A 121,896-nucleotide genomic window follows, 5' to 3' on the forward strand; every position below is an offset into this window, starting at 1 on the left:
CAGTATATTTCCTTTTTCTCTTCAGAGCAGTACCAGCTTCCGTGCCCATGTCCCTTGTTTGACCTGGATGCTTCCTGCTGTTTGTTTTGGTTCCAGTGCCAGCCTGAAGGTGCTAGAAACTGGACCACAGGCCATTCGATGAACAATGGGAGCTTTTATACCAAGAAAGTCTTAAAACGTTCCACAGTGGTGGCTCTTGGGGCCCATATTCTTTAATCCTCCAACTTCTGATGGCTCCAATGAGATTTCACCAACTGGGGGAAATCTCAACCAAAGATAAGGACATTTGAAAAGAAAATAGAGCATATTTTAATCAAAAAAAGCTCTAGCTTTCTTTTTCTTGTTAAGTAGCTCATCAGTGAGATTTTGTCACAGACCTATTAGGATTTTCAGCAAAAAGCTTCTTTTACAGATGAAATGACGCCCTCTGGTGACAGATAGCAGCATTGCAGCACACATTTTTATTCCTTTTTTGAGCCCTGATAGAAAAAACAACACACGTCTTTCTTTCTCTCCAAACTAAGGAAGCTGAATTTGGATTTCACTGTAAATCAGGCTAAATTGCATTTCCCTCTTTGCTTCTATTCCATAGACCAATTATGTGCTCATTTCCCTATACGTTTGCAAAAACCCTACTACTTCTGCTTTATCACGGACTGCATTTTGGTTCGTCTTAAAACTAGCTTCAAGAGAATTGGTCTCAAATACTCCACCTCTCTACAGAGAAATTTCTGCCTCCATTTAATGAGTCAGAGTAGTGTCTCACTGACAGTTGCACATATAGACTGACAATATTTCTATCTTGCTTACAGAGTGTGATATATTTTATATAGATTTCTCATGTATGTTATACATATCAAATATGAGTGTAGATGTATGAAATAGAAACTGTAGTTCATCTTACACAAATAAAGTCGCATGTGTGTAGATTTATACATAGGACAGAAAGTTTAGTTTCCAAAGCCTCATGTTCTAAGGATCAAAAGTTCAGGAATTCATGTGGTATAAGAGCTCCTTGTAGACTTTAACTATATCTCTCAAATTGCTTGCCAGCAATATCTTGGTGCAGAGACTTGTAGGATGAAAGAGTCAGCATGGGTTAAATCCTCTTGTTAAATCGCCGCCTTATTTTTCCTTCACTGCTCTGTTTGACACACCCTTGGGTGCAGCTGTTTGGATGATAAACGTAATATCTCTATGCACTCGGTACTACACTAGTAACAGAGCCAATGAACCTGCAACATGACTGGTCAGAGAGCATGTGTTCAAAAGACATATATGCCAGGATCTGGAGAATTCATGTTTTATCTGTGGCTCCTGTTTGGTTTAACTCATGAACTAAATTCCCCCTCTTTCTGAATGTATGCAACTCCCTGTAAAATTAATGATTACACTCTAATAACTTTAGTGTGGGTTATAAATCCAGAGCAAGAAGAGAATATATACCATACTCCCCGAAGCACTAAATGATGAGTAGTGAATGGCTGTAACTGGGGGCAGAATTATCTTACTTGGTGGCTGTCCCACTAATCTGATAGCCTCAATTCCAAGGCAGATTTTCATTTAGCTGACGTAACAGAGGTCTATAGTTCTTGAGTTCAGGTGCTCAAGCAGCAGTAATATGTGCTGTCTAGCTGATGGCCATAATGTATGTGTTGGTACATGGGCATGGACTTGTAACACTGTTTTCTAACAAACTTAGGGGTTGCATAAATGTCATGGAACTACTTTGTTTTTCGCTGTGTGGTTAATTTATGGGGATGCTGATTTTCTTATGCTTTGTGTCATGCATTTTGGGACAAAAGGGGTGTATCTTTTTTGCTCCACTTGTTAGCAGAGGGCCACAGAGCAAATAGTCTAAAGCTCTTTGGATCAAGTCAGGTAAATTAACTTGAATGGGTTTTACTGAAAGAAAAATGTATTGTGTATTATTTGTATTACTGTAGCAGCTAGAAGCCCTGAACATGGACAAGAATCCCTTTGTGCTAGGACCTTTACAAACACAGAACTAAAAGACAGCCCCTGATGCAAGAAGCTTACAATCTATGTATTAGACAAAAGATGAGATGGATACAGATACATAGGGAGCAAGGAAACAATGAGACACTATAGGCTGGCCTGATAGGCAGCAGACTCAGTACACCAGCAACCTAACCATTCTCAAAAACTTGTCCCATTGTGTTTAATTTGAGAATGGAGGCCAAAACTAACAGGGAAGTACTATCTTTAAGACCAGCATCCATGTGCAAAGTCAGCTCTGGAGGAAAAAAGATGAGTTTAAACATAGATGAAAGTGGTGTAAGAGATCTGAAAAGTGTCATTCTACCATGCAACAGTTTCAGCATGGTTCTACAAGGATACCACTCTGGATGTGCCTGTATTGTATATCAATTACATTTGCTTATTAACTCTTAAGTTGCTTAATCAGTGTATAACATAAGGACTTGTCTACACTTGAAACGTTGTAGCACTTAAGTGTAGACAATCACTTTAGTCTGGTGATAGGAGGGGTTCTCCCATTGCTACAGTTAATCCACATCCCCAAGGGGTGGTAGGTTGGTCAACAGAAGAATTCTTCCATTGACCTAGCGCTGTTCACACCAGGGGTGAGGTCAGCTGAACTACCTCGCTCAGGAGTGTGGATTTTTCACACCTCTGAGCAACATAGCTGTATCGACTTAACTTTTGAGTGTAGACCTAGTTTAAAAAAATAAGAAAAAAGACTTTCTGGCATAACTGATTCTTCAAGTTTGTTTGTCAGATCCTCTATCTTGCTATATGTTTCTCAAAAAAAAAAACTATTAAGAAGTTGAAATATGTGTAGCAATACTTATTTTGTTTTCAGGCACTTTTCTGTTCAAAAGAAGCCAGACACAACTTTTGCATAATAAATAAGAAATATTCTAATAAAGCCAGATTTTGAACCACTTACTCACAATAGTAAGTAGTTACCCAAATAGTCTAATTGATTTTTCTGGGACTACACGGTTGAGTAATTGCTTAGTATGTTGAGTAAGGGGTTCACAATCTGACCCTTATGAATTTAGAGCCTGTTTCTGCTACCCTTACTCATACTGAGTAAGACTTAGCAAGTAGCCCCATTGGTTTCAATGGGATTATTCATAGAATAAGGTACCACCCAAAGTGATTAAGACTGGCGAAATCTGGCGAGCAATAGTACATCGAGTCAAGTTTTCTTTCTGTGACAGTGGCCAGAGCCAGGTGCTTCAGATGAAGTGTGAAAATTATGAAATAATCTATCGGAATTTCTTTCTCTGAATCATGAGGGTTTATAACCCTTCTGAAAAAAAAAAAAAGATCCTATCTAATGTAACTGTTGATGAACATATCCTTACAAATATCTCATCCTTTTTTGAATGTCACCATGCTCTTGGCCCTAACAATATCTAGTGATAAGGAATTCCACCGGCTGTGTTGTGATTAAATACATTTATTTTATTCAAAGGTAGAATTAGAATAACAGGTCTCTGCTCTACAACTTCTGTTACTGGTTATTTCTCTCTCTGCATCTGATCCATTAGAGGGAGAGACTGAATCCCACAACGCCAATTCTTGCTGCACCTCAGCCATAACCGTTTATTTCTCCAGTGGTCTTAGCTTCTCTTGGAAGACTCTGTAGCACTGAACTGTTTAACCACAGTCAGTGTTTCTAAGCTGCCTTTCTGCCTAGACACGATGGCTGAGATTCTGTGCTGTGTGTCTTAGATGTGCATGTAGCATAGAACTCGCAGGACAGGAGGACAGGGGCTACGTTGGCTTTAAGCCACCTTTACCCACTCCTGAGCAAAGGAGCCCTCAGAAGGCCTTACATGGTTGTCTTCCAGGGTGCCTGCACAGGGAGAATTTTCCTATAGTTGGAACTGGAACTTTCAGGCCAAATTTATGCTGCTCTGACTCTCATATGTGGCATAAAGAGCCACAGTAGGAGTGAGGATCTCACCTAAGCAACTTAAGGTAAACTTTATCATTTGTTCAGGAATATTCCAGAAAAAGGACATTGCTGAAACCAAAAACCACCCAGGGCCAAAGCCTTACAACCTGCAAAGATTTCTGAGTTAACTGCTCTCCTTTTCATGACAGTTGCTTGCCTCACATTTAAAAAAAAAGAAAAAAGGAGAACTGCATCCAAAAATAGAGTGTCCTTACCAATACCTACCATTCCTCTGGTGCTTCAGCGTACAACATTACCACATATTTTCTGAGATAGGTTAAATGTAACTTGATCACCCAAACTCCTCAGTTCAATTTATTCATTGGGGTTAACAGCTGCATAAAGCCAAGATTGGTCACTTTACTCCACATAGAAAATCCTCCTATCCTCCGCGAATAAAACCTCCAAATCCCCTGCTGTACGAAGTGCTTATTGGTTAATCCTTTTGGGGAGTTGCTTGTCTTGACTTTGTTGAATGTTTTGTAAAATTCAAGATCAGACTCATTTTATTAAGAGCAGGATTCAAATCTATTTCCCATTTAAGCATCCTTGCCCTCTACTGCTACAAAAACCGGGTCTTGGACTTAATTTGGGAAGACAAAAAGGGTCCTTTTCAAGAAGCAACCATCAAAGATCAATGACCATCAAAACCCTTTACTTAGGAGAAAAAAAGAAAAAGGCCAAGTTTCAAGATAACATAGACACTGAGTCAGATTGGAGTGCCTGAAGCTGGTTCATTTTTTAAAGTCATTCACAAATACTATATCTGTCCTTGACAGGTCATTTCATTCTATTTAGCACTTTTTATTCTCTGTGGTTTATAAGCTCTTAAGCAAATGTAAGAGGGAGGAAAAGCTAATGTATCTGATAATACAGTATATCAGACTGACAACCCAACTGAATTTCCCCTGTGGTGCTAGCACAACACTGTTCTAAAAAGTAATAATGCAAAAAAAAAAAAGAAAGAAAGAAAACAAAAGAAAGGATCATAGAGATCATGCCATCACATTTAATTTTAGAGAACAAAACCCAAAGCTGATTTCTGTTTAGATCAGTTGTATACCAGTTGGAACATGGGTTCCTAGCATTGCAACAAAGCAATATGATATGAACTTTAAATAGCTGCCAAATAAGCATGTGGTGGCTGGCAGCATTAAACGTGTTGCAGTGAGACTGATCTGTTTCAAAGTAAAGCCGCATAACAGAGGATAAGTCAATTTGAGAGGAAACATTTTTCATTCTGTTTCTGGGTTTCTGTCTTATTTACTTTTGTTTCCATCTTAAAGGGACACTAGTTCAGAGATTTTTCTTGCCCAGTCTGATGTCTCAATCCTACCTAAGTTATTTTAGAGGGAAATGTCCTTGTGTGGTCCCCTCCCTGCTTTACTGATGATGCCCATGCCATCCTTCTCTGCTTTCCTTCAGGGCATTGTATGGGAAAGAATAGTTTGCTGTATGTAGAAGTGACATCACAGAGACCATCCCTTTCTATTTATCCAGTTTTACATCACTGCCTATTCTGCAAGTCACCTGTAGCGGGTTTCACTTAGGAGCCAGCAGACCTAGTAGTCAGGCCACAGCCAAACAGTCTCTCCAAACCTTGAGGCTGCTCTCCTGGGAAGTCCAGTGGCCCAGCAGCCAAGCCACAGTTCCTCGGCCCCCTCCCCTTTCCCGAGTCCGGAGGATCTCTCAGGAGGTTGGGGGGAAGGGGGAAGGATAGGGGAATCCGAGTCCCACTCTCCATCAGGTCCTGGCCCAGGGCCCAAGGAGAGAGAGGCACGGGGTGACTCAGTCCCTTCTGACTGCCAGTCATCAGCAGCCTCCCCTGGGGAGCTTCCTACTGTTTCTCCTTCAGTTTGGGTGTGACCCCAACCTTCTGCCTACACACTCAGGGTACTCCAGAGCTTCAGCTGGAGGTGGAGGGTGGGATGGTTCCCAGCTCAGCCTCAGAATTCAGTTGTCCCTCCATAGTCAGGGGAAGCGAGATCCGGGCCAAGTCTTACTCACAGTCCCAGTCCTTCCCCTGCAGCTTGCTCTGCCTCAGCCTTCTTGCAGTCAGTCTCTCTTCCACACTCCCTCTTGCCAGACTGCAAGAACTCCCTTTTAAGCAGATCCTCCACAGGGAGCATGCCTGACAGCTGCTGAGGGGCAAGGCCTTCTTGGCCCAGTACTGTTCCACCACTCCTTTTACCTTAGTGCGGGGTCTGTAAACCCCATCACTCACCTAACCCCACACACTGAGCATCACAGGATCAGTCTGTGCAGACAGGTCTCCTCTATCCTGAGAAAAGAAGTCTGTGTTCTTGTGGTCACATCCCACTTAGAGCAGGACCTCAAACTTCTATGGCTGTAGTGAGCGTTACAGCACATAATCCACAGGTTATGGTTTTTCACAGTGTCCAGCCACAGGAGGGGTGCATGAGCCGTCATGAGATGGAGTGGCTGTTCCCACAAGTAATAGAAGAGCGTTTCAGTGGTCCATTTTAGTGCTAAGGCCTGCTTCTCTATCACTAAGTATGCCATTTCCCAGGGGAACAATTTCTGACTAAGGTAAACGATTTGTTGTTCTTCTCTCTCCACTTCTTGGGACAACATAGCCCCCAGGCTAATGTTGGAGGCATCCATTTGCAGGATGAAAGGTTTTGAAAAATCAGGATGGAACAGAACAGGCTCCCAAGTCTGTTGATCTTTTAATTTCTTGAAGGCTGTGGCACAGTCCTAAGACCACTGCTCCATCTTGGGGGCTATGTCTTTCACTAGGTCCATCAGTGGGGCTGCAATCATGGCAAAATCTAGGATAAACCACTTATAATAACCCAGCAGTCCAGAAATTGTTGTACCTGACTTTTTGTGGTGGGTTTCAGGCATTCTGGCTAAGCCTGGACCTTTCCTACCAAAGGGTGCAGGCATCAGCTCCCCATTATATACCCCAGGTACATCACCTCTCAATTAACTGGGTGGCACTTGGTGGGGTTAGCTGTAAGTCCAGCACTTCTGAGTGCCTACAAGACCACTGCAACATGTTTTAAATGCTCATTCCAGGACTTGCTATAGATGGTGATGTCATCTATGTATGCAGTTGCATACTGATCATGAGGCCAAATCACCTTGTCCATCAGCCTTTGGAACGTGGCGCCATGCCATGTAGGCCCAATGGCATAATCTTTAATTGGTACAGGCCAAACATGTAGAAGATCGTCTTTTCTCAGGACTCCAGGGTCAAAGGAATCTACCAGTAAACGCTGATTATGTCAAGGATGAGGATATATCTGATGGCTCTTAACTTTTCTAACAATTTGTCAACCCTCGGCATCAGGTAGGCGTCAAGTTTGGACACACTGACCTTCCAGAAGTCTATGCAGAATCTGGTCAACCCCTCCTGTTCAGATATCAACACTACAGGGCTTCGCCACTTGCTATGTGACTCTGCGACCACCCTAAGGTCTAATGTAGCTTGCAGTTCCTTCTGTACCACTTCCCACGTGTGCCTCGGCAATGGCTAAAAATTCTCTCTTACATTTTTCCCTGTTTCAGTCTCTATGTGATGGAACGCTAGGTGAGTCTGTCCTGGAACTGTGGCAAAGACTAACAAGTGAGGTTTTGAATCTGCTGCTTATGCTCCATATGCAGATCTTCTCCCACTGGGACTTGGGTGGAGCTGCAGGAGTCTGGGCCCGAGTTCCAATTTTGAGGGAAACGGCATTACCAGGAGCCTTTAGCAGGTTGACATGGTACACGTTAGTGTCTTTCCTGTTGTACGGTTGACAAATCTCACAGTTTACTGCCCCCGTTCATCTCATCACTTCAAAGGGGCCTTACCATCTAGCCAACAGTTTGGATTCTGAGGTGGAAAGGAGTAACACCCAGTCCCCCAATTGGAACTCCTGGACATGGGTTCCCTTGTTGTATGCTTGTGCTTGCCCCTGTTGTGCTTTGGTTAGATTTTCTCTTGCAGACTCTTCTAAGGACATTAACATCTCTCTCGGTCATAGAACATACTGTACCAAGTTCATGGCATGGAACTTCAATCCTCCCACATCTCCCAAAGGAGGTCTAGTATTCCCCTTGGCAGTCTCCCATACAGTAGTTTGAATGTGGAGAACCCTGTTGACTCTTGAGGGATTTGGCAGATGGTGAACAGGAGTAGCAGAAATAATTGGTCTCAGTGGAGAGACTCCAAGACTACAAACTTCCGCAGTATACTTTTCAAAGTCTTATTTAATCTCTCTACCAGTCCATCGGAGTGGGGGTTGTGCTCTTAAAGATTTTATCTTGACCAGGCTATACAGTTCCCTCATAAATTGGTACATAAAGTTGGTGCCTTGATCTGTGATTATTCCTGAGGGATAATCATCTGGAGGAGCAAGGGCTGTCGCTTTCGTGGAGCAGAGTGGAATTGCCTCAGGATACCATGTGGTATTATCTAATATGACTAGTATGTGCTGGAAGCTGGCTGCACTCTTTTCCAATGGGCTCACCAGGTCCATGTCAATCCTCTCAAATGGAGTCCCCACCACAGGTATGTATATCAGCAAGCCCCAGGGAATCACACTGGCATTCCAGGCAGGAGGCACACTACTCTTGTACCTCATGTCCAGCCAACAGAAATAAAACTTCACTCAGTAGAGAGTTTTCTCCTGAGCAACATGTCCCCCACAGGGTATGTCATGTGCCAGGCCTAGTATTTCCTGTAGGTACTTAATTGAGACAAGCGAGTGCATTCTAATCTCCCTCATCTGATGGTCCTTCACTGTTCTATTTTCTCTCCAGCTTGCTCAAAGTGTGGCCATTGTTTCAGGAATCAAGGTTCAGCCACCTCACCATTCACCTCGACAAGTAGTTCATAGGCTTGTCCCAATGTTGAGTTGTTTCTTTGTTCTTCAACTAAATCCACATTGTCCAAAAATATTTCAGTCAGCGCCAGCTCACTTAATTTCTCCTATCATTTATCCCCTTGGGGGAAAGTCTGTCCCGCCCAGCTGAGGCATCGTCCACAGGGGCCAGTGTTCCTTCTCCCGGGTCTTCCTTCCTGCCTTCACCTGCTAAGGCTTGAAGCTCTGCCATTTCCCTTTCTCCAGTGTTGCTGTTGGTCCCTCACAGGGCCTCCCCATTCTCAGACCTCATCAGATCTCTAAAAGCCCTCTAATTTCACCCAGTTATCACCAGATATGCCAGGTTCAGGGCTGTCCCCACACAGATCTCCTCATTGTGATTCTGCATCCTCAGCTGTACATTCTTCGTGGGGTATGGATGCATATTTCCATGAATGCACTGCGAAGAGACAGTCCCTGTGGGAACTGTTTCAGGCCACTCCAGATTCTCTCTTACCAGACTCTGGCAGCAACTCGAGTCAGTCAGTCCTCGCACCTCCATGCCATTGACCTGTATGGGCTCTAACAGTTTTCCCGTCCCCCTTTTATGGGCCTTAATTCGGCCAACCACACTTGGCTGTAGAGGCGGTCCACGTATGAGCAGGCACAGCGAAAGTGTTCTGGCTCCCCACACATGAAACAAGCCCCTGTCCCCAAGGAGGGCCCCATCTTGTCTCCTGACACTTTTATGGAGGGGCTGGCTCCCAGGTCCCTCACCTGTCTTATGTCCTGGTTCTGGTAGAGGAAGCGTGTCCCAACCTTCTACTCTTGATCTGCCCCCCACCCTTGCTGGGCCCAGGTAGCCCTGTTCTTCTGGGCCACGCCCCCACTCTCCCTTTCTGTCGCCTGGGTCAATTGAGGTGGGACTGGACCAACCCGAGGGGTTCCACCCTGGGCCTTGTGGAGAAATGGTAATCCTTCACCAAGGTAATCCTTGGAGAGGGTTTCAAGATGTTGGCACATCACCCATTCCCATCCTCCAGCCAGGAGAATCTGTGTGAACTGTTTTAGGACAATTCTTTTGGTTATTTTCATAGGACTGGAGCCACTGCCAGCAATGTTCTCTCAGGTCCTGGGTCACCATCCATAGTTGTGCCCCAGGTAGCCCCTGAAATCACTGGCAGTATGTCTCTGCAGAAATATCAAAGGTGCCTAGGTTGGCTGTCTTAAGCAAGTCTTGTTCAGCCCTCGCATTGAGACCCCAGTTCAGAGCCTGGGCTGCCTCTGTGGAAAGGGATGCTAGCAGAGTGGTCCAGCTCTTTGCAGGCCAGCTAGCCACCAGAGCCATCCTTTCAAAGGTTACCAGGAATGCCTCTGGGTCATCCCACCTCTCTATTTTTGTTTCTTTCAATGGATGACTTGAGGCCAGGTCCAGGCTGGTGTTGCCTGCTGGGGAACTCCCTGACATGCCCTGGGGATGAAACAGTGTGGCCATCTGCTGCATCAGTTGTTGCTGTTGGTCTCTTTGCTGGGCCACTAATTCCCTGATGAGTTGTTGCTGCTGCAAGGCTTGCTGCTGTTGTTGGGTGGCCAACTGCTAGATTAATTCATAGAATTGTAGGACTGGAAGGGACCTCAAGAGGAGTCCCCTGCACTCCTAGCAGGACTAAGTCCCTGAGAGGTATTTGTCTAACCAGCTCTTAAAAACCTCCAGTGATGGAGATTCCACAACCACCCTGGGCAATTTATTCTAGTGCTTAACCACTCTGACTGTTAGGAAGTTTTTCCTAATGTCCAACTTAAATCACCCTTGCTGTAATTTAAGCCCATTGCTGCTTGTCCTATCCTCAGAGACTATGGAGAACAACTTGTCTCCCTCCTCATTGTAACAACCTTTTATACACTTGAAATCTGTTATCATGTCCCTGCTCAGTCTTCTCTTCTCCAAACTACACAAACCCAGTTTTTTTTCAATCTCCCCTCATAGGTCATGTTTTCTAGACCTTTAATCATTTTTGTTGCTCTTCTCTGGACTTTCTTCCACATCTTTTGTCCACATCTTTCCTGAAATGTGGCACCCAGAACTGGGCACAATATTACAGTTGAGGCCTAATCAGCGTGGAGTAGAGTGGAAGAACTACTTCTCATGTCTCGCTTATAACACTCTTGCTAATACATCCCAGAATGATATTTGCTTTTTTTTGCAACAGTGTTACACTGTTGAATCACAACCCAGATCCCTTTCCGCAGTACTCCTTTCTGGGCAGTCATTTCCCATTTTGTATGACTTATTGTTCCTTCCTAAATGGAGTACTTTGCATTTGTCCTTATTTAATTTCATCCTATATATTTCGGATCATTTCTCCAGTTTGTCCAGATCATTTTGAATTTTAATCATTTTGAATTTTAATGCAAAGCATTTGCAACCCCTCCCAACTTGGTATCATCCACAAACTTTATAAGTGTACTCTCTATGCCATTATTTAAATCATTGATGAAGATATTGAATGGAACCAGACCTAGAACTTATCCAGCTACTGAAGTTATGCTGACTGGTCTGTAACTCCCCAGAGTGTCCTTATTTCCCATTTCATAGGGAAATAATATAATTGGGGCTGCTGTTGTTGTTGCTGCTGGTCTATAACACATTTCAATGGGTTGTCAAAATCCATCTTTTGCTTGTTCCTCTTCCTCTCTAGTGTGCCTGCATTCTCCACCAGTTTGTAGCGGGCTTCGCTTGGGGACAGCAGGCCTCGTAGTCAAGCCACAGCCAAACAGTCTCTCTCAGCCTTGAGGCAGCTCTTCCAGACTGTCCAGGGGCCCAGAAACCAAGCCACAGTTTGTTGTCCCCAACCCCAGACTCTGCAGGATCTCCCAGGAGGCTGGGGGAAGGATAGGGGGACCCAGGCCCTCCCTCTCCACTGAGTCCAAGTCCAGGGCCCAAGGGGAGAGAGGCGAGGGGTGGCTCAGTTCCTTCTGACTGTCACTCATAATCAGCCTCCCCTGGGCCGCTTCCTATATTCCCTGTTTTCCCTTCCATGTGGGGCATGGCCCCAGCCTTCTGCTTTCACAGTCTCAGTAGTTCAGGGATTCAGCTGCTGGGAGAAGGTGGATGCTTCCCATCTCATCCTCACAGTTCAGTTGTCCCCCCAACCCCCACCGTTAGTCAGTGGTAAGGGGGATCCCAGTTGAGTCTTACTCACAGTCACAGTCCTTGACCTATAGCTTGCTCTACCTCAGTGGCTACAGCCTGTCTGCCTTCTTTCAGCCAGTCTCTCCTCCAAGCTCCCTCTTGCCAGACTGGCAGAGCTCCCTTTTAAGCAGGCCCTCCATAGGAAGCATGCCTGACAGCAGCTGAGAGGAAGGGCCTTCTTGGCCCAATACTGATTTGCCACTCCTTTTGCCTTCATGTGGGGTCTGTAATCCCATCACAGCACCCTATGCTTTATTTATTTGTTTTGATTTGTACAAACTACAATACAAGAACACCCAGCCAGAGCTCTGCCCACCCTTGAGCACCTTTTAGATATGTATAAATAATAAATGACCCGTAAATTACCCCAGTTCTAATAACCAATGAGAGCAACAAACTAATCAACCTCCCCACACATCCCACATCACCACTACTCAGTTCTGCACAACACGCATCTCCTCATAGCCAAGGGAGAAAAGATGGGCCTGGCAGTATGCCCCAAGGCCCAAGACTAACCACCTGAGGTTGTTACAGACCTGGGTAAGAAACAAGATCCAAAGCTGAGGAGCACTAATGGAAAACATCTTGCCAGCCCCCCACTATCTCTTAGAACAGTGGGGCTCCAGCTCAGGTGCCTCCACTAAACACTATTTGGCAGCATGGGGGAGAGAGGCATGGGGGAGAGAGGCAGTCTCTTAGGTAGGTCCTATGATCCAGTTTCAAGCTGACGAGGAGAGGGAAATTATCCCCCACTTAAACTGGATATAATGGAAAGGGGGGGGCTGAAGGACAATATGATACAGTTATATTTGCATTTTTCATCTCTTCCGACACCATTAATCAATAAGTACCAACTTCTGTTCTGTCATAACTCCTTTGCCTCCAATTGAACTACACTAGATTTACTCCAGTGTACCTGAGAGTATATTTTGATTCTAATAAAGTGAATTTCAGCAGTCAGGACTTTCCCACTTGGACCCTGAAATTCTGGTTTGGGATTTCACCAAATGTAAGGTCATCAATCTAGGACTAAAGAATGTAGGCCACACTTCCAGGATGGAGGACTCTATTCTGGGAAGTAGTGACTCTGAAAAAGACTTGGGGGTCATGGCAGATAATCAGCGACTGTGAGCTCCCAGTGCAATTCTACAGTCGAAAGGGCTAATGCACTCCTTGGACGTATAAATAGGAATCTCAGGTAGGAGTAGGAAGATTATATTACCTCTGTAAGTGGCACAAATACAACCACTAGATCCAGTTCTGGTGTCCACACTTCAAAGAGGGTATTGATAAACTGGAGATGGCTCAGAGAAGACCGATAAGAATGATTAAAGGTTTGGAAAATATACCTTATCGTGACAGACTTAATCTACCTAATTTATCAAAGAGAAAGTTAAAGGGTAAGATGACAGTCTATAAATACCTAAATGAGAAATTGAAATTGGATAATAGAGGGCTCTTCAATCTAGCAGACAAAAGTATAACAAGAACCAGTGGCTAGAAGTTGAAGCTAGGCAAATTCAGACTAGAAATAAAGTGTAAATGTTTTAAAACTGAGGGTAATTCATCATTGGAACAACGTACCAAGGGCTGTGGTGGATTCTCCATCACTGGTAATTTTTAAATCAAGACTGTGTGTCTAAAAGCTATGCTCTATTTCAACTACAGCTATTGATCATGAAGCAGGAATTAAAACAGGGAAATACTATGGTCTTTGATATACAGGAGGTCAGACAAGCTGATTACAGTGGCCCCTTCTGGTCTTAAAATCTATGACTCTATGAATAAGTTAGTGTTCTAATTAGTATACTGAGGCAGGGTTTTGCTCTCTCTTGAACACATATAAACAGTCCATTTTTTGAACAGTGCAAGCAAGCCAGTTTGTGGAAGTCTGCATCCCAACATGGTATGTACCTTGTTTCAATTTGAAAGAATTCTTAATTGTACCCGCAGAATGGTACATTTGATTCAAGCTATTCAGTAGCTAGCATGCTCAAGACATTACAATCCTCTATGGCAAGACTGTGGCATAGTGTCTGATTCATAAATCACTGGACTTTAGTGCCTCAGCCTTCTGAATTCAGCTGTTACTAGCTCAAATTCCAGCCTTGGGGTGGGGCTAAGTAAAGCTATTCCCATTTAAGAGGACAGTGAATTTCAGCTTTGTGCAGTGAGAATATTTTGACAGGTTTCAGAGTAGCAACCGTGTTAGTCTGTTTCCATAAAAAGAAAAGGAGGACTTGTGGCACCTTAGAGACTAACAAATTTATTAGAGTTTATGCTTATATATATATATCTTTGTCATAAATATAAAGGGAAGGGTAAACCCCTTTGAAATCCCTCCTGGCCAGGGGAAAGCTCCTCTCACCTGTAAAGGGTTAAGAAGCTAAAGGTAACCTCGCTGGCACCTGACCAAAATGACCAATGAGGAGACAAGATACTTTCAAAAGCTGGGAGGAGGGAGAGAAACAAAGGGTCTGTGTCTGTCTGTATGCTGGTCTTTGCCAGGGATAGACCAGGAATGGAGTCTTAGAACTTTTAGTAAGTAATCTAGCTAGGTATGTGTTAGATTATGATTTCTTTAAATGGCTGAGAAAAGAATTGTGCTGAATAGAATAACTATTTCTGTCTGTGTATCTTTTTTGTAACTTAAGGTTTTGCCTAGAGGGGTTCTCTATGTTTTTGAATCTAATTACCCTGTAAGATATCTACCATCCTGATTTTACAGGGGGGATTTCTTTATTTCTATTTACTTCTATTTTTATTAAAAGTCTTCTTGTAAGAAAACTGAATGCTTTTTCATTGTTCTCAGATCCAAGGGTTTGGGTCTGTGGTCACCTATGCAAATTGGTGAGGCTTTTTATCCAACATTTCCCAGGAAAGGGGGGGTGCAAGTGTTGGGAGGATTGTTCATTGTTCTTAAGATCCAAGGGTCTGGGTCTGTAGTCACCTAGGCAAATTGGTGAGGCTTTTTACCAAACCTTGTCCAGGAAGTGGGGTGCAAGGTTTTGGGAAGTATTTTGGGGGGAAGGACGCGTCCAAACAGCTCTTCCCCAGTAACCAGTATTAGTTTGGTGGTGGTAGCGGCCAGTCCAAGGACAACGGGGGGAATATTTTGTACCTTGGGGGAGTTTTGACCTAAGCTGGTAAAGATAAGCTTAGGAGGTTTTTCATGCAGGTCCCCACATCTGTACCCTAGAGTTCAGAGTGGAGGAGGAACTTTGACAATCTTATATAAATTTGTTAGTCTCTAAGGTGCCACAAGTACTCCTTTTCTTTTTGAGAATATTTTGTAGTCCTTTAGGTCCAGATTGTAAACCCCTTATTCTTACTGGTGAGCAGTTACTCACAGGGGCTAGGATTGTAACTTTACAGTCTGTCCTGAGTAAGGAGCTGCTTAGCACACAGCTGCACTGCCTCAGGAACAGACTAGGGACTGAATTATGACTCAAATGATCACGGTTCCCCCTTGCTATGGGGAAGAGTTCATTACTTCATCCTTTTAATGGAGCAGTTTACACTCCCTGTGCACCTGGCCAGCTACTCTGGTTGACAAGTGGGGAGAGGTGGGGCACAGAAGCAGGGCTTTTTCCACTCTGCCTACTTTAAGGTTTTATGCCGCTGCCCATCAGTGCAGTATCTTTCCTGTAAAATCAATTAGAAATATCAAAGATCCTGGTGGACTTCATGGAGACTCTGGCTCCATCCCCCCCGCCCACCTACAGAGGAGAGTGTTGCATACATAGCTCTTTCTCTTCCCTACTCCTCAGCTGGGGACACAATCTGAGCAGGACCATGCAGGGGAGTAAGGGTGGGGGGCAGCTTACTGATTCTTGCTTAGAATCATAGAAATGTATGACTGGCCGGCACCCCAAGAGGTCATGTATTCCAAACCTCCTAGACCAGTGGTCACCAACCCGTTGATCGTGATCGACTGTTCGATCCTGGGCACTCTCTCAGTCGATCGCGCTCTCCAGTGGTGTAGCAGGGCTGCCACTAAGGCAGGCTCCCTGCCTGCCACGGCCCCACACCACTCCCAGAAGTGGTCAGCACTCTCCCTCAACCCCCAGGGGAGGGGGGGCTGGCAGGGGTCTCCACGTGCTGCTTCTGCCTGTAAGCACTGCCCCCGCAGCTCCCACTGGCCAGGAATGGGGAACTGTGGCCAATGGAAGCTTTGGAGGTGGTGCCTGCAGAGAGGGGTAGTGTGCAGAGCCACATGCCCCCCCGCTCCTCCTCCCAGAGGCTGCAGAGATGCATTGGCCCCTTCCGGGAGTGGCGTGGGGCTGGGACAGGCAGGGAGCCTGCCTTGGCCTTGCTGTGCCACCCGATGGGAGCCGCCCGCAGTAAGTGCCACCCAGTGGCAGGCTGCACCCCAACCCCCAGCCCTGAGCCCCCTCCCAGAGCCAGCACCCCAAATCCCCTCCTGCACCCCAATCCCTTGCCCCAGCCGTGACCCCCCTCCCAGAGTCAGCACTGCATACCCCCTCCTGCACCCCCAAACCCCTTCCTGCACCCCAAACCCCAGCCCTGTCCCCACTCCCAGAGTCAGTACCTCACACCCCCTCCTGCACCCCAACACTCTGCCCCAGCCCAGAGCCCCCTCCTGGACCCAAACACCCTCCCAGAGCTTGCACCCATCACCCCCTCCTGCACCCCAACCCCCAAGCTCAGCCCAGAGCCTCCTCCCACACTGCAAACCCCTTGGCCCCAGCCCAGAGCTTGCACCCCCCTTAAAAACCCCAACCCCTTGCCCCAGCACGGTGAAAGTGAGTGAGGGTGGGGGAGAGTGAGTGACGGGGGGGGGAGATGGAGTGAGGTGGGTGGGGCTTTGGGAAGGAGCGGGGCCTCATGGAAGGGGAGGGGTAGATCCTGGTTTGCCCTTAAATTCAAAAAGTGATCTTGGGCGTAAAAAGTTTGGAGACCATCCCTGATAGGTGTTTGACCAACCTGTTCTTAAAAACCTCCAGTGATGGGGATTCCACAACCTCCTTTGGAAGCCTGTTCTAGAACTTAACTATCTGTATAGTTAGAAAGTTTTTCCTAATATCTAACCTAAATCTCCCTAGCTGCCGATTAAGTCCATTATTTCTTCCCCTACCTTCAGTGGACATGGAGAACAACTGATCATGATCCTCTTTATAACATATTTGTAGACTGTTATCTGGTCCCTGCTCAGTATTCTTTTCTCAAGCATGCCCAGCTTTTTAACTTTGCCTCACTTCCTTGCATGACTGAGTAAGGGTTGTGACAACCTATCACCTAACACCTGTAACTTGGGATCACCTATTCAAAGAGAATAAGCAGCTGTTCAAGGATGTGGAAAGCAGCACAGCTATTACTCACATGTTCTGTTATTAACAGTTTGCTAACACATCGTGGGGCTTTTTTGGAGTTTGTGACTAATAGCTGAACACCCTGCAGAGTAATAAAACCAGATTCTTTCTTTGTTTCCACAAAGGAGATAATTCCTTTGTCTCACTAATTTAAATATTAATAAATTACCAGGAACCTAATGAAGATCATGCTCAGCCGGAACTCCAGCAACCTGCCTAGAAACTAGAATAAACTAGGGAGAATCTTTCATTGTAATCTCAGCTACAGCAGCATTTGCCATTTTGTGTCAGTCCCTTCTTCTGGACCCAGTAACAGCTGCATCAAATGGCTGGCAGAGCCACTGCTCCACAGTGTCGCCTCTGTGTTGTTCTCCACAAAGTGAATGCCCCTTGCAGCCTCCTTTTCATTGGAGACCAAGATTCCTAGTAACACCTCCAGCCTCCAACATAGTCCTGTGATAAGATCTGGTAACAAAATATTTGTTATTATTTATTCGTCCCCTTTCACAATCTTTTTCCAGATAAATTAGTTGATAAACATTTTTTTTCTCACTATTTCCCACAGACTGGTCAGCTGAGAGGTCAATTAAAATACAGATACGGTTGGGAAAAATTAATTTGACGAATTTCACCAGATATTTAGATTAAGGCATTTAACCTTTTTAAAAAATCTTTTACTGTGCTCTAATCACAAAAATACTGGTGTCTCCACCAGTGTTTCCAGATAAACATTAAATCTGAAGAATACCACAGAGCAAGACTCTCTAGCTAGCTTGCCCTTCCTGGAGTCCTTAAAAGGATTTTCTCTGTAATTAAATTTATTGAAAACCAAAGTACCAAAGGCTTTTAGGCACAGCCCTGAGAAAAAGGCAGTGTTCTTAGCTTGACGCGTCAGGAAACAGCACCTCTGAGCAGCATTCCCTCCCTTCTTCCCCTACTTTACTGCTGGTCTACAACAGCAGCATATCATAACATTCTGCTCAGTGGCTCAGACCCTCCGACTGCTGTATTGGGAGTGTGTGCAAACAAAGCCCCTCTCAACCCAAGTAGCGTGCATGACAGGTGTAAGGTGGGGTCTTGCTCTCTCTTTAGTCCTTGTATGGGCTTGTAGTGACAATCTGGCCCCAATGTTTTTTTATGGAAATTGGAGAGACTACTCAACCGGCAGTAGAACCAAACAACCAAATCAGATCCTCAGGTGATGTAAATCAGCAGAGTTTCACTGTCCTTAATAGAGCTACCCTGTTTTACACCAGATGAGGATCTTGTCCATGATGTCTCAACAAAATATCCCATAATCTGACTACTGTAATTTGAATAAATGAGAAAAATGGGTTTCAACCAAAAAAAGCCACCGTTCTTCCCCTTGCCACCTGAGTTCTGCCATAAGAGCAGAAAAGATGATGGAAATTGAAGTAATTGCTACATCACAATGGTAAAATAATTCCAAAGTGTGAATCTGAGTGAAAATGTCCTGAAACTCAGCCATTTAGTACATGCACAAAGGTGCTAGAAAGAGAGGGTAACCAGCTAAATGGAATATTCAAGCCTTTACTAAAAATTATCATGCTGCTGAGACATGAGCAACATAATCCATTCAAAGAAAGGCAAGATTCCAAAGTTCAGTAAAAAGGCAGCACTGAATTTTCAAGTGAAAGGTATGGGAATGACATATTGTACATCTCTCCTTTATCCTCCTATTTAGATTATGCCACAGTCTGGCCCAGAGTGCACCATTAAGGAAAGCTAAATTGCATGTAGGTAGCTAGCCAATTTAGCTACATAATAGAAAGAGTTCTGAAAATGCTCATAGGCTGAATTAAGGGCTCCACAGGAGCCTTTGGCTCATTCCTTGAAGAATCTATTAGTTGCTCTTGCATACATTGTAAGGTTTACAGGAAGGAGCCCCGCTCTGAGGCTTCTCAGCACTCCACAGCTTTTAAGGGTTGCAGAGAAGTGTGTCACCCCTGCGGACCTCCTAAGGGGTTGTGGAGAAGGATTCCTTCCTGGGGAGCATTGGACAGGGCTTGCCAATGTTTTCTAGTCAAATAGCTCTTGATCATCAAATTGACTCGCACAATTGCCATTGAATATCTAAGGTTATAGAGAAAAAAAGAGGACATACTGTATTATTTGAGAAACAGCATATGATCATGTAATTCAGGACAGGATCATAATACATCAGCAGGGGGCGGGAGGGAAGAGTTAATTTGGATTGCTGCTGGATTGGAAGCAACAGACAATCTATCCCACCACATCTTCTAAGAGGTCACTGCTTTCCTGCCAGTTAGAGATGCCATTAGTACTCATAACAGCTGTGGAATGAAGCACTGGGTACTAGAAGAAACCAACATACAATCTTTATGTTTCTCCATCAACTCAAGACTACTTTGCACTGAGTTACAAAGTGCAGACTCTACCCATGCTCTCAGATGAATTGAATTTCAACCAGAACTAGTCCCAAGCGAAAGAAATTTCCCTAATATTAGAACTCTACCCCCTCCGCTTTAGGAATACAAGTACCTACACTCATGCACGCAGGCACAAATACACACAGCCAGCTATCCCCAGTTACATAATGTAGGTCCAAATCCTGCTTCCCTCCTCACTGGAGTAGTCTCATTGCTTTCATTGGGACTATTTGCAGGAAAGCAGGATTTGGTCTATCATGCTGTAGATTTCATATACAAATATTTAGACATTTGAGGGCTGCAGAAGACATACATGTTCATGCACTTTATATTGTGTTCATAATAAACATTTTTAATTAAAAATCTCATTATACAGCAATTTTTCACTATTTAAAGTATGTAAATCATGGATAATGTTTGAAAAAGCCAATCATCAAACATACCTACAAAATGTCCTGGTAAAAACTTGATTTAAAAAATGTACACCATATGTGTTATTATATAATTTTGGCATACCTTTAGTTAGTAGTTTAACTATATTATTTTGGCTTACAGAACCATGCCACAAATGAACACAGATTTCAGAATATAGAAGAATATGGCTTTCAAATGTTTACATAGCAGTAAAACATATCATGTTGACAGTTAAGCTATTACATGTAGATACTAGCCCCAAATCACTATTCACTGGAATCATCTTCTCTACTGCCCAGTTCACGTGGATACTGCATGAACAACTGTACTCTATTTTTAAGTGCAGAAGTGTTTGTTCATAGTAAAGCAAAGGAAAGTTTTGGAAAGGGGGAGAGGAGGTGGATTAAATTACTCTGTTGAACACTTGTTTTCCTCTGTCTTTACCATTCTCCACAAGGACTTTCTTGACAGTGGCACAAAGTAAATGGCTAAGACAAATGTAGAAAATCCTGATTTGACCCATTTTTATGTTGTTGGTGATTTTTTGCCCTCCTGTGTTTGCAGGGAGATCTAATGCTGCAACTAATGTTATGTGGAGAACCATTCCATGTAGTACCTAAAGAACTTAAAGAAATTGGATAGGAATGAAAGTTATTTTTTTCCCTATACTGAGTTTTATGTCCCATAGGAACGTCTCAATTAAACAAGTAACGTAAGCAATTCTAGAAGTGCCTCTACAAACGTTATATAGTAGAAGCGGCAATAATGTACATAATTTGTGTTCCAGTTTAAAAGTTTTATCACAATCCCAGTATACCCATTATTAGATGTGTGATAAGTCAGAGTGCAGGTGAATAGTACGCCCTACTAATAGGAAGAGCATTCCTGCAATCAAAGCAAAAAATATTCCTATAGGAGCCAGTATGAAAGACCAGCCATAGTGCACATAAGCAACAAAGTCTGGGCAATCAATTTTTTTCATATTCATGTAGTTTTCCAGATCAGCCATTGCCTGGACCCAGATGACATACATCACGACCACCAGTGAAAACAAGATGCCTGAAAAAGAAACATGAGAGTTTTACTGTTAATGGATATGAAATAAATAATTATTATATTTACCGATTATGGTATCACCTTGGAACCAGTCAATGATCAAGTCCTGTTTGCTAAGTACTGTTAGCTATCTTCACATATTTGTTGCCTACTGCTGTTCTGTGCCCCTTTTTTGTTTCTGAATTGCACCAGAGGGGCACAGGGAAGCACCAGCCCAAAGGGAGCCAATTGCAAGAGTGCTGCTGGTTCTGGTATGCAGTTCAAAGCCACAATGAAGCAAAACAGCAACATGTTTATGTCTTGGAGTTGGCTGGGTATCCACTGTATTGTACTTGAACCTGTGAGGGCTCTAGAGATAACTCTCTGCTCCCCAAGTTCAGGGATTGCTTCTGTGTCTTGATCTTGTGCAGGATGTCAAGAGGGTGGGAGGGAGACTCCTGCATTCCCTTCACCTCTTTTATATGTCCACGCCAAGGCACTTCACAATGGTACCTCATGTCAATGGCATCATTTAGAATGTATTCAGTTCAGAGATTCCACTCAATCATTTTATGGGCAAATCCTGTGGCATCACACTGGAAAAGTCCCCAAAATTTCCCTCTGGAATAAGACTGCAATATGAAAAAAATTAAAATTTTAATAATAAAAATGAAGTCGTATGTTAATATTTACATCAGATTTACAATAGCTTCCTGAAAGGAATTCACCATAATACAAATGGCCTTTTCCTCCTGTCACCATTCTGGAGATCCCTTGGATTGCTTACAAATGGAAAAATAGGAACACACGTCCTGTAAACTTTATTAATCATTTTTCCACTACTTTATGTACCAGAACCAGGTAGATGGAGCCAAATGCACCACCAGTGCTGGCTGAGGTATTGGTTACATCCCCACTACTACATTTTATTCCATGGAATATTAGTATTTCAAAAATCTGACCTTGCAGCATGGATGCCAGACTGGAGTTGGGGATCATCTGTTAAGGTAAGGACCTGATCCTGAATTTTTTGCACACTCCAAGACTCCCATTTATGACAACGGGAATTCTGGGTATACTGAGATTACAGGATCAAGCCCTCAGTTTGCTGCCTTCCATTTGTTCAAATGTTAAAATGTTAGAGGGATGTTCTACTTATTAAATCTCCATTCCATTAGGCTAATATGAAGATTCCACTGTTCAGTAATATTAAAAAATACTCATTCATGGGCACTTTGCAACAAAATATGACAATCAATAGATTGCACAGAAAAGAGCAGGGGAGTGGGAGTCAAAGGCTTCTTCTGTGTTTATTCCAAACTCTGCCAAAGTAACATAAGCTAAAATATACTGAGATGTTGTGTGTCCAATTTGAGTCACCATGGTACTAATTTTCACAGCTCCCTTTGATTTCAATTGGTGTGGCATATTCCGGCACTTCTGAAAAATCAGACCAAGGATGGGCACACAAAATCTTTTGTAAAATTTTAACCTGAACTTCTCTGTTCATCATCTGTAAAATGGGGATAATATTTACCTACTTCAGAGGTTTATTGAGAGACTTACTGTTGGTGTGACCCTTTGAAAAGACAAGTGCTATGTGTTATTAAATAAATAAAGGGGTTTCCAGCCAGACATTCATTTTTGGAATGTGGTAGCACATTTGTGAAAACTGGAGGTCAATTATTTTCTACTAGGAGCTTGGTTTTCCAGGTCTCCTAGTATGAAGTCAATTGCTATCAAGTAGTTAAATATAAAAGGCCTAAAACCAGCTGAATTGTATTCATGAATCATTAGTCAACCCAAATTCAGAGAGTTAAGTGCACTGACATGGTGCTTTATTGTCAAAACACAATACATTTATACTGCCTCATGAACATCTGACAGGAGATAGCTCACAACTGTTTAAAGTTTATGAAAACTAGACTTTGAAGACTACCAAAAAAGAGCTAAAGTGGTTAACCTGAGGCATAATCAAACCATGACTTAAATTCCCAAAGGATCTGCAATTTTAATGAGATTGAAGGCAAGCAGAACTGTTATATAAAGAGTGAGGCAGGTCTCTATACACACTGCCCATCTATGAAATACACATTCGGGATTACTTATTTTCCAAATGCTTGATTTCATGACAAAGTCAAAAACCCCAACTCTACAAGGTATAAATTAAATTTTTAAAATCTTTTAAGCAAAATGTTGCATAAAGTCAACCTTGATTACATGAAAAAAGAAAAGGAGTACTTGTGGCACCTTAGGGACTCACCAATTTATTTGAGCATAAGCTTTCGTGAGCTTTCGTGCAGTTTCCACAGTATGCATCTGATGAAGTGAGCTGTAGCTCACGAAAGCTTATGCTCAAATAAATTGGTTAGTCTCTAAGGTGCCACAAGTACTCCTTTTCTTTTTGCAGATACAGACTAACACGGCTGTTACTCTGAAACCTTGATTACATGTAGTACTGATGTTGTATTAGACATACAACTGGTATTAGTGAAACAATCTGAGATAGAGGATACCTTAGGGCAAAACATGCACAAGAAGAAATCAAACTGCAGATTCTCCGAATAAATGTGAAATTGAGCAAGAGAATCTTGTAACAGAACACCTAACAATAACAGATACTGTAGAGGACTAGCACAAAATTGGAACCGAACAGAATTATAGAGGACACAGTCTAGTATTTTTCTGCGTAATGGGAGAAAAGTCTCAGGGCCAAATACATTAATGGAGTACAGCAAAGATGGCACTAGCCCAAGACAGTACCCAAATATTGAAAGATGCCTTAATAATAATGTGACAAAATCCATACACAGATTAAATTATCTCTCGGCAGATGGTCAACTGTGACTGTCCTTGGGGTACCCAGGACTGGAGTCACCTTGTTACCTCCTGCCTTTAGTGAGAGGTGGCCTTGCCCGTAGCAGGTGGATTGTTAGCTCCCTAACACCACCAGCCTGTCTGCCATTCAAGCACTAGTCTCTGAGCTATGCCAGCTCTGTCTTTGCCTTGCAGGTTAACAACAGGTGCGCCCCTCATCCCTTTGAAGCATTCCCCTGTGATATCCAGCCCCTGACACTGGCTTCTCACAGAAATCCCAGATCCTCTGCCCCCATAGTAGCACTTCACCCTCGTCTACTAGTTTTACCTTGAATCACTGTGCCTGTATAACACACAGCACTTGTAATAAAACAAGAGAAGGTTTATTTAAGAAGGAATAGAGATTCCACTAGAAACGAATGAGTGGTAGAAATAAGTGGTTATGATACAAAACAAAATCATAAAATGCGAACTACATAAAATGCCTACACTTATTAACAGTCACCTTTCCTATGTAAAAAGAAAAGGAGTATTTGTGGCACCTTAGAGACATGCCACTAGTCCGCCTTTTCTTTTTGCGGATACAGACTAACATGGCTGCTACTCTGAAACCTTTCCTATGTAGTAAAGTAGGTGTTCCCCTCACCATTCAGTCTATCGGAGAGCCGACTGGTTTTATAGGAACCAGGATGCAAACTTTCATGAAAACACCCCTGCTCCATAATGTCTCCTCCGTTAATGGATACAGAGTGCCCCTCCCCACTGTGTGTTATACTGAAATAGTCTTTTGTCTTTATTCACAGGCAGGGCGATCCCCTGTCTATTGTAATATTTTTTTTTTTTACCTCCAAGTGGTTTTGATTATTTGCAGTTGTCTCTGATGGTTTTCCATTGATAGTCCTGGGGTGGAGCAAGGCTAGACCACTGAACTTTGCATTACATCACCAGCTAACCAGGCAGAGGTGACAACTCCCTCCTGCACCACGACATTATCCCCTGGTGACTGACTTTTACTTGAAGTCCACAAAGCATACTTTCACTATAGTTACATTATTCCTTAAGTACTATCGATACACACATCTCACAATGATTATGAGTTTCGATAAGTTATAAGCTTTCTGTGGATACCTTATGTTATCCCTTCTGGATAAATAACCTGGAAGAGATGTGTTCGGTGCAGTGAGTTTGTTAAGTCTGAAACAAAAGTTGTTTGCAAAGAACAGGGGACCTTTACCAAGGGGCCTACACATCACATCAACACCATACCTACATATCATTTTAATTCCCTCAAAAGAGGGTGCAAGTACGACCTCAGTGGCACATGAGCCTTGTGCTGGCCCTCTCCACAGGGATGTGTTTCACCCAGAGTAAGTAAAAAGGTGAAGTGGTGACATAGGTGCTTTTATTGTAACAACAGCTAAAAATAACTAGTCCTTATAGACCTCTAGCACTTTCAATCTCCAGTGCACTGTGCAGCTATGTACTAGATAACATGATTAGAGCTTCTGGTATTAAAAATGACTGATTCCTGAAATGTGATATCTTACTATCAGCACCGTGAAACGTGATCTCTTACTATCAACACCCTTCATACTCACAGCAATAGTGAACAACCCTTATAAATTGTTAAGTAAGGGCCCAACTTTGAATAGCTGCAGAGAGGGGAGCAAAAACTGCAAAAGCAGTGAAGCAACATAGACTAAGACAGATATCATCATGTGATTTCAGAGCAGGGCATTGAGACTTATGTGTGCTAAATTGTAATGCAGGGAAACCTGCTTAAGAAAATGTAACCTAAGCAGAGAGAAAAATACTTATGGAAAAGGTAGAAGGAAATGAAAGGGACCACATATAAACCACATTTGTTAACTGAGGCACTAAGACCATTTTTATTATTTCTAAGTGCCCCCAGCAGGTAATAAGGACTAATATGTTTTCTACCTTTTAGTTTATTGCTGAATTAAAGTCAGAACTTAAATCCTTGTGCATTCCATCACAGAAAAGAACACATAAAATGGGTTGGGAAGCAGAATTTAGTAAGAGGCAAAACCCCACTTTTTTGCTCATTTCATCCTGTATTCTGAAATATTAGAGAAAAACACCCTATTAATAGCAATGTCAGGATCTGAGGAGCAAATCATCAGCATACAGTGTTTGCTTTATTGCTAAATCATCTGCTTGGAAACTTCTGATGTTAGGGTTGGCGGCTTCCTTTTAGTAAACCATCCCTATGGGAAACCACACGTGTGTGCTAAACTTTAAGCACGTTTAAATTTCATTGTCTTTAATGGGACTTTCCTCCTGTTACTCATACTTAACAGATAGTGATATTGATTCAAAGAGAAGCTGTTTGATTAAGGGTTTTAAACTGGCACCTATTACCATTGTATGTAAGTACTTCATTTTATATACAGGGAATATAATAATTTTTAAAGGAAGTTTCTCTGTAAGATAATAAGAAAAACATAACTTGTTTTGGTGTTTGAAGCTTTGAGACAGCAAGCTAAATCAGCATAATGCTGTATATTCCCTGATATGTACAAGCTTTGGGCCTCATTTTGAAGCTAATTCACTAGTGTAAATCACAAGAAATAACGAAGTCAATGTAAACCTTATATGAGTGAAATCAGAATTATATGCGTCATTTGTAATGAGTATTTATTTAGATAAAGTTTACATCACTTGTGGAAGGTTGCAGGAAATAATTTCCTGTTAAATAATTTGCTGTGGCTGCTCCATCTTATTTTTATAGACACAAATTTTCACCACTAGCTCATCTCTCTCCTTTTAAATATTAGCCATGCCAATAAAAATCTAGCAAGCATCCATTCAAAGTGTAATTCGAATCTCAGTTCATTACAAAGCAGAATGTAGCAAAATGAATATCTTTATTGGGGAAATCTTATGCTGACCATCTGTCATGAACTCTCTTGGCCAAGCTTCCAGCCAAAATGACTGAGATTAAAAAAAAAAAACCCTCACAATTTCATGAAACAGATATTTTTAGCAACATTTCAGACTGTGGTATATTTCTACATTTTTCAGCTTGTAGACCTTTTGCAAAGCATGTGGGTGTCCATTTGCCCTTGCAAAGCATAGAATAAAACAGCAGTTGGATGAATCAGGAATGATGGGTGAAATTATTTCGAGAACATGAAATATGTCTGAGAGAGATTAGGATAAATAAATACTTTCCCCCCCCTTTTCTTTCCATTTTGCATTTATTTTTTTTAAGAACACACATGTTTGATACACAGCACTGTGCAGTGTGATAAGACATGGACTTCTCTGAGGTCACTCTTTTCTGTCGTTAGCATTTGTTCTTTTGAATTTCTTTCAAACAAATACTTTTGCATATTGCAGAAGAAAAAGAATACCGAACCTTTAGAAATGTCTATGAATTCAAGAGGCAGTTTCTTGGCCTTTAATACTCATTCTTCCCTCGTAGAAATGCCTTTCACTTGTCAAAGGAAAATGTCTGTTTATAGCACAAATCTTTCACTACATAGACATGAAGACAACAGGTGCTGGACAGAATGATGTGAGCCTTTTGCTTGTGCCTAGGAGATTAGAACCCCTCTAATTTGAAGGCAATTTTTTATAATCCCATTTTTTTTTATTTTAATTTTTTTTTGTCCTCAGGTTTACTTCAGGCTTCTCTCACACTCTAACCGCTGTCATTATCACTCCTGGGACCTTTATAGGAGATAGTGACAGACAAATTCTGCTCTTAGATATGCGCACCAGATCTCACGTAGAATAATAATGGGGTTGGCATGTACATCGGAGGGCAGATTTTGGCCATAATTGAGCAGCTAAAAAGAAGACGATTCCCTTCACATATTCTGTCTCTATCCGCAAAAAAGTGAAATAATCCTCAATACATTTCTGATCTCAAGTGCCCACAAGGGCCTGATCCTGCAACGTGCTGTGCGTCTCACGGGGACCAGTGAGTCCCATCAAGAAAGCTATAAATTCATCCCAGGAGGTGCACAATACCTTGCAGGATTACGCCCATGGTAATTATAGGCTTTACTGCTGTCAGTGAGTATGTTATGGAATGCACCCATTCCCCTTCTGTAATATATTCACACAGGAGGCAGCCATAATGCTACTTACTGCCTGCACTATGAAAGCCACTGTTGTTGCATGCACTGTAATGCTGAAGGAGAAGCTCTGGCTGCAAGGTCAGCATTCTCAGCACACCTCCTCAAGCATCCAGCAGGCATTATTCCTTACACAGACATACTGCTTCCCTCCACACTGCTCGCTCATACGCACATACACACACATACTTACACTTGTTCTTTACTGGGTTTAGCAGCCATATTTTGGTTCAAAATGTACCAGTCCAGATAATATCACAAGTCATTCTCTTCGGTATCACTCCTGGTAAATCAGAGTGGGATTTTGTCCAATTTCTCAGCTTTTCTTCATTATTATTGATATTTCAGTAGTGCCTAGACTAGGTCCCTAGTGACCTAGGTACTGTACAAACAAATAATGAGAGGTAGTGTCTTCCCTGACATGTTTACAATTAAAATAGATAAAAGGTGGGAGAAGAAATGGAGAGATGTGAAGTGATTTGTCCAAGGTCACTCACTAGACCAGTATCAGTCAAGAATACAACCCAACTGTATCCAGGGCCCTATCCACTAGTTTATACTGCTTTCCTACTACCTTGTCACAAATGCAAAAATTCTGCTGTCTCGCAAGTCCAGACTAATGTCTTCAGAAAGAAAGAAAGAAAGAAAGAAAGAAAAGGACTTCCAAGGATTTTTAGAGTGTAAAAGAATAAAGCTGTACAAGAGAGACAAGGTGGGTGAGGTGATGTCTTTTATTGGATAGTAAAAGACATTACCTCCTCCACCTTGCCTCTCTAATATCACAACACCACTACTGCATAAAGATTTACAAAGCATTTAAAGCTAGGAAAGATAACCTATCATTTCGTATAAATTCTTAACTTTTAAAAAAGAAATGATTATGTGGGAGCTAGAGGAACAAATGCAAATGTTTGGGGTTTTTTTAAAATAATCAATAATAATAATAATAATATAAAATACTTAGTACTTGTGCAGGGCTTTCCTTAGGTTGATCTCAAAAGTCTGTTAAAGGGATGTAGAGATTATTATCACCATTTTACTCAGAATTTGGGCCAGGGTATAGATAGATAAAGTGGTTTGCCCAAGGTCATGCTGCAGGACAATGGCAGAGCCAGAAATGGAGCCCAGAGCTCTTGGTTTCTACCTCATAGAATTTATCTCCAGATTTTGTACAAAATAAAACTTGTTGGGTACCCCAACATGTATAGACTGAAACAAATAACTGAGACACATAACTTACGTACCACCTTACATGTTTCATGACATTTGTTTGTTACCTTCCCTTGTTCCCGATATATTGGACACAACATCCCTATTCATTGTTCTGTCAAACCATCTTATCTTGTACTAAATTGTGGTGTATCTGTACTAACTTTGAAATATATTTACATATTTAATGCCCAATATGCTAGCAACAACTTTGCCAAGTTCATATACTGGACAGTGAACCTTTAAGAATCTGCTCTAATACATGGCCTGACTTTAGTTTACAGCCTTTGGCTTAGGCCTTAGATCTTGCACCAGGCCCAGTGCTTCATACTCCCCCTCTCTACTACAAAATGATACCTCATACTCTCCAAGACTGACAAAGCAATGCTTCAATACGATGCCCATATCAATTGTGCACTTGTACATTGGGAGACTATATATTGTGTAATATATGAGTTTAAGAGTAAAAGTTGCAACTTCAGCTCCGAGTGTTTGTGCTTTTGTAATATTTACATTATACCATTAAAGAGGAGCAGATGAAGTGTAGTGGGGGAAGGAGATAATACCCTTGCAACTTAATAACCTGCCAACATAGTGTTATTTTTGTTGAGAAAGTAGTACTTTGATGGAAAATGGTAACCAGTTCCAATGAGCTATGGGAGTCAATAAGTGAGGGAATAGCATAACACTGCTTATTCTTTTATGTAAAATGTAGGCACCAGTACAAAAGGAGACAGAAAACTGGCAGGAATATAGAAGAGTATATTTAGGGCAAATTCAGAGATACGTTTAGAGGGACTCTAAGTTGCTATAAACTTATGCCTTTTTTCGGCACCCTTCATGTATTTTCATAGCAGCTTAGAGTCCCTGGGGGTATGTCTACACTGCAATGTAAGCCACCAAACCACAATGCCATCTGCACACATCTCTCAGACTCAGGCTCGGAACTAGGATCTTAGGATCCTGTAGGGGTGGAGGGTCTGAGCCCATATCAAGCCAGGACTCAGGGTTCAAGCCCTATTGATGTGTAGTGTAGATGGAGTCCTGCTTGAATCAGGTCCTGAGAGTCCACCAAAAGTATTTCACAATACCATGGGCCAACTTCCTTTGTCCTCTCTATTCCAACAATCTCCAATCAACTCAAGTAAAAACAGCATTAACCCTTCCATTGTCTTCTGACCACTGAGCTGCAAACGCACCATCAGAGAGCCTTCTGTGTTTGCAATGGAGACTGAACAGAACAAGCCTTTTGCAAAATGTGCTGCTTCATCGTCATGGGAGCACAGCCAGATTTTGGTGACTCTCTGGTCTGAGGCTAGTACAACTGTGGCCTTTAGTAAAAGTACCAGGAATGAGCATGCATACAGCAGATAGTGAAGAAGCCGGCAGCTTTACACATTTACCAGACCGGTAACCAGTGCAGGGAGTGGATTAAGCAGCTCAAGAGCAAGTACTGGAAGACCAGGGATCAGAACCACACCTAAGGCAACTCACCAAAAAACTTCTCATTTTATGAGGAGTTTGACTGGGTACTGGGCACTGTACCCAGCAAAGAGCCAATCATGGTGCATGATGACTTGGTCAGCTAGGATGATGCCCTGCTGGCCCCAGAATCCAGCATGGGCACTGATGGGAGTCAGCAGCAGGCACCGACTGAGGACCAGGAAGTTATTCTGTTGCTGAAACTGGTCTGAGAGCAGGCTTTGGAACAGGATCAGCAGCAAATTCTGGGTCCATACTCAGAGGAGCTGTTTGATACTCCCACAAGGAACAACCCAATGCTGAGTCTGCAGCAGACACAGAAGGGACAGAAGCCACCCTTGATCCCAGTAAGTTCCTGGCTCCAGTTTAATGTTAATTGCTACACTAATGGGAGGTATTTCTACTCTAAGAACCAATGCAAAAGTTATGAGAAACATGCTGCAAGCCACGGCATCTGCTAATGGCTAGTGTCTTGTTGTTCTCCTTTTCCCCCTCCCCCACCACCTGGAGTTCAAAAGGTGCCTGAGAAACGCAAACAGTCAAGTACACCTTTAAAGAGTATTTTTACTGGAAAGACACAAATTTTTGCTAGGGCCATTCTGGTTCTTAAAAATAACAACATCACATTGTCATGCATTTAAGCTTGATGCTCTAATCCGCAACAGTCTATGGAGCTGCCTGGAAACAGTGAACTGTGTGAGTATGTTTGGGGAAATGTTTTCCATTTTCAGAACGAGTTCATTTCAATTAGACGTAGTCCATGCCAACCATAGGTGACAAAATCCTGTGTCTCAAAAATGACTGTAGTTTGAATTTTTATCCAGAAATGTGCTGGCTGCGGGGTGAAGGAAGGGTGTGGAGGTCTGCGTGTTTGCATGAAGCCACAACAGGGTAAGCCAGGTGGAAAGCCAGCGCAGCATCCTGTTGATTCCTACATGAATTCTGACCCAATCGTGGGTGCTGATAGCTGCAAACTTTTTCTGAAGCAGGAACCCCATGTAGGTAGTCACACTCTGGATAAGGGTGTATTTTCCACGGCCACCTCACACTGACATTATTTTATTATCTTGGGGTAAACCACATAGAATCATAGAATCATAGAATATCAGGGTTGGAAGGGACCTCAGGAGGTCATCTAGTCCAACCCCCTGCTCAAAGCAGGACCAATCCCCAATTAAATGATCCCAGCCAGGACTTTGTCAAGCCTGACCTTAAAAACTTCTAAGGAAGGAGATTCTACCACCTCCCTAGGTAACGCATTCCAGTGTTTCACCACCCTCCTAGTGAAAAAGTTTTTCCTAATATCCAACCTAAACCTCCCCCACTGCAACTTGAGACCATTACTCCTTGTCCTGTCCTCTTCTACCACTGAGAATAGTGTAGAACCATCTTCTCTGGAACCACCTCTCAGGTAGTTGAAAGCAGCTATCAAATCCCCCCTCATTCTTCTCTTCTGCAGACTAAACAATCCCAGTTCCCTCAGCCTCTCCTCATAAGTCATGTGTTCCAGACCCCTAATCATTTTTGTTGCCCTTCGCTGGACTCTCTCCAATTTATCCACATCCTTCTTGTAGTGTGGGGCCCAAAACTGGACACAGTACTCCAGATGAGGCCTCACCAATGTCGAATAGAGGGGGACGATCACGTCCCTCGATCTGCTCGCTATGCCCCTACTTATACATCCCAAAATGCCATTGGCCTTCTTGGCAACAAGGGCACACTGCTGACTCATATCCAGCTTCTCGTCCACTGTCACCCCTAGGTCCTTTTCCGCAGAACTGCTGCCTAGCCATTTGGTACCTAGTCTGTAGCTGTGCATTGGGTTCTTCCGTCCTAAGTGCAGGACCCTGCACTTATCCTTATTGAACCACATCAGATTTCTTTTGGCCCAATCCTCCAATTTGTCTAGGTCCCTCTGTATCCTATCCCTGCCCTCCAGCGTATCTACCACTCCTCCCAGTTTAGTATCATCCGCAAATTTGCTGAGAGTGCAATCCTCCAGATCCTCCAGATCATTTATGAAGATATTGAACAAAACCAGCCCCAGGACCGAACCCTGGGGCACTCCACTTGACACCGGCTGCCAACTAGACATGGAGCCATTGATCACTACCCGTTGAGCCCGACAATCTAGCCAACTTTCTACCCACCTTATAGTGCATTCATCCAGCCCATACTTCTTTAACTTGCTGACAAGAATACTGTGGGAGACCGTGTCAAAAGCTTTGCTAAAGTCAAGAAACAATACATCCACTGCTTTCCCTTCACCCACAGAACCAGTAATCTCATCATAGAAGGCAATTAGATTAGTCAGGCATGACCTTCCCTTGGTGAATCCATGCTGACTGTTCCTGATCACTTTCCTCTCATGTAAGTGCTTCAGGATTGATTCTTTGAGGACCTGCTCCACGATTTTTCCGGGGACTGAGGTGAGGCTGACTGGCCTGTAGTTCCCAGGATCCTCCTCTTCCCTTTTTTAAAGATTGGCACTACATTAGCCTTTTTCCAGTCATCCGGGACATGCCTGGTTGCCTCAGAAACCTCTGCCCCCACCTTACCCACAGTCGACTTTCCAACACCAAACTGGTTGGCAATGGACCTACAGCACCCTCGGGTGGCCAGCTTCCAGATGGCTGTAGCAATCCACTTTTGGACCGGCAAGGGAGGCCTCATGCATGTATCTTTACGCTGAAGGCTTGGGGCAAGCTGCTCACAAGGCTCCAGAAATGTAGCTTTCTTCATGCAAAAGTTCTGGACCCACTGCTGGTCATCCCAGGCGTGCATGACGATGTGATCCCTCCAGTCTGTGCTTGTGACCCTGTGCCAGAAGCGCTGGTCTAAGCAGCGGGCATCAGCGGCTATAATAAGGGCACTGAGCAGCAGCAGACAGTGCTAGTCTGCCATGCCAGTGGACTCTTCCTCCTCTGCCTTCTCCTCTTCCTCCTCCAAAGCTCTATCAGGTGCCTTTGGTGGGTCAGAAGAGGCTGCCAAAATGTCTACCAGCACCTCTCCCTGTTTTCTCACACAGGAGTGAAAGCGCAAGCAAGAGAACTTCTTGAAGAGGGATCTCCATGTTGCTCGACAGGCTGCACTGGCAGGCTGTTCAAACTTCCTCTAACGTGCAAGGTGGGCAGTAAAGATTTCCCACATGTTCAAAAAGACCAGGTTTTGAACCATGTTCAAAAGGACCACAGTAGCCACATTTCAGAAAGGCACTAGGGAGTCTGGGATATGGTTGGTTTGATTCGGGTCTGCATAGTGTAGTGTAGATGCCAGAGCCCCAAATTCGAGCCCCAGTTAGAAACATCTTAATGTAGGCTTAAGAATGAGTGTAGACACTCAAGCCCCAGTTTCTCTAACACAGGTCATCTGATTCATGTCCCAACTAACCCTGGGCTTACATTGCAGTGGACACTTTCACCTTGCAATTTGGCCAATAGTTTTGAAATTTTCTCAACACACATCCGTCCTCAGTTTAATAGGCCTAAATGGACTTTGCCTTAGCATATTTGAATATATGTTGTTTGTGTTTATTTTAATGTATATTATACATCTGGACACCATCCCTTTGGAAAATTTTCTTTCTGTACTCTGATGTGCAAGAACCAATGGAAACACACAAAAACTTCTCCAGTTTTTTATTGTTCCGCTCACTTTACCTGGGCTGTTACTATTCCTGTACAAGTCATATTTTGCTCTTCATCATATTTCCTGGATAGTAATTGACATTTTCAATAAAGAAAACGTTAAAAAAGGACAATATGCTAAGTGTGTAACAAATGAAATCTAAATCAACACATGAACTTTAACAAGGGGACATATTTAGGGACACCAGAGAGTCAGAAGAGCCTTTAAGGTTACAATTTCACAAGGAGATGGGAAGTCAGCTATAAGCCATCCTTCGTTGATAATTTTTTTAGAGCTACTATTTATTCAAGTTTCACTTTACAAACAATACTCCCATGCACTCCAATCTCATTCAAAATCTTTCTGATATAATGCTCATATGAATGTACTGGGGCTTGCAACTTCAACAAAGTCCATTATGATCGTTTTTCTTGCAAAAATATCACCTTAAATCAAGCACTCGGAAATCACGTTACGATGGGCAGCACTAGTAAATATTATTTCATTTTGTTTGTGAAAAGTAGTCTAAAATTGAAATGTAATTGTGTGATTTAACTTAAATCTTGGGGTCTTTATCTTAACCCAAAAGTAACTTTTATACAGATGTATGTCTAAGAAACATTGGAAATAGCATCTCCAAGTGAGGCCCTTGACGTACCCAGAGCACGGAAGTATAGGATTTTTTTTACTACTGGGGCTAATCAGGTAGATATTTAAAAGTGGGGAAAACAGCCTCACTGTGTTGACAGCTACCATTGACTGAGTGTACATGATACCCACCTGCAGCGATGAAAATGCCTCCTCCTGCTTTGTATAGAATATGGCTGGCAAAGGGAGCTGCACAGATGATGAAGAAGCTGGCCACCAGAACAGTGATCACCCCCAGGAGCATGAGCACAGTCCAGATACCACGATAAACTGGCAACCAGAAAAGAGGGAAAGAACACAAACATCCTTAGAACTCAAATACAGTTTTGTAGTAAAGATTTTTTTTCTATTTCCATTTTTCTTATTATCAAACCAAACAGTCATTCCAGGACTGCTTCCATTGAGTATACATTTTACCATATGGACTGAATTACTTTTGAACCCTAGATTTTATCTGGTGATCATGAAATATATAATAGAGGGGTATGAAACCCTGGAACTCTGTATTTACACAATGTATGTATGCTTAATAAGTTCATTTACTTGACCAAATTTAAGTACTTTAAAAAATGGTGCACCAAAACGGTAGCCAGGAAACGTTTGGATCACTGCTCAGCTTGACTGGGTACAATTGTTCTACCAAAGTTGAAGGGGGGAAAAAGTAGTAACATATTGAAATATCACCACTCAACAATCTAAGATCCGGCCCTGAATAGTTTTTAAGAAACCTATCACAGCAAAAATGTAAATGATGTTTCTGAAGAACAACTAAGTGCTTTTAATCAGACCCATTCTGTCAGTAAAGCTCTTTGTACTTTATTAAATTCAAAATGTAAAGTTTCAGAAAACCCTGTTAGTCAAGGACAATCCATGCTGAATTAATGGATGAAGCTGGTGATAAATGGGCTAAGAGTTTTGTGATACATGGGCCAAAAAAGTATTTCTAACAATGATTTTTAAACTGGTTAATTGCACGTCTCTTAAGCTAAGTCATCATTTGACAAAGGCAAATATAGCAAAATTAATTCCTCTTGTAAATTTAAGAAGAGGTGTACTAATGCAGCCCATTAGTCAAATTAGGAGTTGTTACAATCTCTAACTCTGGATCTGAAAACTGCAGAGCTCTGGAAATTCAGTCAGTAAAAATATTTCTACCTGGCTAAGGAAAAGCATGCAAACCAGATAACATCGAAGAAAAAGTGACTTCTTAGTACCATTGACCATTAGTTGGCATGACACAACTAAGCAGCTTTTACATTTGGATTTGTAAACTGAAAATTTCAAATTTACAGCTCTTTAGAAGCAGCCACTCTGGAGTCACTCCGATTTTGTCTAGACTAGGATTTTAAGGTGCACTGTTGGGTGTTAGTTAACACCTTCTAAGTGATATGTTCTAAAAGTCCACAGGCTTTAACTTGACCAGCTGAGCTTGTGTTGAAGTATACACTGCCTTGTCCATGGTAGACTTTTAGAATGTGTTAGTTATAATATGTTAACTAATACCTTCTTGTTAACAGAGATTTAAATATTAATCAGACAAATCTTCAGAAAGGTAATCATATTCCTGTAGCATCCATGGGCCAGCTCAGGGGTAGGAAGGACTGCCCTTCCATCATCTGTCCTAAAGTGGCTATCAGAGCAGCTAACTGTATTTTTAGGTTCACAGCCAGCACAAAGGGTTCTTCCTTCACAGATAAACATTGATGGAGAGATCTCCTGGGAACTAGGGCCCCAGTTCAGTAAAGCATTGAAGCACATATTTAAAGGTAAACACATACTTACATGATTTATTTAATGGACAGTGAATCACGGGTTGAAGGAATAAATCTCTCAAGGCCTTCAGTCTTGGGCCTTTGAAGAAGTGTCATATTGTGATATTCACATGGGTAGTTCAGGAAGTTTCATGAAAATCTGCAGGCCCATTGGACATTACTTCCCCATTTAAAACCTAAGCTGCAAAACTAGTCTATAACCACCCAAATATTCTGTGTTGATGGCTCAGGAGACTTGGAAGTCACATATAGAGAAGGACATATTGGCAAAAACATACCTGGCAAAAGCTTTCCTCTGTATCTTTATGGTTGGTCAGAAAAGTCACATGGAATTATTTCTGTTTTCTGAGTGGACAAGAACACAAGCACCTCCAGCATAAAAATTTTGGTATGTAATCTGAATATTTACTTTCTGGAACTACTCATAAAGGCAGCTTTGAAATTTGCTTTGTGTGAAAATTCTATGAGCAGACCTTGAATTGCTTAAATGTTCATGGAAAATGAACACAAAGGGAGTACAAATGTAACTAATTCAGATTCATTAAAACCTTCACTTGAGTAAGGAAAGCTTTCCCAGTTCTACTAACATAACTTTCTTATTAGTATAAACTAAATACTGCTAACATCTACATGTGACAGGTGGTTTGTTTGTGTATATACATTTGTATATATGGCTCCAGGTTTTTTGTTTAAAATATTTACCTATGATGCCTGTAAAAATAATGGCAAACTTTTATGACGATCCCAAACTCTTTTCTTGCAGCCAACAACATATTAATTGCCAATTTTGCACACTAGAAAGTGAAGCGAAGTCTGACAGGCAAGAGTATATAACTTTGCAAAATCAAAAATTGGGATTTTTCAAATCCACTATTTATTTGCCAAACCATTGTCTCTTAAAAAGGAAAAAGAAGAAGTCATAGTAAAATACATGGAGGGAAGCACTACCGGTAATGAAATACTCAGTTGTCAATGACATTTGTGGTACTTGTCTGGGGAAACACTCTAAAATGGTGTGCCTTCTTCCTGAAGGGCTGCACCCAAAAGCTGGTAACAGGCAACTTCTCTCCTGGTACCAGAGCTCTCAACTGTGGTGTTCTGTAGGATTCAGACCACTCTCCTAGCCTATTCAGTATTTACAAGTGGCATGGGGACAAACTGTGAGTCTCTATGGACTCAAATGCCAACAATGTTTAGATGATACTCAACTGTTTATCTTTCATCCATTAAGCCCTCTGTCATTCAGCTATTCCACTATCCAGCCAAGATCAGCATATGGCTGTGAAAGAGTTGGCTGAAGTTAAACTCAAGCAAGAATGAATTTATTCTGGTAGTTAAAGGGAAAGATTTTACAGTGCTTGTCACTATGTGATGTCTCCACTAGTCAAGGAAGTTTGCCCCCAGACTTTAAGGTAGTCAGAAGTCTAGGAGTCCTTCTGTAGTGTCCACTGAAACTGGCCTCCCACATAGTGTCAGCCACAAAAAATATATTCATTCATCAATCACTAGCTAGGAAACACCATGCCAACTTGGCCAGGTGTCCATGAACTCCTTCATTACTTCCAGACTGGAATATTGCAATTCCATATATGGTGGCTTGAAACCATCATCCTTTGAAAAGGCTGTAACAGGTCAGAATGGAGTAGCTTGCCTTGTCAGCAACAGTACCCCAGTACTTTTCCACTCCGCTGGGTTCCTACTGAACAATGAGTTAACTTTAGGACCTCAGTATTCATTTTCCAGGTCCTTAAACACTTAGACCCAGGATAACTAAAAGACTCCCTCATTCTCCAAGATCTCGCCAACTCCACTTCTCAATAACAATGCAACGGTCTAAGGGCTTCTTTGTGCAGGAGACAGGTCATTCTTGGTGGTGGACCACTGATTTTGGAATACATTCCAACGGGAACTATGGATGACCACGAACCTCACTACCTTCAGATCCAAATGCATATCCCACTTCTTTGACCTTGCTTTCCCACACAGCAACACTTAATCTATTGGCATCTCTGGAATAAATACACCAAATCCCACCTAACTCACTCCCCTTGGGGGCAGAATAGAGAGTATCTTTATCTGATTATGTAACACACATTCTTGTCATTATTTTAAACTCTGGAAGATGTTTAGAAACCACATTGATGGGCCTGTCTAAAAACAAAAACTTAAATGTTTCAAAACTTGATTTACATGTAACATTGCCATTTTATTTTAGACTGATTGTGTATAAAACGAGTACTCTGCATTAATGCATTTTGAGCCATGGACATGTGCTACCACAGGTGCCCAAAATGAAATTACAAAATACTCCCAAATTGCACAGGAATGATATGTAAAAACTTGCCAACCACCTGGGAAAACTAAGGGTCAAATTATGCAGTCTTTACTGAAACTGAATAATACCTTATGCCAAAAGTCAAACCACTACTACTCATAGGAATTTGGACATCAGTTTGCAAAACAGCCCATAGAAAGGGACAGTATGTTGTTGTGCTGCCTGAAGCTGCCTGGGATGGGGAGATTATAACTCCCCAAATCACTATCTCTCTGTCTCCCTGCTGCTCTGGAGAGTGAGTAAACTACAACCGGTCTATAAGGGTTGCAGCGTGCATTCCTCTACATGCCAGTGTGCTGCCAGGCATTTTGTGGGGAAGGGAGCAGAGTCAAAGCTCTCCACATGCCCTCCCTCTCTACACCTATGTAAGGAGGGACATAGTAGTTCAGGGGGGACTGCTTGCAAGAAGCGATAGTATTGTGGGCCTGTGCAAGGGATTAAAGGGGAGTCTTACACCCCTTCTACTCCCTTGAGACAGTGCTTAGGATAGGCTATGTTCTGGCTCAAAGTAAGGTACTACTCAACCGTAGCCAGGGTGGAAGAATCAGATCCTAAGTAAATTAATTTCCCAGATGTACTGAGTTAGCTAACTTCAGTACTGTATTTGTAGTATTTAAGTCAAAGTAAGAAAGTACAAGGGAATACTGCACATTCTGAGGTAACCCTATAGACAGTATTTATCTTACATACCACCATTTTATGGTGCAATAATTTAAAACTTAACAGTTCCATAAATCAGTTCAGCAAACTTTCCCTTCATCTCGACACAGAACTTCCCTTGGGAGTGTCAGGCAAGCCTGAAAATATAATCGTGCTTGGAACAAAACAGGAGAACAGGCTGTCTGTCTTTGTGCTCTGCTCCATTCAGAATAGAGCACAGGAACATTAACATTTTCATGTGCTACCAGTTTTCCAAATTGCTTGGCATGTAATTTTGTCTTTTTATTTATTTTTCCTGAAGAACAACATCTTCAGTCACTAGTGAAGCACTCAGGTTGATTCTCTTGTTCCCTTATTAGCCTGCTTTATTCCAAAAACCCTATCAACCCACCAACTGAGGATTAAGGGGATTCCCTTCAGAGCTTCTCTACATCATTTATTAATTAGCTGAAGTGGCTGGTCTTCAGCAGTGAACTGAATATTGAGAAATGGTTCCCGTGGTAGCTGGGGGAAATAGCTCTCTACCCCTGCTAGCAAAGGAATTCATGATCTGGTATTTTAATGCATACCTGTACTACAGATAGAGAAGAAAAGTAGTGGTATGTTTGATCTAGGAAGACTTAAAGGGTGCCTAATGTAACTACAGCAGTACAACAGTGTCAGTGAGGTAGAGAAACATGATAGGACATGATCATACTGGCTTCATTAAGCATTACTCTCAGCTGTTTTAAAGCTTATGTCAAGGGATGTGAGAGGATTTTCCAAAGAAAGAGGGCATCCAAAGTATCACTGGTGACAAATATATTGTGAAATGTTATGCAGAGAATCAGGACTTGAATAGTCCACAACACACACATCATGTGCAAGGGCGATGCATACCCCAGAATCTATAAAATAAGATATTCTGGCATAGGCTAGTTGAGGATACAACTGTAACAAGGGTGTGCACAGATCTCTAGCTGGAGATCTTAATACCAAATTCATGAAACTATACCAATTATTTTATTAATCTTTCTGCAACACCTAGAATTCTAGCTGCAAATGCCTTAAAATTTGGTCCATTCAGAGAACATACTGAATACATTTCTGATAGTCTATAGCAGTGGTTCCCAAACTTGTTCCGCCGCTTGTTCAGGGAAAGCCCCTGCCAGGCCGGGCCGGTTTGCCACTGCTTCCTGCAGCCCCCATTGGCCTGGAGCAGTGAACCGCGGCCACTAGGAGCCGTGATCGGAGCTGCGATCAGCCAAACCTGCGGACACGGTAGGTAAACAAACTAACCCGGCCCGGCAGGGGCTTTCCCTGAACAAGTGGCGGAACAAGTCTGGGAACCACTTGTCTATAGAAAGCAACAATTTAAAGCAAAAGATACATTTATTAAAATACTGTAAAGCCAAAAGCCCTTTTGACATGTGTGTGGGTACAGGTGTATGCAATCATGAAAAAGGAGTGCTAACTGATTTGGAGAAGAATTGACCTGAACATTAACCCACAAACTCCAATACTGAACTAAACTTTGTTTTTCTTTGCCTTCTTGTGTTCTGCCAGGGACAGAAGTATCAAAATGTCCCCCCAAAAATATAAAATAAAAGCTAGACGTAAAGGGCCTGATACAGCAGTGTAAATCAGGAGTGGTTCCTCTGAAGTCAAAACCAATGTAAGGGAGATCAGTTGGGCCCATCCTGTGAGTATTGGGCCAATCCTTTCTGAGACCCAGCTGGAAACAGTATAAATCTTGCCAGACAGTTTTTTCTCATAAGATTTCTATTACCAGCAATTACCGCTGAGTAATAATTACTTCTTTTAAAAAAAAAACAAAACACTGAATCTTAACAGTAAAATAAACACAATTTTCATGCTGCTGATACATTTCTCTGTTAAATATTTCTCCTTGGAAATGTATAGCTGGAAGATTGTTGGGCTCAAATATGTGCCCGTATTATACAAAACAATTCTTGCCCTGGAGATAGAAACCTTAGAGGTAACATATGACGTTTTTATTTTCAAATGCCAGGGCTAATATTTCACAGACTAATCGACTAGACATGTATGCTAGTTCTATTAGGTTGGTCTCAAAACAGGAACACAGCTGCCAAAAATTTGATTCAGTCATTAAAACATAATAGTTGAAAAAACTGAAATTCTCCTAATCTCTATGGTCATTCTGCATCCATATCATTATGTATTATGTTAAGTGCTGACAGTGTGTGCTCAGTACTGTACAAAACACAGACTATAAATAGATAGGATGAGGAAAAAAAGCTAGTAAGGGCTACTGTTAGGGTTCCTTCCCCACTCTGAACTCTAGGGTACAGATGTGGGGACCCGCATGGAAGACCCCCTAAGCTTATTCTTACCAGCTTAGGTTAAAAACTTCCCCAAGGTACAAACTTTGCCTTGTCCTTGAACAGTATGCTGCCACCACCAAGCGTGTTAAACAAAGAACAGGGAAAGAGACCACTTGGAGACGTCTTCCCCCAAAATATCCCCCCAAGCCCTACACCCCCTTTCCTGGGGAGGCTTGAGAATAATATCCTAACCAATTTGTTACAAAATCATCAAAGACCCAAACCCCTGGATCTTGGAAAAATCAGTCAGGTTCTTAAAAGCAGTATTTTATTAAAAAAAAAGAAAAGTAAAAACCATCTCTGTAAAATCAGGATGGAAAATACTTTACAGGGTATTCAGATTCAAAACACAGAGGATCCCCCTCTGGGCAAAACCTTAAAGTTACAGAAAACAGGAATAAATCTCCCTCTTAACACAGGGAAAATTCACATAAAACAAAAGATGAACTAATCTGCCTTGCCTGGCTTACCTATACTGGTTGCAATATTGGAGACTTGGATTAGGATGGGTTGGAGAAGATGGATTTCTGTCTTGCCTCTTTCAGTCCCAAGAGAGAACAACCCCATAAACAAAGAGCACAAATAAAAACCTTTCCCCCACCCAAACAAGATTTGAAAGTATCTTGTCCCCTCATTAGTCCTTTGGGTCAGGTGCCAGCCAGGTTAGCTGAGCTTCTTAACCCTTTACAGGTAACAGGATGTTACCTCTGGCCAGGAGGGATTTTATAGCATTGTATACAGAAAGGTGGTTACCTTTCCCTTTATATTTATGACATCTACATGTCAGATTATTCAGATGGTATAAATTCAGTGGCTTTCTGAGTTGGCTTCAAAGGAGCTATGCCGATTTAAAACAGTTGAGGAATGGCTCTTTATTTGCAAATCAATTTGGAAATATCAATTTTAAAATCAAATGAATGTCTTGATTAGGGACCAAATGTTACAACCCTCATTCTTGGGAAGAGTCCCAAAGAGGCCAATGGGATTACATGTGCAAATTAGGACTATTTGCATTGCAAGACCTGCACAATCAGTTCCAGATTTGAAAAAATAATAATAATATTTCTTTAATTCAAAAAACATGTTGTAGCAAGTTATTCAACATAGGTGATACTACTTGAACTTTGGTGTTAAGTGATCTGGTATAAGTCATGAGATAGAACACATTAATAATGATATCACTGCATTACTATTTTAATACCATATCCTTACTTTTTCAAAGTAGTGTTCAGCATTATCTGTGCGATTCCCACCAATATCATGAGAATTATGTGGCTAAAAATGAGCGTACATGTTTCTGATTAATGTATTTTGACGATTGATTCATTTATTTATGCACAGAATAATTTTGGTTTTCTTTCATTGTTCGTTTGTATCTTTTATTATTTTATAAAATTCAGTGCAAGTGGATCCAGTGGCAGTACAGCGAGAGTCTGTAGGTGTCTGCCTATTATCTGCACACTGTCATTGTAAACTGTCATTCTATCACCGAAAGACATATGGTGTTTACAAAAGTGAACGTGTAAAGTAGCACAAAATAATGATGACTGTATAAAGTGTAACAAGTTACAGTTTTGAAGCTGTGACTCTAACTGTTAAAAGCTGATCATGTAAGCGTGGGCAACAATGCAAGAAAACCAGGAACACTACAATGTACATTTAAATCTCCGAAAAAGCCAAGATTCTGGGTGGCTTGTGTCACCATATCTCTACCCGAGTTGCCCACTGAAGGCGTTGCAGCCTGAGTTTCAGCAGCAGAATGAATTGGTCTCTGTGCCTGATGTTTTATAAACTTGTATATTAAATGTATCTACCAGTGTTTAAAGACAGCCATAAACTCTAAGGCCTCCATCTGCATGCACATTTTTGATCACTGTCACTGAGCATACAAGCATTGCAGCTTGAAAACTGAGCATGCAAAGGAATAAGCAAACAAATGGAGGGTGGATTGAGGCACCTTTGAACTGTTGCCCCTAAATGCTTTGGGCCAAATTTTCACTGACATTAACAGAGTTATCCCAGCAGGGAATTTGGCCTCCTGTGTGCTACTTATATCTTCCAGGTTTAGAAACTCCTTGGCCTTGGGAGACTATTTTCTTTTCTCTGCCTGAGCAGCTTTAGCTGGGCAAACTGGAAATGATGTTCACAAATAACTGATCTCAGTGTGGGACCGGAAAAGCATGAATATTAGTGTTTCTACTACAGCCTGCAGCTAGCACCAAATTGTTCTGATATGATGCAAAGCCCATTAAAGTCAAATCGCACATACAGGGTCAAATCCTGTGCCTTTACTTGGCTTGAAAAATAAATAGCTTAGAGAAAAACTTTTGAAAATTGCATAACATGCATACATATATTTTTTCACACAAGTTTTAGCTTTAAAACTTCAGTTGTTGTTTTTACTCAGATTCACAGATTTTAAGGCCAGAAGGGCCTACTGAAATAATCTAGTTTGACCTCCTGCATAACACAGGCTATAAAACTTCACCCAGTAATTCCTGCATCAATCCCATAACTTTTGTTTGAGCTTAGAGCAGTGGTTCCCAAACTTGTTCCACTCCTTGTGCAGGGAAAGCCCCTGGCAGGACGGGACGGTTTGTCTACCTGCTGCATCTGCAGATTTGGCAGATCGTGGCTCCCCGGTGGCTGCGGTTAGCTGCTTTAGGCCAATGGGAGATGCTGGAAGCGGCAGCCAGGACGTCCCTCGGCCCACGCCACTTCCAGCAGCTCCCATTGGCCTGGAGCAGCGAACCGCAGCCACTGAGAGCCGCAATCAGCCGAACCTGCGGACGTGGCAAGTAAACAAACTGGCCTGCCCTGCCAAGGGCTTTCCCTGCACAAGCCGTGGAACAAGTTTGGGACCCACTGGCTTAGAGCATCTCTTTTGCAATATGCATGTTCCAAAAAGGGTGGCTAGCATTTTTTTCAGAAAGAAAAGTGATTTTTTTTTCCCTCCACAGTTTCACAGTTAAAATGTGGCTTGCAGGATTCCCTAAAATAAATAGTTCACCTTCAGGAAGAGACAAACTGGAAGATTTTACCTCCAAGGGTGAATGTCTGAGAAAGTTATAAGCATGTGAAAATGGGGGTTATAATAGAATTTGTTTTGCAACCTTGAGGTTGAGGTTAAGGTAAGCTGGGACCATCAGCAAACAGTAGAAGCACAGATAAAGGGAAGCAATAATATCAATATTTTAATAGTTTCCTTTTGTTGTATGGTTAGTTGAGATACAATATTGGACACTGCCAAATAGATACAAAAAGTAATAGGTGAAATCCTGGCTCTATTGAAATAAACAGGCGTTTTGCCATCCACTTCATCAGAGCTAAGATTTCACCCAGGGTATGTTAAGAATAAGAGGATACACTTCTAGTATTTCTAAATTTAACAAATGCTGATCCTGCAAGTTGTCAAAAGCTTGTTCTACTAAAATATTGTGGATATGGAAGTGCTAGACTAAAGATGAGTAAGTTTCTGTACTAGCAAAAACGATGATAATGTAAAAAGGCATTAAATAGCAAAGGGGGTTATTATGATCATGATAAAATATTCTTGAATGTAAATATCTGCTCTAATAAAAAATTAGACTCAGATGCTGAAAATGAACTTGTGTGCCATGAACTGGATGCAGAAACAATCTCTTTCTTACCAGAATTTTAATGAGCTCCGAAGCAATCCAACTGTATCTATTTGTACAGTAGGGATGGCTCTGAATATAGAGTTCCTGGGATATCACCTATTGTACAATTTTCTCTGTTTTTAATCTCCTAATATAAAATATTGCTAAGTAAATTATATTTGAGCAATGGATCTATTGGCAAATATTAACTAAAATTAAAAAGAAATGTTGATGATGTTCCTTTCTCCCATTCTTATTCTTTGTTTGTCGACTTCTGTGTAATCATATAATGTAATTTGGGGATTCCTTATGAATTTATGAATGATTAGTTGAATGCAAACTCCTCCTAGGGTATTAGGAGAGGAAGGTTCCACAATATGTCATTGGAAAGACAAATTTCTCTGGTGTGCCGTAAAGTCATGGATTTGACCTGTGACCTTGATTGGCCACGTTTGACCTCCTCCTGGACTACTAGTTAATATTTTTAAAACGTCAACAGAACTGTTGACAGTACAAGTTATTTTCTTATGTAAGCAGTATATGCTACAAGAATCAGCTCCTGAAAACACTTACTAATAGGTATACCTAGTTCATGACAAGAAGGTTTGTCCTAATGGGAGGAACACAGGACAGACTAAGAGTCCTGTCTGTTGCAAGAGCAGGAAGGGGAGGTGCCTGTTTTTCCTGTGAGGAATTGGGACATGTGAGGAAGCATAGTCCTCACAAGAAGGTAAAACATAGCCAGGAAAGGGGCCAGGTTTCAAGAAAGAAAGAGCCAATTGCCCTCAATATGGGGCATAGTAGTGGTAGTAGCAGAGAAGGCCAACAGGTTTGTAATGACAGAAAGTGGGAAGGAACTAGAAGGAAGAAACGGTCCCATGAAGATAAAACTGAATGATACTAGGACAATTACAGAGGCTAACCAATATACAGTGGGGAACTCAGATCCTGAGGGAAAGGCTGCTGAGGGAGAGCAGACCAAGGCAGGAGTTACAAGAGAAGTTGGTAGCTGTAGAGCAAGCCATGCAAGTGGCTTCACAAGACTTAGAGTATTAGCAGAAGTACCAGAACACCATGGAAGAGAAGAGTAAACTGCTTCTCATGGTGGGTGACCCAGAGATGGAGCAAGGTGACTTGCAAGCCCAGCTTCAGCAACTCCAGGATAGAAGGTATCCATACTCACCCCACACAAGGCATGAGCTGGTTAAATATGGCCAATTGACCTTATAGGCTGCACCTCGAGGAGAACCAGGGACAAAGTCTAATTGAAGATGAAGCCCACCTGGGCAGGAGCAGGCTGGGGCTTATATAAAGCCTGGAAGTTGAGAGCAGGAGGGAGCTATAGGGAGGTGCTCTGCAGTCACTCTAGAGAGAGAAAGGGAATTGGCAAGAGGGAAGGAGATCTATGGGGAGAGTAAGCCCTGGACTACAGAGTGGCAAGAAGCCAAGAGGGGTGGGGTAGCCACTGCAAATAGAAGAAGCTTGCGTTGGTAAATCCTGAGGTGGGGCAGAAGACAAAGAAGTGAGGTAGGAAGGTGCCCAGGGAAATAGCAACGGGGTCTGAGATTGAGCAGATGGTGGTTGCTAGGCATCGGGTCCCTGGGCTGGAACCTGGAGACAGTGGGGAGCCAGGGTTCCCTACCAGCCAGTGGACCTGGACTTGGACCAGAGACTGTCTGACATGGGATATGGACAGCTTGTCCCGTCGGATGCTGACACCTGGAAGAGGAGGACTAAATAGTGATCTGGCTGGAAGGATGAGTCACGGAGAGGGAGCACCCTAAATCCCAGCAGGGGGAAGGGGCACAGTACAAGGAACCAATGGAAGGGAGTGCCAGACCAAGCAAGAGCTGATCTCTAGACCCAGGCACAAGGAGGCATCCCAGCAGTGATCGAACCCCATTACAAAGCCCAACACAAAGACACAGGAACAAAAAAACATTAAGGGAACCACTAACTCAACCAATCAGAGAAAAGCATAAATAAATGCAATAGGATAATTCATCACATGAACAGTCTAATTCTATGAGACTGGCTCTTAGTTTAGTGGAGTTTAAAATAAATCTTCTCTTTGAAGACACTAAATTGTTCTTTTATATTCTTATATTATCTTCAATTTTAAGATTTTTTTGGGAAAGATACTTTGTTTATTGGGAAAACAGAAGAACAGATTCTTAAAAAGGAAATTTCACATTTGGAAACTATGCCCCCTATCCAGCAAAGGCCTTAAGCACATGCTTAGCTTTAAGGATGTGAGTAGTCCCATTGACTTCTATAGGATTATTCACATGATTAATGTTAAGCATGTGCTTAAGTCTTTGCTGAATAGTAACCTAAATATTATGGCTTCCAGAAATGAGCAGTGCAGTCCTGGTGAAATGAAAAGATAGAATTTTTACTTACATTTTTACTTCCAAACACATTTTAAAATCATATGGACTATGAAATTCCAAAGCTCCATTAATTAAACTGCGTGAAATGATAAAGCTACTTCATACTGAAGTATCCAAATTGTTTTCCTGAAACTATAGGCACTGTATACATTTGAAGCCGAGAAAGTACTTACTGATTGCAGAGTCATAGGAGGTTGAGTTGTGTTCATCTCGGATAAAAGGAAATGGAGAAAGGTAGGCATGTGTGCAATTCTTAGACGGCGATTGGTTGGCTAGGGGGAAAAAAAGCCTAAACATTAATGTCAAGTATTTATATGATCAAGAGTTGTATTTGTGCTGAGTAGAACACTTTTAAACACATTCTCTAAAGTGGCAGACTGAATTCTATGGGTCCAGCCTCCAAGTTCTTATTCAGGCAAAAGCCCCATTAACCTCACTGAGGGTTTTGCCCGAGTAAGGGATATCAGCACTGTCAGCTCCATGCCATCTGGGGATTCCTGGACCTAAGGAGAATGCCCAATTAGGGCAGCTGTAAGGGTAATTTGCACTGCCAAAGCAGTAAAAGCAATCATTTTGGTGGCCAGAATCTGGTGTGTGTGTGTGAGAGAAAGAGAGAGAGAGAGATGAGAGATAGTCCTTATTTATGAGATAATAGCATAGATATAGATATTGCACCAGATAAAGAAGAAAAAGAATTTCAGCCTTTGCATTAACATGGTAAAGGTAATGTAAAAATATAAACTACACTTACTGTACCAGAATTTCCAAATATTGTTAGTGTCCTCTTCTACAACTCCAAGAAACCAGCACCTCCAGAAGAAACCTTCATGGTGGAAAGTGACCACCTCCTCCTGCACAAAACAAACACAATCTTTGTCGCCTGCATGCATGAGCACAGTCAAGGTATTTTTCAGGTAGCTAACAGAATCAAATCCCATCAAATACAGGTTTTTAGTTGAAAATGCATCTTACCTGAATGCAGATTATTTAAAGAAAACCTGTACAATTATAGCTCCTTTGTCAAAAGCTCAGCTCGCACCTCGTGGTTCTGAGCACAGTGGGCCTGAACAAAGCCAAATTAAGTAAATAAAAATCCACTAAGTGCAGTAGGCTTTGGATCAGGCCCATAAACACCAGAGTCAGACCTAGTGTCCATACAGTATGTTCTTTCTACGTGAAGAAGAGATTAACACATCTGTGAAACTAATGCCAGCTATTATTCTGAAGAAAAAATATACATACTAACCGTGGTATTGTTTGGACCTTCTGAACATCTTCCAACTTCTGTAGCAAGAAGCCAGTAATCTGTCCCAAAGGCCACCAAAAAGAGCAAAACTCCCAGCGCCCCGAAGAAGCCTCCAAAAAATATCCCCACACTCAGTTTCATCATTGATTTGTTTCCAAATGAATCTGAATATTTTTTTAAGTATTTTAAAAATCAACCCTCTCAAAGTAAAAAATTAGGCAAGTGGACAATAGGTGCTGGTTGGAGAATGCACCCTGTGTTTGAAAAAATTTCTCTTTCCTTGCCTTTCGGTTTTTCCCTGTGCCTTGTGGGTTGATTTGTGTTCCCTGACTTGTGTTCCACAAGGCTGACTTCAGCCTGACAAATGGAAAGGCCCTTCTATTTTAGGACATTGATGGAAGAGCTTGACTCTGTTTCTCTATCAAGGCGTGGCCAGTCAAAAATAGCTGACCTTCCCCTAACTATTCAGAGAGACAGGGAGTGACTTGAAATATTATTGCAGTTGGTGCACCAGCAACAGTGAAAGGGAAATGAAGCTGCAGAGCCCTCATTATTCCACCTGGGCTGCATTGCAGCACATAGTTACAACAAGAAAAGGAGTACTTGTGGCACCTTAGAGACTAACCAATTTATTTGAGCATGAGCTTTCGTGAGCTACAGCTCACTTCATCAGATGCATACCGTGGAAACTGCAGCAGACTTCATATATACACAGAGAATATGAAACAATACCTCCTCCCACCGCACTGTCCTGCTGGTAATAGCTTATCTAAAGTAATCGTCAGGTTAGGCCATTTCCAGCACAAATCCAGGTTTTCTCACCCTCCACCCCCCCACACAAATTTACTCTCCTGCTGGTGATAGCCCATCCAAAGTGACAACTCTTTACACAATGTGCATGATAATGAAGTTAGGCCATTTCCTGCACAAATCCAGGTTCTCTCACTCCCTCACCCCCCTCCAAAAACCCACCCCCATACACACACAGACTCACTCTCCTGCTGGTAATAGCTCATCCAAACTGACCACTCTCCAAGTTTAAATCCAAGTTAAACCAGAACATCTGGGGGTGGGGGGGGGTAGGAAAAAACAAGAGGAAATAGGCTACCTTGCATAATGACTTAGCCACTCCCAGTCTCTATTTAAGCCTAAATTAATAGTATCCAATTTGCAAATGAATATTTGCAAATGCTATTACCAGCAGGACAGTGGGGTGGGAGGAGGTATTGTTTCATATTCTCTGTGTATATATGAAGTCTGCTGCAGTTTCCACGGTATGCATCTGATGAAGTGAACTGTAGCTCACGAAAGCTCATGCTCAAATAAATTGGTTAGTCTCTAAGGTGCCACAAGTACTCCTTTTCTTTTTGCGAATACAGACTAACACGGCTGTTACTCTGAAACCCATAGTTACAACAAGCACTTACAACATGTAAATTTGGCAGTGAACATTTCTCCTGCCATTAGCAGGAAAGCGAACACGCACAAAATCCCAACTTGAATGAAAACTTTTGTTGTAAATTCAGTTTGCTTTAAAAGGGAATATTTTGCAATTAGCTTCAGTTAATTATGCTAGAATAAGTCTTCAAGTGCTTTATTTACTTATTCAGATTTATATACAATACACCTCTACCCCAATATAACGCGACCCAATATAACACGAATTTGGATATAATGCGGTAAAGCAGCGCTCCGGGGGAGCAGGGCTGCGCGCTCCGGTGGATCAAAGCAAGTTCGATATAACGCGGTTTCATATAACGCGGTAAGATTTTTTGGCTCCCGAGGACAGTGTTATATCGGGGTAGAGGTGTAGATAATAGCACCTATCCAAGGCACTCAGCCACCCCCTACACATATTAAACTGCAATACTGTAGAAAGAAAGCAGTCTCCAAAACCAGAAAGAGAATCAAATCCCTGCAGCCACAGGTCTCAATCCCTGCTGCATAAATGTTAGCCGTTCTAAAAAGAAGGAGCTTTGCCACACGCTCTGAAGGCCAATGGAACATGACAGGGGAATGAATTCCTAAGTTCCCAAGTCCCCCACAGAGAAAGCCCTACCAGTACCCTTCTCTTTTGATGGCAAGTGAGCATTCCCAAGAATATATGACACAACATGAGTACATGGAACATTCCCAAGAATGGGTGTTGATATGGCACAATGTACCAAACCCTCCAGTCCTTACTCAGGCAAAACTCCATTGATTTCCCATCCTGGGAAGCAGTGAAGTTAAGGGAGCTATGGCAATTTACCCCAGCAGAGGATCAGTCCCAGAAAACCCTATTATTTTGGATAAGCTAGCTACCCCGCCACAGGAACACTGCTGGCAGCAATCTTTCTGGATGTTACACAGGCATGTTTGGGGAAAGAAAGTGAAAGAGGCTCCCTGTGCCAACCAACATCAAACCCATAGCAGAAAACCCCACAGCTGAGTGGTAAAGGTTTTTCAACATCTGGATAAGATTTTACACAATTAGTATATCTAACCAATGCCACATTTGCAGGTTGTTAGAAGACATATTTACTGCAAACCTGATATATATTTATTAAGTTAGAATAGCGCAAAATGTAAGTGTGATATTCTTTTATGGCGATGGCCCTTTTACACTGAACAACTTAGACACATGAAAGTAAATGCATTTTTCAATCACAGATTGTCAGTATTTCTTTTTTTTAGAGTTACTGATACTATTTATTTTGTCACACTACAAAGAAGCATGTGCAGTGAATGTGGTTCAACTATAAAAGAAAGTAAAGCAACTTTTATTAAGGGATTAGTCCTGGATTAGAATGGTGTGTTCTACTAACAGAACCATGGAAAGTGTCATGAAACAATTATTTGAAGTCAAAGTTATCCTATTACCTTGGGAACTATTAACTTACAAATCATTTTTGCCCAAAGCTCAACAAATCTTGATCTTGCAATCACTGAAGTCAATGGGGGTGAGGGCGTTGCCATTGACTACGGTGGATCTAAAGTCATGCAAGTTCCTACCATAAGTGAAACTTTCCAACATTGTCTTACACATATTATATTATTTGTATTCTTTTTTTTCAGAATGATCACGTGTTATAATACGATCTATTATAATGTAAAGTTTTATTTAATAACTGGACACAAAAGGTCAAAGTGAGCTGATGTGGAATTCATTTTGATTTGCTGTACATCATAGATTGCCTTAAAGAATATTATTTCCCAATTTTATGGAATATAAATTTATTTTCAATTTTATTAATTTATCCCATCAAACATATCAATTGGACAACACTGGGGCCTGTATTGAGAAGGTGAACAAGCCTGAATTTGGTCTTTTTTACAATATTATTCTAAGTGAAAATAATAATATTAATACTTACAGGGGGTCCCTGGTATACTTCGGGGTTGCATTCTTGAAAAGGGTGATAGAGATCAAAGCGACCTCTCAGCGCCTCCTGCATGCAGGGGAACAGCTGTGTCTCAGCATGCAGGAGGCGCTTGGAGGGAGGGGGAGAAGCAGGGCCACCGGCAGACAGGAGGCGCTGGGGGTGGGGGATGCTGGCTGCTGGTGGGTGCTAAGCACCCACAGAAAAGCCATCCAAAAGATGAAGCGACGGATATGTGGATCAGGACCAACATTAATCGGAACACATTCCCGTATTCATGAGTGACAGATATGTGAAATGACGGATAAGCGGGAGACATATACGAGGGACCCCTGGTCTATAGTTGCTTTCTTCCATACATCTCAAATCATTTTATGAAGATAGATAAGCATAATTATTCCTATTTTTACAACTGAGGAAAGTGCAATTACTTATCCAAAGTTACAGAGTAAGTTAATGACAGAGCAAGGAATAGAACTCAGGTTTCCAGACCCTAAGTTTTGTACCATAACCATTGGACTACAGATTGTGAAAGTAATAAAACACTTAGTTTAATTCTTGTTATATAAGCCTGTGCAAGAGACACTTGTAGTCAGGGCTGGCCCTGGACCAAATGGTGCCCCAGGCTAGAAGCGTCTTCAGTGCCTCCCCTACCCCTCCATTTGTTAAATTTTTAATACCTTATTTTTTATTGCATTTGTAGCCCATGTCACAACTTTGATGCACAATTTGCATGCATGATTTATCCCTGTCATATAAGAAGATAAATGTGGACGCTAGGATCTGTAAATCTGTATTTATTAATGCCATATATATGCAAATAAAAAAATTAGTTTCCTCTAAGCTGACAGAAACTTTTTTTAATTTTAAGAATAACTAAAATATTCTAACATCAAGAAATTGAACTGTGTACCAACATTGGGTGGAACAGTATTTAAAAATTTTACAGTAGGTGACAGCCTTAGAATGTTAACCCTATTCCTTTCGTTCCAAAGGTCGCTTTTCTTACCTTTTCCCTCACAAACTCAAGCACAGCATTAGAGAGATCTAAAGACTGGCCAATGGCATTTTCAAGCAATAAAATAGCAAGCAATGTCAATCTCTCATCAGCCATTGTCGATCGAAGATATGTTTTAATGAGCCTGTGCTTCAAAAAGCTACGCTCACCACTTGCGTAGCTGGCAGCATGAGCAGAATCTTCAAAGCGATCCACACATTAGAAAATGTGTCCTTCAGCTCTGCATCATGAAAGAATTGGAGAACTTGAAGTGGAGAGTGCTTCCTGTGTGGCAAAATGTGACGGATGTTGTCCAATTCTATATAGAGATCTTTGTCATTGACATCCAACCATTCCCCATGTGTCAGCATCCAATGAAGGTCCATACAATTGTTCAAGCGTGTTTTCCTGTCCACTGGCAGCTTACTGATGTCATACCAAACCCCCCAGATCTTTTCGTGGTGCTTCATTTGTCTGAACCTTTCTTTGATGGACCCTTGAGCAGTGTCAACAGCGAGCAAAAAAACTCCCTCTTGAATTTTTCTTCCGAGCTTCCCATCACCTCATCTTTGTCCTCATAACAAAACTGTCTCTTCTTCCAATGAATACGAGTTTCCTTGAAGACAGGCTCAACTCCTAAGTTTTCCACCCTTCCTTTGCAGCAGTGATGGCATCTTCAAATCCATTGTCTCTGTAGACCACAACGAAATCAAGGCAGCTTCTCATCAAAGAAGTAGCAGTCGCGATGTCCATTGACTGAGTTTGGAATCATAGAATCATAGAATATCAGGGTTGGAAGGGACCTCAGGAGGTCATCTAGTCCAACCCCCTGCTCAAAGCAGGACCAATCCCCAATTTTTGCCCCAGATCACTAAATGGCCCCCTCAAGGATTGAACTCACAACCCTGGGTTTAGCAGGCCAATGCTCAAACCACTGAGCTATCCCTCCCCCCATGCCTTGCTTATAATGATTACTTGGAACAGGATATTGTGCCAAACCACAAATCACAACTGAGACCAGAAATTTGAAGTCAGAGATCTGGTTTGCCAGGCTTTTCGCCTCGTGTCAGATTCTGGCCTCAGCTTTACTTGACTGTGCTAGTTCCATCAGGGTGTCATAGACCTCAGTCACTTGGTACCTCACTGGCCTTATGCTGTCAATACGGCTCTCCCAGAGAGTGTCACTTACCAGCTTCATGGTCAGATTTGTAACACTGTCCGTGAGGATCTTCCACCTGATAGCTGATGCTGAAAACAGGATGTATATCCTTTGTAGTATTCCAAAGAGAGATAACTGAATCTACAGAAGATGAAGCTGCATCTGACACAACCAGGTAAAGGAATGGCAACCAGAAGGCATGAAGAAAGATTCAGCACAAGGATCCTTGCCTGGGTGCCACTGTTTCTTCCCTTCGTGTTCACACCATTGTCATAGCCTTGGTAAATCTGCTAATTCTTTAGTAATAGGACTTCCATCATTTATGCTTCACTCCTCAATTTCTTCTGCACTGAGATGATCACTCCTGCCTAACGCACGGTCTATGTTGTTCTGTTTCAAATATTTTCCCATCAGATTTGCCCCTTGCTGCAAACTATATTGCAATTGAGCCTTTCACTTCGTATACGGAGCTCCTGAAGGTTTCTTCGGGGGCATCTTTTATTTTCTGTGGGGGGAAACAGACAGTATGAGGAAGAGCAAAAGTCTATGTTCCACAGACTTAGAAAGTCATTACACATTACGTGTTAAGCATGGCAAAAGAAGTAACAGTATTTCTTTTATATTGTTGTGTAGAAAGGGGTTTGATAGATAGCTCTGGCATCTCATTAAATATGTCCTTTATTAGTTGCTACTTATCTTCAATTCTTAAAACACAAGTACACTTTCACAATTACACAATAAAACAAGGTTCACAATATTGCAGCTGGGCTCTCACTTCACTTCAGTTCATCCTTATATCTCACTGACAGACTGGATACGCCACGCCACACCATGCCCCTTATATACCTGCAAGGGCATGGATGACAATATTCTAAGAGGTTCAAGGAAAATGTAGTTCTCAAAAAGTCTGTTAGGTTCTCCAAGGTTCCACAAAGGTCCACAACATTCTAGGAGGTTAGTGGAAAATTAATCCACATATGGAATACTTGAAACATTTTACCTCAAACATTATATTTTCCCTTTTGTTACTAACAATAGAAACAACACCCTAAGCCCGGCACCCTCCAAGCCCCGCACCCCGGGTGATCTCCTGGGTTGCCTGTCCCTAAATCCAGCCCTGCTTGTAGCAGACAGGAGGAGAGATACCTATGGCTCTGATCCTGCAAGCACTTCCACATGTGAGTAACTTCACTCATATGACTAGTTCGGTTGAACTCAATTGACAGCTACGTCATTTGTTTATTTTTAAAATACTGTACATGCCGTGTTTTGGTTCTTAATTTAGAATGTTCATTCTAAGAGGCCCTAATTTAATTATTCTCTTCGTTATTTATGGCATGTTCTCTGGCCTTCATATCTTCCAAATATTCTGACATCTTCGGTATTATGCCTTTCTAAATTGGGAATGAATCAGAAGCCATATTAAGACTTATTATGTCCTAATGAAAATTCATGTTGTCCACCACTTGAATACTTGCATTAAACCCTGAAGGTTCATCACTAGAAAGTAAAATCAATCAAGGTAAAGAGAAGTGTGTCTTATCAAAATAAAACAATCATTGTTTTGAATCTTACTGTAAGGTCAGTCACTGATTCATAATATCTAATGCCCATAAGTGTCTGTAGTAAGACTAGGATTTTAAAAACAAAAGTTAACTGGGCCAAATTCATCCATGCTATAAAAAATTCCACTGAGTTTAATGAGTTTATTCTAGGGATCAATTTCTCTCATTACGCCTAATTTTTGTTAACTGATTTTGTTACTTTTTAATGTGGCAGACTGTAGTAAAGGACCTAATACAGAGGATTAATTCAGATATATCATTTAAGAAAACTGACAAGATTTTTAAGATTCAGTCTGTTTTGAATAAGCCTACAACTGACTCCTAACTCTGCATGTTTCTATCTATTTATGTGTTTCTATGGCTCTGCAGCAAGTGCAGCATCTGAACACCTCCCAAGAATTCAGAAGTGAAATAACAATAACAGTCTGTCTCTTTTTTTCTTTCCCAGTCAGTAGGAGAAATGGCTTGATTAGTTTATTGGAGAGGGTAGGGGGTATTTGTTTGCTTGTTTATGTTTGTGTGTGATTGAGTCAATGTTTTGTGTGTATGTTTAGATTTGGCAAGCAGCTCCTTATCTGTGCTGGCAGATACATCCATGATCTAAACACAGCATTTTATACTGGCTTGTGTCTCAACGTATACCAAGGAACTAGTATGGCAGTTGCTGAGAAAATTGCTCCTGCAGCTGAATCCTCCGAGGATCTCATAGCCCATTAACTGCTAAAGAAAGACATGTTAAATAGCTTTAGAAGTTCTCGCTTACTCATACAGAAACTAGTCCACAGCAACCATCCCCAGTTGGATTATATGGTATCCATTACATCATATTCAGAATACTGGGCATGCACACTGGGTGAAAATCATCTGGCCTAGGGACCTCTTAATGTCTATGGAGTTAGGGCACAAGTCATTACAACAAGGCTTAAACAAGACTAAAGTGGTGCATAGGCTGTGTGCTGGCCCTTTGCAACGGGGTGAATGTAACCCGTTCACATAAGGATTTGCAAATGGTTCAATCCTTAGTCATGCTGAACTCATACCTGATGCAGCTTATGAAGAAATAAAGGTTGCCCTGAAGCTCCTTTATTCTTCCCCAATCCTGGGCACAAAACCAGCCTCCTATAAAAGTTAAAGCTGCTTTAACATGCATCAACTAGAACGATCCCTTCGGGCTCATTCACCAACAGGAGATCAGCAGAGCACATCACCCTTTGGCCCTGTCCCCGTCACATCCCCTCTCCGCCTCGGTATACCCCACTCCAGCCGGGATGCTGGGGGAATCTTCAGCTGCCTCTTTGCAGTAGCTTTAAGGTCACTTGGCACTGTCTGGAAGCAAAGTGACCTTTGTAGGACTCAGGCTCCTTCCCTATATGTTTATATGAGATAGGTATCATAAAATGGATTCATATTTTGTGTAGGCACTGCTCCCACAGTGCCACTGTGGGCACTAACTATCTGACAGGTGAAAAGTTTTCCAGTGTGAATCCATGTTATAGTCATATGCAAGGCAGATGTTAACAATATGTGTCTGACAAGTGATGGCATTAATACTCATGTGATGGAAGTGGAGCTGCTCTGTAATAATTTATGAGTGCTGTGTGCTGACCTGGTTACTGAATGAATGAATGAATGAATGTAGGATGAACAGGACTACAGCAGTTTCAAAATGATTGAGGGCAAGTTGTTTGGGGGAACTGGATTAAGATACAGGCATGTGCTGGGATGTCTGCCTGGGTTACCATCAAGGAAGAGTAATACTTCAGGTAAGACGTGTGTAGACTGTTATTCTAAAGTCCTTTCTCACTAAATGTTTTGTTCCTATTATTAATAAAAACAATACTTTGGTTCAAGCAGGCTGTCTGATCGCTATATACTGCTGGCCAAAGACTCCCAAAAAGAAGATCACAGGTGTTTGAACTCAGTCAGAGCTGGTAAGCACAGTTGATACATTGGAATTGTACCCCCAAGCACAGCCTAGGAGAGGGAAAATTGTAGAATTCCACCCCAAGATAGGTAAAGGCATAAGGCCTGATGCCTAAGATGTGCTCATAGAGTCCAGAAAAAGGGCAAAAGTGCAGCTAGCCCTGTAATCGTGACAACTCTATCCAAAGATGTCCTTAAGATGGTTCATGAAAGTCTGAAAAGTGACACAATCTATTTGCCTTCCTGAAGGATTATATTCTGTTTAAATAAATGATTAATAAATTAGTAGTATCAACAAAATGACATAGCTTATTTAGTTCAGATTTGTGTGGCTGGGACAGAGAGGGTTTATTGTTGTTCTTTAATCTCAGAGGTAACATAAAATTTATCTCAGATCTGTAGCAAGCAAGAGAACAGGCCATGTTGTATAATGCCTCAAGCTCTAGAAATCTTAATGATCTCATTGAAATGTAGTTGGAGAAGCAGGGCCTGCAACAGCTCATACCTCAACTGTTGAAACATTGTTGATATCATGTACCAATCACTTGGACCCAAGCTGCTCTTTCAAAGATATTCTTAGGCTACCTTTTACATTTTATTTTTGCTCATCCAGTAACTCTGCCCTAGAAAAAGTGGCCAAGGTTCTCAAATTTTGTTTTAGGACAAGCACATCCTTTGGTGTTTCTAGGACCATAGCATCATTCCATAGTCTTAACCATATGCTTGGATCTCTAGGATTTCCTGGTTGTCCTTACAGAGATCCCTAAATGCCACCTTCTGATGTGACATGGAGTCAGCAGGATCCCCAGAGCTCCAAGCATAAAATGCATGGATTCAAGGTGTGTTGTTTAAAAAAATAGTTCTAACTTATTAACACAAACAAAAAAATATATAAAGAGACAAAAGTTGGTTCTCTAATTGGGCCTAGATCCCTTCCGTGTCTGCAGCCTACCAAATTAAGCTTCTTCTGCTAGGATTTCTCTTTATACCTAGGGAAGATTCTCATCATGCCTCACTCCGAAAAGGCACTCAGTCATTTCTCTGAAGGCACCATTCCTCCCTTATGCAGAACTCCTAAAAAACAGAAGTATGTTGGTTAATATTTTTGATAGACATAGAAAAAGAAACAGAGGACAAAGGTAACTGCTATACTCAACTCTAGTTACACTAAAAAGAAAAGGAGTACTTTTGGCACCTGCGAGACTAACTGAATGCATCCGATGAAGTGAGCTGTAGCTCACGAAAGCTTATGCTCAAATAAATTGGTTAGTCTCTAAGGTGCCACAAGTACTCCTTTTCTTTTTGCAAATACAGACTAACACGGCTACTACTCTGAAACCTGTCTAGTTACACTAGCAGTGAAAACACCAGAAGAGAGGACAAAGCTGAATTGGGCTATATCCTTGAAATAATTCCTTCCATTTAACCAGATTTTTTTTTAAAAGAAACCCTTCTAAGTCACCCTGTCACTAGGGTGATCACCAGTCCCGAACTGGATGGGACAGTCCCAAAATGCAAAGTTCAAATCCCAGTGCCAGGCTGAATGATGCCAGGACAGCATTTGTCCAAGATTCCTTGCAGTGCTGCTCTGTACCTACCAAAGGCTCAGGGGTGGTGGAGAGAGGGGAGGCTAAGGTGAGCCTAAGCCCCCCTCACCACAAGGCTCTGGCCCTGCTCCTCCTCTTCCCCCCGAGGCCCTGCCCTGGACAGACCGGAAGCTGGAGCTGGTCCAGGCTGTGGTAAAAGCTGCCTAGGGAGCCCAGGCCACTGAGGGGAGCTCCAGACCCTCCACCTGCCCTGGGCGATGGGCCAGGTGCCTGAGAGCAGCCCCCCAGCCCATGTCCCCACCTGTAGGGTACAGCGACAGCTGTAGCTCACGAAAGCTTATGCTCAAATAAATTGGTTAGTCTCTAAGGTGCCACAAGTACTCCTTTTCTTTTTGCGAATACGGACTAACACAGCTGTTACTCTGAAACCACTCATCAAAGTGTATAGCTTTGAGGTTGCAGTCAATAAAAAGACTAATTTTCATGTCTCAGATCTGTAAATAAGCACATAAGAACGGCCCTGCTGGGTCAGACCAAAGGTCCATCTACCCCAGTATTCTGTCTTCCGACAGTGGCCAATGCCAGGTGCCTCATAGGGAATGAGCAGAACAGGTAATCATCAAGTGATCCATCTCCTGTCGCTCATTCCTAGATCTTTTAGAAGAGATTACTCTTCAGATACTATTAGTATGATCAGCAGTTTTAAAACTCCAATCCATTTACAGTTCTGGACTGGTGGATTGTAAGTTTTTCTTCTGGGCTCAATCTGTATATGAAAAGTTGAAATGACTGCTAAATGCACTCTAGTGATCTGAAGTTGTAAACCAGAATGAAATAAGTCATTGTTAGATTTTGTAAGTTTGATGATAAATGGTACATTTGGGGGTCTTGATCTTGCCTATCTGTAATGCTCAAATTCAAGAATGTGTTCCATTTACTGCAATAAATTGCATTCGTTGTCTTAGATCTGTCTCACAAAATGATTTTAAGAACTTTAGATGAAAATTTATAAGGCTTAATATTTTGTCTTTCTTGCTGAGGGACTGAATATGTTCTCAAAATTTTGTTAAATTTTAGGATGTGCCTGTGATGGGAGTTCAGAGGGCCACGCAGTGGTTAGCGCATCTGACTTCCAGCCCGTTGCCTCTGTCAGGGCAGTAGAGACACCAGTTCCTGATCTTAGGGTGGGAATCTTCAGCTTTCCACCCACATCTGGGCCTCCGTGGCCCTTAAGGTTACATATCTGGGAATTTGGACTGTCTTCTTCTTGTCTTCAGGTCTTGTTCTCAGAAGACAAACACAACTCCATCTCCTATTGTGTACCCTATTCTTGATCAAGACCTTAACTCTGTAACTGACTATTTAAAAACACATGAAGATAGAATTTATCAAGCTCGCAGGTACACATCAACTGTTCATTTCTTTTGTCAAACATCAACTATCATTCTTGGTTTTACCAAGTGGCTAGAATAAATTAATAAACTGATAAGGACTGACACAATGAATTTAGGAGGACATATTCTATAAGAGAGGCTTTGGCTAGAAAGGTGATGGTAATAGGTCAAGGACTGGCAACCTTTGGCATGTGGCCCATCAGAAAAATCCGCTGGTAGGTCGGGACGGTTTGTTTACCTGCAGCGTCCGCAGGTTCAGCCGATTGCAGCTTCCACTGGCCGTGGTTCACCATTTCGGGCTAATGGGGGCTGCGGGAAGTGGTGCGGGGCCTTATGTGAAGTCTAATTCTTCTTAAGACATTATTGCAGGCTTTGAAGCATTGTCCAAGACTTTAATATTTTAAAATAGGTTTTGTTTTATAAAGAGTTTATGCTTAATGTAAAAATATTGAGCTGCTCTTCCTTCGAATTTCTTAAGTTTTCAGAAAGTGTAGCCTTGCTGGGTGATTCCTAAGAGGCTGAATTAAGAAACCTCTTCTGGTTTTAACATAATAATAATATGTTGCATTATATGGCAATTTTCATTTGAGAATCTCAAAATGCTTTACAAACGCTATTTTATGTATTTGAATTAAAAGGCAGCATAAAATAATGCCTACCAAAGTCTTGACATTCAGAAATAAACAATACAAAAATACAAATACAGAGCCAAAACAGCAGCACAGCTCCTGTATTACAAGCCAAAACCTCTTAGCATCCATCTCTTCGACCATCTCAGCCCATTTCAAACACCAGATTGAACAAATGGGCTTTGCAGTGTACCTAGCAGGTCAACAAGATGAGAGCCATTTCAGATTACTGGGTGGGAAGGCATGAGACATTTTCTACATAAGAACAGCCATACTGGGTCAAACCAAAGGTCCGTCTAGCCCAGTATCCTGTCTGCCAACAGTGACCAATGCCAAGTGCCCCAGAGGGAATGACCAGAACAGGTAATCATGAAGTGATCCCCCTGTCGCTCATTCCCAGCTTCTGGCAAACAGAGGCTAAGGACACCATCCATGCCCATCTTGGCTAACAGACATTGATGGACCTATCCTCCATGAATTTCTCCTCAAGGAGCCAGCTAAAGGTTTATAGTTTGTGTGGTCAGATTCTTCTTTTCAGGGCTGGGTGCAGAAAAGCGTGTATGAGCTGGGGGAGGGGTGGCTTTAAACCATCTTTAGTGCCCCTTGAGTTTTGGCTCCAGGGCTGCTCTAAGATGCATCGGCTCCTAAGGACCATGGGTGTGCTGTCACACCTTTACAAACGAGCCGTGGCATAGCGTGCTCGGGCCAAGACCTCTCCTGCCCTTTCTTTTCTCCGACACAGCCCTTACGCCAGAGCTGTCACACTGACCCGCTGGGGACCAGCCGCACCCCATGCTGGGGACCAGCCGCACAGCCGCAGCCCCTGCGTTTGGCAGAGGGGCAAAAGCGGGACTGCGCGAAGCGAGAACGGGTCCGCACAATGGCGCCCTTTCATGGGGCGTAACAGGCGCAGCCTGGCGCTGGACGCTGCAGGAAGGCACTGACAAGACTGGTCCCCTCCGGTGACGGGTACCACCCACCTCTTAAAGCCCCAGCTCCGGGAATCTTGTTCTTTTGTGACAATCCCAGCAGGGATCCAGCTGCTGGGCAGAGGGGACGGGGGGGGGGAGGGGGGAGAGAAAAAAGATGGGGGAACATGATCCTTAAAGGCTTCAAGCCCTGATGACAAATCAACGCCACCTCCACCCACCCCCGCTTATCACTCGTGTGAGACCATGGCTGGCAAATACGCGACCCCGGTCTCCGAGGCTCTGACCAGCTGGCTCTGCCCGACCGCCTGGGCTCAGCCCCGCCGGGGCCCCGCCCCAGCCCCAGCCCCGCGCCGCGCATGCTCGCTCCCCCGCTGTGGCCGCCGGCGCCGGGCCTGGCTGGAGCATGGGGGCCTGGGAGCCGCCGCCAGCCCCGCGGCCGGGCCCGGCGGCTCCTCCTGCTCCGCGCGGGGCCGGGCTCAGCCGCTTCGTGCGGTGCCTCTACCTGGTGGGCTTCCTGGTGAGTGCGGGGCCGCAGCGTCAGGGACCTGCCGGGCGGGGGCTCGGTCCCCCGCTTCCTGCCCTGGGGGCGGGGTGTGTGTGTGTGTCCCGGTTTCTGCCCTGGCCGGCGGGGGGGGATCCGTCCCACCTCCTGCCTTGAGGGGGGGTGTGTGTAAGTGTAAAAAAGCAAATATTATCCAGCCTGTAGGTGAACCAGGACCGCAATGGTGTCTCTGCCGCTTGTCTCCACTGGAACACTCAAAAAAACCCTGAAAAACGATCCTCAGCTCCATTGCCCGGCACTCCTGCACCCCATGGCAGATCTTCTCTGCTGTTTGATGGGGAATGTATAACAAATGTAACCTTAAATATGTGTAATCCACATATGAAATATAATCTGTCCCATACTGTAAATGACCCTAGAGCATCCGGGTTCGAGAGCTGCCTTTTTATAGTCTGTTCGGACACCACCCATTTCTCCTGTGTTTGTATTTAATGTCATTGTCATGGTTGAAGCTCCCATCGCCTTGACATCAATAGCAACTACCTGGCCAAAAAAACCCTGAAGTTCCTGAGGGAGTCCTAAGGGACTGAAAAATTCCTCCAAATGTCTGAGTTTAGGGATGGGCAAAGACAATCTCTGTTCTGTTCAGTACTCAGCACATCCATGGCACTACTGAAAACCCGGAGATTTTAGAGGCAGTTCTGAGGCCTAAGAGATTTCCCCAGGATCTGACACTTTGGCTAAAAGCTGCATTCCAGCAGGCATACCCTTATCCTTGCTGTTGTCCTTTATTTCCCATCAAATAAGATGACCATCCATTCAGTATTTTAAGGCATATCATTTATTTAGTGTTTACTTCCCTATGACCCATATCCAATAAGGAGTTACATTTTATCTGAGTGACTCTTAGTATGTTTTCAATAACCATACAAAGGATCATGCACTGTTATACAAAAATCATGCATTTATATATTGACTAAAACAGTGTGGGGTAGTTTCTCCTAAAAATAAGTTTTTTTTCCCCCCATACAGTTGTCCTTCATTTATTTGAAATGTATATGGTCTACCCTAGTCTCAAATTATATCTTCACCTTCACAAAGTGGGACTAAAGGAACATCTTTGGTTTACAAAGTCATATTTTTTAAACAACTTTTCTTATTTTTTTTTAAAATGATTGGATGTATATTCTAGTCAATAAATTTTAGTGAAGACAATTTGTCAGACACTTTTATTGAACTAAATCATGTTAAATCTTGCTTTCTGAGCAGCTCTTGTTAAGGGATTGAGTGGTTTGTTCTGTGGACTCAGAAAGGGAGCTGCACTCAGGAACTCTTCAGCTCTAATCCAGGTTCTGTCACTGACTTCCTGTGTGGCCTTGGATGAGTCTCTTAAGTTTTCTGGGTCTGATTCTGCTTTGGCTGTAGAACTTCCAGCCCTGTCCTATTCCCAAATCTCCCCCTGCATGCAGCATGCCCCTGTTGAGCTGAGTATTCTGAATGGGGAGTGCAGTCACCAAATCCTGTTCAGCCCCTTGGAAAGTGGTACCACAGTGGTTTCTGTTCTCAGACGCCACAGGTGTGGTGCTCTGCTCTTGTTCGATGATAACAGTCGGCTGCATCCGTGTTTCTGCTGTGTGCTGCCCCAGCTCTGCGCAAATAGCTAACACAGCAGACCCCGAGAGAACCCTGAAAAACCACAGACTCTAGTAAGATATGAAGGAATCCGAGCCAGGTTTATTGTCAAACGAAGCACAGTAATAGTTCCCTATAGACTCTACAGGGCATACTACGAATTTGTGCTCCCTGGCAATGGACGTCGCTCAGTCAGTGGCGGGACACTCCACTGCCCCCTAGGCTGGACAGAGACACCCGCCCCAGGGATGTATTCTTATACACAGGTACAAACAAGTTACATAACACTCCTGATGTATTGAGGTGCAACCCCTTTACGTAACAATGCACCACCCTTCTACGCAGTAAGGTGCTGCCTCTCACCTTGTACATGTTGGTTTGAACAAAACAACTCTATCCATCGTACTAGCCTTTTGCCCCTGTCCTTGTTATCTATGTGGACGGTATAAGAATGTTCTTGTACCATTTGTGTGTGGCTCTGATATCCAGTACACTTTAGATACATGTTTGTGCAACAGCATATATTTATGCAACATCAGCCTTTCCTTGCCAGCTTCTGTGAGCAGGGCCTGCCTCTGGCTCGCAGCTTAACTTTGCTTTATGTCAGCAAAGTCTTGACCATTACTTTAGCTCAGGCATTAGGTCTCATACCAGGCCTCTGATACCAAGGGTTTATGTTTCAGGGCCTCATCTTACTACAGTTTCATGCAAATATAGTCTCTATTAACATAGGCAAACTAGCCATTCATGTCTAGGACTTTGAGTGCTTTCAGTTCAACTAGCCAGTGTGATAGTTTAATGCAGAAATAAGCATCTACGATTGATGAAACGGGAAAATGCTTTTGTATGTATTACTGCAAGTTACTTTTGTTTAAACTAGCCAAAGAGAACTGACTTTTTTCTTTCATGTCTTTTATATTGTTTTCCATCATTTTCCCCTTTGATAAATCTATCTCATTTTTGCTTTTTTTCCTTTGTTTGTGCTTCCTCTTTAACTCTGTCTTTTTCCTTACAAGTCTGAAAAAGCAGTAGGCAATAGTGCTCCATAGAGCTTGTCTGTTTTGCTGCATCCGATGAAGTGAGCTGTAGCTCACGAAAGCTTATGCTCAAATAAATTGGTTAGTCTCTAAGGTGCCACAAGTCCTGTTCTTTTTGCGGATACAGACTAACACGGCTGCTACTCTGAAGCTTACATTTGTGTTTGCAATGTTTCATAAACTGCCTTATGCTCATTATAGGTAATAATTAGAACCCTTCTAATACTGAGGTAAATTTACTTTGCCATAGAAGGCAATTGGCACATTTCTAAGGGTGACCACTGTGAATAGTAGCTGAGCGATGTCACTGAGCTGTTGTCTGCTACATAACCTTCCCATAGCCAATAAATTAGAGTTTAGAATAACATACACTTCTCTCTTTAAAATAAGAAATAATTGCTGTTCTTCACTGACATGCAAATTATAATAACAATTACTGGGCTTAAATATTGTGTTACTTAAGGAGTACCAGGGATCAGCTATATTAGTTTTGTGAGTGTATGTATATATAAAAATTAGCCATCATGATTGCTTAATGAGATATTAGAAGCATGTGACTCGATGGTATTTATAATGACATCTCTATTCTAGTTTTGGATGGACTATTATGAATGTTTAGTGCAACTGCAGTAGTCTCTGATAAAAGGTGAGACTGCTTCAGTAGTCCCCTTCAGCACAGTTCTACTCTGATGTAGAAGTGGCATGCAAGCAGCATTGTACAGTAAAGAATTAGCAGGTCAGTGTGGTAAGTTAACAAAAGATAAAAATTTGAAAGGACAGGCCAGGAGATCCTTGTACAGTATCGGAGTGAAGAACCCTCACATGCTGTCTCGTCTTCCTCTGATGCTACTGAGGAAATCTCTGCTTCCCTTATGCTTTGCCTTGCCTCTGTGCTGTATCCTACACTTTGCCATTGTAATGTAAGAAAAATAATGTAATCTATTTACAGGAATGGGCTGTCTTGAAAGTCTCTCTTCCCATTGTAGATGATGTTTTTCAACTGAAAGGCTACACTTTACATGCATTTTCCGGTGCTTTAAATGTTTGTTTTCATAACTTAATTATTTGTACAGAGAGAAGCTTTTTTTTATTTCCATGATACACCAGACTATTTATATTGCTGTATGAAAAATGCAATATAAATAGTGCAAGCCTATCATTTTGAAAATTCAGAATAATTATTCAACTTCCTATATATATTAAGCATTAAATATTTCTTAACTAGATCTTCTGAAAAAGTGTAGCACTGCCTTTTTCATGTATTTAGAACCATTCAGAAGATAAGTAGTTCCTGTCAGTTTTTAGCTTAAAAAATTGTAATTTGTGAACATACCACTCAGATTGCAAGGATTATGGAATGCAACATAACACATTCTCTGTCATGCAAAACTTTTTATTTCTTGTTGACCAGATCAAACTTTTGGTCAGGGGTGTGATGAAAGTGTGATTTGTGATCAGCATAGCTGTGCCTTCTAGAATCCCTAGGGTTGATGCAATTATGCCAGCAAAGCTGTGCTTTTACCAGTACAGCTTGTTTCACTCAGGGCAGCTGGAATAAGCTATACCAGCAATAAGCTGCATCCACGCTAGAAGCACTTGACCGGTATAATATGCTGGTATAGCTGTGTGGGTGGAGCCTTCCAAATGTAGACCTGATCCTAGATTGTTATTCAATTAAAATATAAAACCCTTTTAAAATACAGAATCATTTATTCCTAAATCTTGACTTTCTGTATCTTTGTAAATTTGCTCAATTACTGAAATTCCATTCTCCCTATTCTTTCAGGACTTCTTTGGTGTAAGTATGGTTGTGCCTCTGTTAAGCCTTCATATCAAGTCTCTAGGAGCAAGTCCAACTGTTGCAGGAGTAGTAGGTGAGTACAGTATGGATACTGATTACCCAGGACATGATGTAGAAGTCAGATACAGTAACTCCTCACTTAACGTTGTAGTTATGTTCCTGAAAAATGCAACTTCAAGCGAAACGATGTTAAGGAAATCCAATTTCCCCATAAGAATTAATGTAAATGGGGGGGGGGGGGGGAGGGGGAGGTTCCAGGGAAAATTTTTTTCACATATATACACACACACACACACTATAAGTTTTAAACAAGCAGTTTAATACTGTACACAGCAATGATGATTGTGAAGCTTGGTTGAGGTGGTGAAGTCAGAGGGTGGAAGAGGGTGGGATATTTCCCAGGGAATGCCTTACTGGTAAATGATGAACTAACATTTGGCTGAGCCCTCAAGGGTTAACACATTGTTAATGTAGCCTCCCACTCTACAAGGTAGCAGAAATGGAGGGAGGGGAGATAGCATGGCAGATAGAGACACACACCCTGTGTGAGAGAGAGAGAGAGATGCACATTATGATCCCACTGAGAGTTACCAAAAGCAACTACAGCATTTGCTCAAGAAACTTCCTGAAAAAGCACAAGATCAAATCCGCACAGACACATCCCTAGAACCCCGACCTGGGATATTCTATCTATTACCCAAGATCCATAAACCTGGAAATCCTGGGTGCCCCATCATCTCAGGCATTGGCACCCTGACATCAGGATTGTCTGGCTATGTAGACTCCCTCCTCAGGCCCTTCGCTACCAGCACTCCCAGCTACCTTCGAGACACCACTGACTTCCTGAGGAAACTTCAATCCATCGGTGATCTTCCTGATAACACTATCCTGGCCACTATGGATGTAGAAGCCCTCTACACCAACATTCCACAAAAGATGGACTACAAACCGTCAAGAACACTATCCCCGATAATGTCACGGCTAACCTGGTGGCTGAACTTTGTGACTTTGTCCTTACCCATAACTATTTTACATTTGGGGACAATGTATACCTTCAGATCAGCGGCACTGCTGTGGGTACCCGCATGGCCCCACAGTATGCCAACATTTTTATGGCTGATTTAGAACAACGCTTCCTCAGCTCTCGTCCCCTAAAGCCCCTACTCTGCTTGCGCTATATTGATGACATCTTCATCATCTGGACCCAGGGAAAAGAAGCCCTTGAGGAATTCCACCATGATTTCAACAACTTCCATCCCACCATCAACCTCAGCCTGGTCCAGTCCACACAAGAGATCCACTTCCTGGGCACTACAGTGCTAATAAACAATGGTCACATAAACACCACCCTATACCGGAAACCTACTGACCGCTATTCCTACCTACATGCCTTCAGCTTTCACCCTGACCACACCACACGATCCATCGTCTACAGCCAAGTTCTGCGATACAACCGCATTTGCTCCAACCCCTCAGACAGAGACAAACACCTACAAGATCTCTGTCAAGCTTTCTTACAACTACAATACCCACCTGCGGAAGTGAAGAAACAGATTGATAGAGCCAGAAGAGTTCCCAGAAGTTACCTACTACAGGACAGGCCTAACAAAGAAAATAACAGAACGCCACTAACCGTCACCTTCAGCCCCCAACTAAAACCCCTCCAATGCATTATTAAGGATCTACAACCTATCCTGAAGGATGACCCAACACTCTCACAAATCTTGGGAGACAGGCCAGTCCTTGCTTACAGACAGCCCCGCAACCTGAAGCAAATACTCACCAACAACCACATACCACACAACAGAACCACTAACCCAGGAACTTATCCTTGCAACAAAGCCCGTTGCCAACTGTGCCCACATATCTATTCAGGGGACACATCACGAGGGCTCTAATAACATGCACATCTATCAAGAGATCTAGTTCACATAGTGCACCAGAATGATATATGCCTTTAATGGTGCCGAAGTTTAAGAAAGAATGCATTGGACATTGTCAATATTGACAGATATTCGTAAAATTAAATAAACAAGTCGGATGTAAAATTATAACATTCATGAACCATCGAGTCGAGACACTTCAATCTGAAGGTCACGCAATCACAGACATGAAGGTCGCTATCTTAAAACAAAAAAACTTCAAATCCAGACTCCAGCGAGAAACTGCTGAATTGGAATTCATTTGCAAATTGGATACTATTAATTTAGGCTTAAATAGAGACTGGGAGTGGCTAAGTCATTATGCAAGGTAGCCTATTTCCCCTTGTTTTTTCCTGCCACCACCACCCCCCCCCCCCCGACGTTCTGGTTAAACTTGGATTTAAACTTGGAGAGTGGTCAGTTTGGATGAGCTATTGCCAGCAGGAGAGTGAGTTTGTGTGTGTGTGTGTGTGTGTGTGTCCGGGGGGGGGGAGGGGGGGTGAGAGAGCCTGGATTTGTGCAGGAAATGGCCCACCTTGATTATCATGCACATTGTGAAGAGAGTTGTCACTTTGGATGGGCTATTACCAGCAGGAGAGTGAGTTTGTGTGTAGGGGGGTGGAGGGTGAGAAAACCTGGATTTGTGCTGGAAATGGCCCAACTTGATGATCACTTTAGATAAGCTATTACCAGCAGGACAGTGGGGTGGGAGGAGGTATTGTTTCATGATCTCTGTGTGTATATAATATCTGCTGCAGTTTCCACGGTATGCATCCGATGAAGTGAGCTGTAGCTCACGAAAGCTTATGCTCAAATAAACTGGTTAGTCTCTAAGGTGCCACAAGTACTCCTTTTCTATTTCCCCTTTAAGAACTCTGACCCCACTCTAAGTACATTGCCTTTTTAAGTATATCAGGAAGTTTAGACAGCAGCTGTGGCCAGCAAGCTCTCTCTGTCCTGAGCCCAGTTGTCCTCCCGTCCCCCCGTCCCTTCCCCGCTCTATATGGAGAAGGAGTAAGCGGGGGGGCAGGAGCAGGGGGGAGGGGGACACCCTGACATTAGTCCCCCTCTTCCCCCCCCTTCCCCAGCAAGCAGGAGGCAGGAGCAGCACATGGCAGTGGGGGGAGGGACAGCTGAACTGAGGGCAATTGATAGGCAATTGATAGCCTGCTGGGTGGCTGCTGCACAGGGAACTTAGGGGAGCGGGGAGTTGATGGGGGGCTGCCGGTCCACCCTGGTCCCAAGCCTCCATCAGCTAGCTACAACGGGCTGCTCTTCCTGCAAGCAGTGAACAAGCAGGTGGCTGCAAACAACGTCATAAGGGAGCATTGTGCAACTTCAAATGAGCATGTTCCCTAATTGATCATCAACGTAACAATGTTAACCAGGACAACTTTAAGTGAGGAGTTACTGTATGTATCATAACTAACCTTCAGTAGCCACACAGTGGAAAACAATGGCAAGTTCTAAGCAAGATAGACATTTTTCTGCAGCTGACTCTTCCCCCTTATAATCATGATTGTCCCACTATTAAGTCATTGAATTTCTTCATAGTTGTCTTCAGAAGCTACTATATGGCGGTTCCAAATGATGACCTTTTTGGATTCTGTAGCTTCCTCTCCTCCGTTAAAGTGATTCTGGGGTACTGGCTTATAACACAAATACAGGTCTAGTGCACAGTTTAGAAATCGTAATGATGATATAAATGTCTTCTTTATATCCAGATTTTTAATATCCTGCCTTTTCAGTTTGCATGGACTAGAACTCCTTCTGATGTTAATCCTATTTCTGAGTTTGGTTGACAGAAATGTTGTTTATGCAGTGACTTTAGTGTACAGTACATTATCATCTCTACACTTTGCATTGACTTAAGCGTTCAAAAAGCCAGGGAGCTGGGGTGTCCTTTAATCAGTAAAAGAGGCTGACAAATATTGTACTGTTGACTCCATGCTGGAATTGTTGTTTTCTTTCTGTTCCTTCTCTCCTACTGCCAATTGCTGCTAGGTTCTTACCCTTCATTTTGAAGGGTAGGATTTGCAATTTCTTCCAGGCCTGCTGCTACAGTGCCCTGTCATAATGTTTGGTGTAGGGTGCCAGCTGTCCCAGTTTCAGTTATTTTCCCTGGCAAAGCATCATACTGCTGCTTTCACTCTTCTCCGTTGAATAGTGTTGCAATTTTCAGACACTCAGAAAAAGAGGAAAATTCGTCCATCAAAGTGGTGAAAATCTTGTTCATGCTGGACTCCACCCCTGCTTTTCCCTATTGCCTCTTCCTGTACTTCTAATTAATTATTTTGTTAATTTTCCCACTTTGCAGAACCATTTTAAAGCCAGTTTCACAAGTCTGTTCATGCTTAATTCTCAGTGTCTTTTTTCACTATTTTTATTTTAGGATCTCTTTATGGTTTACTGCAGCTCTTTTCCAGCACATTTGTGGTAAGTTTTGAATACTGGATCTTAAATATATATTGGTGTTTCTATTAACTTTGCAGGAAAATTAAAAACATTAATGGTAATATTTTGGAGAATGTGAAACTGTACATTTGCTAGCATAGCCCACACACCTCCTGTTCTGTCACATCTAGTGGTACTGAGACCACTGAGAGAGAGAGAGAGAGTGAGAGAGAGAGATTGATTGAGTCTGAATCTGCTCTACAGCCTGAGCTAACAGCTGGTTGTCTTTTAGTTCATGTGGTAGAGGCTCATGCTCTAAGCTCCAGAGGTTCCTCGTTTGATCCTGCCCTCGACTACCAGGGTCTGTCGGCGTTACACTAGTGTTTACACAAGCCTTTGAGGTTGGAGGAACTGCTCTTACTCTATGTGGACTTTTTGTTTCAGTTATAGGGACTAATCAAATCCTAGGACACAAGTTGAAATTTTTAGCTGAAAACCAAATCTCTGCCTAGATTTGAAAGTAGTAGTTTAAGCAGTCAAATATTACTATGTGTCAGGCATGTAACATTCTGTTTAATGTTGTGTTGTTATTAGAGCAGTTTTCTTTAACGCGGTAGCCTCCATACAAGAAATAGTATCATAGGCCAGATCTCTGAAATTGTTATATTCTCCGATTAATATGGAGTCTATTGTAATTTGCCATTGGCCTTAATTCATGCAATGTCTCTCAAACTTTATTTTTTCCCCATAGGGTATGCTTTTTCCCCTCCTTTCCCAAAACAAATTGGCACAAGGACACAACCCAAGGCCATAGGTCAGGAATGCATACTGTACCTGCCAACATTCAAATCTGTACTTTGGAGCCAGTGCTCCTAGGTTTCATCCACACATTTTGCACACAGTCACCTTTTCCTCTGTCTGTTGCAGCTTCCCTGAACTTATGTGTAAGGCTCCTACCCTTCCTACTTAAAGACCCTCTTCTGCCATGCTGCATGTGGTGAATTAAGTTGACTTATTTTATATAGGTTATCTTTTAATTTTCCCCTTCTCGTGACCTCTTTCTGTTTGTCTGCCCTCAGACTGATAGCTCCCTCAAGCCAGGACTGCCCTCTTTGAGTGTTTGGCAGGCATCTAGCACACAGTAGTTGCTATCATTTATAAATAATAATGGTCAGTGTTGGTGTGATGACATTTTCATTAGACTGTCGCCCATGATATTTCACTAAATTGTCATGGGTTTACATAAAACTAAGATGAGACATTAAATTAAATTAAGCTTGGCTTTCATACCTCATCTAGTAAAATTAATTCATGGTGGAAGCAGGTGCTTCTCCGATTGACTTTAGGGTTGAATTTAGTCCATCATGTCCAGCCTCTGGCATCTAGACACAATACTATTATGAATGTTATCTAAACTGTTTATGAATGTTTCCACTGATGGTCCCTCAGGGACCTCTCTTTTGAGAAAAGAAGTAATCGATTTAATTCAGACATGCATATCGTTCACAATGGGTAGTTCAAAACTATAAAAAACACTCATTTATTGTCTTACCAGGGCTGCTGGAGTGATGTAATAGGAAGACAGTATTCCCTGATTGCCTGTATCCTCTTCAGTGCAGTGGGTTATTTGCTGCTTGGCATGTCCACCAGTGTGTGGTTATTTGCCATTGCTAGGGTACCTGTAGGTGAGTAATTGACTTGATACTTGGATTTATATTTAGTCCAACGTTGGTTTGAGAATTACTGCTGGGGAAATCATGGTATTTAGATGTGGGGACAAGCTAGATAGCAGCTTTGAACAGTTTTACTTATCACAGGTACAATGGTTCTTTGGCACCTATGGAACCCCAGCTTTGAAAAGACCTCTAAGTTGATCTTTTTACTATTTTTTTTTTTTAATGAGCCATGTGACCAGTGATTTTTCAGGGCTTGGGTTTTTTTGAGGGTGTGGGAGGGGGTAAACAACTTCTGAGACACTTCAGTGCAGGGACTGTTTTTTCAAAGGGTGGGTGCTTATCACTTCCTGAAAATCAGGCACTTTAATGTTTTTCAAGTCGAGCACGCAAAGTCGCTAGTAACTTCTAAAAAAGTTAGTCTGTGTGCACGACATAACATGATATAAGATCTTCAATACATTTTTGTCATATTGAACGTATATTTCCAAATAGGATATCATCTAAAAGCTTAGCTCACTACTTAACAGAATGTGTATGTTGTGTAAAAGCATATTTGTTAGTGCCACTAACACAAAGTTTCCATCAACGGACCTAGGGGTTACAGTGGACGAGAAGCTGGATATGAGTCAACAGTGTGCCCTTGTTGCCAAGAAGGCCAATGGCATTTTGGAATGTATACGTAGGGGCATTGCCAGCAGATCGAGGCACGTGATCATTCCCCTCTATTTGAAACTGGCGAGGCCTCATCTGGAGTACTGTGTCCAGTTTTGGGCCCCACACTACAAGAAAGATGTGGAAAAATTGGAAAGAGTCCAGCGGAGAGCAACAAAAATGATTAGGGGACTGGAACACATGAGTTATGAGGAGAGGCTGAGGGAACTGGGGATGTTTAGTCTACGGAGGAGAAGAATGAGGGGGGATTTGATAGCTGCTTTCAACTGCTTGAAGGAGGGTTCCAAAGAGGATAGCTCTAGACTGTTCTCAGTGGTAGCTGATGACAGAACAAGGAGTAATGGTCTCAAGTTGCAGTGGGGGAGGTTTAGGTTGGATATTAGGAAAAACTTTTTCACTAGGAGGGTGGTGGAATGCGTTACCTAGAGAGGTGGTGGAATCTCCTTCCTTAGAAGTTTTTAAGGTCAGGGTTGACAAAGCCCTGGCTGGGATGATTTAATTGGGAATCGGTCCTGCTTTGAGCAGGGGGTTGGACTAGATGACCTCCTGAGGTCCCTTCCAACCCTGATATTCTATGATTAACGTCTCTGTCTGATAAAACTCTCATAACAGGTTTTTAAAATTCTGACTATCTAGCCTCATTCCAAAGAAAACTTTTTTGTTTCCTTGATAGAGGAGGCAGTGGGTTGGTTTTGGTTCTTTTTTTGTATGATAAAGAAACTTCAGTGGTTTGTTTGATAAATCTTTAAAATTTTAACTACCTCTTTAGAGTTTTTGTAATGCTCCTATATTGCCAGTGGTTGTGGACTGTGGTGGTGTAAGGTAATCCTTTTGTGAGGAAAGAGCAGAGAAAGAGATTTTATTGTACACGTGTGGCATTTTTAGAATAGCCCAGAATTCATATTAATTGTTGCTGTTTCTCAGCCTACCAACACCTACTGGTTAACAACCTGAGATTGTACTGTACCAATTGCAAGTGTCTGTAGCCAGCCGTATCATTCTTTCCCCAGCACTGACCACAAGATGCGATGTCTCTGGTAGTTGCCTCACCTCTACTGGGATCCACCAATCAGAGGTGCTGCTTCTATCCTATTTGAGCTGTTGTGCTCACTTGACGCAGATGTCTGTTTAACATGATCCCACTAGCCAAGGGAATGGTTGCTGCCAAACTCGTCACGCGTCCAGCTCACCACTTCCATGACACAACCCCTATAGCTCAGGCATTGGACGATTTCTAGCTTATGGAATTTTCAAACAATTATTAAACACAACCTTATAAATTGCATCCTATGCTAAATAAATATGATATCGTTTTCCTATATGTTTTTATGTTAACTTTCAGGTATTTTCAAACACACTCTCTCCATATCAAAAGCTCTTCTTTCTGACTTGGTTTCTGAGAAAGAGCGCCCTCTTGTAATAGGACATTTCAATGCAGCCTCTAGTGTTGGTTTCATCCTGGGTCCTGTGGTTGGTGGCTACTTTACAGAGCTAGAAAGTGGCTTTTACCTGACATCTTTCGTCTGTTCTTTCATCTTCATTCTGAACGCTGGTAAGTTGTATGTATTATTTTGCACTTCAGGCTTTTTCAAGAGATTTGTGTTCGTGTTGTTTGTACAGTAATTTGACTGTAATCCCTTTCTGTTCTGTGCATTCAGACTGCTCTTTCAATGTGAACTACTTCTCACATTTTGAAAATAGTTCATTTAAGACAGCCTTCCCCCTCTTTATTTCTTTTTTATATCCAGATACAAGAGATGGAGTGTTATTTTTGTGTCTAGAGCTGGAGAGTGGGAGTCTGAATCCTGGGTTCAGTTCTCAGATCTGCTATGTATATGCTGCATGAGCAAGTCACTTAACCTTTTTCTCTCTTATTATAGAGCCCCATTTTAAATATGGGGAAACCAATAGTAACTTACATGGGTTATGTTGTGCTTAATTTTTGTAAACTGTTTTGTGATTATTTTAAGAAGAAATGTTGCCAACAAAGTGCAAAATACTTTCATTTGTCTTTGATTTATACAGTTAGAGACACCATTAAAACATAACAGTAACTTACATGTTTGAGCATGGGGTAAAGAGTGTACCTGTCTACAATTAATTGATCGTATTTCATTACCTCTACAGGCCTGGTCTGGATGTTACCATGGAGTGAGGAACACACAGATAGTAATGAAAATGAACAGACCACCAGTAACAGCAAAGTGACAGCAAAGGCAAACTGTGACCTGCAGGTTAAATCACTAGTTAATGGAGCAATGAAATATGATACTCCCCTCCAGTCCCTATGGATTCCAGTTGGGTCAGTGCTGAAGAGGATTAAAAGCATTGCATGCTCTGATCTGTGGGATGTATTTTTAGTACGGCTACTAATGTCTGTAGCTGTAATGCTGTATTATAGCAATTTTGTTCTGGCAATTGAAGAGAGATTTGGGGTGAAACCTAAGCTCACAGGGTACCTCATAAGCTATAGTAGCACCCTTGGAGCACTTGCTGGTTTTCTACTTGGACCAATAACTAGACTTTATCAACATAACACTTATGCACTTTTATTACATTCCACTGTTCTCACCTGTGTGTTGATAATGCTATATTCCACAGCACTCAGCATATGGACGGTCATTTTATCGTCAACATTTTTAGCGTTTTCAACCACTGTAGGACGCACTTGCATCACTGATCTTGAGTTGACCCTGGGTGGGAATCAGGCCAGTGGCACGCTCATAGGAGTTGGTCAGTCTGTGACATCTGTGGGACGCATAATTGCCCCTCTTCTCTCAGGAATTGCACAGGAGTTCAGTCCCTGTGGCCCTCCAAGTCTTGGAGTGGGGCTGGCGCTGGTAGCTATTTTGATAATGCTTGTGAACACACCACGATATTGCAGCGGTAGAACTGCAAAATTAAAAAGTGAATAGCAGCTTATTTTGGACAGGCTGGTGCATCACCAATAAAATGCAAAGCACTAAAAACCTGTATTGTACCAACAGGCTGTTTTCTCAAAGGAATGGTACAAGTTCAAGGGGAGGGCAGCCTGCCTGAGCCCTCAGATTCATACAGACTTATCTGCTGCAGGATCATACCTCAAGACAGGAATGCTCAGAGCTGTAGTTCAGAGAGAAATTCTCTTTCAGAGGTGCAGGTATCATTTAAAAACTTTCGTAAATTGAGAATTGTATTTTCTTTGTGCTAATAAGGTTGAAATCCCTTCAAGAAAAATGATTCTGAGTATATAAATGGCTGATGAATAATCCAGTTTGCAGCCCCACATTGAAGCATGACGGTTAGAATGATAGGCTCTTTGACTGAGAGAGACAGACTAGTGAAGTTTTTTATTTAGACATGTACAATTTGTTATGTGCACTTATCAGTATGAGACATTAAGGCTGACCTGTATAAACCATTGGCCTCCTGTGACAATGGCTTGTTGATAAATCAGAGGTTGCATATATAACTTGTGACACATGCTCTGCCTAGAAGCTTTCCCATGCAGCATAATTAGCCATTCCCAACTGGCTAGCTGACGTTCTGCTTTCACTCCTCTGTCCCAATATTTCTGGTAAATAGAGCTGTGTATGCTCTAGCGCTTATTTTTCTTTTATATATACTATATAAGGTATTTTAAGAGAAAACGCCATCGTGCAGAGTTAGGGTGATTGAAGATGAGACCATGTAAATTACAGTGAAATTTGCACTAGTGGTACCTGGACTAGTGAACACCTCCATCTGGCAACCTTCTCTCATAAGTGAGTATTTGAAGGAACTCCCAGAACTTCCTGTGCAATTTTGTTCCATCTTCATTTTAAGAATAACCACTCTTTCTTGTTCTTTAAATGGTTGTTTAAGATACTTTTTGGAAAATCTAGTGATGTTTTAAAGTGTTTGTTCCACGTAGGATTAATCCACTATTTTTCATCTTTGAAGACATAAATTTAAATCCCAATTTAGGTAATCAGGGAAAATGTGTGTTTGGCAGCTTAATCTTCGTTTGTCTGCATGCATTTTAGCAGGCCAAAGCTAATGGAGGTAGATGCGGGTAAAGATTGAAAGGCATTGACAGATTTATGGAGATGGTTTCCATAGCGCTGACCGATACTATACAAGGTTCAAGTCAGCGTTACTAGCCCATCACGTTTTTGAGCATTACGTTTGAGCCACTGTTTTTAAAAAAAGTTTGTTCTTATAGTGCCTTTTATCTGAAAGTTTCATAGCACTTCCCGTTAACTTATTTGATGTAGTATACAAAGCCGCCCTGCAGATTTTTTTAATTGAATTTAGCATATATGGTGTGCACATGCAACTTTAAATCTTGCGTCAGAGCTGTCACAGGTGGCATTTTGTAATTTTGTTTTTAAATCCACTTTTCTCCTTCTTAAAACTCTCTTCTCTTACAGAGTGCCTGCCCTGTTTGAAATCGCTGACAAAATCTCTTTGATCTCAGTGAGAGCACCACGGGAGCACATATATCTATTTTAATAACTTGAAATTTTATAGGCGGACACAATGAGACTAGTCTATATATGTGCTTGTTTTCGGGAGGTACCCCTGATTTCTGTGTGAGAGTTAAGCTTCATGCAAAAAATGGAATCTTCTCATTTTTAATGTACTGTAGATTTCATCTTTTTTTTTTTAATTGTGCCCTGGGATAAAGTTTTGCTATGTGACTTAGGACTTGGGCTCCTAAGTGCCTATTGACTTTCAATTGAGACTTAGGCACCTAAGTCACTTTTGATAATTTTATCTCTGGTGACCATTTAAGCAAGAGCCTCAAAATATCGCCCTCGCTAATTCTCTTGCCCTTTTTCCCTCCACTAAGGAAAGAAACATAATTCCCCAGAACAGGGACCTTTATCATAGAATCATAGGAGATTAGGGTTGGAAGAGACCTCAGGAGGTCATCTAGTCTAACCCTCTGCTCAAAGCAGGACCAACCCAACTAAATCATCCCAGCCAGGGCTTTGTCAAGCCGGGCCTTAAAAATCTCTGAGGATGGAGATTCCACCACTTCCCGAGGTAACCCATTCCAGTGCTTCACCATCCTCCTAGTGAAATAGTTTTTCCTAATATCCATCCTAGACCTCCCCCACTGCAACTTGAGACCATTGCTCCTTGTTCTGTCATCTGCCACCACTGAGAACAGCCTCTTTGGAACCCCTCTTCAGGTAGCTGAAGGCTGCTATCAAATCCCCCCCTCACTCTTCTCTTCTGCAGACTAAATAAGCCCAGTTCCCTCAGTCTCTTCTCATAAGTCATGTGTCCCAGCCCCCTAATCATTTTCGTTGCCATCCACTGGACTCTCTCCAATTTGTCCACATCCTTTCTGTAGTCAGGAGCCCCAAACTGGATGCAGTACTTTAGATGTGGTCTCACCAGTGGCGAATAGAGGGGAATAATCACTTGCCTCGATCTGGCAGTGCTTCTACTAATGCAGCCCAGTGTGCTGTTAGACTTCTTGGCAGCAATGGCGCACTTTGCTACTGCCACTTGGAATGAAGTGGAAATAAAGCATAGTGAACTGGTATTTGGTATAAAGGATTTAACACCTTTGGTGGTCGTCTTGCCCGACAATCAACAGATAGAAAGTCATCCTAACTTGTGACACTGATAACAAAAGTGTGGGGCTTTCTTAGACCAAATGCACCATGAAATTAGTTTACACTAGATTTAACAATTGTCTGCATACCACTCTTTGGGGTGATAGGACTCAACACTTCACTTTTTATGTTTATGCACAAGCTGAAGCACTTTGTGCTTTCCACAACCTTTTTTTATTTTTTTTTTATTTTTTTTATTTAACATTGATTTTTGGTTTGGAAGATATATTGTATTTTTCTTACTGTCTAAATCTGTATTATGGAAAATTAATATTTGGAGTGAGAAGCCTGTGGAAGATGTGGTCTCAGGGACATACTGTAGCTGATGCTACTGGACAAAGTGGCTGTATTTATAATATAATGTGATTTTGAAGTACTTTAGAAAGGATTACTCTCTGTAGTGTTAGTTACAAAAATTGCACTAAAATTCTTTCTTTTAAAAAGCAATAAAGTAAAATGACATTCCATTTTTATTAATGTTTCAGTCATTGTCTTCTGTTAACTTTATATATTTTTCCTTGTAATGCACTTGAGAAGACAGGTGGCCAAGTCAATGGAGTTGGATGGGATGCACATCCAATGCAGTATTTAGTTTCCGTGACTGCCTTCTTTCAGTTCTTTAGTCTTCCTCTGCCTGATTGACTTCTTGGGTCCAGTTGACCTCTTGCTGCCTGATCAGCTAGGCACCCATTCAGGAAAACATCTCTATTCAGGACATCATTTAAGCATGTGCTTAACTTGAAATGCATATGTACATCCCACTGCCTTCTGCATGTACTTAAAGTTAAACATGAGTGCTTTCCTGAGTTGGGTCTAAGAGCAGAAGGAATTGGGGAATGGGGCTGAGAAGGCAGTTCAGTTGCATATGGTAGCTGAAGGGAGTGCAAGAGGGTTCTCTATTCCTTAGGAACTGCTGGTAATACCTTCTTGTTCTCTTATTCCTGTAGTCCCCAGAGATGAACGTACTGTCTCCAGCCCTGTCACCAGCTTCCCCTGTCAGTCCTGCTCTCCAGCTCTCCTCTGTTTTCTGGCTCCAGTCTATGCACCTCCCTGACCTGACCACACCCCTTTACACAGGAGGATGTTATTACTAGGGGCTGCTCCTACACTCTTCTCCCAATTTCCATGTTGTTCCTGGCAGTGCCTGCATCTGCAAGGTTTGGATTCCCCTCTGCGGAAGGTAGTTGCTGCTAAATGCTATCTTTGGAGATGCCAGCTTTCACTTAATGGCAAATGGGATTTGATCTCTACTTCACCCAGGAAGGCAGGGGCCATCAATGGATAAAAGAGAAACAAAGAAAGAAAGGGGAAAGAGCTGGAATGCAAGTTCTGAGACTGGGCGTCCAGAGCCACGATTTCCAATGCCTAGGAAAATAAGCTTGGCATCTTGCCATTCTCACTGTTACCATCCCATGAGTCACACCTCACTGCTTTTCTTCTGCCTGGAGTCTTGTCTTGGGGGGTTTTTTGGCTTTGCAATTCACCTCTTGAAGCTTCCATGTTTAATCATTATTTCTAGTCCATATGACTCTAAAGAGAGCTTTCTGAACTTAAGACAGCACAGCTTTGACTCAATAGGCCTGCAGTTAAGGTTGAAACAATGGCTCGAAGCCGGTGGCATGAACACATTCAATCGGATATTAAGTCAGAAATTATTGATCATATTTTAAATAGCAACACACAATATTTCACTGCACAGAAATATCAAGCTAATGTTTTTATTCCATGTAGCTGAATGTTGCATACATGTGAAAGGATATTGCTATAAGCTTTCAAGTTCAATCAGATTTTATTTTTTGTGTTCTCTGTGTATGAATTTACTCCAGCCCACTATCACATCCTGCAGAATTACAACACCTTGCCTTCCAGAAAGTACTTCGTGAATTGAGTGATAATATTTTAAAGTTTCATTATAACCAGATGGCTAATCTCCCCCAGCCCTTCAATTTCAGTCTCCAATCTTTGAAATATGCCCCCACTACTTAACCTGACAGAACTCAGGTCCGAGTTGTCTCTGGACTAGACCAAGGATTTAATGCCCCAATGTGATGTCCTATTAGAGGATCTGTGCTAACCTGCAAGAAGTATTCTCTTTGTTAGGTAAACAAAGTGCTGATCACTATCACTATAGATCCCACAATATTTTTCACAAGGACAAGTATGTTAATTTCATCATCCTGGCCAAACTTCAGTTTAATTCTGTCTCCCTAAATTTCTCCCTTTGCTTCTGTGTTACAGAAATTATTCTGTCATTGCAGACTTGTTTTTCTTGAAGGGAATGAAAACCATGTCTATAGTCTATACATCATTTCCGCCAATAGATGGTGCTAGGCGACAGACATTTATTTGGCTTCTAATTTCCCAACACCCATGAACTTTCTTTGACATGGGATAACAAAAGACAAAATTCACATTATAGGCTGTAGCTGAAGGTGCTGATTAGAAAGTCTTAAAGATAATGTTCCAATTTACTTTCTCTCTGTAGGAAAAAAGGTAGTAAGAAACGTACTTCAAAATATTGTGAGTCGGTAACTGTATGGTATGCGTTTACTTACTGCTTTTCATTCATAGATCTCAAAATGCATTTAAAAATAAGCATCATCCTGTTTTATAAATTAAGTAATTGAAGTACAAAGAGGTTAAGACCCAAGTTTCCAAAAAATGGCCCTTAATTTTAGGTGCCTCAGTTTTGGGGTATGCAATTTAAACACTTGGGGCTGTCTTTTCAGTCAGACTGAGTACCCACTATGCCAGCTGAAGTCAGTGGAACATGCAGGTTCTCAGGAGTTGTGAGAAATCAGGGGCCACTTTTGGAAATTTGACCCTAAGTGACTTGCTCAGTTAAAAGTCGCTGATTTAGTCCTTATCAGCAAAGGAAAGAGAGAGTGAGTAAACCAAACTAACCTTCTACATGCATAATGTTATCACCTTTTTTTAAAGTCACAATTCAAACTTAATGCAAACCCCCAAATCATAATCTCATGATGGGGAAAATTTGGACCCGGATTCAAATGTGAAAATTCCAGCACAGGCTCATTTTTAATTCGGATATGACGAGAGTGAGGGAGTATATGCTGATCATTCAAATAGATGTAAAAGGGAAAAAACCCAAGATGCTGTTGAAAAATGAATTCAAAATTATTTGTATAAATTAACATTGTAGCATCACCTCACTCCATCATAAGCCAAAGAGAAAAAGATGGCCATGCACAGGTGACTGATTCCCACAATAACTAAACATGGCCACAGTTCTTTTTGCAAAAATCAACATCTCACAGTAGAGAAATTATCTTGACGTGGGCCTTTGACTGAGACTTTAAAAAGATCATCTTTCCATCTGCATACAATTGAGAATTTGCATTTGACAGACGCGAGAACTCCACATAACCTGAACAGTAGAAAAGGATTACAGTAACTGCAGCAAAATTTAGGAAAGTTTGAGCCATCCAAAAAAACCCCCAAAACAACCCTCAAACATAAATAAAACTAAAACTGCCAGCTCTAAACTGAGATTAGAAAGACATGGGTGTTTTAGCAGCAGTAATAGTAATTTATTTATTTTATGGTAGTATCTAGTGACTCCAACTGATGCCCCATTGTGCAACATGCTGTACAAACAAAAACAAGAGATGGTTCCTGTCCCACAGAGCTTACAATCTAGAAAAAGACAAAACAGACAAAGGAAGGACTAATATCCCCATTTTACTGAGGGGATACAATGAGACCAAATGAGCCACCCAAAGTCACAAGCAGTGCTGAGAACTGGACACAGATTTCCTGAATCCGACTCCATGCCTCACCGTGACACCATCCGCCCTCAGCCTGTGATGAGTGTTATAACAGTTCTGCTGCATTTCCACAGCAGCCACAAACTGAGACAGAGGAGGCATCAACTCCTCTGAGGGCCCAATCCTGATAACACTCAGCACCTATCTACTCCCATTGAGATGAATGAAAGTTGCGGGCATTCATTGCACTGAAGGTGCTCAGCACCTTTCACTGGTTATATGCTGGGGGAAAAATGCTGATAGGATTACTCTGGAGCTAGTGTCCTTCACCTATCTTTACTGCCCATTTTCCATGAACTGAATGTGTTTCAGAATCTGCTTCTGTAGCTAGGTCTTCCTTTTCTGATCCTGTTCCAGCCTTCACAACCCCTAACCGCATCCTACTATCCTGGCCATTCTAACAATAATCTGCATTGATTAATGTATTTGTCTTGCAAGGTCTATGGGACAGAGGCATAGTGCAATTTTCAGTGCTATTCACATTAAAAATCTGATCTAGACAAGCAAAATTCAATCATAAATAACATCTTAAATGTACTAGAATATTTTTAAACATTCTCTTCATTGTATGAGGTTTTTAAAACATTCTTAGTTGGATAATTAAATATCAAACTTGGGCTATTTGGTTCCAGAGCTGATGGTTCCAGAGCTGATGATGATAAAAGGCACATTTTCCCCTTAGTAGTAAAAAGAACATAATTGTCAGAGCATTGCTAAAAGTTGTTCATAAAAGATGTTTTCTTTTGCATCTTGGGTTTAGTATTTGCTGTAGTATTTCATCCAGTTAATTATATGGGCATGCAACCCAAAGGATCCACACCAAGTTTTTAAAATAGATCCCATTGTCCAGTCAGATGGTTTAGAATACTAATTTAAATCTGTAGTTTATTATTGATAGTTCTACTTCAGCTGTTTTCAGTATGGCTGATTCGGAGATGTATTTTTATGCCTTTCAGCTTCTGATGCCCACCTGACTATTCGCGGTGGTGGCATTGGTCTTGTTGATCTAACATCTTCAGTCAAATTTTCTTCACTCACTGTTCCAAATCTTGGTCTCGATAGCAGTGGTTGCCTGAACCCTCCGGATGCTTGAGCTTCATTGTCCGTTTCTCTGCGATCTACTCTTCCATCCTGGTCTCCATTAACTTCATTTCTCCACTCCATTCTAAATTGCCGCAGTGGCTGCTGCTGGCTCTGGTCGCGCAAAATTTTTCGTGCTCTGGGTTTTAAATTGAGCACTGTGGTAGGAAGCTCCAATTCAGAGTCACTGCTGTCAGCACCCCCTACTGTTAATTTTAAAACAAAAATAAAATGTTAGTTGAAGAATATCACTGTCTACACAGTGCTGTAAAACAAAATAACTGAGCCATGCACAGTATCAACCACAAGAAATAAAAATGCTTATCTGTATTTTGAAATTCACAGCCATTTTGCCTGTTTTCCCAGAAATTTGCACAGATAGAATTTTGCACTTGTGCTCAGTTGGCTGAATTTTTCACAAGCATTTGTGACATTTCCTTATACATTTCCAGTTATTCTAGACAGCAGTCCCATGTGCTCCCTTCCACTTACACGAGGGAAAGGGAATTCAGACATATGGATGGGGCTTCTAGGGCACTTGGGGTCGCAGGGCTTGGACCATAGGGCTAAATATTGCAGCGTAGACATTCAGGCTCAGACTGGAGCCTAGGCTCTGAAACCTGTGATCGGGGTGGGTCTCAGAGCCCAACTGACCCAGGCCCTTAGACTCAGTGACCCGGGTTTTTTATTGCAGTGTAGATGCATCCATAGGTTACATCTACACTTCGAGCTGGAGGTGTAATTCCCAACTCGGGGAGACATATCCGCACTAGCTCTGATTGAGCTAATGCACTAAAAATAGCGTCGCTAAAAATAGTAGTGTGAGCAGTGGGATGAGCTAGCTGCTCCGGTACAATCCCATCTGAAATACTAGGCGTGTACTTGGGCAACTAGCCCCTCCCACAGTGCCACGGCTACATTTCTGTTTTTAGCACACTAGCGAGCTTGGAGGGTATGTCTCCTCAAGCTGGAATTTATACCTCCAGCTCAAAGTGTAGCAATGTCCATACTGGGAAAGTGTCAGGTCTGCTGCATTTACTCCCTCCCCAGCCCTGAAGAACTCCCACTGGGAGTGTTCCACAGATATTGCTTTGGTAGGGTTTGTATGGGCAAGAGGGGTGGATGAGCTGCTCTTTGCGATGTTTTGCCCTCTCTGTGCAGCCGTTATTACACTGGGCATCCTTGCCTAAGTAAATAGTACTCAAATCACTATAAAGTCAGCCTCTGTGCATGTACACTTCTCCCTGAAGGAACTGCATGGCCCAGGGTGGAGGAGGTCCAGAGAAGCAGCACGAAGGGACCAACCCTCCACCAGACAAAGGATCTTCCCTAGGGATCTGTGGAGGTGGTAGGTCATGTCTCCTCCTCTCTACGCCACCAGAAGGGACAATGTCAAGGAAATACCATGTAGTAAATCTTACAGTTTCCAACCCCTCAAACCCCTTCTCATTGGTCTCCCCAGGGAAGAGTACAAATTGTCTCAATGAAAGCTGTGGTAATTTATCAACAAATAATCTTAAATGGTCACTGTCTGGTAGTTTAAGTTGATAATATTCCTGAAGATAGATATAGATCAAAATGATTTTCCGTTTAGCAGCATTCCTTTAAATTTCTTAATATTTTCCTCAATATTTGCATACTTTCCATAATTTTAATACTTCCATATTTTATAGCATTTACTATTTACAAATGAATTGTGGTATTTCCTATACTTAAGTCAGTTATGGTGCTTTAAATCTATTTTTAATAGTATTTAAGAGGAGTACATTGTGGGACTGTCATAGGAATGGTTCCCATTAGTACTCTTCACAGCATTTCTCTTGCATAAAGGAGGAAGAGGTCAACAAAATATATCCTCATATAATTGTCCATCCACCCACATAATTTCACAGAAAGAAAACCTTTCTCCATCTCTGGTGGCAGGCTTATTTCTTTTTTTTCTAAATGTGTCAAATTATATATTTTTTGACAATTGAATAATCTTGAGGCACATTTCCTTTTCAGTGTTTAATTTTAGGTGACAGTGGATGACCTCTGTAGACAGAGCTACAGAATAAAAGGCATCACTACACTCCAGGAGAGCAAAGACATAATTACCAACTTGCAAGGACATGGTCCATCGCTAAACTTGTGGGGGGGTCATATTCCACTAATTATGGTGGGCAGTATGGTCTGGAAATGTCACTGAATCTAAATGTAGGTTTCAGAGTAGCAGCCGTGTTAGTCTGTATCCATAAAAAGAAAAGGAGTACTTGTGGCACCTTAGAGACATGCTTGAATAAATTTGTTAGTCTCTAAGGTGCCATAAGTACTCCTTTTTAATCTAAATGTATTGCATCTTCCCAGGGGTAGCTCCTGATTGTTACTTTACGTGGGAGAGAATCAGATGGAGCTCATTCTATCTACTTATAAATTATAATAAAAATAATATAGAGGGCAAGCCAGAGATGTTCCATTGAAACCATTTTTCTATGGAAAACTCAGATTTCAACAAAACGAAATTTTTCACAAAGGCTGTCTACTTTCCATGGAATATTAAAAAAAATTTGGTGAGAAACCAAATGCCTAAACACCGGTTTGGCAAACACTGAGATATTTGGGGAGTGAAATACACTACAATGTCCAGAAAGACACATCACCCAGAGGGAGTCAAATTCATTCACTGACCAGCATTCTGAGCCAGTTGCCATAGTAACACTCAGCTTGTTAATAGTGCTTCATTTATAGCACAAAAAGCACTTTGCAAAAGAGAGTAAGTAGTATCCCCATTTTGCAGATTGAGAAACTGAGGCACAGAAAGACACATTGATATGCCCAAGGTCAGTGGAAAAGTTAGGACACTCACAGTCTATTCCCAACTCCTGCCAGATGTTCAATGACCTAGCCACTGGTTATGGCTACTGTTCACCTGGTTTGGACTAGTTGTTCTCTTTGGACAATAGTCTGTGGATCTAAGATTTCATTCTTTCTAATGCCTGTGACAATGACTCTGATCTGCTATGTATGGGTTGTAATGCAGAGAAGATACTCATTTTTTAGCATCAAAGTTTGGGGTGAAAGGAGAAGCAGGCCAGATGTTAGCATCTAACCTCATCTTTATGGGGGAATCTTTAAAGGAGATAATCCCTATGGTGAACATATAAACAGAGAAAATCATAGACACCGAAACACAACAGGGGCCTGATCCTACAAACCTTCACTCACGGGACTAGGCTTGACTCATATGTGCCTGTTCCCACTGAACTAAATCATAATCTCTTACTGATTTCAGTGGTACAGAACTGCTACCATGCGAAATCTCGTTCACTTTTATGGAAGTAGTTATGTAAGGACTACTCTCATGAGTAAGGGTTTGCAGGATTGGGCCTTAAATGCAGATATCCCTTGGTATTAAGAAAAAGGGAATCATGGGGAAAAGGTGTTTGTATTTTGAAGACATGGCCTAAATATTTTGCTTTTCAAATCTTTGTTGTCCTGATTTACTTATTTGTGTTGTTTCTTCTGACTCCCTTTTCAAATGATGTGACCACTTTTCTCTTCCTCTCACCCACTGAATATAGAGAGTGGAATCCTGGGCTCACTGCAGTCAATGGCAGAACTCCCACTGGCTTCCACAGGGCCAGGATTTCACCCACAGGGTCCAGGCTCTTGTTCTCACCATTCCCCCCCAGCTCGCCTCCAATTAAATATATTCTGCCACCACCAAACTTTATTGGAGCAAAAAAGCCACTTTAATTCAGCTAATTATCAATAACTTATTTCATCTTAATTTGTAATTAGCACTGGCATGTCTTAATAGCCCCATAAGAGCAGTATTTGCAATGGCAAAGTAACACAATACCATCTTAGGCAGTGGTCCCCAAATTGTGGGGCACGCCCCACCTAGACAGCCGCGGAGGAACATTCAGGGGGGCATGCAGCGGGGTCTGGGCCAGCTTCCACAGGGGGCAGGAAGGGAGTGCCATCCAGGCCCACGCTGCTCCCAGCCCAACTCCGCCCCCAGCTGCAGCTCCACTCCACGCCCAGCTTTGCCCTTATTCCTTCTCCACCCCCAGTTCAGCCCCCAGCACCACCTTCAGCCCAAGCTCCTCCGCTGAGACTACTGTGCAGTAATGGGGGGGTTGGTGTGAACAGATTCCATTCCTGGTAAGGGGGTTGGGGGCACTGTTCCTTCTAAGCTTCAAAAATTTGCACAGAAGAAATTTTTTGCGCACACAAAATAACGTGTCAAAAATTAGAGGGAACCTTGGCTGGGGGGGAAAGTGACAGGAAAAATATGGGCACCACTGCTCTAAGGTGACATTACAAAAATACTTCCTCTTCAGCTGAATAGTGCTGAGGTCTCAAAAACAACTGAAGAAGTTACTGAATCTGTAGTTTAGGAGCAAGGATATGGGCACAATCCTGCAAACCCTCACCCAAGCAAGTAGTCCTTACTCATGTGAGTAATCGCGTTGATGTGAACGCTATGGCTTGCACGTGTAAGGATTACTCATATGGGTAAATGTGGCCCTATCTGGGGAGTCTGTCCATCCCAAATATGCCATATAGTAGGCCGTGCTGCCGTTGGTATCAGAACATGTTGCATTACCTCTAAAAGATGTTTTATTCCTTATTCGTAATTTCTCTGGCAGTTTAGCGTCTTTAGGCAGGGACAGAAACCGTGCTGCTTTGGAGAGAGCCTGTATAAATAAATGCAGGAAGTGTTAAATTATAGTAGAGTGAAATATCACATAATGAACACCAGAAACACAAGGGAGATGTCTGAAAGAGTTTGTCTACTTTATGAAAAGAGCTGAAGGTTAAGCTGAGGTTAGTAAACACATGATAGTTGATCATGATCTTTTCCCACCAGAGACCCGGGTTAATCTTTTGCCTCAGTTTAGCTGGCTGAGGCCTGCCCTACCCAATGAGAAGCCTAAGGTTAATGTCAGCCAGCTAAACTGAAATAAAATATATTAATATGCATCTATACTAGAGAAAAGGTCTGGATAGGTCAGAGTTAGTTACATGTTCATTAATCCCAACCTTTCCTTGACCACTTTTGCTAATGTAGGAAAACCCAAAGTCTTTCTATACACAATCCCTGTTTAGAACTTTATTACTTAGTTATTAAAATTAGCTCAAAGTTGAAAGTTGGCTTACAAACTCTCAGAGCAGGAATAAATCTAGGCCCTGATCCTGTAATCACCTATATATCTGAGTAACTTGATACATGTGAGTAATCCCAGTGAGGTCATGGGGCAACTCATTGCATAGAGTTAAACACATGTAAGTGTTTACAAGAGCAGGGCCTAAAGACCTAGCTCCTGCAAGGTGCTGAGCCATTAAAATCATGTGGAGTTGAAGACACTCAGCAACTAGTGGTAGGTAGCTTACTGCATAGGACTCTTAATTTTTTATCTACAATTTCTCAAGTGAATCCAGTTTGTGAATCACTGTCAAGAGAATTTTTTATATAACTTTTAAAATCTGCCCCCCTTTCCTGTCTACCCATCCCACTCGTGTACCCAAAAGAAACTTGAAATTGAAATCCGTTTCCTATCAGACATTTGTCCTCTGGATACTGCAATGCTACGCATGAGCCCTGAGCTGAAGGCATATTGGTTAAGTAAAAAAAATCCAGCATTATTTAAGAAAAATTATTTTAAAATTTACTGTCTGTGCATTTTGACAATCTGACTTGGACCCCCTGTTCCTTTTCCCACCCACAAAATTTCTTTGTCCTGTATTTCTCTCTGGCATCCCTGACTAGTAAATCAGTTATTTGCATGATCAAGGCAATGTGTAGCCATGGCTGCAGTGACAGAAAAATACTGTGATTCCAGAACAAGGTCCAGTATTACACTAAATGCCATGGTAGCCTCAATAATGATAACCAAATACAGTAATTCTCGCAGATGTCACTCTGATCTCAGCTGTAACAATGAGTACAGTAATTACAAAGTAACCATGGAATGCAACAATAAATATTCAAAGAATGGTTAATTTTCCATTCTCCTAAAGTGGGTAGATGGATTGATTTCAAAGCAGCTGCCAGTGTGGCCTCTGCTGGAAGACCCTTTCCCCCTAGTCTTTCAGATATGACCGGAAGTTTGTGATTATTTCAGTACAGGTTGACTCAGCCCTTCACATCATTTGAAGCAGAATAAATTGCATACCATGCAATTTACTTGGTGGGGAGAGGGGTCCTTTATGTGCCTCCTCAAAGCTGGAGGTTTTATATGCCCTCTGTGGATATTGCAGAACGCCTGGCACTTTTCAAATGAGGGGGTTGGTCTGCTGAGCTTGGTCAAAATTTCTCCTCTTTACATTGTTGTGGAGCATCCTATGGACAGATTTTCTGCCTCAGTGCCACTGTCTATCTCAGCCAAGCAGGCTCTATTAGCATACAGCTGTGTGTCTGTCATGCTATGTGTATGAAGTTTGTGAAGTTCTTTTTGTGGACATTTCAGATGACAGCTGCAATAGAACCTCACCCTACAACATGTTCCACCCAGATGCAACTGCATGGCTCTCTGTGGAGGTAAATGGGGCTTTGCACAAGCTCCAGGGCTCGTGCACAGAACAAGGTGCAAGATCAGAGCCTAAGTGTCAGTATTACAAATGACTGATTTTTACATGTTCCCTTACACATTCAAATTTTCCTGTGTTTCAGGGGGACATTTTGCATGATATTTAGCTATGACGAGTTCTTTTCTACAAACATACTAAAATGCAAATACCTGTTTGTCCCTAGACAGGCTGCAGGTTTTCTTTACACTCTCCCTCAGGCTGTGCCGGCGACGGATAAGAATTTCTTTGGCCTGTTTTTCACTTGCATCTGCAGCCAGGCTGTGTCTGTTATATGACATTGTCTGAAAAATAAAGGCAGTGGTAACATTTTCAGAAGCACAATGGCAAATGCATTGAAGATTTATAAACAGCACAAAGTGCACTCTTTGCTTTAATGTTCTATTAAGTGTCACAAATATCTTGCAAACCAAATCACATTAAACATTGATTAAGAACAATCTGAGTGATTAGGTCAATGTTCCTTTAGTCATCTGTTCCGCAGGCGTTCTGTTCGGCACCTGCCTTTGTTAAATCTGCCAATATTTATCATGAAAAAGAATTGGGGGGAAATGGCTTCATACAGTGTTTATGCCAGACTCACACTAGCTCATTCAGTGTGTCAATAGAGGACACTCGTTTGAAGGTGATAAGATCAGTCACCAAAGGGGGAGAATATTTTCAGCTCCAGCCAGCTCCTCATTTGAACACCTTCCAAAAACACAGACACACGAGCCATTTTAGCCACAGGAGGGTGTAAGTACCGTGTCCTTTTTGCTTTTAGTTCACGACTTTCTCAGCTCATCAATTCGTACTCTCAATAGAAACAACCGCACAACCACTGAAAATGAGCAGAGCAGTCTCACATCAAGAGCTGACCAAAACACTGGCATGACAGAACTGGGACAAAACTGGAGTTTGGTTTCATGGGGCTGTGTGCACATGACCCTTCAAAAGTAAAGTAAATAAGCTGGATGTAATGTAACAATAATATTTAGCAGCCATACAAAGGTATAAACACCAGTAAAGCCCTTATGGCTTATTGTGAACATAAAAGAGACAGATCCTCAAGTGGCATAAATCCAAATGGAGCTCCACTGATTTTCACCGGCTGAGAATCTGGTCTGAGAATGGATTTTACAGATAACCTTTACATTCAAAACTGATGTGGGACATTCTATTAAGTATAACTTCACCCTTACTCGATGTCGTATTTGATAGAGATTCTTTGTTAATATTTCTCGCATATTATCCATTTCAGCAGGGGAAAGCGGCCTTACTTTATCTTCCAACAGATAGTCACTGTTGCAAAGTAGAAAAAAAAAGAGAGCTAGAGAGAGAAATGCTTAATACCTGATCATACAAATTAAAATTACCAATTTTCTTCCTTAGAGATAAAAATAACATTTTACACGGGGGGGGGGAGGGAATTTTTTTTTTTTTACAAGATGAAGGTGTAATCCTGACTCAAAGCTCAAAACTCACCCAAAAATGTCATGCTCTCTCAAAATTCTATACAGGTTGGATTAAACTACAGATTTGATTGAGGTACTTTTCAAAGTGCCCCTGAAACCTCCTTTCCAGCTGCTGTACCCAGGGCTGGCCCTAGACTAAATGGACCCCCCCCACACACACACACCCCCAATTTGTTAAACTTCTGAATAACTTACAGCAACCTGAGCCCAGCGCCCCCAAGCCCAGCACCCCGGGTGGTCGCCTGCCCCTAAATCCGGCCATGGCTGTACCAGCTGCTTTCAGAAGACCAGGCACTTTCCCAAAAGTTAGACTCAGCTCCCTATGGGAATGTGCTGCACTCTGGGATACTTGTGCCATCAGGCTCTCCAACCTGAAAGAGCAAAGGTCACCTTCAGTCTCTGTGGGCTGAAGGTGAAACTGAGCAACAATGAATCCCTTCACTTCTCTTAGTGGGGCAGTGCCCAAGCGACCCCAAAGCTACAGCCATCACTCTCACTGATAGTATTCATTTCATATTCATTGTGGGGAAAATGGTAATTGCACAGTCAGTGTCAGGCAACACTAGGATACCAGCCTTAAAGAAGAGATGATCCCTGTACACAAATGGTGTAGTATAATAAACCCACACACCTACATGGAGGTTTATCCACACTGGCTTTACTCACTTGAGAGAATCTGAGGATGGGACTGTACTTATCATCCCACTTTCTGCCATCTCAATGGCGTGTTTGATTTCCAGCTTCTTGTACAGGGAAACAATGCTTGATTTGGGCTGGTTCTCCCGGATTAGAAGTCTCCGCAGGAACTTATTGTCAAATTTTTTAAACCTGTGGGGGAGGCAAACCAACCCGACCAGTTAGATTCTGTTACAAATAGTTTGGGAAAGCAAATATTCCACGGCTGCAGCGATGGGGATGGAGGTTACTCCCTGCAGGATGGATTTCTGGCATGTCTATCAAATATCATTGAATGAGGTAATCAAGGATCAAGTAAATCTTTCTTTTTGCTGGGACTGGCCTGTGTTTGGGCTCATACATTCATCCTCTAACAGTGACCTTTAGCTTTTAATTGTGTTGGCTTATTGACAATTATTATTTTTAATTAGCCGTTTGCCTAAAAGACAAAGGGAGCAGTAAATATTACTGTAATAGCGACAAAAAGGCCTTGGCTTAAACTCATTGCCTTTCATGCTCTGAACTTTTAATGGCCCCCTGAAAAAGAACATTCAAATTTGTTAGAAGTTCTCGCCTCTAGTGCAGCAATTGGATGCTTACTGAACCACTATTGATCCTCCTTCTCCTTACTAAGTTTGAAATAAAACCATCCAGAACCGGGCAACAGACAATCCGCTGTTCAGATATTCAATTCTTTCAGGCACCTCAAAGTCAACTAGTTCCTGAGTCTTCCTGTGATAAGAGCCAAAGGATTCTGACTGGTTTCCACCAAGCAAGGAGCTAACCCTGTGCTTCAACATTACAAAGCCATACAGGCTGGAATAGCAAAGCAGGCTGGGGACTACAGGTTTAGACAGACTCTCAAAAGCCATACAGAAAACATTGCAAAAACAGCCAGAAATGGGAAACGAATAGTGTGAGGTGATGGAATTCCACAGCCATGGGTCAGAGGGCTGGGTTTTTTACCTAGCCTTAGGGTTTTGTTCTGTTTTCCTGTAGTTTTGTAAAACTGTTTTGTCTCACGGTGTAACCCACGCATGCTAAAACCAAAGCAAACAGGAGTAAAACCCTGAGGCGTCAATCTGCTGCCTGACCGGCTGCTTTTGCAATTGGTGGGCCAGCTCATCCACTCAGCCAACTTAGTCTCCCTTCTACAGTGAAGAGTTTTAAATAACATTCTTACTTATCTTTCCAAAAGTTGTGACCCCAGTGTCCGCACACATCTTCAATTCCCGTCTTCACATGATCAAAGAACTAAAGGCAAAAATACAGATTCATTATGAATTCCCACAGACATCATTTAGCTTGCTCTTAGATATGACATTTTAACAATAGCTTAGTTAAATCACTGAAGTCTTGTCTATATTAGAAAAGTTGCACCAGTTTAACTCAATCAATTCAAAAGTCAATCAAGTTAAAACAGTGCAAATCTGTAAAGTAGAATCATAGAACCACAGGGTTAGAAGGGACTGCAAGGGTTAATAGATGCACTTAAACCAGTTTAGTCTGTGTTGAAATTGCTTTAGGTTGACTGGAAGGATTGTCAAGTGCTTCAGGCACTAGCCTAGGACTCAGGAGACCTGGCTTCAATGTCCTACTCCACCACAAACTTCCTGTGTGACCTTGGGGCAAGTCACTTAAGGTACATCTACATTGCATCTGGGAGCAATCCTCACAGCCCAGGGGCACAGATTTTTGTTAGCGGGATTCATGCTAGCGTATATAAAAATAACGGTGTAGATGTTGCTTTGATGTTGTAACTTGGGCTCTCAAACTGGGGTGTGTGGGAGAGGCTTAAGAGCCTGAGCTCCAGCCCCAGCAGCAAAGTCTACACGGCTATTTTTAGTATACTAACGTGATCCCCGCTAACACAGGTCTGTGGACTTGGGCTCAGAGGCTCGCTCCTAGATGCAGTGTAGACATATCATCAGGCTTAGGCCGTTAAAAGCATTTAGGCTCCTAAATTCCACTGAAATCAACTGGAGTTAGGTACCTGAACACCTTTGAGGATCTGAGCTTTCATCGCTCTGTGCTTCAGTTTTCCATCTGTAAAATGGAGATAATAGCACTTCTCTACTGCTCCGAGGTGTGCTGTGGGTAAATACATTACAAATTGTGATGCAGCCAGAGTGGGATTCACAAATGTATTTAGGCACCTAACTATGGGAGTATGTATCTTAGATTCAGAGAGAAATTGATGTAAGGTAGGGGTAAACGTGTTTAAGTGTATCTACATTAGGGTTTGCACTGATTTCACTAGTTGAAGTTAATATCAGTTTAGTTAAACATGTGCCACTGTTCTAGCATAAGCAAGTCCTAAAACTGCAGCAAATTCATATATAAAGCGTAAAAGGAATGTAATTTTAGCACAGCAGATCAACAATTTAGAAAATGAACACTCCAAAGGCTAATATATATACAAAAGAAAGTTTATCTCCTTGTGGCACAGGCTTATTACAGGTCAAATCTGGTCCTACTGAAGTCAATGGGAGCTTTGCAATTGCCTTCAATAGAGCCAGGATTTCACCCTATAATGCTGAAGTTATGGCATACCCGATTGTAAATTTCTTCACTGACAGCTGGCTGCTTTTTATTCGATCTTTTAACATCAAGAAACTCCACCAGTGGGCGAATTGTTATTCCCTGTACAGAAAACAGAAAAAAAATCCTTGTTTATCATAGACATAAAGGAGTAGAGACATACATTTCAGTCATATGCCTTCTTTTTTTTCAGTCAGAACTGTGACAACCAGCCTGAGGGTCCTCATGGCTCCCCAAAGACAAGTATGGTACAGTAGTTTCAAATATGAATTCACCCCTGTAATTAGCAAGTGTTGCATTTAGTCGGCAAAGTGCTCTCTCACATAACACAGTCCCCACTAGCAAATCAGAAATGAAGGGAATCTCCAAACTAAGATTGATGTCCATAAAAAAAGGATGCATTCATCTGACAAATCCTATTAGTGACATGGCACTTGCTAACGGCAACCATTTTTTTCCAGTAAAAGTTTTTCAAGAATTCCACGATGAAGAAAAACAATCAGCTTTTGAAACCAGAAGCAAATCTTTCATAATTCAAACACAGATTTGTTACATTCTCCATCAGCTATTGTTTTAGAAATTAAAATTCAGGGCTGACTAAATAGTAATATGGAAATTAATATCCAAGAGTAGGTGACAGTGGAATTTCTGGTTAGTATTTATCCTCAGTTGGTTATTTTAAGAGAAGGCACCAACTTCTGGCTTGCCCAACATGCTGTGTTGGCTTTTAACATTTACTTATGGAGGAAATGTCTTCTTTTTATTTTAATGCTACTTACACATTAACATAAGCTGTTAATAAATACCTGACACACCTTTGCTGCCTAGCTGCTGGCTACACTGCATTTTTAGGTATGGTCATGTGACAAAACCCTCTGAAAAAGGCTCATTCAGGCAGATTAAACATTTTGATTTTCTTCTCAAATGCTTCTTCACAAAACATCTGGGAAACAAAACCTGACAGGAGGAGAGTTCTCACCTGAATGAAAACGGTAAAGAATATCACCACAATAGTAGCAGTAATGAACAATTTCTTTCTGGGGATCACAGCAGCAGGAAGCAGAAAGACAAGAGAAAAACAGATGGCTCCTCGGAGACCTCCATAGGCAATAATGAACTGGTCCTTAAAAGTTAGAGGAATTGTCCGGAACACGTTAATGATCTGAGTCAAAACAAAAACACCTGAGGAAAGGATGAAGACAATAGTCTTAGGGAAAATTGAGGTGACATGGAAAGCCTCATCATTACTGATATTTATTTTTATGACACAGAGTTTATTTGTTTTTGTGTTTTTTTTTTTAAGAAAGGAAATGTCTGTTTACCAGATTGAGAGATTTTTAATTTAAAATGTTGGTAACATTTTCAAAAGTGCCTAAGAGACTTAGGAGCCAAGTCCTATCTTCAAAAGTGACTTAAGCACTCCAGTGGCTAAGTCTCATTGAAAATGAATGGGCTTTAGCTCCTAAGGGCCAGATTTACAAAACTATTTAGGCACCTAGGTCCACCCGGTGAAATTTATATAAGCATGAAAGCTGGTTAGGTGCCTAATTCCCACCTATGGGAGTCTATGGGAGCTCAGTTAAACTCCTAAGAGCTAGATTCACAAAGGAACTTAGCCATAGTGGTGCTGTGTGTCACAACACCTAACTGTTAGACAACTAGAAATCACCAGCATTCACAGTCAGTTCCCCAGCCAAGCTAGCCTATGGGAGATGCTGAGGAGAGGGTTGTGTCCTAAGCCCTACCTTTCTCAAGCTCAAAGAGTTAGACACCTAAATCCACATTGGATAGAGGAACCTCCCTCTGCTTTGGATTCTCAGCTGTGAACTCCCTTGAAATTAAATTCCTATGTTGTTTTCTGCAAGAAGCCAGAGGGGAGAAGAAAGAGGAGCTCCCACGTAGCTTTTAGTTCAGTGGCACAATACTCACCTGGGATGTGAAAGACCCCTGTTTTCAAGTCCTCCCTCCCCTTGAGGGGGAAAAGGGGATCTGCCACTTCTCAGGTGAGTACCCTAGTCACTGGGCTATGGGACATTCTGATACGGAGGTTCCCTCACTCTCCTGTTGAAGCTGTTCCACTGTTCCATATCATTAAAGAGGTACTGAAGGAGAAGGAGAGGACCTTGGGTCTCCCCCGTCCCTGGTGGACACTAGGTGTCCTAAACACCAGACTATAACTGAGCAATTCTCAGCTTTTGTGCTTTCACTCTCTCTGGTCCAATGACCCTTTAATTATTTATCCACAGTGGAACAGCTTCAACAGGAGAAACTAAGCCCCACATCAGAATACCCCATAGCCAGTGGTTAGAACACTCCCCTGAGAGCCAGGGGATCCCTGTTCTAATCCCTTCTCCTCTCAGGGACAGAGGGGACTTAAGCTGGACATCTCCCACATCCCAGATGAGTACCCTAGCCACTGGGCTAAAGGTTATGAGGGAGCTTCTCCTCCTCTTCCTCCTCCCCCCATTTTGTGTGAGGCCTGATTCAGTAAGCAGACTGGATTGGGCCTGCAGGAGAGTTAGGTGGAGAAGCACCTATCTTCCTCTGGTTTGTGCATTACTCCAGAGTTTAGGCATACAGACACCTAACGTGAGGCTGCAGTGCGCATGTGCAGAGGTAGAAACATAGGTGTCTACAGAACTTTTAATGCAAAAACTCAGGCACTGAGCAAGTTTGACACCTATAGGGTTTGGTGGCAGCTGAGGGGGGTGGGGCTTGTGAATCCCGGTAGGGCCTGATTCTGAGATTTAGGTGCCTAAATGCACGTTTCACTTGTAAAGAATGCTCAAGAACAAAGTTGGATGTCAAGACTTTCTTACCCAGTGCACGCCAGATCAAACAGAAGAGGAGGGTGAAGCTAACAAAGGCCCAATTCCATTCATGGTTTTTTCCAACCGTGGACACTCCCATGAAAATAAAGATCAGGGTCTCACTGACACTGCTCAGCATCTTCATGAAATACTTTATGGTTGTGTAGGACTTCTGGGAAACATTCTCCTCCACATACTTATTCATGGTCATGGCACAAGCTGTTATCCTGCAAAGTTAAACATTAGCATTTAGTTTATTTTTTAAACCCACTCATCTAAAGAGAACCCTACTGCAATGTTCAGCTGGGAAGGACTCCCTTCGATATTGGTCATCTCTTAAATAAAAAGCATAATTAATTCTACCAATGACCTATTTTCAATTATATATGTAGAATGTATTTATCGAGGGTTTTTTTTCACAGAGATGTGTTTTCTAAAGAAGTATTAGTTTAGAGAATCATTTCTGACAGGCTGATCCACACAGCTAAAATGAAAGGCCCTCTGCACGGTCACTCAAGATTCTAATGGTGAGCTTTCAAAACAACCCCTTCAAAGAAACACAAAGCAAGACATCACACCTGTCCTTCAGCATATGTATGTTGCCAGCATGAGTGACTGAAATGGGGATGCTCATTACAATCATCCAACATATGAGGGAGGAAGCAAAGCTTACTAAGACAGACATAGACAGCAAGGGCCAAGGACCTAGTAGTTTCTCTCTATTAAAGAACAACATCCGTATTTCTCCCTTATTCCTCCATGTCCTCTGATAACAGGTATTTCTATGTCCTTGTCCATGATGGTCATAACTCAGTATAATAATCTATTTCTGTTCATGGACTGACTCTGAAACAGGGTAAAAATCTCAAAAAGATCTTAACGTTTCAGAGTAGCAGCCATGTTAGTCCGTATCCGCAAAAAGAAAAAGAGTACTTGTGGTACCTTAGAGAATAACCAATTTATTTGAGCATAAGCTTTCGTGAGCTACAGCTCACTTCATCGGATGCATGCAGTGGAAAAACTGCATGCATCCGATGAAGTGAGCTGTAGCTCAAGAAAGCTCATGCTCAAATAAATTGGTTAGCCTCTAAGGTGCCACAAGTCCTCCTTTTCTTTTTGCGAATACAGACTAACACGGCTGCTACTCTGAAAACTATTATTTTTAGTGCTGCAGCACAAGCCCCGTGAGACCAAGTAAGCTGATCCACGCTCTGAGACTGGCTGATGCAGGGTGTTGTTTGCTGTGTAGATGTATCCCTGGTGTCTTCCAGTTTTCAGATGGTACTGTCCCTTCAGTATTCAGCAGGCTGCTCAACTAAACCTTTAGTCGCCCAGCACTTATGTCATAATGGAATATTGCAACCAATTTATGAGCAGGCACAGTGACATCCAAATAGATGGACATAAATGTAGGAAGCTAAGTGACTAAGAATTTACCTCAAGTGTGTGTGCTGAGAGCATGATCCCTAGCTGAGATTGTCAAACAGCTGTCCCCACTGTGCTTAAGGGGATATGCTACCACCAATACAGCTCTTTGCTGATTTCCCAATTAAAAACTGGCTTCATATAAACCTGCATAAGAGTTTTTGGTCAAAGCACATGAAGCCCAGTGGTTTGCAGATAGAGATGGAAAGACATGTATCTATTTTGCCTTTCTGCATGTGGACCCTGAAAAATAGCCTGTACTAAAGCTGCACATCCCAGCATGCGACCATAATTCAATTCCTTATGTGTTTGACATGTGTGTTACAACACTCAGAGTCATAGAAAATTTGGGCTAAACTTGGACCTATACTCTTCTGGTATTTGGGACATGGTTTTCTGTTCTCCAGTAGGATGATGCCTCTTGTCTGTCTGTTGGAGACTTTCAGGGCAGAGGGCACTCAACTGAGAATGTTCAGCCCCTCGTCACAGAGTCCCACCTTTGAGACAGCCTTATCATCCCTGTCAGTCATAACCGCCCCACTGGGGCACGGAAGAAGTGGCACTCATAGAGAAAGGTCAGGCCAAACCCATTGAGGGCTCTAGAGATCTGAATCAGCATTGTTATACACATCCAAAATTGAAAGGAGAGCCAATGCAAGGTACAAACACAATGAGACAGTATGTGCTCCATAGTATGCTGCAGTCGTCCAGTTTGGAGGTGGCACTACAGGATAACCAGGACTAGGACTGTCTTCTCGTGGAAAGAGCAAACTAAATGTCCTTGAACACCAAAGAGGGAAGAAGGCATTTCTGGTGATAGATCCTATTTGTGCATCCAAAGTCAGCAGTGAGTCCAAAGTGACTTCAGAATAATGCACTACTTTGAGCAGCTGTGGGAAGATGACAATGGGAGAAGTTGAGGTTGTAGTTGCTGACACTTTCTCAAAATGTTACCCTCTCCTACTAAAACTGCTTCTATCATTTCCTGATTTAGCTCGATCTTTTGTCCAAGTTCCAATTTCCTTCAGATACTGGGAGACAGTGTTGTTTGCTCTGGATGAGAAAAACTAATAGCTGATTATATTAAGTCCTTGACTCTTCTAGGATCCCTTGGCACAGCCAGAGCCATCAGTGACTGATGAGTCTTACCCCAGTCGGGGGGGAATCCAACTCTTCCCTCTCCTTCTGGCAGGCAGGGCTGAAGCTGTGTGCTCTGCTGATCCCTGACTAGCGGAATGGTCCCCAAGAGAGTGCAGTATGATGAGTGGAACTGGGAAAAGAGGGTAAGGTTTTAGGAGGGAATGAGTTTGGTGAAGAAACAGGTGCCCAAAAATGCAAGTTGGGTGGGGCTAGGGCTAGGCTAGGCCATTACCACTTACACAGCAGATCCTCATTGTGCAATACTGGCCCCAGCATGCTTAATAACAATCTCTTTCCTACAATGCTGTCTTCCTGAAGGCTCACTTATTGCTAATGAGACAGAGACCAGTCAGTGCAATCTGGAGCAGCCATTTGGCTCCTCTAATGTGCTTTGAGGCCTGGCCCTGTCCCTGGACAAGTTTAGGATGGAGGAGGAATAAAGCTGGTTTAGAGTTACCTTTGCATCCCCTGGCCCTCATCTGTGCTGAGCATGAGTTTGACATTGGTGAGGATTGTGTCAATATCTCCTCATTGTCTCCCCAGTGCTTTTATGCAGTGTTGAGTAAAACTGAAACTAAGATGTAGTCCTCTGGGTCCCTACAGAGGGACTCTTTGGAAAGAGGAGCTCGTCATGACAGTCCAGGACCTGTCAGAGAAGAATGGGTGAAGATCTCATTCTTCCCCCCTCAACACCTTTGGTTTAGCTTGAATGTATTGTCCATGATAATGTAGCCATTGTCTTTTGCCAGGACTCACTAAGGTTAGCCTGAGACAAATCCCAGAAGGCTATGTGAAGAAGGGTGTCTAAGCAATATAATATTTCACCTTCCTAGCTCACGAAAGCTTATGCTCAAATAAATTGGTTAGTCTTTAAGGTGCCACAAGTACTCCTTTTCTTTTTGCGAATACAGACTAACACGGCTGCTACTCTGAAACCTTCCTGGCTTTCTGATTTATTGGAAGCCTGACCATCACAGTGTACAAACTAAATAGAAAATGAAATGAAGTGTTAGATTCTATTGATTACCCTCTTAAACTTAATTTTTATCATGATTACAGACATGTAGGAAAGCCCTGCAACTCCAGGGTGAGTCAGCCAGTTCTGGGAGCAGTTTGTTTTTGGATCCTGAGCTAATGGAGACTCTGTGTGCGGATGTCTGAAAAGAATCTGTCACCAGATTAATTTGTCCCTCTGTAACTTAATACATCTCATATTTTTAACCACTAAAATTTAAAGGGACAGCATCCTCATTTTTTATATTTTTTTCCAATACAATATTACTTTCACTTATTGCATGTCAGTAACTGACTTAATTCAGTAATGTACGGGGATTGAGTCGTGCTAAAAATCTTCATTAATCTTCAAATGATGAATATGCTACAATTAGTCAATGTGTAATTTTGCATTTGATAGCTCCTTAGATTAGTTACTTCTGTTTGAACAAAAAAATCCTATGTGAGTTTCTTCATTTGGCAAAATGAAATTACAAGATAGCTACCAAACTTCTAAAAGGTGCAAAGTACAAATATTATTTTAATATTTTCTTTCCAATGGAGGTTAATATCGTCAACATAACCTGCGAGTGGGAAAGCCTGGGTGTTCTCTTCATTTTGTTTTGTAGTTCCTGTTCACATCCAATTTACATGTAGCTCCTGCATTCTTTGCCCTTAGACTGTTGAGTCTGCCATGTTAAAATCAGGAAAAGAATAAAGGACTGATTACCATCAAACTGTATTTTGTCTCCCTTTGACGAATGTAAAACCACTTGCACTAACAGTGCAGGTTTTGTTGTGGCTGGAATAAACTAGAGCTCTGTATTAAATCCTCAAGTTTCTTTGACGTACTAAACTTAACGGTCGTTTCAGTGCGTGTTTCTTGTAGGCTGTTCATTCATTGTTGCAAAAAAAGAAACACATATTAATAGTTCTGCTGTTTCACAGCCCTTCTAAAAATTATAAATAGAAAATGTAGCCGTATAACTTGAGGTGGCACTAGCCTGAAAAGTTCAGCTCCACAGCGACTTTTTCTCGTTCATGGTTTTGATTCAGGCCCAGCTCTAATTACAGCATAATACATGTCCTCACCTTCAGAGGACAACACTCTAATCGGGACTATCTAGGAGATGATTAATCCATTACAACCAACTATTTTTGATGAGTCATCTGGCCAGGAGTTATAAATGGCTGTTTCAAGAATCACTTGTCCCCATGACAAGTATGTTGCATGGGATATTTTGGTTAAAAGGAAAAGGCATTAACTCCTTTTTTTCCTCTTCTCCTCTGACTGCAATCAGTTTCACAGCTGCACACAGGTGAGGAGACAGGGTCAATAGATATTATTTATTCGATAATGCTGCATTTTCTTTCCAGTAATTTACCAGTGCCACAACTTTAATATGTCAGTTTCAGAGTTTCTTCCATTCAAGTTTCAGAGTAGCAGCCGTGTTAGTCTGTATCCGCAAAAAGAACAGGAGGACTTGTGGCACCTTAGAGACTAACCAATTTATCTGAGCACAAGCTTTCGTGGGCTACAGCCACTTCACTGGATGCATAGAATGGAACATATAGTAAGAATATATATATATATTTTGCCATAGAAACTGTAAGAGGCTAATTAATTAAGATGAGCTACTATCAGCAGGAGGAAAAAACTATGTTCCATTCTATGCATCCGATGAAGTGGGCTGTAGCCCACGAAAGCTTATACTCTAATACATTTGTTAGTCTCTAAGGTGCCACAAGTCCTCCTGTTCTTCCATTCAGGTAAATGGAAACTGGATTTTAGAAGCTCAGGGCTAAGTGGCTGTGATATATGAAAACCTACAGCTGGGGGGCGGGGAGAAGAATGTCTTTGAAAATAATCTGAAATTAATCTTTGAAACAGCATGTTTTAAATTAAATGTACACAGCCTTCCATCTGCACTGGTACAGTGATTCACTGTTCAATCATCTCTGGCACCTGCAGCTATCATGTATGCTTCAGACATGTCAACAACCTTTTCCCACAATGTAAGGATCCAAGACTTCTACCTGGATGATAGAGTAAACACCACTTTCAACCTCATTTTCAAAACAGAGAATATTCTGATTTTCTAAATAATACACTATAGGACTGTTCTGATATTTCATAACTTCTGTCTAGACAGCCACTAGACAAAAGTGGCCGGGTTTAAAGTCTTCTACAAATGATGAAACGTCTGGCAGTGCTGTCTTCTCCAAGTACTGCACTGCAGGGTCAGCACTCACTGGGAGCCCAAGTCCTGCTGTGGGACTGAACCCACACCTTCTAGTCTTTGCTGTTCAAGATGACTAAACAGATGACAGAGGAAAACCTGGACCTGCTATTACATTTTTTATTTCAATGCCATACACTATATGCTTTTTGTGCTTTATTAAATTAAGAGGTAGAATATGCTTTTGCCCTCTGCCCAGTGTATGGGGCAATGCATAACTGCACTGCCCCCAGAGACCCTCTGTCCATATTCTCAAGGGGGAGAGAGGAAAAATAGATGCACAGTGTCTGCTTACCCTATCCACAACCGGAAGGCCCAAGTAGACACCACAGAAAAATAAAGGGGGAAGGGAGCTTGCTCCCCAAATGGGCCCACAGGTCAGGCTATGAATGATCATTATTAATCTATTCCAGAAATGACTGAGCACAGTATTGTGGATATGGCATGTTATGGCTAGGAGTAAAATATTTAACAATATGAAACAAGTTCAGAGTAAAAACACATTCAAGATACCTTTGATGATAAATATATTGTGGTCACATAGTTGGAATAGTAATAATACTACCTACCACTTCCTCCATCTTTCATACCCACGCAGGGACCAATCACATGCTGACACTAAGGCTGTCATAGTAATGAATATTTATCGATACAGCTGTATACTTTCAGTATTATTCTGCCCCCATGTGCTTATTCCATTTATACATTAGGAGACATGCACTGTAATTAGTTTTATATTAGGCTCACAATGTCCAGTTCAGCATTTTCATGCAAACTATTATGACTTTTTTATATAATGCTTCACTCCCCTGTTTGATATGGAAGCCCTTTAAGTACATGCTGTCAATGACATTTGACTAAGAACAGAAGGAAACTGGCAACCACACAAATGCTATGAATAGCAACCAGTGGAAGAGATGGGTCATTTCAGAACTAGGTCAAATTGGATTCGTATATTACTTTATTTCGGTTCATATCTGACAAAGAAACACATGCACCCTTCAGTTCCTTACATCCATTAGTCTGCCTCCAGCTGCTTTCTCTTCTTCTTTTTGGGGATGGGGAGAATATTTCTATGTTTATAGTACTTAAATAATTAGGGTTGTTTTCCCCATTTAATTGCTTCTTGGCCCTGGAAAAACTTAAATTACCACACCAGTGATAAATAAACAATTCTGTCTTCAATCAGATACTAGAAAAGATTCTAAAAACAACAACAATTTCACCAAGTATTAGAGATACTAAGTAGTAACTTTTAAATTTCATAAAATGTTATCACTTCTAAAACCTGACTGCCTCATGGTTGTCACAAGAACAATGCAATACTTAAGTGGTGAAAGAAGATTGTTCTTTACATAATATTGCTTGGAATTACAATAAACTGTTTTAATTTATTTGATGTCATGATGGTCTTTTCTAAAACTGAGGTCATTACAGGTCATTTTATGCAGTACAGAGAGGGTGACTTAGCTCTTCCTAGTGAAGTGCTATAGGGGAGTACAACAATACTTTTATCTGTCAGAAATAACACAGAAAATATTATTTTTATATGTAATTACACCCCCACCCCCCCAAGGGCTAGACTCACAAAATGACTTAGGAGCCTAACTGCCACTAGAGGTGTCTAAATTCAAGAAACAGGCCCACTGGGATTCACAAGGCCCCTGCTCAGCTGCCTCCAAGCCCTGTAGGCATTTAAACAAGCTGAGCACCTAATTTTTTGCAGTAAAAGTTCCCTAGGTGCCTATGTTTCTGCATGTGCACTGCAGCCCCATGCCAGTTATATAGGGAACCTAGGTGGCAAACTCTGGCTTGGAAAATTCCAATGATTTTTCTAGGCACCTAAAAGTAGGCATTTTGATGCTCAAGGTATGTCTACACTGCAATAAAAGACCCACATCACAGCCCCAGCTGGCCCAAGTTAGCTGGCTGTGGCTTATGGGGCTCAGGTTGGAGGGCTTTAAAACTGCAGTGTAGACATTTGGGCTCAGATGAAGACCAGGCTTTAAGAGCCCGCAAGGAGGGAAGGTCTCAGCTCCTGGGCTCCAGCCAGAGCCTGAACATCTACAATGCAATTTTATAGCCCCACAGCCTGAGCCCCACAAGCCCACATCAGCTGACCCGGGTTTTTATCGCAGTGTAGTCGTACCCTCAATGTCATCACGCCTACGTTTTTTTATGAATCTAGCCCAGTGGTGGGCAGCCTGCGGCCCGCAGGATAAATGCGGCCCATCAGGGTAATCTGATTGTGGGTCGTGAGACATTTTGCTGACATTGGCCGTCTGCAAGCATGGCCCTCCGCAGCTCCCAGTGGCCGCGGTTCGCTGTTCCTGGCCAGTGGGAGCTGTGGGAAGCAGCAGGCCACAGGGATGTGCCAGCCGCCACTTCCTTCAGCTCCCATTGGCCGGGAATGGCAAACCATGGCCACTGGGAGCTGTGGGGGGCCGTGCCTGTGGATGGTCAACGTCAGCAAAATGTCTCGCGGCCCACAATCAGATTACCCTGATGAGCCACATGCGGCCTGCGGGCCGCAGGTTGCCGACCACTGATCTAGCCCCAAGAAGCAAAGATCAACAGTTATTATAAGATCACTTTAGAACAAGATTCTGAAATTCTTACTCCCATTGGTCCTAATCTTACTCCCAATTTAGTAAATGGAAGTTTTTTCATTTAACATTAATGGAACAGCATTGTCTCCATTCAACAGTACTTATTCAAATAACTTACTACTCGTTGTGAGGTACAGGCTGCAGAATCTAGCCCCCTCACTGATGTCTCATTTTGCGTTGCCATTTGGTACTATTATTACTAAAGTACCTTTTTCGTGTACTTACGCCATAATGCCTGAGAAGTGAAACATTTCAGCTGTTATATATGACAAGAAACTGTAGAGGAAGACAAAAAGTGGCTCAATCACTCGGATTTTATGGGTGAAACGGGTTGTAAATGCTGCCACAAATCCCAAAAAGATTCCAATCAACACTCCACCAATCCCCACTACAACGAATTTAGCAATTCCAGCAAATACATCAATGGTCTCAATTGTGTGCATCTGGCAGAAAGTCTTGAACAAATTGTACAGGACCTACGGAGAAAAGAAAGCACATTACTTTTCAAAAGCCTTCCCATTTCCTCTCAGTGGCACTGTAGTCCTGCATTCTAATGGAAGACTTTGTATTTTTGTCTTTACCTTGAATTCACTTTAAAAATATGCTACTTATATACTTATAATATGTATTTATATATTATTTTTATCCATAGATCTCAAAGTACTTTACAAAGAGGTGTAAATATCGAAATTCCTGTTTTGCAGATTAATTTTGCAGACATTGAGGTACAGAAAGGCCATCTGACTCGATCAAAGTCACTCAGCAGGTCAGCGGCCACACCAAGAGTAAAACCAAGTTCTCCAGATTGATGGAAATTCCTGTGTCCCATCTATGCTGCCAATCATTTTCAGATTTCCTAATTTCACATGTTCCCTGCCTGAGGCAATATTTTCCAGACTCACATTTTCGCAGGGACAAAAAAAAAAAAGAACGATTTGTTTGATCACCAGTCAAATCAAGTAATTTCATTAGACATTTGAGGCTGTGGGACAACAGGTCTGAAAACATATCTGCTCAGCCGAACTGTGACAGATGCAAACCCTAAATGGCCACAATGCCGCTCCTGCCAACTTCTGTTTAGAACAATATGGAATGTGATCACCTGGGTTATATTTTGAATACAATCAACTGATTAGAGTTGTGCAAAATCATGACCAGAAGCCATAAGTAGGCCCAATGCCAAGATACTGGGCCTTCTAACAGTCATTCAGATATCTTTAAACTCTCACGGGCTCTAAAGCGGAACTGAATTGATTATAAACTCCCATTGACCGCAGGTATTCTGACTCTGAAACATTTCTGGATAAAAATAGAAGCCCAAACAATGTCTAAAAAAGACCAACAAGAGACCTCAAAGGAGCTGCAAGGTGAAGTTGTTAGCATGGTTGGTTCATCTGCTGAATGAGGTCTGTTGGCCTCATTCGGTAGGTCCATAAATTGTGTCCTCTATATCTGACCCGTACAGGCTCAAAACCTCTGTGATAAATGATTCTCTTTAGCAGCAGGTAGGCAAACATGAAGACTGTATCAAAGATCTGCAGTCTGGTTACAGCACCACCACTGCAGTGTATGCACAGAATGGTGGGTGGAAGTCAGTGTCATTTTGATCATGGCACACGTATTTCAGGCCTCAGAAACAGTGGGCTTTTTGGCATAGTGTGCTCATTTGTGTTTAGGTTAGATGCTGAAGAGTGATTGTTTTCAATAAAAACAATTACACAATGAGAAGGCTCCATATAAACACGGAGAACAGCCATTCCCCAAATATTCATGCAAACAGAAATGTCTTTGCATGAATGATTATTAAGAGTAAATAAAGACAGGCATAGACATGTCTGAACCAAACAGCCATTTGGAATTGGAATTAATATTTGCCTGCGCTGTTTTTGCAGTACTGTGTTTGGCCAAGCCTAATAACATCATAGGCATGGATAGAGAGCCTCAGCTATAAACTAAGAAGAAAAGTCAGGCTTTAAGAAAAGCTTTAAAGACAGGATGTGAGTCAGTGGCTTGGAAGGACATAACATCAGGTAGATTGGGAAGCGTAAGTGGAAAAACAATATCCCAACTATGGAGGATCATGGGAAGGAAAAGAAAAATGGCCAATACTGAAGGATCAGATAGAGTGGATGGGGGAGATGAGGTCAGTGACCTAGACTGGAGAAAATCCTTTCAAAGTTTAAAAATCGGGAAGACAACTCTTTGTTGAATTAGGAGATGAATAGGTTTCAGAGTAGCAGCTGTGTTAGTCTGTATCCGCAAAAAGAAATGGAGGACTTGTGCACCTTAGAGACTAACAAATTTATTTGAGCATAAGCTTTTGTGAGCTACAGCTCACTTCATGGGATGCATGCATGAGATGATTAAGAAGCCAGTAATGGAGAAAAGAGAGAGAGATGGTTCCAATTCATGGAGCTGTCTGGTCCTTGTGACATGTGGAAAACTGGAGTTACAATGATCATAAAACAGGACATTACAGGAATGATAACAGGAGATTATTTATGCATGAGTAAGGATTTCAGGAAAGATAAGGACAGGTAAGAATAAATGCCAGTAATATTTGAAATACAGTGACAGCGGATTTACACATGGGGAAGTGGATGGCTCAGGGAAAGGGTAATGGACTCTGCAGACTTTCATCTCTAGGTCAACACAAGAAATTCAGCTCAGCTGGTTAATCATTAGACATCTGATGGCTACTTGGTGTCCTATAGGAAATAATTTGGTGATCTCAGTGCAGCTCTAACTGGGCAGGCGCCCAAATCAAATTAGCACTAATTGGAAACTGTGCTTGTAGTCTCCATGTGATTTGCACTCTTTCTGGGTGTATCCATGAAAATTCATGCTGAGCACCTCTTCTCTCCTCCCCTCCCACACAGACATTTCTGCATCAGGGGAAAACCTCTAAATTTTTATTAAAAATTCAATGATAAATACCTAAAAACTTCATACATTAAAATCTATGAAAAATTTATATGCCTCCATTAAACATTAACATGTAGGTCTAGTGTAAAGAAAGAATTTGATAAACTGGCTTTGGCTCTCGGTAGATAATGGCAACTAGATAGAAAGACATATGGCATGATGGTGCCATGTGGTCAAGTAGCAGCAACAGTAATTGTTTATATAGTAACTTACCACAGTTACGGCATCATTCAACAGAGACTCTCCAAACACTAGGATGTAAAGCTGTTCATTGACATGAATATTTTCAAAAACAGCCAGCACTGCCACAGGATCCACAGCTGAAATTAAGCTTCCAAAGAGCAGACTCTGCAGCAAAGTGATATCAGTCAAGCCAAATATTTCAATCTGGCAAATTCCAAAGAGGGAAAGCCCAATGCCAATAGAATTCCAGAGTGTTCCCACTACCGCATACCAGAATATAGTACCAAAGTTCTCAAAGAAAAGGCGAGTTGGCATGAAATATCCGGCATCGAGTACAATCGGTGGAAGGAGATACAAGAAAAAAATATCACTCTTTATTGCAGGTGGGGACTTTTCCTTGGCTCCAAAAATAATTCCACCCAGCAGTAATCCAACCAGAATAAGGAGGCAGCTCTCAGGCACGACCGAGGGCAACTTGTGATAGAGATGAAAGCCTTCAAGGGGAGTTCAAAACACAAGAAAGTAAAATAGTTACTTCTCCAGAATCTACGAGCATATCGTGTTATTTTCTTCTTTATACTAAAGAAATAATAATCACATGATAACTTTATTTTCACTTCAAAGAAATGTTCAGGGAAGCAGAAAACAAACACACATAATCTTGTTGTGCAGCAAGAGGTGGAGATAGAATACTGGCCCTGTTCGGCAGATATGTAGATTTGATAGCCATCTCCCAACCCACCCATTCACCAGGCAAATCCAGACCATGCAGTAAATACACATGTAAATGAGCAGAAAGAGATCTGACTTGACATTTGTGCATAAGTTTACCAGTTGTGGTAACTGTGCACTCTAATTAGGCAAGAAGCCACTTAACATTTTGCATTCGCAATTCTTAAAATCTGGGCCTTAGTGCCTCATTATTTCACAATTCTATTGAATACCCAGTGTGCTGTCTGCTGTACAAATACATAGAAAAATTCTTGGAAGAGACTTTCAGTGGTGACATAAAGGTTTCATAACCTATAGGCCCGGGCCAGATTAAGGCAGGGGCTTTAGGGGCTGCAGACCAGGGCCCCAACTCAAGTGGGCCCTGCAAAAATAAATCACAGGCAGTGATCTCCAGGCCGCTAAAAGGGGCTGTCAGGCAGGCTGTCTGCATGCCGCGGCCCCACACCACTCCTGGAAGTGGCTGGCTGCTGGCATATCTCTGCTGCCCCTGGCAGTGGGGAGACGGCTCCACAGCTGAGCTGTGGGGACAGTACTTGTGGGCGCAGGCAGTGCACAGCGACCCCCTACCCCCCTCCCCACAGGGGCTGCAGAGACGTGCCAGCAGCCAGCCGCTTTCGGGAGTGGTGTGGGGCTATGGCAGGCAGGCAGGCAGCCTGAGCCCTGCTGCACCACCAGCCACCGTCCAGGAGCTGCCTGTGGTAAGCGCCTCCCCACTGGAGCCTGCACCATGCATCCCATCCTGCACCCCAACCCCTTGCCCCAGGTCAGAATCCCCTCCTGCACCCAAACTCCCTCCTGGACCCCGCACCCTGTCCTGCACCCCAATCCCTGCCCCAGCCCCCTCCTGCACCAAACTTCCTCCCAGGAAAAAGACTTGTATACAGGGACACCACAAAATCTAACAGTCCCGGGCCCACAGGAGAGTTAATCCGGCCCTGTCTGAGGCATCCAGACAGTTCAGTTTTGCTTTTAGGATTTGACATGAATGTACCTCCTACATACCAAGGATACATTTCAGGTTCGGCAGATGCCAGTCTTTTCCATACCACCCTTAGCTATATTTAATGCCTGTAAGTATTTATGAATGGAAAATAGGGCTTGTTGAAAATCAAGAGCAAACAAGCCCACCCATAAGGTCTACAATTCTTGGCTAACTGGAAAGCATTGTAATGGTTTTAAATTGGTTTTACCATTCATAAATATAGTAAACTTTGAATGTGGTAGTAAACATCATCTGACTCCCCACACTTAGAACATATGGTAATATAAACCGATTTAGGTCCCAACTGAAACCCACTGAAGTCAATGGCAGGGCTCCTATTCTCTTCAATGGGCTCTAGATCAGGGTTTCATGAGCCTCTGACACCTCATGTTACATTTTGTGAATTCATTCCATAGACGCCGACTTCCTCAGTTCCCAGGGGGGTGCTCGACCCCTACTGTGCCCCAGGCCCTGCCCCCACTCCACCTCTCCCACCAAGTCCCCACCCCCGTCCTGCCTCTTCCCACCCCTACTCCACCCCAGGCCCCACTCCCACTCCACCCCTTCCTCCACTCCCGCCCTGCCTCTTCCTGCCCCCACTCTGCCCCAGCCCCACTTCTTCTTGCCCCCGCTCCTCCCCCTCTCCCCAGTGCCTCCTGCACCCCGCTGAACAGCTGATCGCAGCAGGTGGGAGGTGCTGGGGGAGGGGGAGGAGCTGATCCATGGGGCTGCTGGTGGGTGCTGAGAACCCACTATTTTTTTTCTATGGATGCTCCAGCCGCAGAGCACCCACGGAGTCAGTGCTTATGACTCGTATTTAGAAAATAGGTTTTTTTCCCATTTGCAAGTGTGTTTCTTCTGTTTCATTTTTCCTCCAAAATATCAAGAATGTCAAGTCTGATCAGACTTGGCTTCGCTGAAGGATCTGTTGGGAACTCTTTAGTAGCCCCTCTCATTTTTAAAGCAAGAGATGGAGAAGTTGAACCTTTAACAAATACATCCAGAAAGTGTTCTTCAGTCCCTGAAGTTTAATGGCTGTTAACGTACACACCATTTTTTAAACAGCCTGACTCTCAATCCCTTCCCATCTCAGAGCTATCTACACACACAAATTGTACCAATTTCACTATATTAGTATAGTTAAACCAGTACAATCCCCCTACTGTGGGTATAGTTACACTGGGATAAAGGGCCCTATCTTTCTATAGCTATTCCCATACAGGAAGGGGAATAAGCTAAACCAGTATAAGGGCTTGTCTACACTTGTCTAACGACTTCAGTGAAGACGCTACCTATGCTAACAGGGTGGGTTCTCCCATCAGCATAGGGAATCCACCTCCCCAAGAGGTGGCAGCTAGGTCAACAGGAGAATTCTCCCATCAACCTAGCACTGTCTACACCACATGTTAGGTTGGTTTAACTGCATCACTTGGGGTATGGAATTTTCATACCCCTGAGCAACACAGTTATACCGACCTAATTTCCTAGTGTACACCAGGCCTTAGATGCCTTTATAGAGACATAACTGCATCTCTACTCCAGATGGTACTGATTTAACTATTTCAGTAAAACTCACACCCACAAACAATATAGTTAATTTGATACAAAACCTTTGTGCACACCAGGCATCAGTTGCCCAGCTTTTGATCTTATAACACCATATTTCACTAGTTTTCTGCTCACCATAGAGTCTTCTAGGGTAGACAAAGGGCATGGGTTGATGAACAGCGAGTGTGTGGCAAGATGGGGTGTAAATCTAAGTCATGCTAGCATGCTACAAACTACCCATCTGTGTGGATCTTGGTACCGTGCACTAAAAGTTCCCTAGTGCGCTCTGATCTACTCCCATTTCAAACAATATTAACTGTGCGTATAGACAAGCCCCATGTCTGAATTTCTTGTGTAAAAAGCAAACAGAAAAAAACTGCAAACAAAAACCTCACAGGCCTTTTTTATTATACACCATAAAGATATTTTTAAACTAAAAGGGCACAAGCATAGTTATTTTTTCTGTTACAGGGCGCCGATATAGCAAGTTTGCCCTCCAAAATATATCTAGCGCACGTAAATTCAGATTTTTTTTTTATTTCAAGGATAAGAATCTGAGTGAATGTGGAAGAGCTGCCAAACTCACTCAGTACCACCTGCACTAGGACACCTCCAGTTTGCTGCCTGGTCACCACCGGTAAGGGCTTTAAGGGACATGAGAACGAGCCATTGGGGACCGTAGGTGGTGTTTTGCACCTTCCAATCAGTTCCATGTTGAATTGTCATGCTTTGCACTGGTTTCTGCCATGACAGAAGACCAAACTTTCCAATAAAGAGAGTGAAATCCCACCGGACCCCTGGAGTCAAGTTTCACAGGTTTCTGGGGCTTGCTCCTCCCAGAAGGATTCCAATTTTTCCTGCTAGTTATAGCTCTGCGTGCTTGTTGTGGTCAACTGAATCAAAATTTTTCTTTCTGACACCTGGATTCTGCATAGGTAATATAAAACCATAACTATGCCTTTTATTGCATCAGGGTGGAGAGCTGGCAACTCCTAGCTTTCATGAATTACCTTTTATTGTGCATCTGTATTTTCACAGGATGGCACGGTAAGTGGAACTATATAGTATGGGTATGCAAAGACATTGGGCAAGGTTTACTGAAACTAGCAGAAGACAATGGAAACTGCACCTCAGTATGTCAGCTCTGAAAAGAAAGACTTTAATTAATGAAAATTCCAAGTCGTAGTCATACTGCTATTACTGCCACTTAAAATATTGAAAGCTGGTTATATGAGATTTGGGGTAACATTTACAAAAGTGCCCACGTGATTTAGGAGCCTAAAGGCCATTTCCAAAAGTGATAGGCTAGATCCAAAAAGGGACTGAGGTGCCTAACTGCCACTTCAGATGCCCAAATACAAAATTTAGATCTTCAAAACCCCTGCTCAGCTACTTAGCCTTGGAGGTGCCTGAATTTCTGCTGGTGCAAATGTGCAAAGCCACCCAAGTCCTGACACCGCAAATCTGCTCAGCAGCTAAATTCTGGCAGATTCTCAAACTAAGCATTCCCCTGTCTATCCTGCAGGGGGGTCCAATCTGGTAGGCATTCTCAGAGCACACCTACACCACACAAAAGACATCCAGAAGGAGGCTCTATTAGTGGTTAGAACACTCAAGCAGGATGTGGGAGTTCAAATCCCCCCCTGTCTAATTTGAAGCAGAGATTTGAAGCCAGATCTCCCCCAGAAATGCCTTAATCACTGGCCTATAGAGCTATTTGGGATGGTACTCTATCAATTTCTCCTCCAGAAGCTGTTTCACTGGGTATAAATAATTAAGTATCCTTTGGGCCAGAGAGAGTAAGAATGACTGCATAGGCCCACTTTGTATAAAATATTTAAATATTCATTGGAGCAGGGACCTGGAACCTGCTCTCCCAGGTGAGTGCACTGACCACTAGGCTACAGAGTCATTCTCACACTTTCTCTGGCCCCCTTTTGGAAATTTTACCCCCTAGGCCAAACCCCGTAGTTATTATTAATACAAAGTAAAGCTGGTGGGACATGAAAAAGCTAATTTCAGAAAAAACTGAAACACTGAAGTTGTTTTCATTGCCAAGAGTTCAAAGTGTACCCATTTTTTCTGTTTAGTTTTGTTTTTTTAATTTGTCATGAATTTTCTTCTGGAATTTTTCAAAATGCTTATCAGAAAAAGTATCAAATGCCTTATTGAAATAGACTCTCTAAAATTAAAACTTTTGAAAATCATTTCAATAACTTTTTTTATTTTAAAAAATCTGATTTTTTTAAATGCATGGAATTGCTCATAAAAACAAACATTTTGGTAACGTAAATAGTTTAAAAATCATTTTGAAAAAAGCCATTGTTTTCATTCTGTGTTGAAACAAAACAAAACCTTTTGTGAAACTGCATTGTGTCAAAATGCCCATTTTTCACCCAGAAAGCTCAGGTTTTAGATTCTGGGTTCTCTTACTCTCTCTGATTTGCAGTAACCACAAGCCACCCCCGCCCTCTGAAACCTTCCAGATGAAAACACTGATGAGATCGACAAGTTCTCTACGTAACATTTTGGCTTCAACAAAACTGCATATTTTGACAACACTACATTTAGTCAAAAATATTCTGACCAGCTCTAGTAATAACACCACATTTAAATATACTTGGCCTTCAGGTTCATGAAGTTCTGTTCATGTGCAATGAGAGGTTATAAAATCTGATCATATCCTATGAGCTTGAGTAACTTTTGAAAGGGTCTTACTGTTTAGTGCATTTTTTAATAAAGCAATGTTCTGTATTACTGATAAAGCTTTCGATTATTGTATCTGAAAGAGTTTTTAAAATCTAATTTACTTCTCATAGTTTATGCTGTTTGTTTACTTTTTGCATTGCATTCATCTTAGAAAATAAAATTAGACTAGTCTTTTTCACCTTCTGGACTCTTAAGCATTAGCAAAGTACTGCAATATTTGGATAGCAAACAGTCCACCAGAATATTTATGTTTTTAAATGACATAATTGGAATTATAAAAATAATCACAAAAATATTTCCATTGGTCTTAGCTTCTGCAAGGCTTTTTATTACAAAACCTAAATTTTGGCCTAAATCAACTTTACAGTACTCTTTTAAATGAGGAGAGACAGATACAAAATGAATGGCATGTGTTTATATCAGGTGATTAGTTGTAATACATTGGTGCTCTATATATCAAAATTAAATATATAGGCCCTGAACCTGCAAACCTTTATGTACATGCTTGAGATTAACCACATAAGTAGTCCCATTGGAAGGGTGTAAATTGTAGTAGCTCTGTTGAAGTCAAGGAGACTATTCTTAAAGTTAAGCACATGCCTTAAGAGTGTTTGCAGGAGCAGAGCTATATGGCTACTAAGCACAATGTGGCTCTGTATATCTAGATTTCACAAGTAGAAGACTAAAGTTTGACAAGTAAATGATAGCTAATTTGGCTCAATAAGTAGTTATCCACATGAATGTATTCATAGTTTTCAGTGAAATGTGTGATACAAAAAAAGGCATTTGAAGTCAAACAAACATGGTAATGTTATGTTTTCCCATTTATTCCTCAAAGGAGGTTCTTCGAAGCTAAGATTCTCAAGGACTGCTTAGAAAGAGACCTAGTTAAAAGAATGTCATCATTTATACATGGTCTTACTGATTTTTACACAGTTCCTAAAATCCTTTGTTTTCCAGATCACTCTGTTACTAGTTTAAATTCATATTTTATTGTAACAAGAAATAAAACAGTTAATTTAAAAACAAAAATATATTTCCCAAATAAAGAGAAGACAACACCGTGAAACTATGCAATACAAACTTTTCCCACATCAGAGAATGAATGACCTTTCTAACCACTCAGTGCTCCTCATCTTTCAGAGACTATTCCCTGGACACAGCTGAGTGGTAAAAAAAAAAATTCTAAGGGAGGCTTAATCCACACTGATTAACATTTTTGTGTGCTTTCCATCAGTCCCTTGCCATCGATTTTCTTTCGCTGAAATTCTTTATTAAAGATAAATTATATAATTGCCTACCATTACCTAGTGTAATATTTTGTGGAAAGGAATACAGTGTTCATAGACTTCTTGTAAATATGTATCTAGAGTCTCTAGGGAATGTGTTTCATGTATACACAGAAGGATGAATGAAACTATTCGTTTTTTTAGTGCTACATTTTTAATATTTTGCAACCAAATGTTTTAAGCTTTACGTTTTGTTGAGCCCTATTATGAGGGACATTTTCTAAGGGTAGTTTAATCTAATGTTCTCCTTCATACTGGTTCTCTCGAAGAAGCAAAAAAACGGTCAGCCAAATCATGCCAAAGGCTTCAAATTACATCACTAAGCAATAGAAGAAAATCTAATGGTCACTTGTCAGTAACTCTAAAAGTCAGCTACCACTCTGTACCTGACCTATCAGTCCTCATTTTCAAAGGAAATCTTCACAACACCTTCAAAAGACTAGCCTGGGAGCTTAATTCATAACTTTGCGAGACACTACAAATCAAGGACTGAACAGAGATGCTGGATTTACAGTTAATTGCAACAATGTATAACTCACTAACAACCCCCCACAAGCTGCCTTCCCTGTCTCTTTTCCATTCTCCCCATGAAGGGGTGTAAAAGGGACACTTCACTTGGAAAAGTTCCTTAAATATGCTAAACAATCTGTTGTTTCACCTTGTATTTACCTGTGACACTGAGCCCTTTCCCAGACCCGAAGAAGAGCTACAAAACTTGTCTCTTTCACCAATAGAAGCTGGTTCAATAAAATGTATTATCTCATCCACCTTATCTTTCATCTGAGCAGTTTTCACTGAACTTGTCACACTGAAAGGTAATTCACAGTGACTTGCACTTGTTTTAGTAAATCAGTGTTGTTCACTGTTCGTCTTAAAAAACCAGCAGGGTCAAAGTGAAAGCCACGGTTAAGCTAAAATCTAGAATCTAGCTGGGTGTTTGCCAGATGAACAATCAAGGAATACATATATAAATGAAGCCATATCGTGGGGACTTTCTCTGCTTTTCAGGGGTTTCTGAACAGTACTGGGACTCCGAGTGAGCAGTAGCCTTATGTGTTTGCATTCTCACTAGCCCTCAGTGTATAAACAGACAGGGAGAGCCACATTATCTACCCATATATTTGCCTGTTTTTAACAGTGAAATAGACAGGCAAAGCGTGCATTGCAAGGCTCGCCCTTTGCCACACTGGTAAAGCTTCCTGCAGGCAGCTTTCCCCCGCCGGTGAAGTGCACTGGGCACTGCCCCCACCCGCCCGCCGACCGGGCTCCCACCCAAGTTCCCTTTGGCTCACACAGGACTCGGGGCAGTCGCCCAGCCTCAGCCTCCCCATCGGTGCCAGCCCCAAGGCTCGCGGGCCGGGCCGGGGTCACTCACCGATCTTGGCCAGGGACGCCAGCAGGATCCAGAGGGTGATCTCGAAGGGGATCTGCACGTGCGGATAGTCCAGGGTGAAGATGTGGACCCGGGTCTCCTCGAAGGGGGTCCCGCTCGGCGGCTGCGGAGTCCCTGAGCTGCCGGGGTCGGGGCTGGCGATGCCCATCGCCGCTTCGGAGAAGGCAGAGACCGCGGCGGGCTCCAGGAGCCAGGCGAGGAGGAGGACGAGGGGCCCGGCAGGGAGCCGGGGGCAGCGGCAGCCCATGGGGGCGGCTGGTCAGGGTCCCGCCCTGCCACTCAGAGCATGAGCCCCCCTCTGCCGGGCCGGGCACCCGCGGCCGCTGCTGCCTCGCTCCCCGGGCTCTGGAGGAGCCGGCTGGATGCGCCCCGCCCCGGGGCGACGCAGAGGCGCCCGCTCCCTCTGCCCCTTTGCTGCTCGCCCCGCGCAACGCCCCTGCTCGCCCCTTCCTGCCCCGGCCGCCTGCTTCTGCCCGAGGGCCAGCCCTGCGCTCGCCCCGGCAACGCCCCTCGGCGGCCGCCCCGGGCACCGGGGCGCTGGCTGCCACCGCGCACCTGCCGCCGGCTCCCAGGGGCCAGCCCGCTCCCGGCGCGGCAGCGAGCGAGGTGCGGCTGGGCCCAGGAAATAGTCAGCCCCGGCTCTCCGGATCTGGCTGGGCAGGAAGGACCCCGCCCAAAAGCTGGGGTTGGGGACAAGTGGGGAAAGGGGGAGCCGCTAGGCAGCCCGATCTGTGCGCGCCGCATGGCAGAGCCCCACCCCGGCCGCTGCACTTACGGCAGCCTTCTGCCACCTGCCCCAGGATCCTGCCACTGATTCCTCCTCCTGGGACCACCTCACCTGCACTCTGCCCACTAGGCCTCCTCCCACTTCTCCCAGCGCTCCCAGCTTCTCCCAACCATCTGCCAGTGCTGACTCTGAGAAATCAACCAGCCAGGGAAATGCGGAACTCCCCCACCCGCGCCCCAATATCTATATATACACTGACCCAAGGCCCGGGACAGAAGATACTCAGTTATGCCGCTCCCCCCTTGGTGATGTCTCCTGGCCCCCCATAATGCTTGAAAGGAGAGATTTCTAGCCTCCTAGCAGAACACCTGCCATTTGATCCTAGCCCCGGAAGGTCCCAGGCTAACAGATCTTAAGACAGTGATATACATGCCTTATCTGTGAAAAACAAGCTACCCGCGGCTATTTTAGAGGTTTGCCTATGCCTGAGTCCCCTATAGCCTGGCTCCTGGTAACTGGGCCTGATGCTGCAGACATGTATGCATGTGCTGAACTGTAACATAACTTTAACTACTCCTGTGCTTAAAGTAAAGCACATACATATGCGTTTGCAGGGTGGGGACCTAAGACATTGAGCTTTACAGGTGGTTAGCTACAAAAGCAGTCCCAATGTGTTCTTGTAACTCACTACAATATATTTAAATAGATTTTAAAATATGAATCGCTTATACAGAGCACATGACAGGGGAAATCTGGTCCTCACTGAAGGCCATTAACTTCAAAGATATTTGCCATTGACTTCAAAGTGGCTAGGATTTACCCCAATATTATGGAATACATTTTTTACTGAGACTTATTGGGATAATCAGCATAACTTTCTCCTGGCTTCCCCACTAATGAGTAATGTAGTATTCCAAAACTCAGACCAATAGAAACTTCACCGGGCATTCTCTTGCTCTTAATAGTAGTTCAATGCAAATACTAACAAAGACAGCAGTAACAGCTCTTTTCTTCCAACAGTGATGGGGAAAATTACTTTTGCCATGTTTAAATACTTTGTTTTTTATAGGATCTGGGGGAGATGGAGTGAAGCCATAATGAGGCAACTGGCACTGTGGATATGGGGAAAGCAGTTTATGTGATATATCTTGACTTTAGCAAAGCTTTTGATATGGTCTCCCAGAGTATTCTTGCCAGCAAGTTTAAAAAGTATGGATTGGATGAATGGACTATAAGGTGGATAGAAAGCTGGCTAGATTGTCGGGCTCAACGGGTAGTGATCAATGGCTCCATGTCTAGTTGGCAGCGGGTATCAAGCAGAGTGCCCCAGGGGTCAGTCCTGGGGCAAGTTTTGTTCAACATCTTCATTAGTGATCTGGATGATGGGATTAATTGCACCCTCAGCAAGTTCGCATATGACACTAAGGTGGAGGGAGAGGTAGATACGCTGGAGGGTAGGGATAGGGTCCAGAGTGACCTAGACAAATTGGAGGATTGGGCCAAAAGAAATCTGATGAGGTTCAGCAAGGAATAGTGCAGAGTCCTGCACTTAGGACAGAAGAATCCCATGCACCAATATAGGCTGAGGACCAACTGGCTAAGCGGCAGTTCTTCAGAAAAGGACCTAGGGATTACAGTGGATGAGAAGCTGGATATGAGTCAGCAGCGTGCCCTTGTTGCCAAGAAGGCCAACAGCATATTGGGCTGTATTAGTAGGAGCATTGTCAGCAGATCGAGGGAAGTGATTATTCTCCTCTAGTCAGCACTGGTGAGGCCACACCTGGAGTACTGCATCCAGTTTTGGTCCCCCGACTACAGAAGGGATATGGACAAATTGGAGAGAGGCCAGCGAAGGGCAACAAAAATTATTAGGAGGCTGGGGCACATGACTTACGAGGAAAGGCTGAGAGAACTGGGGTTATATAGTCTACAGAAG

At 42.3% G+C, this 121,896-nt stretch overlaps 3 protein-coding genes across 14 annotated transcripts; 1 reads left to right on the plus strand and 2 right to left on the minus strand.

The window, feature by feature from the left end:
- Window positions 1-20,081: 20,081 nt before the first annotated feature.
- Window positions 20,082-49,550, minus strand: TMEM182 (transmembrane protein 182). The gene is made up of 5 exons (XM_077814438.1): window positions 49,410-49,550; window positions 48,915-49,014; window positions 48,337-48,435; window positions 35,171-35,308; window positions 20,082-21,173 (listed from the first exon to the last, which is right to left on the minus strand). Exons 1-5 carry the CDS (start codon window positions 49,548-49,550, stop codon window positions 20,938-20,940), a joined length of 714 nt encoding a protein of 237 aa, XP_077670564.1. The 3' UTR covers window positions 20,082-20,937.
- A 13,751-nt stretch (window positions 49,551-63,301) lies between these two features.
- SLC67A2 (solute carrier family 67 member 2) lies at window positions 63,302-85,186 on the plus strand. 12 transcript variants are annotated; one of them, XR_013345823.1, is made up of 9 exons: window positions 63,302-63,434; window positions 67,875-67,962; window positions 72,204-72,247; window positions 73,761-73,890; window positions 75,896-76,105; window positions 76,681-76,787; window positions 77,541-77,692; window positions 78,167-78,296; window positions 78,945-80,617. XR_013345823.1 is itself a non-coding variant. In XM_077814402.1 (8 exons), exons 1-8 carry the CDS (start codon window positions 63,321-63,323, stop codon window positions 84,893-84,895), a joined length of 852 nt encoding a protein of 283 aa, XP_077670528.1. In that variant the 5' UTR covers window positions 63,302-63,320; the 3' UTR covers window positions 84,896-85,186. The 12 variants fall into 12 exon arrangements, 8 of the variants coding, with proteins under 8 accessions (XP_077670528.1, XP_077670507.1, XP_077670491.1 ...); XR_013345827.1 differs by lacking the exon at window positions 78,167-78,296 and having other exon boundaries at window positions 76,681-76,855; XR_013345828.1 differs by lacking the exon at window positions 78,167-78,296 and having other exon boundaries at window positions 76,681-76,855; window positions 77,541-77,686.
- On the minus strand, window positions 84,848-119,480 carry SLC9A2 (solute carrier family 9 member A2). Its single transcript, XM_077814348.1, has 12 exons — window positions 119,216-119,480; window positions 110,611-111,074; window positions 107,698-107,948; window positions 99,075-99,292; window positions 97,235-97,437; window positions 96,268-96,357; window positions 94,898-94,968; window positions 93,706-93,867; window positions 92,767-92,866; window positions 91,738-91,869; window positions 89,604-89,694; window positions 84,848-85,218 (listed from the first exon to the last, which is right to left on the minus strand). The coding sequence occupies exons 1-12, from the start codon at window positions 119,478-119,480 to the stop codon at window positions 84,848-84,850; spliced, it is 2,418 nt and encodes an 805-aa protein (XP_077670474.1).
- Between the last annotated feature and the right edge of the window lie 2,416 nt (window positions 119,481-121,896).

The sequence above is a fragment of the Eretmochelys imbricata genome, chromosome 1 (genome assembly GCF_965152235.1).
Source record: "Eretmochelys imbricata isolate rEreImb1 chromosome 1, rEreImb1.hap1, whole genome shotgun sequence".
NCBI classification, from domain to species: Eukaryota; Metazoa; Chordata; order Testudines; family Cheloniidae; genus Eretmochelys; species Eretmochelys imbricata.

Coding starts and splice junctions, on each gene's coding strand:
- TMEM182 (XM_077814438.1), bottom strand. CDS start 49,550: ATGAAACTGAGTGTGGGGATATTTTTTGGAGGCTTCTTCGGGGCGCTG. Junction 35,309..48,336: donor CTCCTATGACTCTGCAATCA/GTAAGTACTTTC, acceptor TCTGGTTGCCAG/TTTATCGTGGTATCTGGACT. Junction 21,174..35,170: donor AGGCATTTTCATCGCTGCAG/GTGGGTATCATG, acceptor TTTCTTTTTCAG/GCATCTTGTTTTCACTGGTG.
- SLC67A2 (XM_077814359.1), top strand. CDS start 63,321: ATGGGGGCCTGGGAGCCGCCGCCAGCCCCGCGGCCGGGCCCGGCGGCT. Junction 63,435..67,874: donor TCTACCTGGTGGGCTTCCTG/GTGAGTGCGGGG, acceptor CTATTCTTTCAG/GACTTCTTTGGTGTAAGTAT. Junction 73,891..75,895: donor CATTGCTAGGGTACCTGTAG/GTGAGTAATTGA, acceptor GTTAACTTTCAG/GTATTTTCAAACACACTCTC.
- SLC9A2 (XM_077814348.1), bottom strand. CDS start 119,480: ATGGGCTGCCGCTGCCCCCGGCTCCCTGCCGGGCCCCTCGTCCTCCTC. Junction 99,293..107,697: donor CACTTCTCAGGCATTATGGC/GTAAGTACACGA, acceptor TTAACTTTGCAG/GATAACAGCTTGTGCCATGA. Junction 94,969..96,267: donor GTGAAGAAATTTACAATCGG/GTATGCCATAAC, acceptor TTTTGCCTTTAG/TTCTTTGATCATGTGAAGAC.